At 35.7% G+C, this 144179-nt stretch overlaps 6 protein-coding genes, 1 long non-coding RNA gene and 3 other non-coding genes across 14 annotated transcripts in view; 6 read left to right on the top strand and 4 right to left on the bottom strand.

Annotated features, from left to right (window-relative positions):
• Positions 1-9334, top strand: part of LOC118262217 (gustatory receptor for sugar taste 64f-like) — a 19293-nt gene extending 9959 nt beyond the window's left edge. Inside the window, exons 10-12 of the mRNA XM_050697357.1 lie at positions 1-425; positions 946-1143; positions 7765-9334. The exon at positions 1-425 is cut by the window's left edge and continues 2 nt beyond it. Of these exons, the coding sequence (XP_050553314.1) occupies positions 1-67 (67 nt within the window). The 3' untranslated portion in view covers positions 68-425; positions 946-1143; positions 7765-9334. The remainder of the gene's footprint in view (positions 426-945; positions 1144-7764) is intronic.
• Positions 9335-29208: 19874 nt separating this feature from the next.
• Positions 29209-31825, top strand: LOC118262801 (uncharacterized). Of its 2 annotated transcripts, none has more exons than XM_050697773.1 (3): positions 29209-29606; positions 31009-31114; positions 31716-31825. In XM_050697773.1, exons 1-3 carry the CDS (start codon positions 29364-29366, stop codon positions 31754-31756), a joined length of 390 nt encoding a protein of 129 aa, XP_050553730.1. In that variant the 5' UTR covers positions 29209-29363; the 3' UTR covers positions 31757-31825. The 2 variants fall into 2 exon arrangements, with proteins under 2 accessions (XP_050553730.1, XP_035430304.2); XM_035574411.2 differs by lacking the exon at positions 31716-31825 and adding an exon at positions 31530-31697.
• A 12658-nt stretch (positions 31826-44483) lies between these two features.
• Positions 44484-51644, top strand: LOC118262219 (gustatory receptor for sugar taste 64f-like). The gene is made up of 9 exons (XM_035573404.2): positions 44484-44596; positions 46679-46858; positions 47648-47796; positions 47934-48056; positions 49565-49719; positions 50164-50208; positions 50309-50492; positions 50954-51043; positions 51317-51644. The coding sequence occupies exons 1-9, from the start codon at positions 44533-44535 to the stop codon at positions 51443-51445; spliced, it is 1119 nt and encodes a 372-aa protein (XP_035429297.2). The 5' UTR covers positions 44484-44532; the 3' UTR covers positions 51446-51644.
• Positions 51645-53834: 2190 nt separating this feature from the next.
• On the top strand, positions 53835-62738 carry LOC126911299 (uncharacterized). Of its 2 annotated transcripts, XR_007705816.1 has the most exons (4): positions 53835-54212; positions 54253-54278; positions 54361-54598; positions 61996-62738. It is a non-coding gene; the product is annotated as an uncharacterized LOC126911299 (long non-coding RNA). The 2 variants fall into 2 exon arrangements; XR_007705815.1 differs by lacking the exon at positions 54253-54278 and having other exon boundaries at positions 53835-54222; positions 54316-54598.
• A 9675-nt stretch (positions 62739-72413) lies between these two features.
• LOC118262948 (gustatory receptor 5a for trehalose-like) lies at positions 72414-84680 on the bottom strand. Its single transcript, XM_035574655.2, has 11 exons — positions 84513-84680; positions 81879-81997; positions 81026-81205; positions 78912-79057; positions 77178-77300; positions 75174-75322; positions 74567-74623; positions 73956-74012; positions 73442-73604; positions 72939-73028; positions 72414-72528 (listed from the first exon to the last, which is right to left on the bottom strand). Exons 1-11 carry the CDS (start codon positions 84677-84679, stop codon positions 72475-72477), a joined length of 1305 nt encoding a protein of 434 aa, XP_035430548.1. The 5' UTR covers position 84680; the 3' UTR covers positions 72414-72474.
• Positions 84681-88532: 3852 nt separating this feature from the next.
• On the bottom strand, positions 88533-92608 carry LOC118262524 (peptidyl-prolyl cis-trans isomerase-like). Of its 3 annotated transcripts, XM_035573961.2 has the most exons (5): positions 92293-92608; positions 91843-92049; positions 89508-89708; positions 89022-89194; positions 88533-88688 (listed from the first exon to the last, which is right to left on the bottom strand). In XM_035573961.2, the coding sequence occupies exons 1-5, from the start codon at positions 92500-92502 to the stop codon at positions 88544-88546; spliced, it is 936 nt and encodes a 311-aa protein (XP_035429854.2). In that variant the 5' UTR covers positions 92503-92608; the 3' UTR covers positions 88533-88543. The 3 variants fall into 3 exon arrangements, with proteins under 3 accessions (XP_035429854.2, XP_050553724.1, XP_050553723.1); XM_050697767.1 differs by lacking the exons at positions 91843-92049; positions 92293-92608 and adding an exon at positions 90228-90346; XM_050697766.1 differs by lacking the exons at positions 91843-92049; positions 92293-92608 and adding an exon at positions 90203-90304.
• A 9450-nt stretch (positions 92609-102058) lies between these two features.
• LOC118263062 (uncharacterized) lies at positions 102059-129302 on the top strand. Its single transcript, XM_035574833.2, has 8 exons — positions 102059-102201; positions 121045-121150; positions 121509-121805; positions 122747-122962; positions 123505-123714; positions 126344-126427; positions 126800-126885; positions 127324-129302. Exons 2-8 carry the CDS (start codon positions 121052-121054, stop codon positions 127457-127459), a joined length of 1128 nt encoding a protein of 375 aa, XP_035430726.2. The 5' UTR covers positions 102059-102201; positions 121045-121051; the 3' UTR covers positions 127460-129302.
• On the top strand, positions 119644-119715 carry Trnat-cgu (transfer RNA threonine (anticodon CGU)). The gene has a single exon. It is a non-coding gene; the product is annotated as a tRNA-Thr (tRNA).
• Positions 121192-121273, bottom strand: Trnas-aga (transfer RNA serine (anticodon AGA)). The gene has a single exon. It is a non-coding gene; the product is annotated as a tRNA-Ser (tRNA).
• Trnat-cgu (transfer RNA threonine (anticodon CGU)) lies at positions 121891-121962 on the bottom strand. The gene has a single exon. It is a non-coding gene; the product is annotated as a tRNA-Thr (tRNA).
• Positions 129303-144179: the final 14877 nt, after the last annotated feature.

The raw sequence follows: 144179 nt of genomic DNA, 5'->3' as shown, positions 1-144179 counted from the left end.
TGCCGGCACCATAGTTACGTATGAACTGGTACTTCTACAGTTTAGTACGGACGATGGAAAGTCCTAAATTATAAACAAAACCTCGACCATTTTAATTTCTTCTACAAACTTGTAAAAAACTTCTCGCTCTATATTTTATAACAAAAAAGAAAAAAACTTTTAAAATAAGAACACAATGTTACCAACTTTTAAATGTAAAAACTGTTGCCTTGTTCTGAATTCGAATTAAAAGTAAAAAGTTTGATTGAAAATAGTTTTAAAAATGTAACAATTGGAATACTCGATAAGTCTAATAATATAAAATAGAGAATTGTTCTCGTAAATAATAAAAAAGCAATAAAATAAAATTGTGTTTTCAATTGGAAACTGATGTTCCATTGTTGGCATGTTTTTGCCAACTATCCCAATTTTGTTGGTAGTGATTGGTAAGTTTTTCTATTTTAAATTTTAGTTTACGGATTATTTGATTGAAATATAGGGTTTACGCACCTGGATTGTTCGAGAAAAGCTCTATTAGTTCTAAGATTTTCAATTCACACCGGAACTCATAAGTTTAGTAGTGTGCACGGTAGATGACGGATTTGTAAATAGAACAGACAAACAGATAGACAGATAGAAGTCATTCTACTATGTCCGAGGATTAACAAGTTCCAAACACACTCATAATTTTAGGTTGCATGTTTGACAAAAAATATTTCATAATGGGTTTCACTTTGATTAATAAGGCATTACAAAATAACAGACAAAGGCGGCCCTTTCCCCCCTTTCCCCAATCTTCCCAATTCCCTATTCCCCAACAACCCTTAAATTCCTAACCCACCAAACGATTGGCAACGCACTTGTAACGTCTCTAGTATTTCGGGTGTCTATGAGCGGCGGCGATTGCTTACCATCAGGTGATCCGCAGGCTCGTTTACTGGCTACTACTACAAAAAAAATAATCAGTTTTAGTGGAAGCAGTGCCGATATCTGACTTACTTAATGAGAACATGCCAAGCAATCGTGAATGTAGGAAAGTATGCCAGGATCTGCCCGAACTAGATCTGGAGCCAGTCTGCATGATGTTCAGCCGGTATAAGAAGGGATTCCAGTACTTCGTCAACATGTGTCATGCGAGACGAGCTGTCTGCAAGGAGAATGTTTGTAAGTATATAAAAGATAGCTACTACCGCGCGGTTTCACCCGCTCTGCTAGGCTCCTATTGGTTATAGCGTGATGTTTTATAGCCGTTAGCTGTCCTCGATAAATGCACTATTCAACACAAAAAGAATTATTTAAATTGGACCAGTAGTTCTGGAGATTAGCACGTTCAAAAAAACAAACAAACAAACTCTTCAACTTTATAATATTAGTATAGATACACACATACCCTAAATTTACGTCTCTCAATCCCCATCCCCTAGTTGACCGGCTTATACCTTAAAAAAGGAAATAAATTTAATAATAATGTCTATTACAATACATCATAGATGATCTATCCAAATATAAAAAAAAAAACCAGAAATCTCAGTAATTTTCTAGTTATTAATTTATGTATAGGTCCAAATTGGAATTAAACCAGAAATTGATAGGTAACGTAAATTGAATAATGCTGTACCCAACTCACATTTTTTTTATTTATATAATCCACAATCATGGTAAAGATATTAAAGATTTATTCCCTATTTAATCAACGACACAGTCTAGCTACATACTATACAACTGAACAAAGTATATAGGTACTATTAATGCCTGAATTCTCTCGCAAGAGCCTCTCATTGTGAGCTACTTAAAAATTCATTGTGTTACAAAACTCACACTTTGAAGAGGCGAGAAACCTTTGAGTAGGCGAGTCAGCCAAACTTTAAGTACACGCCCAAAAGAACATTCGAAAAGGTGAACGTTTTAAGAAACGAGTTTGGAATTAAGTTTGCGATGAATTTTAAGTGCCTGTGCCTATACTTGGTAATGTTTGAGTGTTAAGACTGGAAACAAATGTATTTTGTTTCATTTTTGTATGTATTACATAATGATACAATGCTAAACTCCAAATTATAGCTGATCAAAAATCATATCTGAGACTATTTGCCTTCCCTCCCTTATCCCTAATCAAAATCAATCAATTATAAATAAATAAATCAATTTGATCAACAAGTATAATTTTGCCTATGCTTTGAAAATGTATAAACATCATCAACAACCTATAGTAGCCATTGCTGACAAAACCTTAAGAACTTTTTTCACACAAAGATGGTCTGAGCATCACCACACTTGTTCAATGCGGTTTGGCGATTTCATACTTGTAATTGGAAATTATAAGCCCAGGTTTCCTTACGTTGTTTTCCTTCACCGTTTATCAGTGGTGTCCAAAATAATCTTAGAAAGTACATATAACCGTTGGTAGGTCCTGATATGATCCTGCACTCTCATGCATAAGGAGCGGGTGTCTTAAGCCTGTCAGCCGCCACGATATTTTCAAACCTCTTTAATATAAAAGTTAACAGTTTATTTAACAAAACGCTTTAATACAAACCCAGCATTTAATACTAACACTGAATATATTATCATTAAGTAATATTACACACACTGCTTTCTGGGGGTTAATGCGTTAAGCTGTGTACACACTAGGCGACATCTGTGTAAGATTACAGTGTAATCCCGGTGTTTGGGTCACGATATAATACGTGTGTAGATGGCCTTACGCAATCTTAGATGTTTGTTACAGACGCAGTTTGGTAGTTATATATTTACATAGCTTCCGCCCGCGACTCCGTCCGCGCGGATGTCGGTCTTCGCGTGGATGTTTTATTTCTCCATTTTGTGTAACTTTGACGATGACATCTTATAAATATCTATTGGACCCAAATACGGCGAGGCCCATAATAATTAAGGATTCCCTCTATTGAGCTACTGCTGTTGAGCTCGCGTTCTGTAAAATAAAACTGAAAAATAAAGATTTTTTTCTACGTATTTTTCCAGGATAAAAAGTATCCTATTTTATGCCCAGGATAGTAAGGTAAACTTATACCAAGTTTCATCGAAATCGAATCGTTAGTTTTCACGCGATGCCTGAACATATATAGAGAGACAGACAAAAAAAATTAATCACATAATATATTTGGGTTTGGTACCGATCCAGTAACACCCCCTGCTATTTATTCTTTCATTATTTTCAATGTACAAAATTGACCCTTCTACAGATTTATTATAATATAGCTTTTGCCCGCGACTTCGTTCGCGTGGAATAGTGACTTCCGGCAAATTTTTGGTTTTAACCACATAGTTCCCGATCTCGCGGAATCTCTTCAAAAATGAGATGTAGAAGATATTCCAGGGAACTCTTCAAAAATCAACATAATGAGCTCTGCGTTTGAATTTAATAGATGTATACTCACTTAAGGCATTGAAAAAATAGTTTAAAAACGGACTTAAACTAAAGAAATATTATAATCTTTCCGAACTTAAGATGAAAACTAACTTAAAACTAAAGAAAGCTACGAATTACGAATTTATAACAATTAAAAAAGAAATTATATTACAATCTATCCTCTATGCTATAATAACCAAGCTTAAACTAAATAATTTAAAAGAAACGACTTAAATCTAATCTATCTAATTAATTAATAAATTAGACTTACAATTTTATTAAAAAAACTAACTACAGTAACTACTAATAATCGATATCAAACTAAACCTACGTTAAATAATTTAACCAGAAAACCCAACAAATAAACTTATTAATTGAAAAATACAACGAAACCTTTTTTTTAGAATATACGAAACAGCAGGACTTCTACAGACAAATAATCATACGACTGATAATACACTTTTTCCACGATAGTACCGAAGCGCTCGGCCGATACCCAACCAAATGAATGTAACGAAACCATAGCGCGATCTATTTCGATCCCAACGCTATCTATCGAGGATAAAGACAACTTGGATTATTTATTTATGCTCCGTTCGGGCATTTTCTTTATACTAAAAGTTTAATTATATTGATATTATTTTTTTCATACCTTTTTACTATTTATTTACTTTTTTTCGATGAATTAAAACAATAACATGAACCGAAGTCGTGTAACGATCGACATAGAATTATTTATAAATAATTTATTTCTTATTTTTAATTTTTGATTTTTGAAATAAAAATATATCTATGTCCTTTCTAAGGTTCTAAACTATATCTGTACCAAATTTCAACCAAATCCGTCAAATAGTTGCGGAGATTAATGGTATAAGCATAGAATGTTCGACGTGATTCTTTAATTTGACATAACTTTTTTATTTATGAACCGATTGACATGAAACAAACACTAAATGTAAATTTAAGCATCCCACAATATATTCGTGAAAACCGCATCCAACTCGGATCAGCCGTTTCTGAGATTAGCGCGCACAGACGAACAGACAAACAGACAAACAGACAAACAGACAAAAAAAAAGTTAATTACATTTTTGGGTTCGACATCGACATAACAATAACCCCTGCTATTTTTTTTATTTTTATTTTCAATGTACAGACAGCACTTTTCTACGATTTTATTATATGTATAGATTATGTACTTAGTACTCTTAGCTTAGAATGTCTTGAAAATTCGGTTGTAATGAGTACGACTTAAGACTCATCTTTTTTTAAAGAAAATGTTAGAAAACATTATCCCATACTGGGATTATCCTGTGTCATTAGTGCATTTACAAACTTACAAGTTTACAATATACATATCACACCCATAGCCGTAACAACAATATATTTTCTGTGCGGGAATCGAATCCGCTACACGTTGCGCGGCAACCAATTGCCCAGCCACCGTAACAACTGCAATAATATTCACAAAAAAGAAATTAAAAATTAATTTGCTAAATTCGCCCCAGAAGATCTATTTCAGTTGATTCCAATACATCAAAAATGCCTGCTAGACCATAAATTTTCACTATAATAAAGTACTTAGGTACATAAGAATTATTGAGAGTCATGGCAATCCTAATTTGCGAAAGTACCCTTTATCTACAACTCTGCTTATCCCTTTTGGCGATTAAGTGATATCAGTGTCCTCTACTAATTGAGGACTCTATTAGCAACAGTTGGCACATAGAATAGAACATATTTCATCAGATAACTGCCCTGAACTGTCACCTCGAAAGGGCAATGACCTGCCCCTATGCTAATAAATATAAACATAGGCTCGTTATTGTGGGTTATATAGGATCCTAAGGCTGCTTCTCATCCAGAGATGTGCTATTTAGCATGTACGAAGCTACGAAGATGTAATAGCTAAACTGTGAAACTATCTGACCGTTTCCACTGGTACTAAGCTATGTAGCTGTGCGAGGAAGATTTGCAGCTCGAGTATACAATGTATCGATAGTAGAGAAGCCGTGTATAACACACATCCATAGTACGCATATTTCCATATAAAAAACATAGCTGAGTTCATTTCCACCAGTGCTAAGCTATATGTACCAATGAATATAATTGGTGGAAGCCGCGTAGCATAGTATATCTCTGGTGGAGAAACAACCTAAAACTTTATCTAACAGGGCACAAACCTTGTTATTGTCTACTAAAATACAGGCACGAATAACAAAATCACGAATATCATAACAAAAGTATTTTAGTGAATAACTTAATTATGATGTAATTTTTTTTTTTTTTTTTTTTTTTTTTTTTTTTTTTTTTTTTTTTTTTTTTTTTTTGAGGGTGGAAAATCATCCAATGACTTCTCCCGCCTTGGGCGAGGCGAGAGGGAGTGTCAGACTCTTACTGACTAAAAACCACCCCGTTCCTACTCCTGCCCGTCGAGCCGGAGCCCCGGTAAACCCGCTAGGTAGTCCGCAGCTCCGGATTAGGCATCAGCCCTACTGGGCCCCATCTGTGGTGGTCTGATGGCTCTTTGAGGCGCGCGCAGAACGCGACGCGCCGCACGCACGGGTCTGGTTCTGGTCGGGCGGCGAGCTACCCTTGCTCACCGTCCGCAGACCCGCACTTACGGTGGCCGGAGATCGTCGCGCGATCCCCGACGCCCGAAGTGTCTCTCGCGACGGCTGGGGCGTGAGGAGGTTCGTTCTCTCACGCGCCCCGCCTCCTCCTTAGCTAGCATGACTGCTTCGCAGAAGGAGGAGACGGCATCCCAGTCCCCCTCGCTCCGCACCATGGCTTGTATCAGTGCCGGACGCGAGAGGGCGCCGTCGCCGACCACATCCCTGAGGACACGGCGGTGCTCAGCCCACGCAGGGCAGACCGCAAGCGTATGTTCCACCGTGTCCTCCGGGCGGTCTTCGCAGTGATGACACCCGGGCGTTTCCTCCCGCCCAATCAGAAACAGGAACCTACCGAAGCTTCCATGTCCGGTAAGCACCTGCGTCAGGCGGTAGGTGAGGACGCCGTGGCGCCTCTCTAGCCACTCCTCAAAGAGGGGACTTACCGCTGCAATGACAGCGAGCCCAGCCCTTGGTTGCGACAGTCGCTGCTGCCATTCCGCCATGAGATCGCGCCGGAGCTCATCCCGCCACGCATTAATCTGGCGCGGCAGTGGAGTTTCGCCCCGGCGACGCGCGTCGGCGCGCAAACTAAAGACGCGCGCGAGCACCTTCGCCTCCAAATCCCACGGCGGGAGTCCGGCAAGGAGGTTGGCCGCCTCTCCGGAGATCGTGCGATATCCGCGGATCACTCGAATGGCCATGACCCTCTGGGACGTGAGCAGCGCCCGAGCTGGCCGCCGCATCAGGTTCGGCGCCCACACAGGGGCTCCGTAGAGGGCCATGGACCGCACGATCCCCGCGTACAACCTCCGGCAGGAGGCATTTGGCCCCCCGAGGTTGGGCAGGAGCCGCTTAAGCGCAGCCCCCGTCCGTTCCAACTTAGGAGCCAAACGTCGGAAATGCTCCACGAAGTTCCATCGACTGTCGAGGACGAGTCCTAGGTACTTCATCGTCGTCTCGACGCCGATGGTAACCCCTCCTGCCGTTATTTGGGACCCATCCGGAGGTGGCGCGTTTCCGCGGCCATGAAAACACATGGCCTCGGACTTGTGGAGCGCCACCTCGAGTCCCAATTGCCGGATCCTTGCAACGACCGTCGCAACCGCTCTCGCCATTAAATTGGCCGCCGCCTGGTGCGACCTCCCGTGCGCTAGCACCAGCGTGTCGTCGGCGTAGCAGACTACGCTGACACCGTTCGGGAGGTCGGTGCGCAGCACCCAGTCGTAACCGATGTTCCACAGGAGCGGCCCCAAAACCGAACCCTGTGGAACACCGCGCGACATCTCTCGCCGGTTCCACACACCTTGGTGACCGGGGTAGGTGACGAACCTATCCGTCAGGTAGGCCTCGATAACACGACGGAGATAGGTAGGCACCCGGTGGTACCGAAGTGCCTCCAGTATGCAGCTCCAGGGTAGGGAATTGAAAGCGTTGGCGATGTCCAAAGACACCGCCACAACGACCCCACCCCTGGACACTGCATTCCCCGTCGTGAGGTCTCTTACGCGCATGATGGCGTCCACCGTGGAGCGCCCTCTGCGGAAGCCGAACTGTCCATCCGCGAGGTCCGGCCCGAATCCAGACAGGTGCGCGACGAGGCGGTTTGAAATGATCCTTTCGAAGACTTAATTATGATGTCATAGTGACTTTACTAATCTGCCTAAAGGAATAAAAAAAACGTCTATAGGATTCTCCGTCTAGGGATTTTCTGTCTACGATTACTTCGCTATGAATGTGCCATTGGCATTTCAATCATCTCTCTAATTGAACAGTAAGTTTTAATGTGCTTTTGTTTTTTTTCAGTGTTACACGTAGTTCATCCAAGCAGATGTAAAAAGAGTAACCAATTCTTCCTGCCAGTAGTTTAAGACTCATACTCAATTTAAGATTAACATACATGATTGAAGATAACACAAAGAACGCAAACCGAAGATCTTCAGAAAAAGAAACAGAGACAGGCGTTAATTACTATATAAAAGATATAAGTACACACAATAAACAATAATATCTGGTAGAGAATGCCATATTGGCATTAAGTCCACCTCTGTCTGATTGTACATAAAGTGTAAATACATTTACTCCAATTAAACCAAAAGGCACCAAATACCATCAAATATAATCACAAAGTAATCATGAGAACATAGCCTTAAATCAACCTTCAAATCATAACCTAAAAAAACATCGCAACCTGAAATACTTTTAGCTCTAACACTGTATAAGAAAGTAAGTAAAGAATCAGTAAAATTGGGTTATTCATTTTGCCTATTCAAAAATCCCTTACAAAGAATTTTCTACCCCTTCCTCGTCTTAATTGTGTAGTTAATAAGATCACGAGAAACGAGCCGAAGGAAAGACAGAAATAATGCGAATTTGTTTTGCTCTCTTTCGTGTTTTTTGCTCCGTACCTGAAGTCCGGAGCTAAACGGATTGTCGTTTTCAGTATACTTTTAAAACATTCCTTTTTTAAGTTGAAACGACTAAACTGGCTCAGATAACTGAGCATAAAACCATGTTTTACACACACATAGGCACATTACGGTTAAGACAGAGTAGAATACATTAAATTCGTATAATTCTGTATAAACTGACTAACGGACTACACATTTAACAGAGACCGGACAGCAGCGCTCTTTGATAAATCTGTTATACCATTTAAACAGCAATTGTCAGCAACATGCTTACCATGCGTGGATATTATAACAAATCCTCTGACGTAACGGAGGCACTAAGCCTAGTATGGATTGTGTCTGGTTACACTAACACAACGCTTGTTAGTACAAGCGGAATGAAAACTAAAAAAAATAATTGTGTAGCATGGATCAACGGAAACTAACACCGATTCTATACTGTCACAGGTTGTAGACGATTTAGCGGAATTAAAGCAACATAAAATATTATACAGACGTCCAAATACGGCCATCAGTTTGTCTATCACAAAAATAAATACAGAATGACGATGTTGGTAAAATCTTTCAAAAATATAAAAGTAACAGGAATTCGATGGAATGTAAATTTTTTATAAGTTAAAAATTGAAAAACATGTATAATACGTAGGACAATTATTTTTTGTATCGTGCCAAAATCCAATTATAAAACTGAATGCACCATATACTAAAAAGTCTATAAACCATTGACTGCCTAAAATTATGTCTGATATAGAATGCGAAAACTCTACTTAATGAGAATGGACGCAACAATAACCAAGGTTCCCAAGGTCATTCTAGTTTAGGAAAACACGGAACACAAACACAAAGAGTAACTGTCGTTTCATTCTGTTAATTACGAAGCGACCCCTTTCTTTTTTTCCTCACAAACACCGACTATATTACACATCATGTCCGTACGTGTCCTATGCAAAATATAATTATTCGTTTATAAATATTAATGGACTTCCATGGACCTTCATATGTGGAGCTGTGGTCAGGCGTGTTAGTTTACTAATATAGAAATAATGTATACATGATAAATTTACTAATATACAAATTATGTGTATACAAACAATGACATGTATGAATAATACAAAGATGATGTCTTAAATACAAATATCTATATTATTTTTGATATACATACATGGTGTAAAAGGAACGCACCCGAAAAACGCTACAAAACATTTTGACTTATTATAGCAGCTGTTGACTTATCGGCTTTCGCAGCTCGAATTTTCAAGGTTTTGGAAGTCTTCTCTGAGGTAGAAAAACTAAAAATTTATTGTATTGTTAGCATGCTCTTCAGGTCAAAAACTCGTCTAACATCTCCAATAACGCTCTGAATTCACTGTGAGTGTGCGTCCCCTTCCATCTTCAAAAAAGGGCCGATAATTCGGCCGAATACTCAAAACTAGTTCTGTCCTTATCAATTCTTTATATAATGACGGAGATAGCACAATATTTAAGTACAACATAGCTTAAAATTGAGTAGCATTTCAGTATTTGGGCGTAAGTCCTATATAGGTATGTTTCGCTCCTCCCCGGAGCATCTTCAGGAGGTGTTGACTGAGCGGCTCCCGTAACTCGAATTTTCGATGATCTCTCTGAGAAATGAAAACTAAAAATGTATGTATTGTTAACATACTCTTCTAGCCAATAACCAAAACACCTGGCAAAAAGTCTTCTATTACATAGAACTCGAAACATTCCATATTATACATCGCTGCCTTCCCTTACAATATGAGCGTTATATACATAAATTACTCAAACCACAGTATTACTGCATCGTAACTCATATTTATCATATACGCTACACTACTCTTACTTAGCTCAGTCGATCCACTAATTACAACACTAATGGCATTTAATGGACTGCATACGGTAGCCTCGCCAGCTTAGATAACAAATGCATGTATCTCAATTTAATATAATGCCTATATTCTCGTATAAGGGGTAAGTAGAGGTTAACTGCATAGTTGGAACGATGACTGTGCTGTTGGGCAATGTGTAGGGTTCGATTTTCACACGGGTAAATCTTTGTGTGATCCACAATTTTTTGTTTTGGGTCTGGAAGTTATTTGTATGTTTGTAAATGCACCCATGACACAGGAGAGAATCCTAGTATGGGGCAATGTTAAGAAAACAAAACTTACTAGACTTTCTTAGATATAATATGTAGAGAAATAATACTTAGACGAACTTGTAAACTGAGATTTTTTAAATTGAAACTTTCAATATTAATATACATTTTGGTCAGAAGTCACACTTATCCACTCGCCTAAAAATTGATGCAATTAAAACCGCAATATAATAAAGTAAGTTATTTAACTAAAATACTATGTAGTATATGGTATTAACAAAACGACAGCTCACAAAAACAAAATTTGACAATCCACAACGGATGACATCATCAAAAGAAATCCGACAAAACAGCAGGAATCCTTGCAATATGAGACCGACATTATTAATATTCCAACATAAGCTCATTTTACTGAAAAACATCACTTTCCGGAAGTATTTCGGTGCACATAACGATACCTTCGCACACGAACAGCGTAAGTGACAAAACTCGATTTTATAGGAGACTCAAAAATGTGAACTTGTCGACTGATTTGGCTTAAACCAACAAAGGTTTTTATTTTTAGCATAAGCAGACCATTCTTTCGTCATGGTTTGTGATTTGTCTTCTACTATTCCGATTATAATCACTGGTAATGATTTTATAATTCTGTCGCGAGTCCACTATCACAAAAAATCTATATCTATACCGTACCAAAAATAGACATCCAAAGTTTTTTTTTTCTAATTTATGAAAATTCAATATACAATTTATCGATAAAACAAAAACAAATTACTAAGTTCGCATTTCAAACACCATTTTCACCAAGACGGCGGTTACGTCCTTAGTGCCCCGAAATATTTATGAAATGTTGTGACGTTTTCCGTACAGGATGTGTGGATGAATAATTAAATGTAATCTGTTTGGTGCTTCGTTGGGGCTATACTGCAAAAACAATACTCCAAGGTACAATGAAGGGTTCGTCCTTGGGATGTCTAAAACTGTACATACAGCATCATTATTCTTGGTGTTCCCTATAGGGATTGATAGAGATATAGCTGTTAGAGTATCAATTTTAAGCTAGTTAGTATTTTAGTGTCATAACGTAACACTGACAGTTTTAATTTCCGAAGGGGTAATAGAGGTGCAATTAATTTCCTAATTTGATAACCATTTCTCAAATTATATTACATGTCGCCACCTACTATTGTTTGTAATACCTATAAGTCTGGTACTAACCGTGCGTGCGGTGCGTCGCGTTTTACGCACACCTTAAAGGGCTATCAGATTACCACAGATCGGACCCATTGGGGCTGATGCCCAATACTGAGCCGCGCAAGACCTAATGGGCTGTTGGGGCTCCGGCTTAAAGAGCAGGAGTAGGTACGAGGTGGTTTTTAGTCATTAAAGAGTCTGACTCTCCCTCTCGCCTAACTCGAGGCGGGAGAATTCATTTCATGTTTTTCCCCCTCAAACAAACCTGGTACTATAATACCGAGTACAATTCCAGTTATTTTGTTAGTATTCTTGTTATAAATGGGAAAACCTTTGAGTTAATAAGGAGTACAAAACACGATGTTACACCTACGAACCACTTCGAAATCGACAGCTCAAAAAAATTCTAGCTAAAAAAAGATATTTTCGTTCTACGTTCTGCACGAGTTCATTGCAGAGACGCAAAAGTTTTTTTTTTTCAAACATAAAACTGCACGTGTCATAAATCATTGATGTATTTGAACAAAGCTACACCTCTGCTCATACCCTTGGGACGACAACCCTATATAAATATATTGAAGAGAAACATCCATTTGACAAATTGCGTACATATTATTTATAATTTTACGTCCAACGACAGAGAAGTCGGCTTTTAAAATAATAACTAAATGTATCTGGAGTGTAAAAATAATATTTCAAAATCAGTGTTTTTCCAAAGATGGATAGTTTTATTTCGATGTAGATATAATTTGTAGACAATCATTTATTGCTTAAAGGTATTACTTTTTTCATTTAGTGTTAATGCTATTTGGAAGCTATTTGTTTTCGTTGTCCTCAAGGTTATTTTCTTTTTCTATATCTTTGACTGAATGTTAGTGTTACATTGTTCTGACATAGTTGAAGCAATCAAAAAAATGTAACCAAGAATTGTATCGTAAACCTGATTGAAAAAGAGTAACCTGTAGAGTTTCTTGCTCGTTCTTCGCCATAGGAATCTAGTTTGGAACGAGCAAATTGCTTCACTAGCGGACTGACCGACAGACAGACATTTTTAATATTATTTGCTTTGACGTTTAAAAGTTGACATAAATAATTTTGTCTTGTTTTGACTTTACCTTTCATTTATTTCAGTTAATACTAGAGTTAAATTAAACTCATCGTTTATTCTAATTACGATAATTTCATCACTATGACTGAACAAAAATAACAACTTTACCTTATTTAACATACCACAATACGAAACAAATAATGCCCCATCTCCTTTAGAACAAATCAAAAGAAAATCGTCCATCTTCCACCCTCCCTACTCCAACCTCAACAGGGTTGAAATAAATAAGAAAAAAGAGACAGACTAAAATCCTTTAACAAAAGAGTGTTTTCCTTTATAAAACTAAAGAAGTGCACTTGTTGTTAGTTTGCTACTGTGAACGAAGTTTTCCACTGAAAATAAGCTAATTACACTACTTCAGTGTAAGAAGAAAAAACACTCAATACTCCTTTTCAGACTAATGAGGCTTTCTTTCAGTATTCAAAGTGCAATACTGAAAATCTGGGTCAATTTACACCGATAACAGCGCAGTGGCGTCCATTTTTATAACATTTTTTCTATAGAAAATTTACATTGAAAGACGTTTTATAGATGGAATGAAAAAATAGTTATCGCAGATTTTCAATTACATTGTAAAACTTAAATAATAGTACCTGTGAATGTTTTATTTTAGGCAGGAAGGAATTTACACTTTTCTCGTGTGCCGTGGTTACTTTTACACACGCTGTGATGTGCAAGTGAAGACATACAAATTCAAAGTCAAAATATTTATTTTAATTAATCCTTAATTAGGTACTTTTGAAACATCAAATTGAGTTATCGTTCCAAAGTGTAGCTTCGAATGAAGAAGAACGAACCAGAAACTCCATCGTTACTCTCTTTAATTTTTTTTATCGAATCTATACACTATTTTGATCCACTATGTATGTGATACACAATTGATAGTGTACCTATGTAAGTAGCTTTATGAATGGAGAAGAATGACTTCTGGAAGAAACTCCATCGTTATAACTCTCACATTTTACAATTGATTTTTTTATCTTATTATCAAAATGAGACATTCAACACCAATTTTATGGGCTCTTGACCTAAATGAGATGTATCATTCAAAAGTGTAATCACGTAATGACGTACACAATCATGAAATAGTGTTTACTATGTTAGTTCTTAGGACTCTTTAATTTTTGCTGTCGTTCCACTATTTTTAACGAATTAGATTGGAACAATGCCTTACTCTTAGAATGTTTGCTATTTGTCTGTAAAGAAATAATACGACAATGATCACATTAGTAACAATTGATTTAGGACACTTTTATCTTATTACAAAAATGAGACATTCAAAAACCAATTCCATGGGCTCTTGACCTAAATGAGATGGAAATGATCAAAAGTGTAATCACGTAATGACGTCATTCAATTCATTACGTCATGCAAATTAAGATGGCGGCAACTTTACTAATTATAATGACAATTATATTCTTAAGGATCTCTTTAATTTTTGCTTTTAACAATCTTCGTTTCGAATTTAAAGTTTTTAATGAATTAGATTGGGAAGTGATCGGCGAGGCGACCTCTCGTGGCTTTTTCCATTAGAGATGTGCTATATGCTAGTTAAGGAGGAGGCGGGACGCGTGAGGGAACTTCCTCACGCCCCAGCTCGGGGATCGCGTGACGATCTCCGGCCACCGTAAGTGCGGGTCTGCGGACGGCGAGCAAGGGTCCGCCCGACCAGAACCAGACCCGTGCGTGCAGCGCGTTGCGTTCTACACGCCTCAAAGAGCCATCAGACCACCACAGATGGGGCCCATTAGGGCTGATGCTGGAGCTGCGGACTACCTAGCGGGTTTACCGGGGCTCCGGCTCGATAAGCTAGGAGTAGGAACGGGGTGGTTTTTAGTCATGAAAAGATGTGTGGCATAGATTCGTGTTATGGATGGTTTCCATACTATCGGTACATTGTAACTCGAGCTGCGTCGTTGAAGACAAAAAAAATTGAAAAAAAAAAAAAAGGTCACCTTTATGTATACACGATAAATGTATGTGGGTGATCACTTCTTTCAAATTATAGTTATGTGATAGATACTGGCTATCTAGAGTATATAATACGGGCAATAAATCTTCTTATAAAGAATTACACAAGAAGTCAATACAATATTATATGACACACTAGTTCTAAATATGAGAAAATTCTTCTTGAATGACCACACTTTTTTGCCAACCACACAAAGGAACTACAAACCTTATAAGCGCATTATGCAAATGAAATAGTACGAAATCGTGGATACACGTACTCCCATCAACCTATACATAACCAGTTTATCTTGGTCTCGCTTTGTATGAGCTTTCGGAATGTTCAAAGGTCAATTTATACTGGTTTTGCATAGCTTCATATGTAGTCGTGTGTACCACAGATGGCGTATAATCTTGCGGACATGCTCCAGAGAAAGTAACTTAGATGTATTGCGCGCTGAAAAATACTTCAGATGTTAACATTTTTGTATGTAGATATGGTATTTTTAAATATCCATAAAATCCGTTGTCCAAAGGTAAATTAATGTAAGAATGCCATGTATTCTAAAGTCCTAAATACTATAATTGTAGGAATTACAACAACTCACGACTGTATACATCACGACTTTAATATATACCTTAAATACTACAAAACATAAGTGCTACGCAAAAGTGCTACGCAACTACGTAGTAAGTGCTACGCAGTTGTTACGTTGTTACTGATATTTGTATGCGTAGCGCTAATACTTTATGCCGGAGTGATAAGATGAGAGACGGCGTAAGATCTATGTACTTATTATGTTATCTAAAATGTGGAAAGCGGCTTACAATGTCTATAAAATATACAATTTTATTGTTTCTTAAAATATCTATGAATGTTATAAGAGGCAAAGCGATATCACGAATACTTCATTATAAAGCATGCTACAAACCTGTATATTATTAAATAAAATGTACACAATATTATTCTTAAGAAGCCTCCTCCAAATATTTCTAAGATCTCGAATGAAACCAAGCAAGAGCAGCTTTGAGGCGAGGAGGGAATGGAATTGGGAGCTTATCAGATCTCAAGCAGGACCCGATAGCGTGTGAAGCGCATCTAGGTGCAACCTGCTTAGTGCTTAGTGTTTGTACGTTTTTTAGTGAGACCTGGAAATGGTATGATATTGATATTTTGATGTTGTGTTTGATTTATGATTTAGGGAAAGGTGATGCGCTGAATTATTTTAAGAGTTAATCATAAGTGGTAATTTGTAGATGAAGCGTATTTAATGAAAAACGAATATGCTATAAAAAGAATTCATCAATTATTGTAACTATGTTGTTTTCATAATTTTATCATCATAGTTATATCACATGGCATATTTTCTTGCATTACAATACAAATGATGACGGAGTATGAAAATCTACTAAATGTTTTAGTAGATGACTTATGATAACTTACTAAATTATTAAGATTGTTACCAATGTAGAAGAACATTTTTATTCTCTCCTTGACCTCAAAACGTTACAAAATTATACAAAGATCTTGAATAAATTGAAATACCAAGGTCTGATTAACTGAAACTTTTTCATGAGATTTGTATCTCGCGAGTTTAAAGTTAGCAGTTAACTACTTTGCAAATATTTCTTACAATGACTTAAACTTGAAGAGAGATTACTTTAAATTGAAATAAAGAAGGGTTGGATTCAAGGATTCAAGTTTGATGAATATATTTGTCTGCAAAGTTATGTTTCATGTCACTTAGATATGTATGTATTGTTTTCATCGTTATGAATTTTATCCCTGAAGGAATAGGCATTGGAGGAGCACATTTCGGTACGTGTCCAAATCAATAAAAGGCCAATTATATTTTGTCCGATCAGGGAATCAAACTCGAGACGCCTTGCCTCGGGTAGCCTCACTTGCGACCTACGAGGTAGTTTTTTATTTATGTATATTAAAGAACATAATTATGCTTGGTTGAGAAAGAATTGAGTGTCAATTAAGAACATTTATTTTATTTTCTTTACATGGGTAACTACTATTAATTTTCTTCACATCTCTGTAATGGTGTATTCACAAGACTTTTACAAGACTTAACAGGAGTTAAGTTACCACATTATAGAGCTTCAAACAACAATAGTAGAAAATAAGTTTTATCATCCATGACATTGCAGTTTTCAATATCGAGTCTAATGCGAGTGTAAACAAATAAACGAAACATTCCTCTCTTGAAAAGACAAGACGAGTAATATTCTATGAACGAGCAGAACATTTTAATGGATGAACATTGAACAACCAATTCACTAAATAAAACAATTATCGACGGTCGAAGGGATTTTCCTTTTCCATTTTCAAACTTTTTTTTACTAGGAACGAGGAAAAAGTTTGAAATTGGGAATTTTCCATTTGAAATGGTACTTTTTGGTAGTAAAAATCGCTTTGTTTGGAGAATAACAAGGCCCTCGGTTGTGTCAACCATAAATCTGTGGAAGGAAGATATAAATCTATTAGGTCAACCGCTGAGATGGTGTGGTGACCACGCTTCGTGGTGAGAACACGGGATAAGTTATGTGTTTTTGATAAAAATATGCTTTATTGTGTTCTTGGAATTTTAGGTTGTATTTTGCAGTGGTCGTTATCGTGCTGAATTAAATAAATACACACTGAAAAAAGAGAAATAAAAAAAATGGTAGCCAAAAGATTCTATACATCGCCACCCGAATTAAGTCGTTATCTTGCTGAATTAAATAAATACACACTGAAAAAAGAGAAATAATTTTTTTTTTCGTAACAAAAATAAAATTAAAAAATTAACCCTGTAGTGTTCGTAGCAAGGAGTTTGATGACAATCTTCACGAAGATCAAACTTAGACATTCCTCGATTTGTAACCTAATGAGATCATAAACATCTTCACCTCGATAAATTATAATAATTTAACCATATTTTTACCACCAGAGGCCCAATTATCCCGTCTCCAATCTTCCTTTTCCCTAATTCATCAACAACCCTTAAATTTCTAAACTCCAAAAGGCAGACAACGCACTTGTAACGCCTCTGGTGTTTCTTGTGTCCATGGGCAGCGGCGATTTCTTACCATCAGGATCCGTCTGCTTGTTTACCGGATTATACCATAAAAAACACGTATGACAGTGATTATACTAGGTACCAATTTCAAATGTATGCCTAGTTTGTAAAACTAGGGCTCGATCACTCAGGGTCCTCTGACCCAAATGTAGGTTTGATTTATGATCGCACTTAAATCTATATGGGAGGTAACAGCCCTCAATGTGAGGTAGAATACTTGTTCCACTTAAATTGCTTCAATTTGCGTTACAAAATATTACAATGATACTTATGCCTCCTAACCTCATTGAGATAAATTGGGTTTTTACGCATATTTTTGGTACTTTTTCTCTGTACTTTACTCTTAGGATGAGTGTGAAACATATGGTTTCTAGTATGATTAATTTGATATTTTCAGTAATAGTAGTCAGTCTGGAGTAACACTATGTTTAGTAGTTTTACCAAGGTCAACGCCAAGGTAATCGTCAAGATACATCTGTACCTTAACGATCAATAACATATTATATGTAGCATAAAAAATGTGCACTAAACTTAAGAAAAAAGTAAGTAGTAACTTTTATTCGGCCGACACGTACAGTGGTACAGACAGAAACAATTAATGAACAAGATAAACTTTACAATATTCAAATAACAATATAAAGCAAAACAGATCTTCGAGCATGCCTATACCAAACGGGCCTCCACCTCAGCATTATATTGAACGCGGTAACACTTAACGCTGATTTTCAGATGGAACCCTACATTGATTCACGTACGAGCCAATCCAAACACAATTTCAAAACAATAACAACGACCAAATTTTAAAACACAATAATACTTCCCTCGACCTGAGAATTGACCCCAAGAACCCAGCGGTCATATCATAAAAGCGTATATGACATTACAACATTATTTAAATTCGTATAATGTAGGGCAGTACCCTATAATATTACAATGTTCAGAGTATCAGAGACTCAAGGGACCTGTTACATGGCAGGTTGAACAATACATTATGTATAATACTATTCAGAATATTAAATTGTATAATGTATATGTATAGTTAGATTAAGCAGTTCTGTTGTAATAAGGTGACCTATCGGACTTAAGAGAAGTTGCCTGGCACAGAATATTGGTTAGGTTAGGTTTTACTTTCTTTCAGTGTCAACGTCTAGTTGAATCTATCATGATCTGTAGTCGGTGACAGTTCACTGTTGAAATATGAGCTATGGATTTATTTATTTCCACAGTTTAACACCCAAATATGCACATATAATATGCAGTGAAGCTATGGACTACCTAGCTGGCTCTAAGGACTACCTACTGGGGCTCTGGCTTGAAGAACAGGAGTAGGAAAGTAGCGGTTTTTAGTCAGTACGAGTCTGACACTCCCTCTCCACTCGCCTAAAGCGAGAGAATTCATTCGATGATTTTTCTTTCTCAAAAAATGATACAATTTTACCACGAAAAATCATACAATTTTACAATGAACAAGAATATTTTTATGTTATTTGCCCATTCCCGTCAATTTCACGGTCACCCTAGCGTAGTCAGGTGATCAAATGAACACTCGCACAGCTATTATACATAAACGCTGTCGGTCTAGGGACCCAGCAGTGAGGATCACATTCCCTAATGCTAGGTTTAATGTCAAACTACTTAATTATGTACTTAGTATTTGAATTGTTTGTAACGTATTTAATGTGATAAATTGTTGTACAATAAGTGTATTAATGTTAATACCTTGTTGCTCAAGTGACGGATCGGCCATCAAGCTAGGTTGGATGTGTTGTATGGTGTTTTTAATTTGATTTCTCATTTGAGTAAAAGTGTCCTTGAGTTTTTTTTATTTGTAAATTTTCTAGTTTATTGTTTAAAATCTAAAAAGGTGTACTTATACTGAAGAACTAGTTTTTGCCAGCGGCTATGTATTATATCACCCTAGTTTACTCATGCCGTGTCTGTGTACCAACTTCCATCAAAATCCGTTCAGTAGTTTCAGCGTGTTTGACGGACAAACACACAAACAAACAAATTGCCACAGTTATATATAACACAAGTGTGATTACATTATACAACGTGTAACAAAATACCCATATACATCAAGAAGCGCTGATGAATACAGGTTGAATAGAGTCTCTACACGAAGTTTCAGCTGAAAATACGATTAAAAAAAATTTTGTACCAAATACTTGGTATCGCATGTTTCTTCATTTTAAATCATACAACCATGTCACAAGACTACAGGGATCACTCGCGAGTATTACGAAACATTTCTTCTGTCAATCTGATTGCCTAGTACCTGTCTACCTAATTTTTTTATCATAATCATAATCATCATTTATTTAATTCAGACCATCGTGTCCATTTAGTTAGTAACAATTTTCTTATAGACTAGTGTTAGTAATATACAGAAACATATTATAAAAGAAAAATAAAGACAAGATAAGTAAAGTAAACACAACAATCACCGCCGCGCCACCCCATGACAAATGGCGCTGCAGTGATTGATGTAACTGCAATCCAGTCGACTAGCGATCATGCTAAGGATGCTGTTCGCGCTGCCACGCACTCTACGCACCAGGGAGGCACATCTTTTACGCATCGTAGTAATAGTATTTTAGTATTTTGAATCACGCGGCAGCGCGATTTGAAAAATTCATAACTTGGTACCATGAAAACATGAGTTTAAAAACCCTTCCCGTATCGTTTGTTATGTTATCTAGAAGCCGTGCAATTGATATGTATACCCCCTTTTTGTTACACGTTGTATACTCAGACATTTCGTTCGACATATTGTCTCCAACATATAGTCATATTGAACAAAAAATTCTATTAGTGCTGTCCTACCAGACAGAGAACAATTTATTATGACTTTAATGTTGTATACATGCTGTTTTTTATTCAACTCACATTTGTTTAGGCATCTAGCTCCATTTACAATTTGCGACACTCGTTCCTTCAACCCATTTTAATAACTTCTATAAAATAATGACCGGCTGGAAGCCGAAACATTTTATAACAAAATTATACAACTTACTACTTGGTACTTTGGTACCTACGTGAAAACGCTCAATCTGACGGATTCAAATAAAATGTCTGTCGTCCGCACATTAAAACGGCAATTCGTTTTAATAAAACGTATCCCTTCGTTCAGAAAACTCGATATTTTAGCCAAATTCACTAAATTGTTTTATTACGTATTCTGCATCTGCTCAGCTCGGACAGAGACGAAAATTATTAGTATTATGAAGAAATTTACATAGAGACTAGAGATTATTCTTTGAGAATAATTTAAACTAAGATAATATCATCATACCTATTATTCTCAAAAGCGGTTGACTGAGTTTTCTGTACATAGATGAACAAGATTGAATTGTATTTTTTGATCTCTGTCTGGCTCATGCCGTGATTACAACTATATCTACTGAGTATGAGAGCAGAAAGATGATACCCTAATCGGTTACCGGAGAAACAAAAATTGTAACTAGCAAATTGGCTGAAGTTTTTTTTTTTATACAATCATAATTATAATTATATGTCACACGGTGGCAAGAAAGCACACGGCCTACCTAATGGTAAGTGGTTACTGTGACCTATGAACGATTTAGAAACCTATTTACACCCTTCTTGACGTACTCCATATTGTAGCCTACTGGTGAAAACCTCGTTTTGATACAACAGGTTTTCTACAAAAAGTAAGTACATATACGAGGTAATCTAAACAAAATATTGTCATTGTGCTCTCAATAATCGCCAAGAACCTTACAACCTAAACTACCATAGGAATTCTCAAGCATTCTCAAAAAACATCAATTTAAACTCCAAATCAAATCAACAGCAATACATAAAATGATCTCTAACATTATCAATATAACGAGCTTATTACCGAAGCAAATTGGATTTATTAATTCAACGGCTACCGGTTTGAGGTGTACGTCTGTACGTGACCTTAATCACCACTTAACTACGACGCCCATGGCAGTCTTATGGGATGGAAACACCCTGCCAGACTGAATAGCCCTGGGCAGTTCGGGTACTCTAGTTTCTGCAGGTGTGTTTGATACCATTTTACTATTAAACATAAACAATCAAAATATCCACAAAAATCGAATGTTAGGAATAAATGCAGTGCCTTGGTTGCAGGTAAGGTCGTATATACCGCTTCGTCCAGCACAAAGTAGGAGTTGTAATGCAGCACAAAGTAGAGTGTATTTTAGTTACTAAGTAAGAGTCGGATACTTCTTCCAACCTAACCAGAGCGAGAGCAGTTACTTGATGATTTTCCAATTTAAGGCCGGCAACGCACCTGTGACTTCTCAGGTGTTGCAGGTGTCCATGGGCGGCGCTAAACGCTTACCATCAAGTGATCCGTCTGGTCGTTTGCACCCTATTACATAACAGAAACAGGATTGAATACACCATCCTGAATAAGAGTGTATCCCCACCATTAACCATGCTAATGTAAATGGCCACTTAACTGGCGTCTTGTTTAAATTCCAGGTTGTGTCCCAACTCATCATTCATTCAGAGTTATTGCTCTAATTAATTATTCCTCTGTTTTTTCAATTAGTCCCTGCCTGGGGCGGGACTTGTTAAGATAGGATCATTTTTACTTGGTAGCCGGGTCTTTTTGGTGAAGTTGTGTTATGTTCCGTTTTTGGTTTTGGTTTTGGGGTTATATATTTTTTTTGGTGTTTCGGTTGTGTTTATAGTATAATATATTTTAAGAGGATAAGCAAAATAAGGAAAGAAAAATGAGAAAACAGATTTTACGAAGGTAAGCAATCGCCGCCGCCCATGGACGCTTGAAACACCAGAGGCGTTACAAGTGTTAGGGAAACAGGGATTGGGAAGAACTGGAGTCAATTCAAGAACAAATTATTATATAACATACTAATTAAAATCTCGAGCTTATCAGTAATCTACGTTCTTGGCGAGTAAAATAGTAAATTTATTAGACGAAATCAATTTCTCGATAACTTTACTTTTAAATAAGTCCAAACGACCAGAAAGATCTATCAATTTTGTTCGAGAAATTTTGTCAGGTAAACACTAAATAGCGATAACAAAGAAAACCGAAGAATAAAATAAAAGTAAATAAGTTAAACAAGAAAAATTGTCTCCTATATTGACTGGTTTAGAGTTAAACAAACTTCAATTGAGTCTAGACATTGTAAAAAAGGATCCTAGGTAGACCCAAACATATTAATATCGAGCCTAAACGTAAACTATTTTGTAGACCAGCGACCTGTAAGAAATAAGTTTTATTTACTTGTTTTGTTTACAGGATACAATGTAACACATTTTGTTTCTTTTTCTAAATAAAATTACCAATATTAGCCTAGAGTCAGGAAGTTCGTTTTACCCCCGTGAAAAGCAATAAAAGCCGTTGGTTCTTTGCTTGACCACTTTTCGGTCGTGTCTGTTTGGGCCTGGTTTTTACCAAGTCTACCAAGTTGGTATGCCAATTCTACTTTTAAAAATTATTTCTAAATCAAAGGCTTGTTTTAACTACCTATCTATTCATAATTACATTTTGACGAGTAGATTCAAGTTACGAGTACCAGTTGGCCTCCATTCTATGACGGGACCCCAAATTCCAGGAATTGAGTTTAAGAATCAAGTCTCGCAATCCAATTCCGATTGGATGAGATTTAAGGACCAAGGTCTGTGCCCTGTAAGGGTCGCAGATCGTAAAGGTTCAGAATTCTATACGTGGGCTGTTTCACACACAAAAATAAACTTAGCACCAAGAATTAAATTAAAGTAAATATTTGTTGGTTATTTGTTAATTTGTCTACAATTATGTGGTTTTGGTACTTGACTAAAAATATTAAATAAGTGGGTGCTAACGCAGTAATACCCCGCTTACAGATTGGACGCTAAGGTGTAATGTATCAATCCTTACTGAGCTGTGGAACACACGCAATATACATAGTGCAGTGTATCAAAGACTTTTATTATAATTCCCTACACAAACCTTTTCAGACATCACACACAGACATTGTAGGGACTCAACAAATACATACATACAGAAAAAATATTTTATTTATTTATTATTTTCAGCCACAGTCGTCCCACTGCAGGCAAAGGCCTCCCTACCCTCCTTCCTCGTCTCTTTGTAGAGCTTTCTGTGGCCAATCCTATTCATAGGCGTCGAGTTCATCCCGCCATCTCCTTCGGGGCTGCAGCGACGTCTATTGACGTTGGGAAAAAATACGCAGTATATTTAAATCTACCATAACCTTAACATAACGCAAATCCAAAGGCATCAAAGACATCAAGATTATCGATTTAAGATAAAATGTTTGTATTGTACAAGTAAACACATCAAGTTATACAAATCCAATGTAAACCGACCGTTGAATATACGAAAAGGTCATACAATATGAGACTATGATAAACTGGTTTTTATAGCATGATGTGTCACCGTAAGTATATTGTGAATGTAAATAATTTCCATTAGTACTTTCCTTAAAGAAGTTTTGTTTTGTTCCAATTTATTCCCGAAGTTTGCAAGTCGAGAGCGAATTATTTGTAATGTGAAGACTGTCTTGTATTGTTTGAATTTGGAATTAAGAATAACTAAATTACGGATAATCTTCTTATATATAAAAATGAATTTATGTTCATCTTCTTAATCTCGCTAAAACTCGAAAACGGCTGGACTGTGTTGTACCCTAGAGAAATTCTAGGTATGACGTAAACATATGTTAAATCTTTGACTCCCAATAGAAAACTGTTGAAGGCAAATCCTCCGCTAACGTCGGTCACCGGTGACCACCACGGCGTTCAATGTGTTAATATTACTCTTCAACAATAAAAAACATATCAAAATCTTATAGTATCGACAAACATCACACTGTCACACTAAAATTATAAATGTGAAAGTTTGTTTGTTTGGATGTTTGTCCTTCAATCACGCTGAAACTACTGAAAGGTATTTGATGAAATTTGGTATACAGACGGGGTATGAGCTGACTTGAGTGATAGAATACTTTTTATGCAACGGGAACGCGAGCGAAGCCGCTCGCAGAAGCTTGTGTTTTTATAATTGTAACAGACAACCTTTACGTCTCATTGGTTTCGAAATGTTTCATAAATAACATAATAATAATTCCACAAGATTTATTACTTATCTACGAAAAATACTAGTTTATACACGAGAGCATAAATCGTCAGCAATATTAAAAACATGAATGTTTGTTTGTTTGTGAGTGTATTTTTCTTATAATATAATAATTGAAAATATCTTAAACAACACTCTTTATAAGTGATAGTTAATTAGGTACAGATACATTTCCTGATTTGCTGAAACAACTTGAATTATTTTTGGTCGCATATGGAAGAACTTTCCAATAAAGATCTTCTATATAATATACATAATTATATGTATATGTCTGTCTAACTAGACTAGTCCAATACACAGGAGATATTATAGTGCACAAGTGTATGCGCAAACACAGATCCACTCTCTGTTCCCTCACTCTCTGAACCCGATGGGATGGCAGACCGACACGACCGGAGAGAGGTTAGGCGCAGGAGCAACGGCTACGCGTACGTCCGTCCTGAGGCAAGAGGGTGAAACTCTGCCGAACTTTCTGACTCCGGGCTTATATTGGTAATCTAAAAAGATCTTCTATATAATTAGATAGTTTAATTGATTGAATGGGTTGTAAAATATTATTGTGTCCACAAAGTTGCGGTTTAAGCTTAGTATACCTATTCATATATAAATATGAATCGTTAACCGTCTCAACATGCGATGTCGTTATGAAAATCTATTTCTGATTTAAAGAAAATTTTGTGTGTGACAACTTTAAGTATCTGGCGGTCAATGGCAGCGATTGATGTGTTCAAATATAGAGGTATATCTTATGACAGGATAATTTAAAAATAATATGACAATACTAACTTTTGCCAGCGGTTTCATCCGGGTTCCCAAGGGATGAAAAGTATCTTGTGTATTATTCAAGACCATAATCTACCACCGTACCAAGTGTTTCAAAGGGTCTCCAGTAGATTCCCCGGTCGAGAATAGTATTGCTAAGCTTTTTTCAGTTTATCGATACTTTTTCAGTAGAAGCACGGAGTCTGGCATTATGTTAAGTACCTATATGGCAACAGGCTCATCCCCTATTACATGGGACTTATAACATAAATGATAAAAAAAGTGGGTGTACATTGTATGTGCACCTCTGCTTACCCCTTTGGCGATAGAAAAGCGCGACACTATCGGTACATGGTTTACGGATTTCATTAGGTACTAGTCTTACCTTTTCAATTCTATCGACATATATAACATTTTACTAATTGGTATTTCAATAATAAGCACCAAACTTCTCTACCCCTTAAAATAAGTTCTATTTTACAACATAAAACTTGTCAGACCACAAAGTATAATATAAATCAACTTCACATACCAACTTGGAACTGAAAATCCCTAGAAAATCTACATTCTTTTGGTCCAACTTTCAGCTCAATTTAAAGAATAATTTATTCGCCTCACGAGCGGAGCTGAGTGCATGCAACACTCCTCTATTTGTTAGTAAATAATGTGTAGCACATTAATATGGCGGAACTGGAAGGAATATGCTTTTAGAATTCACAATTTCCAAGTTTTTTTTTACTCAAAGGCAGTATTATATTTTTATAGTAAAAAAACTTTTATCGTAAGTAAAAATATATCACATCAATAGCCTATAAGTGGCCACTGCTAACCTTAGCACTGGTAGAAATGGACTCAACTACGCTATGCTTTTTCTGGTGAAGAAGCATCCTAAGATAATACTCTGCATATCTTTTCGGTACTTGAGGGTAGGTAGGTAAAACGTTATGTTTACATACATGACATATACCTAAAAACTAGTATTTGATTAACATTTTTACTGAACTGAAATCCTGAAGGCACTGAAAACAGATTATTATCAGAATGACGTTTGAATCGCGTGCGTTCAGTGTTGTTTTACCAACTACAATAATTGTTGTTATGTGTAAACAAATAATACAAGCTTGTCGTGTATTTATTGTAGAATACGTAACTACAATGTTTTTAGGAATTTATTGAAATTCCTCGACAATTTCAATTTTAAATGTTTTATTCATGAGTAAATTGATATTCGTAAATTAAATTAAATATATTGTTTCAAATTTTGAACTTATTAAAAGTTGTTATATAGGTTGATGTAATGAAATTTTATACAAATACGATATAAAATATAAATAAAAGACCGGCACATTTATTAATTAAAATAAATCAAACATCCACATCAGGGGCTCAAGACAGTCCATTCCTGCACTATCTCTTAATTTGAAAGGCGGGGTTGGAAATCACAATTCACAAGGTTTCCAAAGTTTTACAAGGTTCTGCCAAATATACATACAAAATATATAATATATAGCATCAAACAGCCAAACAACCAAACTTTGAAGTCAGCCAAACATGCAGACTGTTAGGTTGTCAGTAACTTAGTGCTTATGGTCCGAGATCCCAGAGCTGTCAGACATATCTTATTTTTACAAGCATTTAACCTTCGGCTTACAGTAGTCTTTTATGTACTTTTTAAAGCCTGAATGTTTGTAAAGCTTGCCGAGTGACACCTGAGCAGGTTCCAGGTGAGAAAGGTAACTAAAAATTAGACTCACTTAACGTAAATTTTTATGTCTGATTTTTATATATGTTTTGTAGAATATAATTACTTTGAAATCATATTTAAAAAATCAGACACTTTCCATGGACCAAAACTTTTATCAGACGGCTTCTAAAAAATAGTGCGCCTTACAAAATTGTAATAGCAATATATGGTGCCCCTGTAATGCAAAACAGTAGTACAAATCATCATAGTTTTACCAGATAATTTGCACGAACGTGATTACCATCGTGAATGTTACAAATGTGCTACTGCTTTGCCGAAAAGATATTTCTCTCCAACCTCACATATATTGCTATAACAATTTTGTAAGGCGCACTATTTTTTAGAGCTTTAAAGCGTCTGATAAAAGTTTTGGTCCATGGAAAATGTCTGATTTTTTTAATATGATTTCAGAGTAATATTCTACAAAACATATATAAAAATCAGACATAAAAATGTTAAGTGAGTCTAATTTTTAGTTACCTTTCTCACCTGGTACCTGCGCAGGTGTCACTCGGCAAGCTTTACAAACATTAAGGCATTAAAAAGTATATACAAGACTACTGAAAGCCGAAGGTTAAATGCTTGTAAAAATAAGATATGTCTGACAGCTCTGGGATCTCGCTCTATTAGTGTGTACCTAAGTCTAGACTTTCATATTGTAGTCTAACAGTTAGGTACCCTAGGGGTTAATATACACTACAGGAGTACGAGACAGGAGGCTTATTAGCGCTCAAATATTAATAAACATTCCTTAGTACAGGGATGGATTGAGAATGTAGTGTGGTAGAAAATATGTCCTTGGAAATTATAATTAATTATTGTATTAACTGTGAATGAAGATAAGCAGCCTCTGTTGCCTTGTCCATTGACTAGTTAAGTAAGAAGTACGATCCCTTTAGCAAAATTTTATAAGGATTTTTGGTTTGTGATAGATCAATGTTTAAAATTTAGCTTAATCTCTCCATCGGAGCTGCGGTCTACCTAAAGGATTACCGGGGCCCCAATTCGAAGAGCAGGAGTAGGTACGGGGTGGTTTTTAGTCAGTAAGAATTTGGCGCTCACCCTAGGCGGGAGAAGCCATTGGATAATTTTCCCTTCTCAAAAAAAAAAAGGTGCTATGGTAAAACTTATAAAATAATAGTAAACTTAAAGATGGGGCAACATTATTATATTCACCCCCTCAATAAAGTAACTAATAAATATTATTACGGGAAAATGTAGCATGAACAGATATACAACCTTTCAAAAATAAGAGACGTTACAATGTATGTCACTTGGACATAAATAAACATGGTAAATATCCCGTCTCAAGTTCTAATGCTAGTAACAATATATGACCTAAAATAAAAATAAAAATTTTCACTATAATATTTTACACCACAGCCTAATCCGCCCCTGTGCCCCAGTAATTACAGGCTCTATTAGTTCGTATCCCAATAAGATGCTTGAGACAATATTTGTGCACCGTTGAGCGCAACACACACAAGTTTGTGAAAATTATTGACTTCGTATACAAACTCCTTTTAGTTGATGTCAATATACGACAGCCATTAAGATGTACTCTGTACACGTTTATAAATAACTTGAGCTAAATTTAAACTATTTGCTTTGTGAAAATCTGAGGATTATAAACAATAACGTGTAGTATTATAAGTGCACATACGTATATCTACGTAGGTACGAATGCGAATCTCCATGTATGTAAATATAAACTAAGAAGCAAAGTCACTTTCATCAACATGTTTTATAGCCACAATTTTATGAACCATAAAAATACGCACTTCAATAAATCAAATCAAATGTTATGCAAGTCATATAATAAAAAACATCGTCGATATTACAACACAATTACATCAAAAATATCATTACACGCACGTCCGTCCCCGACGACTGTCACTTTGTATCTGACCAAATCAGTTCCATTTTCAATTGTTTCAAAGAGTCACGTGACAAGACAAAATGGTTCACAATTTTTTGCTATGTGCCTATGTTACTATGCAACTAGTAGTAGCTTATATGCAATCTGACGATTTATTTTATGCTGACAATAAAATGGTAATTGGTAACTTAAAACGAAGGGAAGTTATACCACTGAATCCATACTCGAAGACTAATGGAAGGAGACGGTTTGGGAATGATGCAAGCCTAAACTATAGAAGGACCAAAGACATACGTGAAGATTTTATTGATCGAAGGTTTGAGGTAAATAATCATATGTCATACTGTATGGGGAGACCTCTTATGACTTAATTTATATACGAAAAATGAGCGAAATAGGCTCCACTCTCTTTGAGCTAATTTGAAGACTCTTTACAGAAAAAAAGCATTATGACAGCCTCGCCGCATGTCCGTACCATGATTAATTTCATTATTTATTTTGTTTGAAAATTCTTAATTAATATTTTTTTCGGTTTTCGTTGAAATATCAGTTGTATTATGCTTCTGTGGACGAGTACTACCTGTAGTTTCTTTTAAATCATATGAGTGATCTCCATACTTTATAATATTTTTGTAAATACTAACTACTGCTACCACTAAACCAAAAAAAAAAGTTCTTAATCTAGTGTTGAAATGTGAACAAATAAAGTTAATAATATGAATTTTATTATTAGATGCCTAAGCACGTGGTGACTAATGTGTATTGGATTGGATAGACTTTTTGTTTCGTTTATTACTATTTTCAAAAATCACGTACGAGACGAGAAAGAAAAACTATTGTGTGTAGAAGAAAAGTATTATATTGAAAATGAACAAATTATTATACGAAATGAAACGAGCAGAGAACTGGAATACAGAACTGAGAAAAGAAAACTTCTTGAAACAACTAGCTGACTGTCATGCTATAAATTTATAAAATGTTTACCAACATAAATTTTCAAAAGAACCAAATAAACATGAACTTAATAACAAGATTGTTTTATTCAACGAACCCAGATCAACACCCTATACCAGTGGTTCCCAATCAGTGGTCCGTGGACTACTAGTGGTCTGCAAAAGTCAAAAAATGGTATGCGAAATGAAAACAATACACAAGAACCCTTCTGTCAAATTAAAGCTATATCAAAGGAGACAACTGAGAGAAACAACTGATTTAAAAAATCCAAAAGTCACTGTATTTATAGCGATGGAGAAAATCAATATGTAGGACCACATGAACAACATAATAGTAATAATGGTCCCTAAAGTAAGAATTATAAAAATGGCTCTTGACCAGAAAAAGGTTGGGCCCAAGACAAACGTCAAAACTATTAATTGAATCAAAATTTAAAAAAGACCAATTCACGTCCTGACACTTAGCATTGATTTTATATTCACTTTGGTACATCGAGCGTCTATGTTATCTATCGAAAGGGCTGTTGGTCTTACAACGATTAACCCAGAAGAATTTAACAGATTTTTACAGACCTATAATAAGAATGGTATTATAGCCCTCTATATTCTGAAAGGCAATCACTCTATTTAAAACACATCCATCTACATCTAGTTGACACTCGAAGCTGACACCAAAAACTAATTCGGAAAAGGCGCAACCATCAATATAGTGGAAGATTTTACTTTATTAAATATAGTAATAGAACTAATGATCATCATTCATTCATTTCAGTTATCCGAATCCCAGCTAGGAGAGGTTAAACTAGACAATAAAGATAACTTGGACAAGCTGCACAACGAATTGAGCTGGCTCTCTCTTGACTCTGTTGAAGGAATAGGTACATTTACATTTTATAATATACACAATAGACTGTCTTCATAGCTGAGCTGTACGTTATAAGTGGATTTAAATTGCTGTATGTCTTGGTTAAATGTCTTTTCAATCAATTCTTCATCCTGTCCATCTTTATACCAAGTAACTTTACCATCAGCGTGTTTTCTTTTCTTTTCATTAACTTCTTCGCATATTTTCTATGTCTATAGTCTTTTATTTTTATAATAACTGTTGTGAGATATACTAAATTAATTGAAAATCACGGTCCAATCAAAAATCACATCTGTTTTGAGTCACATCTGTTTCAGTATCAGGAGCGTGCGCAGTTTTCTCAGCTATGAAGAAATTCTATTGATAAATTCATTGTTTTAAATTATTTATTAGATAAGAGTAGAAACGTAACTATTTTTCGTTTACAGATCAGCCAGCAGGCATGGTGGTTTTTGGCGAAAATTAGTTTATAAACAAAAAAAAACACAACTTTAATATCTACAAAATTCCTATTTGTTTTTCAAAATAATGCTTCATTTTAAACTTCACAAGGGTAATTTTGGATTGTACCAATCGTGACAAATAAAATGTGTTTTATATTTTTCTATTCGCAGATCAACACCCAAACATGGTGATTATCAGTCATGATAAGTGAAAGTGTTTTACTCGTATCGACTGAACTTTTATGAATATTGGTCTCATAAAAACTAAATGTATATATTTATCAGTGACTTTTATTTCATAATTCATTCTTTATTCAGGTTACTATTACCAATAGGGTAGGGTATTCAACAGGGTATAAGCGATCCTATCAAACATTTGTAATTATATTCAAAGCGCCATCTATTGTTGTATTACTCAAACTGTCTTACTGTTACGTGCCGATAGGTGGCACTATTATTAAAAAAACTTTCTTTCTCTATTCAAAATGACAAGATTCTGTGTACGCAGGTCGCTACGAACGTATACTGAAGAGAAATCGAAAGTTTATGCGCACGCGGCATTGGAAACGTAAGAAGTCCAAAAATTTGTTTTATTTTCTCGATTGAAGAATGAAGTAGACATATATTATGGACAGTGTGGACAAACCCTTATATGCATAGTATGTTCTTAATGAGGAAAGTTGAGGAAGTGTGGCGGAGGAATACAGCGATGTTGATTGTAAATAAAATAATTAAAATTTTCGTATAAATAAGTACACAATATACAAGTAATTATACGTATCCACACAAGAGATTCTTTCTTAAAATCTTTGATTTTTAATTTAAAAAGAGTAAGCAAGACAATGAGCCTTTAGAATGCTGAAATTCTGACAATAAAATTATATATAGTATTTAAAAAAAAAAAACATTTTAAAAAAGTTGTAGTACACTTCACCCAAATCTATTTCTCTAGAAGTAAAATAGACACCATTCAAGATACATCCTGCAATTGAGAATAAAATCACTAAACGAACAGAATTAAAATCCATAACTATTCACTAAGTTACTACTCAAACAAACAACTTTAAGTACACAATATTAAACACTTTGTTTTATTAACCCAACCACACCTTCTTAAAACAATAAAAGCCCTCAAAACAATCCCCCATCTATCTTCTAAAACATACTAATTTACCAAATTGTTAGTAAATAGAGTTTCCTGAACTTACTTTGTAGTCGATATTTACTTAGTAGTCGATTTAAAAGTATAAAAGATACTCGATTCCTATTGATCCGATAATAATTGGCTATCGATATGTAATTTGTAGAAAACTCATACAACATTGAAATACTTTAAATAGAAAGTGTATGTAAACTGTATACCATTACACATTTTTTCAAACTTGGTGTACATTGTACACTGGCATTACTTACGTGCCATAATGTTCACCTCTGCCTACCCTTTCATGAATAAACGGTGTGACAATACGCTACACATTTCTTGAGATATATGCACTTTCTAAAATTGTTTAGATACCACTGACAAACGATGAAGGAAAACATCGTGATGAAACCGAGGCTTATCATTTCTAATTATAAGGTTGAAATCGCCAACCCGTATAACGTGGTGCTTAATGCTCAAATCTTCACTATGTGAGAGGAGACTTTTGGTCAGCAGTGGCCACCTATAGGCTAATGATGTGATGATGTGTGTGTCATATATTTTTATCTTTTTGTGTTAGATACTTTATTTATCAGGAAGGTTATAAGCTATAAAACATCCACGCTACAATCAATAGGAGCCAAGCAGCGGATAAAACCACACCAGAGGAGCTAGCGAATAACAAAAATCTGTCATATACCAATTTAATAACCTCAAAATTATGATAAGTCCTATCTAAATGTAAAATCAATAAAGTAAATTCAAATTAACTTTCGAGATTGGTAAGTAGCACCTTCTCACTTCGCGACCCGATAATTAATTCCTTGGGCAAAAGTTTTTATCTTTGAATCTACCGTCCGTCTTGGAATTTAGAATCTAATCAATATACCTACGGAATTTGAGAGTCACAAATCATTGGAAACTTTATATCTGTCTCTCTCTCGATCATTTTGTAGAATTTCTACTGAACCCAATAATTTTATGAGTTAGCTTATCTTATGTGTTTATACACAAAAGGCTGCAAGAGTCACAACCCAATAAGAGATCTTAGGTTCGATTTCTGAGTTGAACAAGGTATTTTTCAGATTTTCAGTTAGAAAATTCAGTATAATAATATAATTATTATAGGACAATAGACTCCACTACATGTAACTCACATTAATTACACGAGCGACTGGCTGTCGCGCAACGTGTTGTGGATTCGGTGCCCGCACGCAGCAACTCGATCTACAGCGATCAGCGATCGATAAATGTTTCGGGTCTGGGTGTCATGTGCATGTGAACTTGTATGTTTGTAAACGCACCCACGACACAGGAGAAAATCCTAGTGTGAAGCAACGTTTTAAAAATATTGCTGACATAAGGTGTGATTTTATGTTATATACATTATGTAAATACATGTTTATTGCTATGTAAATACATGATACTATGTATATTATTATTATTTTAAAGCAAATTCTATCTCACATTGTTTCACGACAGTACTATTAAACAATACTGATATTTGTTAACTAAATAACTGTCGGTGATAGTTAAAATAAACTATAGTTAAGTTAAATAACGAATAACTACGCCATCTGATTAATATAGTTTTGTATAGAGGGGCATTTAATTATTTATTGTTAATGGTTCCGTATTCAGTACTAATAAAATATGTTATTGAAGTATTTCTTCAATGTAGTATTTCTTAGGTTATTGTTTTATTCGTATTATTTTGTTTTTCTATCCTAAAAATAACAACTTAGAGTCGGAAGTTTTATCAAACCGAAAAAAACCTTTAAAGTAATTAATGTATCTTATGAAACTAAAGGTACCTAAGTAGTGGGCACACATATACCACAAAAATACACATGCATAAATTTGTAAGTACGGAAAAGGATATAGGCTGGGCTGTATGATATGACAAATTCATCCTAACTTGCAAATTCGACGAATTTAAATTCCAAATTTTCATAAAATGAGAATTGGAAAACACTACCAAATTCCGACGACGGATCCCCAACACGTTGTCGCTCGGTTCGTAAACAAGCCAGTCCATTAGTGGCCAGTACTATGATAGCAGTAAACACGGGTATTCAGAACCACGGGGCAGGCCCCAACACTAAACCTAAAATGGGACAAACGAGCTTTAAACGAAATATGTCGTTTTGGATCCCTGTTAAAAGTAAGTAGCCATTATGTTTTTTTTTTTATGGATTTTAAAGGATTTAGTGTGTAGGAGGAGTGTGATGTTTTGTTTTGTATAATGTAGGTAAAGTTTGTAATCTTCAGCATCAACAACCCGCGGCAATTCCCTACTGGGTTTTTGATAATATCCAGTTTTTTGTTTTGAGGGGATATTATCGTCAACTGCCTTCTCCAGCCTTGGGCGAGGCGAGAAGGAGTGTCAAATCTTATTGACTAAAAACCACCACGTTAATACTGCTGGGAGCCGGAGCCCCGGTATACCCGCTAGGTAATCCGCGATGTCGAATATCCAGTATATTAAGCTTGCTACATGGATTAGAGATACCAGTGTAAACGATTTAGAATTATGGACTCTACTTCTCGGCCATTTTGAAATTTCTTACCTAGTACCCTTTCTAAAATGACAGTCTTACGTAGACTTTTGTGAAATCAGTCAATACTTATTCAATGTCAAAACTGTACAATCCCAATCGACAGAGCTACCTCTGTTAAAATTATCCACGTAATACGTATGCAATGGGTGCTAGTGGTGCAACTCAAGAGTACGAAATTTGATAATATCAATGTCAATCGATCGGAATTGGATTCAAGAGTAAATTCCCTTTTCTATTGCCCTGAGAGATCTGCCATAGATATTCATTCAACGGACTGACAAGGACAGTTTAAAATTATTTTCTAGATAATAAATTCTAACACTGTTTTTATGTAAGTGTAACTTACATTTGTGTTAAACAATTTTAACTTACACTAACAATATATTTTTATTTTATGTTTACAACATGTAGCATGCGGCAGCATGGTGGTAGCGGTAGCATGGATTGCGGCAAAGTAATGCCTGACTCTTTTTTATAAATTTTAACTTAACCAACCAGAATTTTTGCTCAATTTCATACAACAGCAATAAGGTTCCGTTTCAGATTTTTTAAAAGATAATATTTTATAATATTAATTAACCAAGGCCTCATACCTCGATATTCATTCATCAACATAAACTTTTTTTACTACCTGGAAGATATTAATCAAATTTTAAATTCCAATAATAGCCACTACACCAGGTAATCAAACCTCGGGCTATCAGAAATACAATCATCAAATACAAAACAGAGACATTAAAAAGTCATTTGTTAAACATCTACTACGAATTGATGAATAAATAAATAAATAAATAATCGAGACACGACAACTTTGTATGGACAGGTTAAAATAACTGGTTAATAAACAACAACTCAATGTTACCGATAACCACAAATATTTTCGTGCACCACGCTACGGTTACAGTCTAAAGATATTGCAGAAGTACAATTAAGAGAAATTATTATAATATTGTATGAAATAAACAGCTATGTGTTTAAGCTATTAGTTAGACAATTTAAAAAAATACAGACATATTTTTAATCGACTTTTCAAACTGCAATTATATTACTTTTACATTACATTTACAATTATATTTTACACAAACGAATTAAGTTTGGAAATCTGAGTTTCAAAGTCAACATCAATGGTAGTCATTTAACTTAATGTTTCTAAAATTTACATCAAAGTGTTATCATTTGTGACAATATCATTAAAATACGATCACTGGAACTTTACAATTTTGTTGATAGATATATTTAAAGTACTAGCTTTCCGCCCGCGGCTTCGCCCACGTGTAATTCGGTTATATATAGCGTTTTTTAATGATCTCGACAGGGCTTTTTCTTCCACAGGCTGAAATCTTGTTACAACTGGAATTAAATATAGCCTGTGTTACTCAGGGATGATGTAGCTTTCTAATGGTGAATGTTTGAAATCGATTCAGTAGTTTCGGAGTTTATCGATTACATGTGCAAACATATAAAAAAATAGATTGTTCCTCTTTATAATGTTAGTATACATACAAATCTATATAGAAAAAGTAAAGCGAGACAAAATCATCGTCTCAAAAGAAAAAAAAAACAGGATTTATAGGACGAAGAGGCCTTACAGGATTTCCTTGTAAACAATATTTTTAGTTTTTTTATTATGCATCTATCGAGCATCGAGACAACTCGTGATAGTTAATAGAAAATAAAATTCGGGTGTTTTATTTATGCATACCGATTACGTCGAGATTTATGGACCGATTTACGTGATTCTTTTTTTGTTCGGTAGAGTATACTTTCAAGTTGGTCCCGTTGTTACCTAGTCAGGATCTAATGATGGTATTCCAGGGAAATCAAGGGCAAACCTCAAATTTACAGGCAATTACGTTTTTGACAATTTCATAGATCTGTTTAAGTATTTGCGTCTGATAGTCATCATCCCATGTGAATGAGCTGATGATGGAAGGTACAACTCCTCAACGGTTAGGAGTTGAAAGAAAATTCTTACGAAGTTATACGTACATGTGAGGCTATTAGGTTGACCTGATAATAAAAAGTAAATCTCATTAACGTTAAGAATTTATGTGAAAATGGATGCGGACAAATTTCGTCTCTTCACTTGTTTCCTTTTAGCTGTTTGTATGGGTAGTGTTAACACAAAATAGGGATTTAAAGGCGTGATGTTATTAATGTTATGCATGTATGTACATAATTATGTATGTTATTATGTATGTTAAAGAGACGACTGAAAGTTGTCATACAAAGTCTTATTTTTAAGGATGGGAAATCATCAAATGACCTCTCCCGCTCTGGGTGGAACGGAAGGGAGTGTCAGACTTTTACTGACTAAAACCCACCTCGTTCCTTCAGTTGCCCTTTGCGTTCCGGGGCCACGGTATCTCGTTAGAACTTTCCCGCAGCCCCGGCTCAGTTTATCCCGTTTCCCCCCTTTGGGGGTGACATTTCAAAAATCCCTTCATAGTGCTCACTTATGTTACTAAAGGAACCTCTGTTCAAAATCTCAGACTCCTATACCGAGCGGTTTCGGCTGTGCGTTAATAAATCAGTCACCCAATCGCACCCCTAAATCACGATTGGAGGGTAGTTTGAAAAAACTTATAATGTCAAACATATTTACTTGCCTATGTACGTGTTCATGCCAAGTTTCAAGTTTATAAACCCAAGGAATAAGATTTTTCATAGAAACGTTTTTACCCCTTTTCCCCCCTTGGGGTTGAATTTCCAAAAATCCTTTCTTAGTGCTCCCCTACATATCCCAAGGAACCTACATTCCAAATTTCAGCTGTCTACGACCAGTAGTTTCGACTGTGCGTTGTCTGTCAGTCAGTCAGTCAGTCAGTCAGTCAGTCACCCAGTAACGGAAGAGTTTTATATATATAGATTGCCCGCGACTTCGTTCGCGTGGAATAGTGACTTCCCGCAAATTTTTGGTTTTAACCACATAGTTCCCGATCTCGCGGGATCTCTTCCAAAATGAGATGTGGAAAATATTCCAGGGAACTCTTCAAAAATCAACATAATGAGCTCTGCGTTTGAATTTAATAGATGTATACTCACTTAGGGCATTGAAAAAATAGTTTAAAAACGGACTTAAACTAACTTAAAACTAAAGAAAGCTACGAATTACGAATTTATAACAATTAAAAAAGAAACTATATTACAACCTATCCTCTATGCTATAATAACCAAGCTTAAACTAAATAATTTAAAAGAAACGACTTAAATCTAATCTAATTAAAAAAAAAATTAGACTTACAATTTTATTAAAAAAACTAACTACAGTAACTACAATAATCGATATCAAACTAAACCTACGTTAAATAGTTTAACCAAAAAACCAGGAAAACCCAACAAATAAACTTATTAATTGACAAATACAACGAAACCAATTTAGAATATACGAAACAGCAGGACCACTACAGACAAATAATCATACGACTGATAATACACTTTTTCTACGATAGTACCGAAGCGCTCGGCCGATACCCAACCAAATGAATGTAACGAAACCATAGCGCGATCTATTTCGATCCCAACGCCATCTATCGAGGATAAAGACAACTTGGATTATTTATTTATACTCCGTTCGGGCATTTTCTTTGTACTAAAAGTTTAATTATATTGATATTATTTTTTTCATACCTTTTTACTATTTATTTACTTTTTTTCGATGAATTAAAACAATAACATGAACCGAAGTCGTGTAACGATCGACATAGAATTATCTATACTCCGTTAGAGCATTTTCTTTGTACTAAATGTTTTATTATATTGATATAATTTTTTTCATACCTTTTTACTATTTATTTACTTTTTTCGATGAATTAAAACAATAACATGAACCGAAGTCGTGTAACGATCGACATAGAATTATTTATAAATAATTTATTTCTTATTTTTATTTTTTGATTTTTGAAATAAAAATATATCTATGTCCTTTCTAAGGTTCTAAACTATATCTGTACCAAATTTCAACCAAATCCGTCAAATAGTTGCGGAGATTAATGGTATAAGCATAGAATGTTCGACGTGATTCTTTAATTTGACATAACTTTTTTATTTATGAACCGATTGACATGAAACAAACACTAAATGTAAATTTAAGCATCCCACAATATATTCGTGAAAACCGCATCCAACTCGGATCAGCCGTTTCTGAGATTAGCGCGCACAGACGAACAGACAAACAGACAAACAGACAAACAGACAAACAGACAAACAGACAAACAGACAAAAAAAAAGTTAATTACATTTTTGGGTTCGACATCGACATAACAATAACCCCTGCTATTTTTTTTATTTTTATTTTCAATGTACAGACAGCACTTTTCTACGATTTTATTATATGTATAGATGACATAAAGAGTTGCTCCGTGCGGGAATTAAACCCAGCCACCGCGCCAATCGTACTGTCCAGTTCTATTAAGTAGTGTTCTTTTTTTTAAATATTTTTTATGTTTAGCAAAAGACACACGGTATCTGTACATTTTTTGAACTGCTAAGACTAGAAGCTCTTTATATAATGTTTTGTTAATTCTTTAAACAAATAAAAGAAATGTACTTACTTGACATTACTAGCAATATTAGTGAACACTCCAACAAAGGGAAGCAGTGAGAACACTTGACCGACAATAAGAGTACAGCGCAGAGCGTCAAAAAACGGCGTAATACTCCTCGGAGACTTGTGCTTTACAATATCTACCTTATTTTCTGAAAGAAAAAGGTGATTTTGGAATAACAGGAACTTTATACATAACTTTCTGTAATACATAGATATGAAAGGAAAAAACTGACAGATACATACGGCTTACGAAAAAAACACGTGACATGATTACTGAAGTAAATTAACTAATACATAGTGTTATAATCTTCTTTGGCTAAAAAAATTACACACATAAGTAAGTATAGGGGGAGGTGGCGGTTTTCATTAATCACTCCAAACTATCGCATGACTAACAGTTACTAAGCATGACGCAGCACTTAAACTAACCCCTTACTGTTAAATGTCATTTGTCAAAACCAAAATGTCCCCTGTCCCCTTTTTTGAGTGCGAAAAATCATGAAATTACTTCTCCCACCTTGGGGAGGCGAAAGAGAGTGTCAGACTAAAAACCACCTCGTTCCTACTCCCGCTTTTCGAGCTGGAGTCCCGGTAAACCCGCTAGGTAGTCCGCAACTCCCTATCTTAGCCTTGAAGTTACTTAAAATTACGAAGAGGTTAGCAAAATTTGCATTAAATTTCCTATGTTGTTACCACGTACAAGAGCTATAACCACCATGTATTTAAGCCCTACGTAATGTATTTACAGATTCCCAGAACTTTATACAAGTATTGTTTCACCATCATTCACGAGGTGGTGAAAGGTCGAAAGTGACACATGTTGTTAAAATAATCCTAAAGTACTCGCTATTTGTCCTTGGGACGTGTTGTTGCAAGAGAGAGCATGCTGTTTGTTTAGGAGTGGGCTTTTACACAGTCTAGCTTAATGTACAGTAGGTCGATCATTATTTTTGAATTAATTTTAAACATGTCATAATCTGTTTTGCTAATTCTTTTTTGTTATTATCAGTAGTATTAAGATTTAGTCTTAGAAAAATCTTTTGGGGATATTGGGAAAAAGCACTGGAGTAAAGAGAGTATGACACCAAAGTGTGGGTGAGCCATGCTTCAGCACAAATGGGTCGGCTCGACCGGAGTTATACCACGGCCTCACAGAAAACTGACGAGGAAAAATCTTTGCGTTATGTTTCGTAGTTTGAGTGAGGTTACTAGAGGTCGAATTATCCCCTTCCAAATCTTTCCAATCCTCGATTCCTCAACAATCCCCTTAATTCTTAACCCCCAAAAGGTCGTTGACTTGTAGTAATCTATACATATAATAAAATCGTAGAAAAGTGCTGTCTGTACATTGAAAATAAAAATAAAAAAAATAGCAGGGGTTATTGTTATGTCGATGTCGAACCCAAAAATGTAATTAACTTTTTTTTTGTCTGTTTGTCTGTTTGTCTGTTTGTCTGTTTGTCTGTTTGTCTGTTTGTCTGTTCGTCTGTGCGCGCTAATCTCAGAAACGGCTGATCCGAGTTGGATGCGGTTTTCACGAATATATTGTGGGATGCTTAAATTTACATTTAGTGTTTGTTTCATGTCAATCGGTTTATAAATAAAAAAGTTATGTCAAATTAAAGAATCACGTCGAACATTCTATGCTTATACCATTAATCTCCGCAACTATTTGACGGATTTGGTTGAAATTTGGTACAGATATAGTTTAGAACCTAAGAAAGGACATAGATATATTTTTATTTCAAAAATCAAAAAATAAAAATAAGAAATAAATTATTTATAAATAATTCTATGTCGATCGTTACACGACTTCGGTTCATGTTATTGTTTTAATTCATCGAAAAAAAGTAAATAAATAGTAAAAAGGTATGAAAAAAATTATATCAATATAATAAAACATTTAGTACAAAGAAAATGCTCTAACGGAGTATAGATAATTCTATGTCGATCGTTACACGACTTCGGTTCATGTTATTGTTTTAATTCATCGAAAAAAGTAAATAAATAGTAAAAAGGTATGAAAAAAATAATATCAATATAATTAAACTTTTAGTACAAAGAAAATGCCCGAACGGAGTATAAATAAATAATCCAAGTTGTCTTTATCCTCGATAGATGGCGTTGGGATCGAAATAGATCGCGCTATGGTTTCGTTACATTCATTTGGTTGGGTATCGGCCGTGCGCTTCGGTACTATCGTAGAAAAAGTGTATTATCAGTCGTATGATTATTTGTCTGTAGTGGTCCTGCTGTTTCGTATATTCTAAATTGGTTTCGTTGTATTTGTCAATTAATAAGTTTATTTGTTGGGTTTTCCTGGTTTTTTGGTTAAACTATTTAACGTAGGTTTAGTTTGATATCGATTATTGTAGTTACTGTAGTTAGTTTTTTTAATAAAATTGTAAGTCTAATTTTTTTTTTAATTAGATTAGATTTAAGTCGTTTCTTTTAAATTATTTAGTTTAAGCTTGGTTATTATAGCATAGAGGATAGGTTGTAATATAGTTTCTTTTTTAATTGTTATAAATTCGTAATTCGTAGCTTTCTTTAGTTTTAAGTTAGTTTAAGTCCGTTTTTAAACTATTTTTTCAATGCCCTAAGTGAGTATACATCTATTAAATTCAAACGCAGAGCTCATTATGTTGATTTTTGAAGAGTTCCCTGGAATATTTTCCACATCTCATTTTGGAAGAGATCCCGCGAGATCGGGAACTATGTGGTTAAAACCAAAAATTTGCGGGAAGTCACTATTCCACGCGAACGAAGTCGCGGGCAATCTATATATATAAAACTCTTCCGTTACTGGGTGACTGACTGACTGACTGACTGACTGACTGACAGACAACGCACAGTCGAAACTACTGGTCGTAGACAGCTGAAATTTGGAATGTAGGTTCCTTGGGATATGTAGGGGAGCACTAAGAAAGGATTTTTGGAAATTCAACCCCCAAGGGGGGAAAAGGGGTAAAAACGTTTCTATGAAAAATCTTATTCCTTGGGTTTATAAACTTGAAACTTGGCATGAACACGTACATAGGCAAGTAAATATGTTTGACATTATAAGTTTTTTCAAACTACCCTCCAATCGTGATTTAGGGGTGCGATTGGGTGACTGATTTATTAACGCACAGCCGAAACCGCTCGGTATAGGAGTCTGAGATTTTGAACAGAGGTTCCTTTAGTAACATAAGTGAGCACTATGAAGGGATTTTTGAAATGTCAACCCCCAAGGGGGGGAAACGGGATAAACTGAGCCGGGGCTGCGGGAAAGTTCTAACGAGATACCGTGGCCCCGGAACGCAAAGGGCAACTGAAGGAACGAGGTGGGTTTTAGTCAGTAAAAGTCTGACACTCCCTTCCGTTCCACCCAGAGCGGGAGAGGTCATTTGATGATTTCCCATCCTTAAAAAATAAGACTTTGTATGACAACTTTCAGTCGTCTCTTTAACATACATAATAACATACATAATTATGTACATACATGCATAACATTAATAACATCACGCCTTTAAATCCCTATTTTGTGTTAACACTACCCATACAAACAGCTAAAAGGAAACAAGTGAAGAGACGAAATTTGTCCGCATCCATTTTCACATAAATTCTTAACGTTAATGAGATTTACTTTTTATTATCAGGTCAACCTAATAGCCTCACATGTACGTATAACTTCGTAAGAATTTTCTTTCAACTCCTAACCGTTGAGGAGTTGTACCTTCCATCATCAGCTCATTCACATGGGATGATGACTATCAGACGCAAATACTTAAACAGATCTATGAAATTGTCAAAAACGTAATTGCCTGTAAATTTGAGGTTTGCCCTTGATTTCCCTGGAATACCATCATTAGATCCTGACTAGGTAACAACGGGACCAACTTGAAAGTATACTCTACCGAACAAAAAAAGAATCACGTAAATCGGTCCATAAATCTCGACGTAATCGGTATGCATAAATAAAACACCCGAATTTTATTTTCTATTAACTATCACGAGTTGTCTCGATGCTCGATAGATGCATAATAAAAAAACTAAAAATATTGTTTACAAGGAAATCCTGTAAGGCCTCTTCGTCCTATAAATCCTGTTTTTTTTTTCTTTTGAGACGATGATTTTGTCTCGCTTTACTTTTTCTATATAGATTTGTATGTATACTAACATTATAAAGAGGAACAATCTATTTTTTTATATGTTTGTTTGTTTACACATGTAATCGATAAACTCCGAAACTACTGAATCGATTTCAAACATTCACCATTAGAAAGCTACATCATCCCTGAGTAACACAGGCTATATTTAATTCCAGTTGTAACAAGATTTCAGCCTGTGGAAGAAAAAGCCCTGTCGAGATCATTAAAAAACGCTATATATAACCGAATTACACGTGGGCGAAGCCGCGGGCGGAAAGCTAGTTTACAAATAAAATTGTTGTTCGCGTCTGGGTGTCATGTGTATATGAACTTGTGTGTTTACATGAAATCGTAGCTTGAGGCAACGACTTTTAATAAATAAAATAAAATGGTACTCCAAAGATCCAAATGTTCAATGATACTTTACACAACCCGAGAGCACTAGAGAATATTATTTGTTTCTGAGAACATTGTCTTTTCTGAAACACTTAAAGCCAGCCAGTCCTCTTTAATGATTTGTTTTTAATTAATCTTTATTTTCCTTCATAGGTTCATAAAAACATCTTGGAAATGTGTGTACTCCCTGTTATCTCTTATCGGACAAATGTTCATGGCAGTGCTCTGCATCAACAAGCTGGCGAGATCCAATGTAACCCTCAATGGAACTTGTAAGTAACTGTTACGTATTATTCTCTTCTTGTAAATAAGAACAGAAATTAGAATATTCTGATATGATGTCGTTTATCAACAATTTAACCCGCTACTGGTGACGTTGTATTTGTCTTACATACTCGGTGACCCTGATCTCCTGCAACGTGATTTTGTGTCCTATGTATTTCTTTTTTTTTTAATTTTGTTTGTTTTTTTTTTATATTGTGGTGTATAATGTTTCCTCATGAAAGTCCATGACTTAACTACTGTGAAATAAATTTAAAACATCACTAGCATACATACGCATGGTAGTCGTAATAATCCAACAGCAAACGTCTAAATTACAAGCGTAACTACGCTTGTAATTTAGACGTTTGCTGTTGGATGGCTAACGAATTGCAGCGGCACGGCAGCTGGCTATAACCAGTAATGAATGAATAGACACGAAACGTTTACACTGAAAGAGCCCCTAAAATTCTACATTTGTTCTACTCGTTTGTACTACATCAATACTCATTCTTAACTTACCTTACCTTAATTTTTTTCGCATCATCATCATCATCAGCCTATAGCAGTCCACTGCTGGACATAGGCCTCCCCAATTGTTCGCCACTTTGCTCTATCACTAGCGACTCGCATCCAGCTCCTGCCAGCCATCCTGCGCAGATCGTCACTCCACCTCGCCTGGGGGCGTCCTACACTACGTTTACCGAGACGCGGTCTCCACTCCAGGACTCGCTTACCCCAACGGTTGTCGGTCCTGCGGCTAATATGGCCGGCCCACTGCCACTTCAGCTTGCTGATCCGGTGGGCTATGTCGATCACCTTGGTTCTCTGCCGAATCACTTCGTTTCGAATGCGATTTCGGAGAGAGACACCGAGCATAGCCCTTTCCATAGCCCGCTGAGCGACTTTGAGTTTGTGGACCAGTCTAGCCGTAAGTGTCCACGTTTCGGCACCGTATGTCATTACGGGTAGGACGCACTGGTTAAAGACTTTCGTCTTTAGGCACTGTGGGATTGACGATGAGAAGACTCGACGGAGTTTTCCGAAAGCTGCCCAACCCAACTGAATTCTCCTATTCACCTCATCCTCAAAGTTGTTTCTACCTAACTGCAACGTTTGCCCGAGGTAGACATATTTCTGAACAACTTCGAGGACGGCTCCGTGAATCGCAATCGGTTCCGGTAGAACATGTTCATTGAACATGACCTTGGTTTTGTCCAAGTTCATCCGTAGGCCGATGCGTGCAGAGGAGTCAGCCAGGTCGTTCAGCATCCCTTGTAGGTCCTGCAGCGTTTCTGCCATTATGACGATATCATCTGCGAATCGCAAGTGAGAGATGTGTTCGCCATTGATATTGATGCCACGTCCTTTCCAGTGCAGCGTCTTGAACATATCCTCCATTGCATTAGTGAACAGTTTCGGGGATATGACGTCCCCTTGTCTCACTCCTCGATGCAATGGTATGAGACGTGTTTGCTGATTCTGTACTTGGACGGACATAGTGGCGGCTTCGTAAAGACATCTCATCACTTGGATGTATCGCCAATCAACCTGGCATCGCTGCAAGGACTCCAGGACAGACCAGATTTCTATCGAGTCAAAGGCCTTCTCATAGTCCACAAATGCTAGGCACAGGGGCTGATTATACTCTTCGGTTTTCTGTATAATCTGCCGCACTGTGTGGATGTGGTCTATGGTGCCATATCCGCTCCGAAATCCAGCCTGTTCCGGTGGTTGGAATTCGTCGAGTCTTCGCGCAAGACGGTTCGTGATCACTCTTGAGAACAGCTTATAGACGTGGCTTAGAAGCGAAATGGGTCGATAGTTCTTCAGAAGGCTTTTGTCCCCTTTCTTGAAGAACAAGACGACCACACTTCTGCTCCACGCCTCTGGAGTTCTCCCTTCAAATAGGACAGCGTTAAAAAGCTTTTGGAGCTCCCTCAGTACGGGTTTGCCTCCGGCCTTTAGCAACTCTGTGGTAACGCCGTCCTCTCCAGGGGCTTTTCCATTTTTAAGCTGCCCAAGAGCAATCTCGACTTCGCCAATGCTGACTTCTGGCAGGTCTTCGCAGCTCCAGTTTTTTTTTTTCGCAGCTCCAGTAATATTCTACGTGACGACTTGCGTGACGATGCTGATGTTCTTCCAAGTGGCCCGACGCTGGCCGCAGCTGGTGCAGCATATCGCCAAGGCTGAGGATATGGATCCCAACTTTGATTGCGGTCTGGCCAAGAAGTGCAATATTACCTGTGCTGTGGTACTTATTTTGGCCTTGTGTAAGTAACAACTAACCGAAATTATGTTAAAAGAATTTAGATAAAGATTATATCAGGGAATGTGTGATTGTACACGGAGTCCTGGTTCGATCCCCGGAACAGGTTTTTTGGGACTTAAATTGCTACACGCTCATGAAATGTGGATGGCCATGGGGACTTCTCTGCCGTCCCCTTTTGGATTAAAAGATGCAGCTTAACTCTTGGTATGGTATACCGGAACGCAGATTTACGCGAGGCACAATATGTTTTCTGTTGCGTCTTGAATACCGACCTTATATCTTATATACAAGAGGGGATAACCACGTATAAACACTACAGCAACCAAGAGGTGAAGGTACGGAGAAATTTCACTACACTTTCACTTTCATAAACACTGTCGTTGAATCAAATACCTAGTTTTGAAAAGGTTCAGAGGATTTCCTCTCCGTGATCATCTGTGGACTGAATCAGTTTGACAGCACTTGGTAAAACTGGCTGCCGCGCAACGGGTAGCGGGTTCGATTCCCACACGGAGCAACTGTTTGTGTGGTCCACAAATTGTTGTTTCGGGTCTGGGCGTCATGTGTATGTGAACTTGTTTGTAAACGCACCCACAACACAGGAGAAAATCCTAGTGTGGGGCAACGATTTAAAAAAAAAGTTTTGAAATGGTTCAGAGGATTTCCTCGCCGTGATCATCTCGCCTACAAAGACACATTATGAAAAGCTTATAAACGTGACTTTTTTATTCACGATTCTCTCGAAGGATCCTAGATTTTGATGAAAAGATGAAGATGATTCTTCTTGCAGTGGAACACATTCTGTCTTTGCTATCAGCATTTGCTGGAGCTGCTGCCTGCTACGGTAACATGGATAGCTACCAGGGATTCGTCACACATTTCTACCCCTGGGTATTCAACTATCTACCTTATTCCCTAGTCTTAGGAATCATTACTCAGGTAAAGTTAATCTTCTATATTATATTTATTTTTGTATGACCTTGAAATATGTCAATAGAAAAATGCGTGAGTAATTTTTTTAAGTGAATTTAAACTTTGTGTTGTGTAAGAGAAGATTCATTTTACTTTGGTTTCAGTTTCTCCATTTTCAATCAACATTTATTTGGAACTTCTCCGATTTGTTCGTCATCTGCATGAGTTACTACTTGACTTCGAGGCTGGAACAGGTCAATAAGAAACTGCTGGCTGCTCAAGGAAAGGTATGTTCTAAAATTAACCACTCATATTTACCATCACCACTCGACGCACTAGCAGTAGGTATAGTAGACAACTTTGTATTGTATTGGAGAGAGAAAGAAAAAAAGTATTCATATTCGATTACATGGGACTTATAACAGAAATGGTGAAAACAGGGTGTACATTGCACAGTGGCATTACGTGCCGTAATATGCACCTCTGCCTACCCCTTCAGGAATAAAAGCCGTGACGTTGCTTAACAAATCATTAAATCAGCTAAGTCAGTAGACACAATTTAAACCACTATTCACCAGTTATAACCAAAAAAAAACTGAATAAAGTTAAAACATCCAAATAGCTTTTCACTAGAAATATGAAATCTAGCGACAGATCCAGACTTACCACTAAATAGAACTGAAGTAGGACTCTAATACTCTTACCGACGGCTTAACGAACTTTCTTGTTCAACGTGAGTCTAGCCGGTCGGTTCCTACTGAAACTAGAGGAAGCTAAACTAAACGTCATAAGTAGAAATAGTTATTTTTATATTTTGATCTTTAAATTGAATATTTTAAATGAATGATATAAATGATATTTATTTCTGTAAATAGGTTATAAAATAACACTTTTACACGTCAATATTTCAGGCCATTTCCTATCCGATTACTCTGAGAAGAAATGCCGAAACAAACTCAGAGGTCATAGTTAAAGTATTTGTTTGTACAATGTACGTTGATCTTTTAAATGCTGATAAAATAAAATTATTTGTAGTTTATTTAGTCCGGTTATAGGATAGAATACAATCAAAACCAGTCATATTATGTAAAAAAAATCTTCTAACTATCATTTTCATTGATTTTAATATTAAAAACATCACCGAGATGATTAAATAGACGCAAAACAAATAGCCACCTAATAATTTAGTCGAAAATATAATTTACACTAACTTTTCTCATTACCACTCCAAATATCATTTAGAATTAAGAAAATGATAAGATTAAATGGATATTTACTTGAAAATATTTGTGTTCCCTGTCTTTAAAATCTTTGAAAGTAAGAATTTGATATTTTATGAAAAGTTTTCAACTATTTGCGTTTATCAGAAGTTACTTTGGTCTCTCTTATAAAAGGATTAATGAACTACAGTCGGGTATAAAGAAAGAGATAGCAAAAGAGAGAAAGAAAAAGACGAAGGTTTATAAAACACAATAGAAAATGTATTGTATCTCGCATACCTGCTTCTTCCAATAACTGATTTTAATCCAAAATCTTTGATTCAATTTTAATTTTTGACAGAAATTCTAGAGAAGTAATGTCAAAATCAATGTCAATCTAAAGACGGATTGAGATCAGTTATTGAAATTGGCATAAGTCTGCGTGGGCCAAAAGCCCAGTAATACTTTGCCTGACCTGCGAACCGAACCCGAGACCCCTTGTCCGACAGTCGCACTTACAACCACTCGACCAACAGGGCAGTCTATCCTAAAATTATTCTGTTTACCAAGCTCTGTAAATAACATTTTGTCAATAGTATCTACCCGAAGTCTTCTGGAGGGCAACTCGAGAAGACTACTGCAGAGCGACGCAGATAGTTCGGAAGGTGGATGACGTCATCAGCGGCGTGGTCTTTATATCCTTCGCCAACAACCTCTTCTTCATCTGTCTGCAGTTATTCAATACTTTGGAGTATGTTTGACCAACAGTACTTTAGAACTAAATTGCATATAGTCTAGACTAATCTAGATCTAGGATTCTGGACTAATAAATAAAATTGGAGTGTCTGTTTGTAATATTGAAATAATCGCTTTTTAGGCATATTTATTTTTTGCAATTTTTATTTGTCTGTCCGTTTGTTTGTTCTGGCTATTCTCTGAAATGACTGTACTGTTTTTGACAGAACTGTATTGGGAGGCAGCTGATGTTCTAAGAAGCCACTTAGGCTACTTTTATTAATCACTAAGTCCGTAATACACGCAAGCGAAACCGCAGGCATCAGCTAGTCGTCGATAAAACTCATCATCATAATTATTTAACTACAAGACTTCCACTGCCGAACGTAAACTAAACATTCTTACATTATAACACTGTACTCCCACACTTAAATACTTTATACTAATCCTTTGCTTTCAGGGATGGCTTGAAAGGGACAGGAGAATGCAGCAATAAAGGGAAGAAGTAAGTTCAAACAATTTTCTACCTTAGAGCCAACAAATTAAAGAATATAATCCATTAATCCTGAAGAACTTTGACTGAGATATGACTCTCTATTTTCCAGGATCGTAGTATCCAAGAATGGTCCTCTGGGCGGGCATGAGGCAGCGACATATTTCCTCTTTTCCCTGGTATACCTCCTCTCCCGGTCTGTGGCAGTGTCTCTGATAGCGTCACAAGTGAACAGCGCGTCTGCTGTACCGGCGCCCGTGCTGTATGATGTGCCTTCTCCTGTGTATTGTGTTGAGGTGAGGGCATTTTTAAAAGAAAGGACACATGGTATACCTTAAAGCAGTGACTAGATATCAGGAGACGAGTGGTCGTGTCCTCAAATACGGAACATCTATCGGTAACCTAATTTTGAAACCCAAGCCACCTGCTTACCCGACGGATTTAGAACTCTCTTTTCTTCTTATTCTCTAACGAAACAGGCCTTTATTCAGCAAGGATACCCAATTACCGCCTTCCCCAGTCTTCCCAACCCGATTCCCCCACAACCCTTAAATTCCTAACTCCTAAAAGGCCAGCAACGCACTTCTAATGCCTCTGGTGTTCCAGATGTCTATGAGTGGCGGCAATTGCTGACCATCTAGAGATCCGACCGATTGTTTACCTTTTTTGCTAATATACAAAAAAATTAGTCACCTAATGGTAAGCAATCAGCACCACTCATATATTATGTCTATGTTAAAAGTTCTTTGTCTTTCAGGTACAAAGATTCTTGGATCAGGTGAACGGTGACAAAGTAGCACTGAGTGGTCTGCAGTTCTTCTCCGTAACTAAAGGATTACTTTTAACCGTAAGATATTTTTTTAAAGTCACATAATTTCTGCAAAAGCAGTTTCACGACCTTTAGTTAAATAGAATTAATTTATCTCATTGTATAAACATACAGTTCCACATGGGAATCTAACCCGTTACACATTGTACGGCAGCCAGTTGCCCAGCCATCGCGCCAACCGTGCTATCGTGTTGTTCATTTGTAAACGCACCCGTTTAATTTTAACTAGACACAACATAAAACTGAAAGTATTTTATGAAAATATCAATAATAATTTTATTTCTTCCACAGGTGGCCGGTACCATAGTGACGTATGAACTAGTGATGTTCCAGTTCAACTCCTCTACTCCGACGCTGAACATCACTGCTCCAACTGTTCTGACACCTTCTACTCTTTCTCTTACTACACTCTCTTCTTGAAAATCTGGCTTTTATTTATTATCTTTCCACATTTTTTTACGGTAAATGAGCAGACGATCACCTGATGGTAAGCAATCGCTGCCGTCCATGGATATTCGAAATACCAAAAGCGTTACAAGTGCGTTTCCGGATTTTTTGGGGTTACGAATTTAAGGGTTGTTGGGGAATCGGGGATTGGGAAGATTGTGAAGGAGGTAATTGGGCTTCCGATAACCTCACACACACAATGCAAGCGTTGTTTCAGTCCAGTCGTGCCGGCCCGTTCGTGCTGAAGCATGGCTCTCCCACACTTACATAAAAATTAAGTGTGTTAAGTAAGTCATTCTTATTATGGTCACAACATAAGGCCTTTTAGTCCTGAAGAGTGTCTAAGACAAAGTGACCCCCATTTTTACCAGTCATGTATCAAATCCTGTGTATGAGCCAAGCCTCATACACTTTGAACAATCCAAGTCTCACAACACAATTGTACAGTCAGCATTTTTTCTGGAAACAAGGTCTAATATAAAGTGTACTCATTTAATATTCATACCGCAATACAACGAATTGAAACTATACAGCCCGTAACAACAGGTGCCTCGTCAAAGAGATTTATTCCCCAACCATAACTTCGCAAGTACCAGGTATTCATAAAGCGCGCGAGTTATCTTCAAATTATTTATAGGCCACCATTACGATCTAAAATGCTTGGCTTTCTTTATAAAACTTAGATTATTGTAATTTTTTCGGTCATAATGGTATATTTTTATAAAGCATTGTTGAAGAATGGATAAGAGGATAAAATAATAGCTATTTTGTGTTTTTATATACAAACTTTTATATAGAAACTAAAATAACCGTTAACTAAAAATAACGGTTTGCTCACGTACTGAGTACACGTACAATATTGAGAAATGCTCTACTAGTTTCAAGTTACAAAGGGACTTTTCATCCATATATTTACGTAAGTAAGTCGTTATTTTTAGTTAATTTAGTATGTGCAATACGATCGTGAGGATAGTTTTTATAAAATGGAAACATGTCAAAGAAAATCATAATCAGGAAATTATTTGATCTACATATATACAACAGTGATCAATCATCGATGATCTTCAATGCGAAATATACAGACCTACTCATATCACAAAGGTCCTAAATGTATATTATTCTTCAAAAAAACATTTTTATAAGGACTCATATCGAATGTTTCTTGTAAGAATGACTATTATTATAAATCTTCGTAAAAATATGAACAATAAACACATTACGGTTTGTGTATCGTACTTCAGTAAAGTGTACGGCAAATATTTTTGTTTGTCGACACACAATTTCTTGTAAAATACACTTGTTTACTTGGTTTTAGGAGTCCATTAAGTAATGTTGATCATACGTCATGTATTTTTCAATGATGGAACTGGATCTTGAATTCTGACTGCTATATGGTAATTTGTTCACCTGCAACAGGAATGAAGACGGGGTATGAAAATTAAAAAATCTGTTTAGTCCGTCAGTTAGGTAATGAAAAAGTATATCAGTCACGTATTTTTTTTATTTTGTCATAATAAGATTACTTAGATAAAACGAAATAATGTGTGGGAGTGGAAGCAAATACATCATTTCTACGTATAAAAATGTACCTAGAAATGCCGTCACCAGTATAATACTAGTAATAACTATTAATGAGGCGAATTAATGAGTTATGTTATAATAACTGGTGAAAAGTCCACTTTTACTTAACCCTTCAGCAATTAAAAAGCAAAACATTATGCTTATAATATATGGTTAATAATTATTATGCTAAACACAAAGAAGCTTTGAACAATCCAAACTCTATAACATTACTAATTTTAAATAACCCAATAACAGTTTACCTTAACACAGCCAAGTCAGCCAACGGTATCAAAACTAACCATTTTATATTTGGAACGAAAATGCACTGAAAGCATATACTAACAATGCATTTTTCTGAGTGGAACTGCGGACGGCTACTATGTACTAATTGCTCGGTGCTCGGGAACCGAACCGGTTTCAAATAGGAAAGAGGCGTATTTATCATAACAGGTATAAGTAACAGGTATTATATAGATAACAGATAACAGTTGTAAGTGCAAAAAGTAAAAAAGCCGAGGAAAATGAAAATGGAAACGTCTAGCCCGAAATAATGGTCTCGCGGAAATAAGTTACAGATATTTCACGGATAGCAATTATTGTTCTCGTGGGTAATCACAGCGGTCATAGCTCAAATAACGATCTCAATATAATAACAAACAGACTGTTATATAAGCAGAAAACTGTTATATTTATATAAGCCTGTTATAAAAATATATAAATGTGTTAATATTATTCGTTATCTGAATTAACACATTGTAACAAAAGAAGTTTTGTTGGTAGTAGAAAATTAAACTAATCGCCACTGTAACGTTAGTGGTTACAGTGGGTAGATAGAAAATTAAAATGAAAAAAATATTTTAGTTATAGATTTTATATTCAGGTTAGGTAGGTAGGTAGGTAGTTGTCGGTTGAGCCGGGAGTGAGTCCGAATATCGAGCGTAACGAATTCTAGTTCGCCGTTAGAACACCACTATCCTGTCAGTAGCCGGTAGAGAGGGTAGGTCGCTCGCAGCTCCGCAGTAGTCCAGCCGTCGGTGATGCAGGGTAGGCCCGCTGTCTTCGACGTGAAGGTCGCGAAGGTCACGAGGTCCAGCAGACTCGGATAGTAGTGAAGATGGAAGGTAGTCGGTTGAGTGGGTAGATGTAGGTAGATGCAGAAACCGGAGCTTGTAGGTAGGTGTTGAAAGGTAGCTGATGGAAGCGGAGATTGTAGGTAGGTGCTTGAACCGTAGATTGTAGGTAGGTGCTGGAATCCGTAGATTGTAGGTAGATGCTGGAAGGTAGCTGCTGGAAGGTAGCTGATGGAAACCGGAGCTTGTAGGTAGGTGTTGAAAGGTAGCTGCTGGAAGGTAGCTGATGGAACCCTGGAATTCGGTAATTGTCCGTCTTAGAAGGTGTCCGAATCCTTGCCTTGACTGCAACATCCCGATCCCACTAACACGGTCTACCAAAAGGGAAGCAGCGTTCCAGCATTAAGCAGCTATCGAGATGAGGCAGTCCAGGCAGCGTGGTACAATAGCAAAAGAAGTTACTTTGATGATTTGCAGAATTAATTAAATTGAAGTTACAAAAATTAAAAGTATTAAAATAATTAAAACATGTAGGTAGATACATATTATACTACGGGTAGAATTAAAATATTATTAGAACAAAGAGAATGTATGACCTAAGTCAACCGTCAATTTAGATTAACGGGATATTTAGATATTTAGATGACAATATAGCAATTAGGTACTATATTAGCCCTTTAAACACATAACACAACACAAAACATTACTAAATTACTTTTAAACATAAACTACTGGTATAAAACATTATTAGACACATCTATGAACAAAGAACAATGGAAAATAGCAAATCATGCAACGATTAGGTAGCTAATAAGCAGTAAGGATTTGTTTTGCAACACTCACCCGATCTGGGGTTAACACTGAATTTAATAGTAATAAGCACTTGGTAGAAATTGAGGTACGGATAATTGTTTGATTTTATAATTTAAATTAATTAAAATAATTGTAATTCGCGACACTGTTGCGGTAGGTGACTTTCTTCTGTCGCGGTTGCGTGGTAGTTCGGGATGATTCTAGTCGGTTGCCTAATATAGCTTCTCGCCGGCGCCAGGGAATACTAAGTACTAGCGCGGCGAGTCGCAGTCTAGGTGGAGGGGATCGTGCCGAACCGGCTACCGTGGCGCGGTAAGTAGCTATCGCAGCGCGCGGCGCGCGGGTATTCAGGTATTTTTTGTAATGATTAGTTTTTTCTCTCTGTTTAGGTAGGGTAGGTGTGAAATTTATTATTTCTTTGTTCAGAAAATTGTTCAAAATAACGTGCAACGTTACAGTACCCCCCTTTTTAGCGTAGGATTTTCCCTAGAGAAAATCCGCTGCCTTCGCTCTTGCTAACAACTGACCTGAGTTACTCTTTCATTCATCTTCATTCATAATCCAATCATCCCTCACTTTTCATTATTCCTAACATTAACTAGCCGACATCACATTTGACATCTGTGCGTCAGCGTCCTTTCGACCTGAGTATTCTGCTTGTAGTGCACAGAACACTCACTCAGTTCAGTTATGGCTGATAGAAGAAGAAGATTAAGCTGAATTAGAGCGATTACTAGCTACACATGACTACTAATTGATAGATTGAAGATTAGAAAAGATAAATAAATAAGTTATGTTTGTGATTAAGGCTTATTTATAGAGTAATCAACCGCTCTTGCAAAGGCTTATTTAAGGAGTTGCACCGCTCCGTAGAATACCAAAGGTGTAGGGCCTTTAGCATACATAACCGTAGGGATCTATGGGGTAGAACCATGATCAAGTTTTATTTATGACCATCGGTGTAGGGCCGATAGTCATAGTATATTTAATATGATAGTATACAATGAATGGGGTAGGCCATCATCATATAATCTATTGGGGTAGACCAATAGATGTAGAATAGGGAGGGAATAGTCATGTGTAGTAGTAGTGAGTGGGTATAGAATTTAGTGTATATGTAGGTAGTTTTAGTTAACTTTAAAATTTAATTTAAAAATGTGTATATTTAGCTATATCCACGTAGTTTTAGTTATAAAAAGTTTAGTATTTAGTAGCTAGTTTGGTAGTTTAGAAAGATTTCGGTAGTTTACAAATATTTAGTTGATAGTTTAAAATATTTAGTTTACTTTAGTTTTATTTACATAGCTGTAGCTACTAATAAAAATTGATGATAAATTTGTTTAAGTTATTCTTTATAGTTAATTTGTTTAAAATCCTTTATGTGCCATTCTCCGATTGATTTTCCAGACATATCTGCCAATTCATAGACTAGAGGAGACCTTTTACCAATAATTCTACATTTGATAAATTTAGGAGCTAATTTTTTATTAAAATATTTGTCTTTGTCACTTTGATAGAAGGTTCGTTTCCATACAATATCACCTATGTTATATTCACTAGGTTTCCTGCGCAGATTGTAAGACTGACAGTTCCTAGCATGGGCCTGTAGGAGAGCTGCTTGTACTTTGTTGAAAATTGTAGCCAGATAACCTAGATTTTCAGCGTATGCATCGCGTGGTTCGAAGATAATATCGCTATCCAATTTACAATCATTGTAATGAGTGCCACAACTGACTAGTTCACGGCCATAAACTAGAAATGAAGGCGTGAAACCAGTCACCTCATTCACCGAGCTGTTAATAGCAAATTGGATTTTTGGAATGAGTAAATCCCAAACCCGATGATCGTTGTTTATAAAAGTTGATACTGCAGTCATTACGGTTTTGTTATATCTTTCAACTGTATTAATATGAGGTGAATATTTAGGTGTAAAATGTAAATTCGGTATTTTATATTTGTCTATCAAGTTTTTGAGTGTAGCACTAACAAATTGTTTACCATTGTCGAGAATGATAGTAGATGGAATACCGTGTACCAAAAATACGTTCTCCTCTAAGATTTTAGAAATAATGTCAGCAGTAGCCCTTTTAATAGGGAAAAGTAAACAATATTTGGAGAAACAGCAGGTCACGACGAATATATAACTATTTTGTTTCCTTGTTGGTGGCAAAGGTCCAACAAGATCGATGCTAAGCATTTGAAAGGGTCTATAACAAGATTTAGGTCTACCCATGTGTCCCAGCGTTGCGTGATTTTGGTGTTTATGTGCTATACACGTGTCGCAGGAGTTCACCACTTTAACTACGTCGGAATACATACCAGGCCAGTAGTATTTTAGTGCAATGCGTTTAAAGGTTTTAAATATGCCTAGGTGACCACTAGTAGGTTCAGCATGGTTTTGAATGATAATATCCGTCCTATATTCAAGTGGTACCACTTCTTTCCATTCGAATTCTCTAGTAAGTGGATTAAGACATTTTTTGTAACGGAAAAGTTTATTATTAGAAATTTGAAAATCGAGAAAAGAAGTCGGGGAATTTAAACAGCCATTATATATATTAAGGTACCAAGAATCTGATGTCTTGGGTATAATATTATCAGTAGTATGATTATTTAAAAAACCATCGATAGCAGATACGGGAGTTGAACGAGATAGAAAATCAGGTACAACATTTTCTACTCCGCGACGATGTCTAATCTCGAAGTTATATGCAGACAGTCGTACACCCCAGCGAGCTAAACGACCTGTAGGGTTATTCAAATTTAAAAACCATTTTAGGGCAGAATGATCCGTATAAACTACAAACTTCTGGCCATTTTCAACATAGCATCGCCAATGTTCAACTGCTAGTAGAACAGCAAGTGCTTCGCGCTCGGTTGCACTATAGTTGCGTTCTTGATTGGACAAGGACTTGCTCATGTAGGCTATGACACGCTCCTCGCCATTTATGTCCTGTGTCAAGACGGCACCGATTCCGTAGTTACTCGCGTCAGTGTGAATTTGGAAAGGTTTAGTATAATCTGGACACGAAAGTACAGACGCGGACACTAAGCACTCTTTCAATTTAGCAAAAGCAGTATCAGCCTCCTTGGACCATACAAAAGGAGGAGCTTTTTTACTTTGAGAAGTTAGTTTATTCAATGGTGAAGCCAAAGAACTAAAGTTGGGAATAAATCTGCGGTACCAAGAAGCTGCGCCTAAGAACCGTCGGACTTCTTTTCTATTTGTGGGAGTAGGGTAGTTTTTAATAGCGTCTACTTTTTCAGGATCAGCGTGTAGACCGTTAGCATCCACTACGTAGCCTAAATATTTGAGTTTTTCTCTGAAAAATTGACTCTTTTTTAGATTTATTGTTAAATTAGCTAATTTTAATTTATTTAAGACAAGTAAAAGTAAGGATATATGTTGCTCAAAAGTTGACGATACAATAATAATATCATCCACGAAAACAAAAACTCTATGCTCAAATTCTGGTCCATAAAACAGAATATCTACGAGACGCTGTTGAGTAGCTGGAGCATTGGTAAGACCAAAAGGCATAGCCTTAAATTGATAAGTTCCGCGAGTCGGAATATAAAACGCGGTTTTACATCTATCCTCTTCTTTTATCAGTATCTGCCAAAAACTTTTTGATAAATCCAGACTTGTTAAATATTTGGCGTCACGTAAATTATCGAGTATTTCCGAGATGTAGGGTAGATTGTACGCGTCTTTTTTTGTAACGGCGTTTAATTTACGGCTATCTAAACAAAATCTAAGCTCGCCATTTTTTTTAGGTGTAAGTAGTACTGGAGATGACCACGGACTTTCAGCAGGCTCAACTACATCATCCTTCAGCATTTCATCCAGCTGTTCAACTAATATTCGTTGCTTCTCCGGAGACATTCTGTAGTACCTTTGACGAATGGGAGCAGCATTCCCAGTGTCAATGGAATGTGTTATTAAAGAAGTACGACCAAGACCTCGCTCTTCGTATGATATCTCTCGGAACTGAGATATGATATTGTCAGCTGTAGTCTTCTGATTTAACGTTAGATGATCATACGACTGAAGATGATTAGAAGGATCTGACTCTAATTCAGCTAACTGAGCGTCAGATGAATTTAAAAATTTTATAGAATTTAAGTGGGTAGGGAACAAACCGAATTTGCGCCAAAAGTCCATGCCTAGGATTAAATTATTTTTTATTTCTGGTATAATGTGTACGTTTAAATTGTGTGACTGGTTTTCAAATTCAAACGTTAAGGAGACAAAACCCATAGATGAAAGCTTTTGTCCCCCCGCAGCAACAAAAGTTAAGGGTTGGTAGATGTTCCATTGGGTAACAAGAGAACTGAAATTTTTATGAAAATTATTTCCCATTATAGTAACGGCAGAACCTGTATCAAGTAACCCGGTAACAGTTTTACCATTAACCTTAACTGAAACATACGGTCGAGTGTAATCTGTTTGAGTGTCACGGATTGAAGAAACAGTATAACAAGAAAAGAATTTAATAACAGTATCAAGCCAATTTTCCCAATCACTTTTATCAAAATTGGTGATAGTACTGCCTCTGCAACCCACGTGATTTAGTTTTTTGCTACTTGAGCATTACAATTAGGGCAGTCTGGAAACTTCACATCTTTCCTTCCGCATTTAAAGCAGATAGGAAAATGAGGCCTTCTACATGAACCCAGAGAATGTGTTTTAGATCTACATCTAGGACAGTATACGTATTTTCTATTGTTTTCGTTTGAAGGTGTTATTTCATTTACGTGTAATTTGTGATTCTCCTGTTGTGTTAGATTAGAGGTAGTTTTAGATTTATTGTAGTGATTATAGTTATTAGAGTAGTTTTTAGAATAGTTAGGATTAAAATTATGGCTTTGTTGTTTGTAGTTTTTGTAATTATTATTATTAGAATTACTTGTAGTAGCTTGCTTGGTATATGCAAACTCTGGAGCTACAGTATCTGCACTAACTTTAGGTGGTTCGCGAAACTGCTTGAGCCTAGACTGTATATTTTCATAATTCCTACATATATTCTGGAGACTGTCAATATCAGTTATGTTAGCAGAAGATGCAAGAGTACTTGCGTAACAAGGCCTGATATTATGCAATAGTATTTCCAGTTGGTCCTCTTCTGGTAAGGGCTTCCCCAATCTGGAAAACATACCACGCATAATAGCTATATATATAGTTATGTTTTCTAGTTCCCCCTGTGTACGTGCACGTATTTCTGCGAGTAATCTATAGTCGTAATCGTTTTGACTAAAATCCTGTTTCAACAAAACTACTACTTCATCCCAAGTCTCAACTCTGTCCTTGATGCACCGATACCAGTGTAAGGCGTCATCAGTAAAGATCTCGAAAGCAAAGGCAAGAATTTTTTCCTGAGGTATAGATCTGCTCAGAATAAACTCATTAACCTTTTGTATAAATGCCCTAACGCAAGTTTTCCCCGAGAATTTTAGTTTGCCTATCTCAGCATTGAATTTACGCTCGCAAGTAACTGACACGTTGATAGGTTCGCGTACCGGTTCTGATGGGCTAGTACCAACTTGGGTATTTTGTGCGTTTGGCTTAAATGAAGTCAATTCTTTGTACTGCGAGTTAAAGTTCGTATAGCATACTTTATAAATATCCGACACGTCAGCAGTCGCGTAATCAATCCTATTCAGGCGATGATATATGTGATGCAGAAGATTTTCTGTGCGGGTAAACAAGTTTTTATCAAATTTGGATTTAATTGATATTATATTATTGTGAGATTTTAATAACGACTCTTTAACGGCTTTCAAATCTTCGGATGGTTCTAAGTGGGATTCTAAAATATCTTCCGAAGGTAAAATAGAAGACAGTTTTACTATCTGCTTCCGAAGTTCACTGACCGAATCACCACCAGTACCGCCACGAACCGTAACTTCGTAGTCGAGTTCAGCTTTTTGTAGCGATAGAAATTTGATAGGGTAAGACATGATTAAATTTTTTATAGAAAACCGCAGCGAAATGTGTGTTGCAAAACAAAAATCTAAAAGGCACAATACAAATAGGTACACAATTTAAAACACAAAAATTATGCAAAATCAACAGAAATTCAGTCTACCAATGTGTGAAATAAAAATTATTACAATAAAAAAATTGAAGGTAGGTGTAGAAAAATTCACAATTGGTATCCTGTGATTGAGAAATAATCTTAACACTACTGTTAGAAAGCCAACACCACAAAAACCACAAAATGAATAGCTTACCAAAACTCTATACGGCTCGATATTCTACCTAATTGGGCGCCATTGTAACGAAAAGCGTTTTGTAGGTAGATAGAAATTAAATTTAAACGCCACTGTAACGTTAGTGGTTACAGTGGGTAGATAGAAATTAAATGAAAAATAATTTTAGTTAGAATTTTATATTCAGGTTAGGTAGGTAGGTAGGTAGTTGTCGGTTGAGCCGGGAGTGAGTCCGAATATCGAGCGTAACGAATTCTAGTTCGCCGTTAGAACACCACTATCCTGGTCAGTAGCCGGTTGAGAGGGTAGGTCGCTCGCAGCTCCGCAGTAGTCCAGCCGTCGGTGATGCAGGGTAGGCCCGCTGACTTCGACGTGAAGGTCACGGAGGTCACGAGGTCCAGCAGACTCGGATAGTAGTGAAGAAGAGATAGTGGAAGATGGAAGGTAGTCGCTTGAATGGTAGATGTAGGTAGATGCTGAAACCGGAGATTGTAGGTAGGTGCTGAAAGGTAGCTGCTGGAAGCGGAGATGAGGTAGGTGCTTGAACCGTAGATTGTAGGTAGGTGTCCGAGATTGTAGGTAGGTGCTGGAAGGTAGCTGCTGGAAGGTAGCTGATGGAAGGAGCTTGTAGGTAGCTGATGGCTGGAAGGTAGCTGATGGAACCCTGGAATTCGGTAATTGTCCGTCTTAGAAGGTGTCCGAATCCTTGCCTTGACTGCAACATCCCGATCCCACTAACACGGTCTACCAAAAGGGAAGCAGCGTTCCAGCATTAAGCAGCTATCGAGATGAGGCAGTCCAGGCAGCGTGGTACAATAGCAAAAGAAGTTACTTTGATGATTTGCAGAATTAATTAAATTGAAGTTAACAAAAATTAAAAGTATTAAAATAATTAAAACATGTAGGTAGATACATATTATACTACGGGTAGAAATTAAAAATTATTAGAACAAAGAAAAATGTATGACCTAAGTCAACCGTCAATTTAGATTAACGGGATATTTAGATATTTAGATGACAATATAGCAATTAGGTACTATATTAGCCCTTTAAACACATAACAACACAAAACATTACTAAATTACTTTTAAACATAAACTACTGGTATAAAACATTATTAGACACATCTATGAACAAAGAACAATGGAAAATAGCAAATCATGCAGCGATTAGGTAGCTAATAAGCAGTAAGGATTTGTTTTGCAACACTCACCCGATCTGGGGTTAACACTGAATTTAATAGTAATAAGCACTTGGTAGAAATTGAGGTACGGATAATTGTTTGATTTTATAATTTAAATTAATTAAAATAATTGTAATTCGCGACACTGTTGCGGTAGGTGACTTTCTTCTGTCGCGGTTGCGTGGTAGTTCGGGATGATTCTAGTCGGTTGCCTAATATAGCTTCTCGCCGGCGCCAGGGAATACTAAGTACTAGCGCGGCGAGTCGCAGTCTAGGTGGAGGGGATCGTGCCGAACCGGCTACCGTGGCGCGGTAAGTAGCTATCGCAGCGCGCGGCGCGCGGGTATTCAGGTATTTTTTGTAATGATTAGTTTTTTTCTCTCTGTTTAGGTAGGGTAGGTGTGAAATTTATTATTTCTTTGTTCACGAAATATTCAAAATAACGTGCAACGTTACAACATAATTATATCAAATACAAAGATTATATTCTCAATACCTGTTATTTATTAGCAACTTTTTTCATGGAACAGTAAGAGGATAACAGGTATTTTAACAGTTTTTAACCTTAAAGAATGCTTTATTCCTTTCTGTTTAGATAGGGTAGCACTTGTAAAGGAAAGTGTTTCGTACTGCTTTACTGAGGATTTTATCAGGATTTCGGTTTGGTGTTGAGATTTTTTGTTTTAAAATGATAGAAAGTAAGCTTTAATACGATTTGTTTTTAATTATTACTGTTTCACCTTGGACGGATTTATCGTAACTAATTAAAACATTACTGCTATTCACAAAAGTAATAGGCCTATCGCCATATTCTGGGCACATTTCCAGACTTCGTGCTACTACTGTGCTACTACGAAAAACCAAAAAATCCCAGCACTATTAAGCCCGACCTGTGAATTGAACCCAAGACACTTTGCTAGTTTTATGTAAGTATTGTTATCTTATATGCAGTCGCACTTCCAACCACTCGGCCAACGAAGCACTCTGTACTGGAGAAAAATGTATGCTATAAATACACTTGATGTAGTGTTATTTCCATGATTTAATTAGGCTTTAATTAAAGCACTAACATTATATACCATCATTTCTGTAGGCACGCAGAATCTTAAAAAATATAGCACCCTCTACCACTCGTAACCTTAAAACAACACCCTAAGATCTTAGACATAGCCACAGGAAATGCAATGTTTAAGTGTGCTTTTCCACAAGAGATGCACTATGCTACGTTGCTGTGGATGCGTTTGGCTTCCACCAATTATATTCATTGGTACACATAGCTTAGCACTGGTGAAAACGAACTCAGTTAAGCCATTTTTATGTATATGGAAACATGCGTGTTATAGATGGTTTTTCTACTATCGATACAACGCATACTCGAGCTACATACATCATCCTCACACAGCTATATAGCTTAGTATCAGTAGAAACAGTCACACATTTCACGTCGGTTTTCTGAAAGGCCGTGGTATCGCTCCCGTTGAGCTGGCCCATTCGTGCCGAAGCATGGCTCTCCAACACTTAAACTTAAACTTACAGTGTATTTATGTGAAATGTCCCCGGCTGCTGCATCGTTGGCGAACATGTTGAGCGACATGTAGCGCAACATTGTTGCCTAGTGTACACGAAGCTTTAAAGGCTGGGCGTGCGACAAAATAATACCGTTTTGTTTTATTAAAATTATGCCTAACGTGGAAACGCTTTTGAAGGGTTCTCAATGTAAATATGGATGCGAACGTTTATTCTAATTTTTGATTTTATTTTTTCTTTGTTGTCAGGGATAAGTGGTTTTGTTTAGGCAGTCTTGACAGTCAATGCTTAGTCTCCGCGATTAATTCTACCACTTATCATAATATAATGTCTCTAGCCGTTGCCCGCGATTTCATTCACATCCGTTTGGAATTCGAACATTTTCCTTAGACTTGTGATGAATGTGATATCCCAAACTGTAATTAATATCTATGTCAAATTAATTTTGAAACTTTAGGAAGGGTTAGTAGAGAGATTTATATAGGAAATTATGTTTTTGATAATACATTTCAGGTTCAGAACAAACGCTAGTCTATTACTAGAAATAATTTTAATGTTTAACTGCGCGGTTGGCGCAGTGGGCAACTGATTGCCGTGAAACATACAGCGGGTTTCGAGTCCTGCACGGAGCAACTCTTTGTGTAATCTTGGTAGAGGCGGATTCTAACTTTATAAATAACTAATGAAGAAAACAACTAGTCTTCTCTTCTATATTTTATATATCAAACAAAAATCCTTTGGTAAAGAATAACGTAAATCTCGCGATACAACTCATACACTGATGTGTATGACGGAAATGCAATCTTTATATTATCCTGAATTTTGTGAAATATTATGTGATCATAATAATAACAAGAAACATTTTGCAAAAAATACGTCCATTTCTTAAATTAATTTACGTACCGAACAGTCTCCTAATAAATTTTAATAAGATTCATGCGACTCACTGAAATCATTGTCCTTAAATACGATAAGCGAACAGAAATCCTGAATATTGAAATGGAAACGTTGATATTATTCCGTTGGCAGATCCAGAAATTTGCAATCGTAACATTATGCAAATGATTTATTGGGAAATACACAGGAGCAAATGTTGGAGGCAAACGCAAGTGAGGCGGTAATAATAATTATGTTAGCATTTTCATTCAGATTATATAAACAACTAATTTTGATAGGAAATGTTACCAAATTATGTAACCAATTTCGAATCAACACGATGCTGAGATGGAGGCTCTTTTTACATGGCTATTGTCGAAAAAACACTGCTTATTTCTTTCTTTTTCAATAAAATTAAGATTAACTTGATTATCATGGTCTTAATTAACATCTATTTTCCACAAACCAGCAAGAAACAATGCTTGCGTTGTTTCTGTCTTTAGCTGATAACGCACTTGTTACTCCTTTGATATTGCAGTTGACCATAAACGTCGGTAATCACTTACCAACAGGTGACCAAAGTACTATTTTGCCCTTTGTCCTACAAAAATAATCATATAATTTATTCGATTTTATTACGACTTTAACAAATAATTCAATGTTACAGTCCCTTCCATACATAAGCTCCGTATGTTTTCTCATTTCTGTTATAAGCATTTACCTGGGACCTCAAAGAACGTCTACCAAACGGATTTTCATATAATAAATTGCCATGCATTTCATTTTGATTAATTTTGTTTCTTCACTTCCAACCAAAATAACAAATGAATATACGTATGGTGACAGCAGCTTTCACCACACTTAGTGCCTGTTTCACCACCTTCACATAAGTGTCCGATAAACTTATGTGACAGATAGTGCATAAAAATTACTTTCTTAATTCAAAGTTATCTGATACATAGCGGCTATCCAAACATTGTGAAACAAGTCCTTAATCTTCTTGCTACTACATAATATTTCGACAGAGATAGGGCAGCAGACCAAAGCCACTTTTCACACGGAGAAGGTTTGAACACTTATTAGCACGCTTCCTCAATACGGGTTGGCGATTTCAAAGTTATAATCAGAAATTATAAGTCCAGAATTCCTCACGATGTTTTCCTTCGCCGTTTGTCAGTGTCTGTAGTCTTAGAAAATACGTATATATATGTTGGTAGGATTCGAACCGGCACCTTCATGCATGAGGTATCCGGTCGGGACGGGTGTCTTAAACCTCTGGATACCAAGACGCTCTCGGATAAACCTGAACTTTTTAAGCTGCCGTCTACAACTCATCACCAGGCATGGAGCAAACACGTAGTTCAGCATTGGACTATTAGGGGCTGGTGATAAATACCTAAGTCGTACAAAACCTTTTTTATTGATCAAAATCTTCCTTGTAATAGTTTCAGGACTATAATTTTTGTATTTGAAAATATGTAGGTGCTCATTTTCTAAGAATTTTCCAGGCACCTTAATGTCCAATTACGTGAGGTTTACGTGAATATTTTGCACCTTATTAAACTTTCTACTAAACGGATCAAGGTGTAATTGAAGGTTCAAATGGTGTATATTCAGAGTAACGATAATAAAACGATTTGACAGTAGAAATGTTATGAGTCCCATGTAGTGGGAGATAAGCGTGTTGACACAACAATTAAAAGCTTCAGGATATAACTGAAAAAAAAAAACTAAAAATCAAGTTTGCCCAAAAATGCTTTGCCAAATCCGGGAATCGAAATCAAACCCTTGCCTTCAAATTCAATAACCAAAATTTCGCTATGAGGTTGAGTTTTTGGATTTAAACCTTCATGGTTTAGACGTACATCTATACATAATCTAACGCCTGTCTCCCATGGAGGTAGGCAGAGACATTCGAACGCCAATTGTTACGAACCTTACATAACCCTTCCACTTTATCAACAGACATCAGTCTTTACATGCATACTCGTCAGTTAAGGCTAGTTAATAATTTACACAACCCTTAATAAGTACGTTTAGAAGGGAAAAAGTATATTTATCTTCAGCAACAAACAACACAACACACCCTTTTCCTGTGTGCAAAAAACTTGTTCGGTTACTCACACCAGAATGACCTTGGGTACAAAGTATTCCTAACACAAGTGACCTTGACCCTTAAAGAGGTTCAACCGTAAAACGAGCGTCCAATAGGCTTCATAAAGTATTGTAACTTCGTCAACATCCTGTTCACTTCCTACTATAGCTATTAGAATTATTTTTGTTAGGGTACGTTAAGAAATAAAAAGATAATTTTCATCTGCTTTCATTATTGTCCTATCTATTTAATTTAAAAAAAACCTTGCCCCACATTAGGATATTCTCCTGTGTCTTGGGTGTGTTTACAAACACACAAGTTCATATGTTGCAATGGTTGTACACCGGCCACAATTCCAAATCCATGTTATTACATCCATGTTATTGTTAGTAAACACCCTAACTATGCTTACTTATTACTCGGGAATTGAATCCGAGGCTCTTGCTGAGAAGTCACGCCTGTGAACTTGATCAACGAAACATCTAGTTAAGTAAAAGGCTACGAGAAAACCACAATATTTGTAAGTATATAATCGACAATTTAACACCCAAATATGCACAAGTGAAAATACGAACTGCCTATGTTCCGGATTGAAAAGCAGGCGTAGGAATAGAGAGGTTTTTAGTCAGTAAGAGTCTGACACTCCCTCTTCCTTCGTCCAAGCCTGGAGAAGTAATTGAAAGAATTTCCTTACTCAAAAAAAAACACAAATGAAGAATAAACATGGAAGGAAGTATATAAACTCCAATTTCTATACAACGTTGATCGAAGCAATAAAGAATAAAATACCGTAACCGCGTAAAAGAAGATCTAAATTATCCTACTTAGTACGGAACCCATTTTATTTTTTTATCTCCCCTCTATACAAGAGAGAACATGAATTTTGTTTGTTGGCAACATTACTATCATTATGCTTTATCGTAAACATTAAGGCTGGTAACACAGATAAAATAGACTATGATACTGTTTTTGCGTGACCTAGCAATGTTAGAAGTAATTGTTCTAGATTATTTATTTATAGTAATAAGTAGGTAATATCCAGGTATTTTATATATGGGCCCTATTTTATATATGCGTCCTATTTCATACATTTTAAGATATATGTAGGACTAGCTACTTCCGCGCGGTTTCACCCGCTCTGCTAGGCTCCTATTAGTCATAGCGTATTTTTTTATAGCCTTCCTCGATAAATGCACTACCGTAGTTCCGGAGATTAGCGCGTTCAAACAAACAAACAAACTCTTCAGCTTTATAATATTAGTATAGATGAGCGTTTCCTAATGAGATAGAAGATGCTACATACATTAGTTACATCATTTAGTATCCACTCATTGGAGGAACAGTAAATACTTTATTCATATCTTAGAAATACAACCTAAATCTTTACCACTCGACAGTGGCCACAATATTGATTAGACTAATTAAGCAAATATTAGAACTGCATTTCAACTTAATCACACTAATATTATAAACGAGAAAGTTTGTTTGTTTGGATGTTTGACCGTCAATCACGCTGAAACTACTGAACGGATTTTGATGGTATTTGGTATACAGGCAGGGTATAAGTTAACTTGGGTGATAAGATATCTATTTATCCCACGGGAACGCGAGAGAAGCCGCTTGTAGAAGCTAGTTTAAAATAATTATCGTAATCGTAACGTTTTAACATCGCACCCGCCCACATGTTTTCAAAATGGCGCCAGATGAGATTTTCAAATTATTTTAAAACTCGTTACCTTGCGTCAGGCGACATAATAGCTAAGCTTAGATTTTTTACTAACTTAAGCACATAATATTACCTACATACCAACCTATATTCAAACAACTTGATATCTTTGCTTATCCTTACTAGGTACTATAATTGTGAAAGTGTTTTTCGTCGTTTTTCTATCTCGCCACAAGGGAGCTTTGTTATCATCATTTGAAAACAAATTGTCTGGAAAGTAATAGCTTTATTCCCGTCTGTGTGTGTTATTAGCTTTAATTTTGCAATTCAAATATTCAATAATACTTTGTCCATCTCGGAAATCAAACTTTTATTGAGCCTCCTGCCTTAGGCCAGCCGAGAGGGAGTGTCAGACTCATACTGACTAAAAACCATCCCGTTCCTACTCCGGCTTTTCGAGACGGGATCCCGGTAAACCTGCTAGGTAGTCCGCAGCTCCGGATCAGACATCAGTCCTACTGAATCCCATCTGTTCGGAAATCAAACTAGAGTAAAAGATATTTATAGTTTTCGATATCAATACTTAGACTAGAATACAAAAACATAGCTGTACTATAAAAGCCTTAAACCTTAAATACACCATCATTTGCCCAATTACTTCATCACCCAAGAATAAGAGGCACAATCAACAAAATGAACACGTAATAAACACATAACATTTTACGAAATAGCTACTTAAACGGGAGATATAAACTCGAATAATATTCTTATGCCACAATACTTAATCCCAGCACTTGTCATACAAAATAACGAGCCGCGCGGAATGTTCGGCAAAAAGGACATTTTTAATTTACGCCGAAAAATATCTGTCTTGTACATGATAAGCCGATTTACAACGAATACTCTGAACATCATTCCTTTATTTACATTTTTATTATGAAAATTGTTAACAAGACGGTTTCTTGACAATTTTGTTAGATTCGAGTCGGATATCTGTTTTGATATTCTGTATGTTTTTCCGTTTCTTGAGTTTTATATTAGATTGAGGTCGACTATGTTCCAATAAATATGAAATGAAATGAAATGAGATGAGATGAGATGATATGAGATGAGATGAGATGAAATGAGATGAGATGAAATAAAATTACATGGAATGAAATCAAATAAGATGAAATGAAATGAAAAGAGATGAAATGAAATAAAAAGAGATGAAATAAAATTAATTCTGCCAAAAGAGCACTTTTACACGTCATGACGTACTGGATCCAGCATACAGAACAGAAGCAATTTAAATGAAATTACGCATTTTTGAAGCATTTCTTATTGACTATTTGTTACTAGGTACTTGTATCGTCATGTTATTTAGTACATGAGACCAAAAAATATTTAAGAAGGCCTTTGCGGGGCCCTAAAAACATGTATGTAGTCCAATTCTTTTCAATTCAAAGCGCCACAATTCTCGGAAAGTTGATATTAGGTGTCAGAATGTGAGAATAAACTACATAAGTAAACACAATTTTAAATTGAGATCATAAAATGCGAATATGGAATTAATGTTCTTTTTGGGAATCAAAATCAAAATACATTCTTTATTATTACGGTACTTTTTTCGTTGTAGCTCATGTTAACACAAGGTTGACTCCTAAACATAAGATATTAAAGCTTTTCTAACTTAACGTATCGTAAGCAAAAGTACACATATTCAATACTAGAGTCCTATTGATCGTAGCGTTACATATTATAGACTATAAACTTCATTGATAAATGGATTATCCAATGCAAAATAATGATTTAAATAGGACTTCTTCAATAAAGGCACTACTCAACACAAAAATAATATTATAATTATTCAAATTGGATCAGTAGTTCCAGAGATGAGCGGGTCCAAACCAAAACAACCAACTATACAGGTTTATTATTTTATAAGATTATAATACAATATAGTATTATAAGATTAGATAACACCGACTTTTAACCAGTATATGGAATGAGGTTATTGTAGAAGTATTAGAGAAGCAGAATAATTTTGTTTTTGTATTATAAATAAATAAACAAGGGCCTTATGACGTAAAGGTTTACCAATATATCTACACATGGAAGCATAAAAGACCATTATTATTTATATGCTACTTTAGAAAAACTCTCGTAATACTTATAAGAAGCTCAACTTTAAGACGTCGTCAATGTCCCCATAATAGCTGCTATTAATTTTTATTTATTTTTCTACGTATCTTTTCCTGGGTAGCAGTTTACTGTAATATTTATGGTCCTGCCTAATCCCCTAAAGGATTAGAAAGAATGATGTTATTTTTCCTTGTATTGTTTTTTTTCCTTTTTGTAGATACAAGTATAATAATCTATGTATGTTCTACTTTTTGTTTTAGGGACGTCTGCCCCTAAATACCTTGTTAGGGACAGATATTTTTTTTTCTGATGACAGTGTACCTTCGTAAAGTGCCTAGCTTTTTAGGGACAAAGACTGGGGAGTATATGATTTTTATCTCACTAAAACCTTCTGCACCGATAAGGGGCACTGAGTCCTCTTATTAGACCTATCTTGGAGCCCCAATTGTGCAACGCCTGTTACGTCACATTCCTAGATAGACGTATGTCTCCAGTAAGTATCGCTGTGCAAGTTGCACGGAATAGGGGTAGACAAAACCTTTTTTTTTCGAGGGGGGACAGTCATCCATTGATTACCCCGCCTGGAGCGAGGCAGGAGGGAGTGTCAGACTCTTACTGACTAAAAACCACCGCGTTCCTTCTCTTGCTTTGAGCCAGAGCCCCGGTAAAGGGATAGACAATACCTAGAAGCTTGATGTAGTCACCGGTCATGTTTCCAGTCTTACGTAATTGTGGTGACCCAATTGCCATACATCGGATACCATTCCCAACTGTAATTAGGATTTTTTTAATTAATATATATGTCGCATCACGTCAGCCTATAAGTGGCCACTACTGTCCAAAACCTTTTCTCGTACGGAGAAGTTTTGAACATTAATCACCACGCTTGCTCAATGCGTGTTGGCGATTTCAAATTTTATAATTATAAATTATATACCCAGGTTTCCTCATTATGTTTTCCTTCACTGTTTGTCAGTGGTGTGTGTCAAACTAAATATAACTCGGAAAAAACCACATTAGTACTTTGCCATTGGAAATGATTCTCATGCATAAGAAGTGGGCGTCTTAAACCTCCGGGGCACTACGACACCTAAACGATATTATAGATAATCATAGTCAATTGCCAAAAAAGCTACTTACGCATATTTCTCTCTCTTTAACTCATTAAAGTAAATATAAAAGAACAGGTAGTCAGTTCGTTAGTTGTGTAGTGAATAATATCTATGAGTAGTGCACTGCCACTACCGGGTCAAAAGTACCCGTTGAGTGAAAAACTGCAACACTCGTTGCTTTAATGATGTACAGCTGACGAGGGGTTAAGTTTTGCAGGTGAAGTGGAAAATTTATGTGTATTTTTTTATTATTATTTTGTGTAGTTATTTCTACTCTGGTACCATAAGAACAATAGGCGTAGGAGTATTAGGGATGATGGCAATTGCATAATTCCACTCTGTGAATCACCACATTTTAATCAGCCTGTTTTAATCATTTTATTTTATTAGTTCATCTGAAGGAAATATGGAAAGTATGGAGAAATAAAACAAGCAAAATGTCTTTATATTTATCTCTAGATATTTAATTTTTGATACTTTTAAACAAGAATACTTAGTAAGCTACATCATTTTTTGGTGTTAAGCAAATATAAACTCTATGCTCTATATTAATTTAATGTTCTTTCAAATGTACACTAGTCAGGGTCACAACAACTATATAATCATATTTTTGAGATTTTAATTCTCTTCTTTCCTGCTACCCTTCTTCTGTCAGCTTTCAACTCTCATCTAAGAACTCATTTCGAACTTCAACCTCTATCAAACCTCTTCAGACTAATTTAAAACTAAGTTCCATCCTCTATCTCTTTCTCTTTTCATTTTATCTGTTGAACTGCAGTAGTACTAACTCATATGTCACAATTGTTCCAAGGAGCTGAAAATAATAACCTTGTTTTTACTATAGTGGACATTAAAACTGTACCAAAACTTTTATTAACGTATCATGTTGTGTGATTTACTCACATAAGTATTTGACGAGGTAACTCGAACAGATTAAAATATGAGCGTTTTTTTAAGATCGGAAAATCATCCAATGACTTTTCTCGCCTTGGGCGAGGCAAGAGGAAGTGTCAGACTCTTACTTACTAAAAACCACCTCGTTTCTTCGAGCCAGAGCCGCAGTAAACCCGCTTGGCAGTACGCAACTCTGGGTCAACTAAGAATCCTAGCATGGTTTGATAGTAGTCGAGTTACCTCGACAAACAATTGCGTGTGCAAACTGTGCAATATAATTAAGCTCGTTAATTACTAGGTATACCAAAAAGAACTATTAATTAAACTCACAGTTAAAATCATAGTTCTCGTGACGTAGAAGAAGTCCAGTCCACTCATGGCCACTTTCAAATTGTTTATTTGTGCTATGAATCGCTCCACCTGTAATTTTTATTTACATTCACATCCTGCAACTTTATGCAACAGGCACATATTACACCCTATTTTCACCAGTTATGGGACACCCTATTTTCACCAGTTATGGGAAGTATAAGTGTGGGAAAGCCATGCTTCGGCACGATTGGGCCGGCTCAACCGGAGTAATACCACGACCTCAAAGATAACCTGATCACAAACAACGCTAAGTTGTTTCACGTCGTTATGTGAGTGAGGTTACCGGAGGCCCAATTACCCCGCTTTCCAATCTCCAATACCCCTTAAATTCCTAACTCCCAGACGGCCAGCAACATACTAGTAACGCCTCTGGTGTTTCGGGTGTCCATGGGCGGCGGCGATTGCTTTCCATCATGCTCATTAACCGGTTTATACCATAAAAAAATCTTACTTATACTCACCTCAACATGAAACCTAGTACTTGGGATCCCATACAGCACATATAATGGTGCCATGGAGTTAGAGTGGATCCTCGCAGCCAACAGCAGCACCATCAGAGTTCGTACCAACAGGAATGAAAACGAATAGGTGAAGTATATCGAATGTTCTAGACCGTTCAATGCCCTGTAGTAAAGATATTATTGCTTGAGTTTACTAAACAGTATAATGTATAATTTTATTATAAATTTCGTGAGACATACTAATCAATTCATTATGTTATCGGCTTACTCACGTAACTGTTTGACGAGGAACTCGACTAGTTTCACACACAACGCGCGCAACAATCGTCGCGTCTTGTGTTACGGAATGCTACTCATGAACATGAGCCTCTAGCATGGCTTGAAACTAGTCGAGTTCCTCGTCAAACAGTTACGTGAGTAAGCCGATAACATAATAATTAATTTAGTACAATGTATGATGTCATTCGTCAATATTTTAAAGGATTGCTGAACATTTTAAATTAGTTTAACGTACCTTCGGTCATCTAACATCCAGGAACATATAGGATGATTCTCAAACACGTGAACCGCACTGAAATTACAGGATGTATTTTAATTTCATGTACACAATAACCGAGGAAAAGATACGAAAAGGATGCACTTGATGCATCGTTTATTTCTTCAATCGTAAGGGGCATAAAATATTTTACAAGCGTCAAAATATAGGATAGCAAAGTAAGTAGAAGGTACACCTCGATTTCTCCCTCGCACAGCAAAACTATAATGAGCTGTCATCGGCTGTATTTTCAAACCGATACGACGTTCAAATTTAGAAAAGATCGTATTAATTTTTAAAAGGCCGGCAACACACCTGTGCCTCCTCTTGTTTTGCGGGTGTCCATGGGTGGCGTTGATTGCTTACATCAGGCATGACCCGTCAGCTCATCATCATCATCGGTCTGATCTCGTCCACTGCTGGACATAGGCCTATCCAAAGGCACACCACTGAGCTCGAACTCACGCGCCAGCTCGTTTGCCCCCTATTCCATAAATAAAATACAAACCAAACACCAACACAATAGCCACCAAGTTTCGACACAACACACACAACACAACCAATACATCAAGAATGATTACTTCACTTACTTCGCGCCTTCCGGCTCTTTGAACGAGCAAGCGATAAAATGTCCCGTCTGTGTTCGGCTGCAAACACAATATTCACATTAGCACAACCCTAGCGAACTAAAGACTTAACATGGGTCAACCCTTTTAGCCACAATCTTCGAAGATTGTAAGAAAATTCGGTTCTATTAACCAATATTAACCACGAACCGTGCGATACAGGTTGTGGATTCTTTGAAAGGGAATCTATGTTAATTAATCGTAGCGTTAACTTCTAAGTGCCTAGTATGTTACGAAGAGCTAGGTCCAATGAATATTTAAGGTGTCAATCAACCACTTGTAGTGTTATTGTAAAAATTGTTGTGACTGTTACATTTGTTGAAGTGTGTTTGCCACATCATGTGGTTTTAAAAAAAGGCGAAATCCTAATAATAATGTAGCTTTTACTCGGGAATAGAACCGCTACATTACTTATGACCCAGAAGTGAAAAAATAAGAATAGAAAGATTGTTTATGAACTGTCAATTAAATAACTAGGTGTATAAATAAAATGGTTTCATTGAAATTACAAAAGGCCTTTCGGAGATACGCTTACTAACAACAATTTTTCGTTTTAACAATCATGACTCACCTGAGGCTATAGAACAGTTGCGTACAGATCCAATACAGATTGCTCCCAAATGAGGTTAGTATATAAATACCAAACTGACCATTAATTAACCTCACTAGGTGGACGATCTTCAAGTATTGTGAACGAAATACTTGGCAGGGAAAATGGTCCTGAAGGAAAAACATAAAGCACAATTATTTTACACTCGATATCAGTATAAAGATGGTACGTCTTTCAAATAAGCTGACCATCATATATATTTCCATCCAATACAACTCATTTATTTATTGCATATCCTGTGCCCCATAATAAATAAAGCTCGATGTGTACATATTAATTTCTATCCATAACAAAAATTCACCGACAAAGAAATCACTTGTAATTGAGAAATCACCTATTTTTCTACCGAGGTCGTAATTTAAATAACAGATATGAAACTTTTTAAAAAAGGGAACCGCCTTTATCTTTTTTTACCGTCACCGTCTTAAGTCAGGTAATATTTATAAAATCTTCTCCCAAACCGGTAAAACCGGTTTAGTCATACGCGAGATAATAGCGCACACACACACATACATACAGGTCAAACTGAGACACTCCTTTATTTTGAAGTCACACAACACATGTTTTTTTTTCTATTAAGAAACACAACACATGTTTTTTTCTATTATTTGTAAAAGCATACTCATTGCCATGCATCTAAAATATTCTAGAAATTATTTGCTAATCTAGGCCATGACCTTAGTGGTTGTCATCAACAAGGCTTTATAAAATCAGTGACCTCACAGAATTACAAAATTCCAATAACAACGAATTTAAATAATAACAATTACTTTAGGTCACCGACTTAGATAATTCGTTTCAGTTGTTCGTTTTCGCTGAAATTATTTCAATCCCTTCAGTGTAGATAGCGAGAATTACTTCATTATATTAATAATACTGTTATTGCTAATTCTAACCGTTTCCACAAAAACGTTGTCCGATGATATCGTTGAAATAAATGCGATGCTTATCGTAATTATAGGTTATACTTAGTGATTTTCATTTCTATGTGACCTTGAAGAATAAATTGAAAAAATGAAATGTGGATGATGTATGTGCTACTCTGTGTACTCTCTCTCTCACACACACACAACACACACACGCGCACACACAAGCACGCACGCACCACACACACAAACACACACACGCGCGCGCGCGCGCACGTATGCGCGCGCACCCACCCACACTCGTTTAGTTTTTAAGTCAGTGTAATTGATTTATCAATTATTAGGTAAAAATTGCCAGATTACTAATTACTGCACATACTTGCACATAAAACTGATGGGACCATGAATTCAAATCAAAAGATTAGTAATTAGTTTTCTACCAATAACAATGTAAGTAGTTTCTTATTCACAAAAAATGTTATTGTAGTCGTATTACATAAATATTTTGTTCGTTGCAAGACGCAGGAAGCGCAGCCGGCGTGTCCGCGTTGGCAACACGCCATCTCCAAACTTGTGTCTTGATTATTAGTTTTGCGAGATAAAATCCAAGAAATTGTATTAAAGAAAGTAAGAATTTCTTCAAGTATAGAATGCGGAATTAAATGAAAATAGCTATAGAAGATAAATGAACAAACAGAATTCATATTAATTCACTTTCAGTTAACCTTTTAAAATTGTAACCTAAGCCGCAGCCACTATCATTGTTATTAATAGTTATTAGCGATTCTAAACTCTCCCAGTGTCTCCCAAAAATGCCACAAAATTTTAATTCACAATAGTTTAGCCAATCTAGTTACCAAATGAAATATCTCATACTTAACTATTACGCCAACCACTCGTTACAAATCGAGACAATCATTAAAAACTTTCTCATATAAAAACAACCCCTTAAATTCCTAAAGGCCAGCAACGCACTTACAACGCCTCTGGTGTATCGTTGTCCATGCGTAGCGGTGATTGATTGCCATCAGGTGAACCGTCTAATCGCTTACCGGCTTATACCATAAAAATACATTGTTATGATTTGGTATAACTGTACCTGCTCCACAGCTTTCTTCAGCAGCTCGTTGTGTACCAGCAAATGTTCCGTCAAGTATATACTTATGATCATTATCAGCAAGTCGTTGTAACTCCACACGAATGTTGATTGTATGTTGAAAATCTGCAAATGATTACTGAATATTAGAAAAAATGCAATGTTTTAAAGGTTGCTTAAGTGTGGGAGACGCATACATACTTCGGCACGAATCGGTCGGGTCGATTGGAGTGATACCACGGCCACACAAAAAAACCGAAGTAAAACAACGCTTGCGTTATTTCGTTGTGTGAGTAAGGTTACCGGAGGCCCAATTACCAATCTTCCCAGGCCTTGATTCCCCAACAACTTTAATATCCCAGCCTCCAAAAGGCCGGCAATGCACATGTAACGTCTCTGATGTTTCAGATGTCCATGGGCGGCAGCAATAGCTTACCATCAGGTGATTCGTCTGCTTGTTTATCGGCTTATAACTACGTTACGAATTAACTATGTTGTCCATATTATCAGACCGTATTAAAAAACAGATTTTAAACAAACAAAAATCTCAGTTACTTGTCTTAATAAAGTCCATTTACTATCCGATAGCAACGGCCCAAACACGGCCATATATCGCGGCGGCATTGCAACCGGACCGCGTCCTATTTCTCTGACCTCACCCGAGCACCGATATCAAAATGACACGACACCGTACCGTTGAACAATAAACCTCGTACGAGCTCCGTAAAAATTTGATATTTTTATTATGAATCCAGTATTACAGTCGTTATTTAAAAATTGGTCGTATGTGAGTTATTGTAGTTCAGTTTCGAGTTATATTCACAAATATGGTAAATTCGATGAAAACAACTTAAAGTTATGTCCAACCACACTAACAATACAATATATTCCGCGTCAAACAGTTGCGTGAGTATGCCGATTACATAATAATTAATATTTTTTAATGTTCATTCCGCTTGTAGACGTATTTTCAGTATGCGGTGTGCAGCATCACCCTCCTGCCCGCAATTAAATGCTCACGCAGCAGAGGTGCAACACAAAAACACACACAAGACACTCGACATATGTTTCGCTCCTCCTCGGAGCATCTTCAGGAGAGGTTGACTCGGTTCCCGCAGGTCGAATTTGTTTTCGAGATGCGGGAGCCGCCTTCAGCTTGAGTTTATTGTATTGTTAGTGTTGCATGGATTTCCACAAAGTAACTGCAGAATGACTCTATTCTATATATTGTGTCCAATGTAACGCCTGACTCTATTCTATGTCCAGTTAATCTGGAAGTAATTGGTTCTGTTCAGTAGAATGTCTTAAAGCTGATATTATGACAATGTTGATCAAAACAATAGTGATAATGACGGGGTACGAACATTAAAAATCTATTACATTGACTAACGTCATTGACGGACGTCAATTAGTCAATAAAAAAATATTAGACATGTATTTTTTTCTCATATAACATAACAATACGTTGATAAATGAATCAAAGTTTAAGAGTTGGAGCAAATGCGTCATTCCTACGTATTAAACGTACCTAGAAGTGACGTCACGCGATATTCCAAGTCAATATAATATCATCTAAATTACTTGTTTCTGTAAGAAAATACATGTATAAAGTTTAAAAAAATTCTACAACACGGACACTAAAATAAAAATTTGTCATCTACCCTATTGTGAAAGTTTCACAACTGATGATCTATTGGTATTATTCTCTACTAACTAATTTTAACTTCATACTGTTACCTCAATAAGAGCTCCTTTCCAAGCGGCATAGGGTGTATAATCAAATATCCAAGGCATGCTGAAGCGAAAATAACTCTCACCAACATTATTAATGTCGCAGGCACACGCCACTTTTAATCCATAGTACACTGACAAAAGATGTTCCACTATAACAAAATATCATATAAAAATATACCTTAAGGCTATAAAGATAAGTCATATAGTAACCTCAACAAAATAAAGCATTCAAACAGCTTTATATAAGCCTACAAAAGCGAAATGAAAACGCTACGCAATTTCGTAGCACCGTAGCTGTTTGCTACGGCGTAGTAATACGCGTAGCGTTGAAATATGCTTTAGGCTATTACTATATTTTTGTGACCTGTTTAGGTAGATGAAAAATTATGATTCAGTGGTGCTGAACAAGGCTTAACGCAACAGATTGGAAAGGGAAAAAGGTGTTTATTCTTCAGTCTTATTTTTTGTCTATTATTTTTTATACCTTTTTAAAAAACCTTATCCCATACTAGGATTTTCTTCTGTGTCATGAGTACGTTTACGAACATAACATACAAGTTCACAAATACATCACATCCAAACCTGAAACAACAATTTTATTTGTGGATGCTCTGTGCGGGAGTCGAAAGCGCTACACGTTGCTCGGCAGCCGGTTGTCTAGTCACTGCACTAACTGTGCAGTCAAATTATGTTCTATTAACTACTGTCAGCGGCCTCGTCCACTTTCCCGTAGGATAAAAAGTTACCTGTATATTATTCCAGACCATAATAACAGCTGTTCCAAATATCATCAAGGTTCCTTCAGCCGTTTTTAATATGATTAGAGATAAACGCACATAGTAGTAAAAACAATATATAAACCGCCTATAGACCAACGCTCCAGCTAAAATCTTTACACCTCAACCTCTTTATCTCCTAAATAATTATTCCCTCAAAGTCTTAATACAAGAGCAATGAAAACTCATTACAATGTTCCCCGCAAACTGTGTGGTGGTGGGCTCAGGTGTTGTTTCCACAGAGATATAATTAGATGGATGTGACATATGTGGAAATCAACGAGTACGCTCCGTGCACATTCTAGGAATTAATTACATTTGGTTCAATTTAATCATAATAATATCTTATACATTCTTAGATATAAGGTGTTCTAAAATTATCTGCCACGGCTTTAATAGGAGGTAGTGTTGTGTTTGAAGATTACAATAGTAAATATAAATTATTGATTAAGTATGAGTTTTTGTATTCATACAAAAAAAACTACCTATGGGTTTGTTATGAAAGAACTATAATCTTTCACTGTCTCTGTCACTTAGTCAATTAAAATTATTGTTATATTTTTTTTTATTGACGAAGTGACGAATCGGTCGTATTTGTGAACCACGTTATGGAGAGTAGAGTCAATGTTTATTTAACTTTTTCGGTCTAGAGTACGAAATTTTTTCACTATTGTAAACTTCAAACACAACATTACCTCTCAATAAAGCCGTGGCAGATAATTTTAGAACACCTTATATTTACGTTCACATGTTATTATTGTCTTGCGTTATGGTTTAAGTAAATATGTGTATTATTTTCATTATTGTATGGTTATTAAAATGATTATTTAGTTTAACAGTCTGCGTTTAATACCTACTCCATTATTATTAATTGAAATTTAAGCTTCGCTACTAATTCGCAGTTGAGCATAACAAATGACCTACAGATGTTTCAGTTATCTTTTTCCAATGTATTTAACTGCAATTTAAGTGATTGCAACTGCATAGTTGGCGTAGGGGCTGATCGAACAGCCACTGTTAAACTTATTGTGGGTTTAATTCTACCTCAGAACATTTTTTATGTGATCCACAAATTGTTGTTCCGGGTCTGAGTGTATATAAATAAAGAGGAAACATTCATTTTCACACGCAAAAAAAAGCAATGGTAAATAGGTAGGTACAGTTTATGTCACCATAAACTGATTTGACAATGTGAAATGGAACCAGTTCAAGACAGCATGTGCAAGAGAGGGCCTTGCGCTGTTATACTACTGGCCCCAATGTATCGTGTATATGTATACAAAACACAGAAGAAAATCCTAGAATGGGCCAATTCAAACACACTTATTCACACATACATACCGACAGCGGCAGTGAATATAAATATAGTAGTAATATTGCTCATAACCCCGACGTTTCTCGTGAACGGAGGCAGCTTGCACTCGATAGACTCCACCTGCGCTACCAGTGCAGGCCAGGACCGGCCGATGTGCATCAGTATCAGAACTGATACTAGACTAGACGTGTTGAATATTGAATTCGCTGTAATGGAAAACAAGTATTTTTTGGACTGTTTTTTTTTTGGATTGTTGTAGTCATTGTAAGTGTGACTGCCGAGAGAGGTGTCTCGGGTTCGATTCCCGTGTCAGACAAAGTTTTTATGAGATCAATAATATTTAGATACCTAGAATTGTATCAGATATAATGGCAATAGATTAACCCTCAATTTGATGAGACTCGCATAACATAACTGATTATGGTTACATTTTATGTACAATTAGGTGCGTCTCTCTAACTCTTTAGAGATCACAAAATATGTATAATGCGATAATAATTCCTATGTGATGCGATAACAATCCCGGGTCGGGCAAAGTATTGCTGGGCTTTTTCGGTTTTTCAAAATTTCTCAGTAGTAGCACGGAGTCTGGAAATGTGCCCGGTATATGGCAATAGGCTCACCACCTACTACATGGGACTTATAACACAAATGGTGAAAAGTGAAAGTACATTGTATAGCGGCATTACGGGCCCTTCTGCCTACCCCTTCGCTGATTAAAGGCGTAACGTTGCGATTATAATGTTATGTTATAACAACGTATAACACAATTCTATACAATAACTAATTATCCAATTCCATATCAAATTATAACTAGCAAACACATAGTACCATATTTTTTTAAACTCCAAAACAAAAGAAGTATATCAACCAACTCACTCATATTCGCCAAGGAGATACCATTGAGCACAACCCAACAGAAAGTCATGATGAACATCAATACCTGCCCAAAGAGACTGATCGCGTAGAACATCGTGTACGGAGAGCGAAGCGTGAACCTGTTACAGTAATAGCAACCTTAACGACACACATTACTTATATCGAAAGAACCAATTTTGGTTGAAAGTGTGTTTTTGGTACTTTTTGTGTGAGTATGAATGGGAATTGGTTATTGTATTGTGTTGTGTATTTTGTTCTGTTTTGTTTAGGATTTATAAGAAGATTCTGATACAGATGTTTGTTTTGAATCATGAGACTTAGGGTGCTTTTTCACCAGAGATGTGCTATGTACCTATGCTACGAAGATGTAATAGCTAAGCTGTGAAACTATGTGACAGTTTCCAAGAATACTAAGCCATGTAGCTGTGCGAAGAAGATGCGCAGCTCGAGTAAGCGATGTATCGATAATAGGAAAGCCATCCATAGCACGCATCTTTCCATATAAAAACTAGAACTTAGCTGAGTCCGTTTCCACCAGTACTATCTATGTCTACCAATAAATATGCACATCTCTGGTACAAAAGCATAATAAAATTGTATTTGTGTCTAGTTAGTGGTTTATTATATCGGTTGAAACCATCTCAATAATTACTGTATAATGAACATCTGTTTTATTGTGTCACTGTTTCTCGCAAACTATAACTTTAAATTTAAATTAAATTGAATAGGTAAACAGTTACCTAAGAGCAATATGCATAAGAGAGAGAGAAACGATATTATATAACGATATACACACATATATGATATATATGAACGATATTATAACCTCTTTAGTAAAATTCTTACCTCTTTATTAAAGAAATAACAATATCAAAATCACTTTCAAGCACCTAACATATAGACATACAAAGTAAGTATCAGTATACATTGGATTTTCTATCTAGAGTTTAAAATCCCTCCGTAATTCTAAGCCGAGGTAACCACAAAGCTTTTCACCTACATTTTACCGCTGAGTACCTCACTAAAGGATCTAAGAGCTATCCGAATCTGATTTACATCAAACTAACTAGATTACCATGTGATGTTACCAACTGCCAACCTCATTTATTCTTAATTTATTTAATCCCTACTATCTATACTATATAGGGTGAAACACGAGTTAAAATGTGGTTTGGTCTGTTTTAACCAAGTTCAAAAAAAGAGGTTCTCTAAATTCGAACTTATTTTTTTAATATGAATTCGAAATAAAGGAAAATCGTTAATATAGCGATATATTATAATCAATTGAAATCTATCGGATAAAAAAGTCCTGGTCACCATTATAACCGATCGTCTTCAGCATCATTTATATCGCTAACCAGTGATCGGTGATTACATTGTGCCAGATGCTTTTAATGTTCTATACGATAGGAACAAACAAAGTGAGAAATTAAAGAAAAAACCAGTGTTCTTTAAAAAAAAATTAAGTCATTTTCTCTCAATGACCCGTCACGTACACACCAACCGAAATCTTATTCTAAAACAACGATCAATCGATTCCACGAATTTCGGAATACAAAATGTTACGAAGAAAAAGTTTTAAACATTTAATCCTTCTCCAACAGAAAATAAAAAGACATAAAAGTAAATATCTCTATATATAAAAATCAATTGCTGTTCGTTAGTCTCACTAAAACTCGAGGACGGGTGGACCGATTTGGCTAATTTTGGTCTTGAATTATTTGTGCAAGTCCAGGCCAGGTCTAAAGGAGAGAAAAAAAAATGTTTGAGGCGGTACGAAGTTTGCCGGGTCAGCTAGTAAAATATAAAAATAATAAAACTACCTAAAAAAACTCGAGTTAAACCGCAAGTCATAACTAGTCACTCATTTAGACTTAATTAGACGTCTCACAGGTGCTCGAGACCCACACTAATGTGTATGGTAACTTATAGTAAATCCGCTAGACGGCAGCACATAGCTAGCTATATTAAAGTCGTATGTCTTTGACTGTGGTTAAATGCGTTATCATTATGTCTAAGTGTGTGTGAAACTGTATATTTTGGTTGTAGTAAAAGTAAATTGGTTAAGTGAGACTTAGAAGTATAATTTGAATATATTAAGTATGTGGAATGGTTAATTTAATAACGACGGTTGAAAGGCTAATTGATTTAAGCGAATTTTTTTACGATATTGAGTTAAATACATATTCGGAATCAGTGAATTTTCTCCATCGAAGCCTTTAGCCTTTCAACGGTCGATATGATATTAGATTCACCATCAGTAGAGGTAGCATATGTGACTACCAAACACAAGATTACACAGTAATTCTATAGAGTTTTTTGATTTTCAAAATTCTCAAGATTGTGTTTGAAATAGTCCCCTATATTAGGCAATGTGCTCCATCGCTATAAAATTCACAGTAGTGGAAGTACAAAACGGTATTTGACCAACCTACATACCTATATCCTCTGGACGCCGACAAAATAAAATCAATTCAATTCAATTCTTTGCTTTCCACATACAATATAGACCCGACAGGGCTTATTACTAAAACTTATGTAAACTAATATTACTACTATTCTTCTCCTAGTGTGCGTATGTGTACAATTAGTCAGATAAGGTGCATAAAAAGTAACAGTGAATCACAGCCTTACCTCAATTTATGGCTAGTGGGACAAGTAAGTCCACTGAGTGGTAGCAACCCCATCACTCGGCTGCACAGCAACGTGCCACGTACAGTCCCGTGGAACCCACACATCTCTCGCTTGTTGAACCGTCTGTTCTCCATGTTCAGAGTCTTTAGGAATAGTTTGGAAGCCATATTTAGGCTAAAAGTGTATTATAAATTATATTATTATTTATTTGGGATCGATATGTCGATTTGTTGCGCTTATGTTGTGCTGTTAAGAAGAAAGGTAGGTAAGTTAAACTTCAGTTAAGTTAGACTGATATTTACATATAGCAGTATATATCTTATAGTCAATATTTAGAGCTAAGCCACAATATAATCTAAATACTATAAACTAACTAAAATTGTAGTCTAATAGAAATTAAAAACTTTAAAAGTTTGACTTATCTATAAATAATCATTAAAATTTATAAAAAAGTGTGCATTGTAATTCAACACTCGAAACCAAATCACAGCAATAACGACTATAAAACCACCAAAAGAAAAAACTGTAATCTACTTACTCAAACTTTAGTATAAAAATCACCAATTTCGTCAACAAACGTAAAAGACTACCACCCAAGCGTAAAATGTTTACCGAACCAAACTCCACAGTTTGAATATTTAAAAGCGAACGTAAACAAGATGGCGGCACGCATTGTCACTGTGACAGCCCGCGCGCGGGAAAACCGTTTTCATTGAAAACATTGAATATGCCACAATGTCAAGCAATGTTGTGGTTTTAGTGATTTCAATAAACTATTCATATGTAAGTAAGTAAAATTGTTTGTTTTGCTTCGAAATGTAGTTTGGAAAATACCGTTATCATGTTAAAAGTAATTTAAGTTTGAGTTATTGTAGGTAGTATAAGGCAAAATTTTCCTTCGTTTGACCTTTTTTAAACTTGCTTATCCGATTGATCGTTTCAATAATAATGACACATAAACATTTATCTTATTCTATCGAATCGTCTGTCTACAGTCTGCTTTGACGAAAAATAAACCGTTTAAACATAATAAATCGTTTATTATTTTAAATAACTGTCTGACTGCCTCTTTGGTAAAGTAGCCACAAATGATAAGATTCAAAGGGGTTTTAATTCCCGGGTCGGTTATTATGGTGGAGGTATTTTCGGATTTTCGAATATTCACTTAGTATTAACTTGGTCCAGAATTAAGAACTATTGGTACACAGTGCACGTCACATCACACATAAATAATGCACATTGTTGCACAGTGCAACGCTTACCCGTAGTAGATTAAAGGGCTTCACGTAATCTAGATAATATAGTAGGTATGTTACTTAAGTATGTTAAGTTTAAAATGTTTAATTTTTAATCATAGTTTTTTTTTTTGTTGAAGTCATCCAATTTCTTCTTCCGCCCTGGGCGAGGCGAGAGGAAGTGTCTGACTGTTACTGACTAAAAACCACACCGTTCCTACTCCTGCTTGTCGAGCCGGAGCCCCAGTAAACCCGCTAGGTAGTCCGCAGCTCCGGATCAGTTTTAATCATAGTTGCTAAGAACATTTAAAAAACTGTTCCTAATTCAAACGGCTTGACATTAGTGTAATCCTTGACTTCAGTGCAGCGTAATCTCCGGTAAAGCTGAGGATTAGTATTCAGTGACCCGTCACCCGTCTCAAATAAAATGGCGGTCGGTTTGTTAAACGGAACCGGGAAAATGTACCTAATGTTCTAGAGTTTATTACCGAGTGCTGCAAGGATTTTATAGGAACTTTTACCTTGGTAAAAGATTTTTGTAAACGCTTCCTGTGCTAGGAACTATCTTAAGAAGAGTTGCCTAACCATAAATAATTAAGCTAGATCATAATAATTATCTTTGACCAGCCCCCCCCCCCCCCCAGCCGATTCCCCTAAAAATTTTTTTTACGGAACTTTATCGTTATTTTAAACTAGGAACGGGGAGGTTTTTAGTTAGTAAGAGTCTGACGCTCCCTCGCGCCTCACCCAAGGAGGAAGTCATTCAATGATTTTCATGCCTCAAAAAACCCGTGGTATTTATTATACAGAAGTATTGTCTTGTGTGTTTTTGTTATTTTTTATTTCTATTTTGGTCGACTATCGGTTGCGAACCACTGCTTTAGAACAAAGACTTATGCAAACAGACTTCTTCAGCACAGTCTTGAGTTAATATTTGTGGTACTAGCTCCCTAAATATAAATTGTGCATGCGGTCCTTGGTGCAAACCTTCGACATAGCATTGCAGCTCAAAGGACAAAGCTGGCGATGCATTATGGAAATGAACGATGCGACTTGTTGACAAATATATTGCTGGATAAACATAACCTTCGGTTTGAAGGCAAAGCAAGTTAGACATGAGCATGTAGGTATAGTAGGTAAGTATTGTAAACAATGATATTGTTTAATGTAATAGGTATTTGAACAGTTTGTATTATAAGCAGAACCAGGGTTGACAGGCTTCTGATTTATGTTTTTTTTTTACGATGCCCCATACTTTTGTCTTGTGTCGCGGGTACGTTAACAAACATACAAGTTCACATACACATGATACCTGGACCCGAAACAACAATTTGTGCATTTCAGAAAAAGTTGTTTCGTGTGGGAATCGAACCCGCAACACGTGGCGTGGCAGCCGGTTGCCCACTTTTTTTTGTTACCTGTACTTTCCAGGTCTAATTGATTTTGCCTTTAACTTTGAACAATAGGCCTATTCTAAATCCGACAATCGTACCCAGGACACCATTATTCAGCAGTAACACCTGCGACCAGGCAATGAGGCTAAATAAAAAGTAAGTATTATTTATAAATAGGAAAATAATAATATTCCAACAGCCATCATCCATACATACTAAAGTAGAATTAATGAGATACAGGGGCGTGCTATGCGCCGTATCAATTATATTTGACGGTGCCCCGCCAAGACCGCTATGTCGTCGCTAATAGCAGCATGATTGAAAAAAAAAGTGACCAGTAGAGTTACTTCTAGAGTAAACTATGGAGTTTCTTGTCCGTTCTTCTCCATAAAATCTGCACTTTAATAGCCTCAAGCCTAGAGGACTTGACAGACAGACTGACACTTTTTTTGGTTTGACGTTCAACAGTACTTTCCTTGCCTAATTGATTTTGACTTTGACTTTGAACAGTACCTATAACTAAACCTAGGATACTGTTGTTTGGTCAGTAACACTTACGACCACGGGACGAGGCTAATATAAACAAGTAAGTCCCAATATTTTAAAGTAGGAACTTAATAATGAGCCGAACATGCCATGGTACATCCATACATACATTTACTAAAGTAGACTTGAATAATGATGAATTAATTTGTAACGCGTTAATCGACTTAATGTACATGTGGGCGTGCTATGTTTACATTCGACTAAACGTTTATTTATTTACTGATCAATAAATATAAGGGCGTTTGTGACAGTCCATTTATTTGTTTTGTTATAGTTACGTGATAGAAACGCCCACCTGTTTTAGTTGTAAAATGGGCTCTGGATACGATTATGGAGATAAAAATGTGAATTACACGATAGGGCACTAAACTCTTGAACTGCGGTAGAATAAAACTATAAATTAGGAAACTGACTTCGATTCCTAAGTTAGCCAGATATAGAAGTTTTCACCTGTTTAAAATCTGTGCAACTATAACAAGTCTCGGGTTGAATCCGGGGATTCAGTCAGGCAAAGTCTTGATGGGCTGTTTTCGGTTTTTAGAAAATTATTGAAGAGTAGCACGAGGTTTGGAATTGTTCCAGTATATAGCAATATGCTATGTAAAAGGTGTCACTATAGAAAATAATCTGTCATATACTTACGTCTTTTCCCCAACTATTTAATGATCGTATATACCTACTATGCTCTGTAATGGGGGTCACCATCCTATCCCCGGAAATCTCACCCGAGACGAGTGCCATCGCTTGCCAATGGCACTTATGCTCACTCGCCCCACACGGCGAATCAATATAGTATCTTAGTGATGTTTTCATGGAACACGTAAAGTAAAAATAAAACACATCAAACGAGTTAAAATCATTGTAATTCTCCACAGTTACTGATGGTGATCTTGCTGGATACTTGTCCTGTCTTACTGCCATACTTCTCCATTTTCTTGACTACATCCAATCCTGATATAACATGACCAAACACCACGTGTTTTCCGTCCAACCAATCCGTCCTGAGAAAATAGTAAAAACTTTTGGTTATATTCATTACTTTTATATTAGTGTTTAATTTTCAACATAGATGGCGCTGTTTACAAGATACATTATCCCGTTTTATAAAAACAAAAAATCTTTGTTTTAAAAGTTTTACTATGTATTTGTTCAATAACTTTTGCGAAATATCGTTGCAACTCTAAAGTAAAAATATTTGTGTAAATTCAACAACAAACAGATGGCAATTTTTACATGCTAATTTCCCACGCGGAACCAATAGATGGCGTTGTTCTCAACAACGCTCTTATTTTAAAACTATAACTAAAATCAGTAAATATAAACAAAATACATACTTGGTAGTACATAAAAAGAACTGTGATCCATTGCTATTAGGTCCTGAGTTCGCCATACTCAATATACCGGGTCCTGTGTGTCGTAATGTGAAGTTCTCATCGTCAAACTTCCTCCCGTATATTGACTTGCCGCCCGTTCCATTGTGATTCGTGAAATCTCCGCCTTGACACATCTAGTAGTGGTTAGTTAAGGATAATTTGGCTTTACGACATGCTGATATAAAGCATTGATGAATGAATCAGGGTTCTGGAAGGGTTCAATCAAGGGTAGCAAGCTATCCGGTAACCTCACTACATAACGAAACACAAAACAAGCATTTTTCACGTCGGCATTCTGTGATCAGTGGTAACAGTACGGCTGAGCCGGCCCATTCGTGCTGAAGCATCACTAAAACACTTGCCAATGGCACTCACTCACACAATTAGTATCTTCATCTTTTCATACCACAAAGTAAAAATACATAAATTTACTTCAAAAAAGGATACAAAATCAGGTATGATTCTATGAAAACTGCTCCCCTGGTATCCAAACCCTTTCTCGTGTGTGCACAGAGCCCTGAAGTTCTCCGCGGTCTTTGGCACTATGTCAGCTCTCAGCATCATGATGATTCTGCCCAACGACTGCTTGCCCACGCTTATATCGAAGTACACTTGTGGGTTACGCTTCTCCATCGGTTTTGGTGGTGCCTGGAAGTATTAGAATTATTTTTCTTTAGTATTAAAATTGTTTGTACTAGATTTTATATGTTTTCTTGCTGTTATAATACAAAGTATATTATGAATATTGTTTTGTTTTGTTTTCAATCAATAATATTTCATACAATCTAAGATGATTTATACACCACTGACTAATGTAATAATGTAATGTTATACTATTCTACTTTAAATAAATAAATAATTATGGTGAAGGAAAACATTGTGAGGAAACCTGGGGTTATAATAATTATTACTGATAAAAAGTTTGAAATGCCAACACGCATTGAGCAAGCGCGGTGATTAATGCTCAAAACCTTCTCTTCGTGAGAAGAGGCCTTTGCTCAGCAGTGGTTATTAATAAGCTGTTGATAATTATGATTTCATATGATAATGTCCCTTAAGGAGAAGGGGTTTGCAGATTCCTAATATATTTAAAAGAATTTAGGAATCAAAGTTTACATTGTGAATCTAAAATAAACAATTACATGCTTAGGATTATAGTATACAAACTTGAACAGCCATGTTTTAAAGAACTTCATGAACTGCAAGTACTATGTTAATTGATTTATTTCCAATTATTATTGTAAACACTACATTCCATCCATGACCAACTGGATTGTGTACCATATCAAAATACATAGATAATAATAATTAAAAGTGAATTCATAGTTTTTTAATGAAAACTCTTTTATTACTTACTGGGAAAATATTTGTGAAGTAATTCAAATTCCTAATGGATACTATAAAGTCTAAACCAACATTAATAATTTTATAATGACTATCATGAGACATACTAAATTAACTGCTCATGTTGAAGTGTCCCTCTGTGACTCGGAATTAGTAGAGTTTTTTCTTTATAAATGTACATGAGTAAACCTGTGACTTTTGCGTTAACCTTCTAGTACCGACGTCCTGCTTTCAGCATTACATAAGTTCTGCCCAACGTGAGGTCTGCTTGACACCACGACTTTTATTATGGAAATCTTTGACTGTTTGTTCGTATTCTCCATAAATATATTGGTTTTCTGATATATTGTATTATTTTCTTTAGGTATTATATAAATAAAACAAACTAGAGGTAATAGAACCATCTTGTTGCTAATATTAAATAATTATATTGCATGAACATTGTTTTGTTTTGTTTTCAAAAAACTTACTTTTATTTGTTGACAATCTAAGATGATTTATACAGACCACTGATACTATATGTTTCTGTAAGTATTTACTATTCTACTTTAAAGATGAATAAATCAATTATAAACAAAGGAAAACATTGTACTTTACACATTATCAACAAATTATTACTGATAAAAATTTGCAAATGCCACCACGCATTGAGCAGGTAGCCGCTGACCTAATGCTCAAATTCGCTTCGTGCAGAAGAGGCCTTTGCTCAGCTAGTAGGTTATTAATAAGCTTCTTACAATTCAAATTTCATACGCAGTCTTCCCTTAGTATTGAAGGGTTTGCAGATGCCTAATTCTTCTAAAACATTTAGGAATCAAAGTTTTTATTTTGAGGGTTATTTTATAAATTAACAATTTGGGATGAAACACTTAGGATTATAGTTGCCAAACTTGAACAGATGTTCCGTTTCAAGCTTCATGAACTGTATTGAACTTGTTAATAAATTTATTTGAATAGGTCATTATTTGTAAACACTACATTCCATCCATGAAGGATTGTGTAATTATCAAAAAAAATAGATAATAATAATTAAAATTGAATTCAAGTTTTTTAAAAAAACTCATAATTACTTACTGAGTGGTTGTGAAGTACCACTCAAATTCCTAATAAGGATAACTATAAAGTCTAACCAACATTAGCTAATTTTATAATGGCTTCTGAAACTAACTAAGGGGTAACTGACTCATAGTTGATAAGTCCACTCTGTGACATCGGAACTAGAGAGTTTTCTTAAGCAAATCACAGAGTAAACCTTATTTAAAGTTAATTCAACATTAATATGTACTTTATTCTACCATCAATCAGCCAATGAAGTTCATCAGCCAATTTACAATCAGCCAGTTCTACATAGTAACTACTATGCAGTACACCTATGCTTCTCCTTTAACTAAAACAAACAAAAAACAAAACATTTTGAATTTTTAAAATTGGAACTTACACTAGTATTCTCTGTCTTCTCCTTAGTTCCCTCCTCTTTGTTTTCTTTATCTTTAGTATTACTGTCTTTAGACACCGGTAATGTTTCTCCAGCATATTTCTGCAACCATGAGTCTTCAGACCACACTGGTCGAGTAGAACCTTCTTTGATACGCTGCGGTGCTGCTATGTTCACTCTGATCGTTCGACCAAAGAGTTCGGAATCATTCTGTAACGTTTTGCAAAAAGAGGTTAGGTTATGTTGATAGAAAAGTTGTGAAATGTTAACTTTTCCCAGTTTTTACCAGTCTCGAGAGTGTAGAATGTTAAAATTGTAAGTATTTACAACCTTGTATTGATTAACAAGAACTCTCAATGTTACAATGTTTAAAAACACCAACTGTTTTGTAACAATGACTATGTTGTTTCTCGTAGCTTATTGAACTATTTATGAGATAAAAATTATACGTACCATGTTGTCAATAGCCGCTGCAGCATCTTCTGCATTCTCAAATTCGATAAATGCAAAGCCCCTGTGCTTTTCAGTCTCATAATCTAAAGGTATTTGAACATCAACTAAATCGCCGAACGGTACGAACGCCGCATTCAATACTTTCTCGTCTACCTCTTCTGCCAGTCCTCCAACGTAAATAGTACGCTTAGAATTAGGTTTACTAGACATTCTTACTAGAAAAATATAACTGCAGCGGTAAAAATATTGATGTTTTGCAGTTTGTTTATAAAATAACCTCAAAGTGAGCGTCAATCAAAACTTCAATTTGAAATATTTTTGACAATTCGAATGTCAGTTTTGACATTACCAGTGTTGTCAGGTAAAGTAGTATGAGATGGGAGATTCAATTGCCATTCTAGAAAAAAGGAATAAGTAATTGAAAAATAGAATATTATTATTTTGTTTTACATTCCAAATTAAAAATGAAGTGATTTTTATAATGAAATAAAAAAAAATAGATAGGAAAATAATAAAATCCAGATACATTGAAACCTACCTGCAAACGTATACCATTATAATTTAAAAGATACTTAGAAAGTTAACAATTGTTTTTATACCCATCGTTTTAGAAATAAACAATTAAAAATAATTACTCAAATCGATTGGTACTAAACCTACGTTAAAAAGTAACCAGGCTACCAGCGCAACGTGTTGCAACAAAGCAACGTTTTGTGTAATCCGATAAATTTAGGTTTTGAAACAGCAGGTGGACATAATACGTACACCCACGACACAGGAGAAAATCCATAGCGCTTTAACCCAAACTTCAAAACAAATCACTTGCATAATGCTTCTCAGTTAATAAATTAACTATGTACTTACAGTTTACCTAGTATAAATTTTTCATACCTTTTTACAGAAATAAGCTATCTTTTAAATAAATAAGTATCAATACTGTCAACGTGCAATCAGAAACTAGTTACGTAGTCAAGTTGTAAGTTGTAAATTAAAATACAGCCACATATGTGTAGCAGATCCAGCCTCTTGCGTTAACTAACAAGTTTAGACGTGGACATTGCTCTCAAGCGTCCAATAATACTTGAACTGTCGCCAATTAGCATAGCTAACTTTATTTTATACCTACATACTTGGTGTTAATATTGTTATTTATAGTCATACGTTTTCTTAAAGGATGAATAAGAGTGCTATGGGCCGTACCGATCTATGTAAGTTCCGAAACTCGGAGATAGTCATGTATTCAGCCACGCATCACCGTGTCAAGTTAGGTTCAAGCTTACTGTTATTTTTTAAACGTAGCCTCGCACTCTTATTTTCTTCTGTGTCGTGGGTGTGTTTACAAACAAATAAGTTCACGTGCTCATGACACCCAGACCCAAAACAACAATTTGTGGTTTACACAAAAAGTCGTTCCGTAGGGGAACCGAATCCGCTGCTCGTTGCCCGTCATCCATTTGCAACCGCGCCAACCGTGCAGTCATTTATAGTATTGAGTATCACGAAAATCTGATACTGATTTAGAAATAAAAATCGAGTGAAGACAGTCCAAAACCTAATAAATGAACAGATCTTGCGACCACTTATGTGAGGACTGCAATGGGAGGAAACCGTCAATAGAGTGAAGTTATCACACTCACTTATTTGAATTAATACACGATTTAAAGTATCACGAGTTCTTAAGAAATTAATGTGACTTTCGCATGTCGATATAACATAACTCTTCATTTACAATGTTAGCAGAGTAGTAGAGCAGGCGTTGTGGTCCCATCCTCGTATTTTATAATAAAGTGGAAGACATTTTTGTCTATTTGTTTATTTATATGTTTTTCTTTTGCATCTAGTAGCATTATTCTATGTCATAAAAGGGTGTGTTTACAATCCAAGAATTTTTTGAAGTATTTAGCCGACATTATTCTTACATGTTACCTTAGGTTAATCTAATGGCCATAAGCGTGACTGATAAAAACTATATACGTATAGGTCTACATTTATTTTTATTAGGACAAACCCTACCTCCATAAAACCAGCCAGGTTTCTATTATTGATTTCTATATATATTTTTAATCACATTCTAAGCTTCGTAGAGTGTAGAATTTAACATTGATCTATGGGTCCGCCCCCTTTCTACTGCCTACTCCTAGATACATGTTTATTATAGCTGACTGGTAAATGAATGGAAGATATTCAATAAGTAAATCAATCAATGTAAACGTTAGTTTATTTAATTATAGAGGTAGGGACGAATGTAAATGGCTTACATATTCATGACTCGCAGTGCCTAGTGCGAGTCTTTTTAGGCTAACGCAATCCAAACGTTACTTTACGTTGGTTAACTTGAAACAGCCAATCTGAGGGCTTAATAAAAGTTTGTAACCGAAACACGACCGCATTCGGCGTTCGTTCTGATTGGTCGGCTCAAATAAACTAACCAATCAGAGCGCCAAACGCGGTCTCGTTAAAGGTAAAACAAAGTTATACTAAGGCTACAGGGGCCTTAATACGAAGTAACTCAGATACTGGCATTCAAAAATATCCCGTAAATACAATAAGTTCAATGTTGTAACCAATTAAAATCCCTTGTAATCGAGAACATAAAGTACCTTGTAAGTGCCTTCCGAGATTGCAGTAAGAGCAACAAGCATAATGAAAGACCGGTAGCGATTGCTCCCGTGTGTAAAACTAGCTTCGACTCGTGGTTTCACCTGAAATTAAAAAACTATTCTAAAATAATATCGGTTGTATATCTACGTAAGTAATTATCATTAACAATATCCTTATTACGAGTTCAATTTACGTTTAACGCAATCAAAACGAAGCCACGTTCGGCGCTCTGATTGGTATCCGGTGCGAATAAATTAACCAATCAGAGCACCGAAGGCGCTCATGTTTCAATCTTCTTAAATGAAAATCACATTGAAAATAAAAATAAAAAAAATAGCAGGGGTCGTGTCTAATTAACCCTGTTTGTCTGGATGTGACAAATCATAACATTCCATTGTTGGATCTCTTCTACACAAGGATAATTTGCCAAAGACCCCACTCTTAGAAGGCAGGTTGAAAAGGCACAAATCAGAACCTTAGACAAACTGATTTATAATAATCCTGCCTAAAAAATAAGCTTTCTAAAGACGAAATAGTTTTAAAATCGGTCTAGTAGTTTCAGAGCCAATGCAGTACAAACAAACTAACAAACAAAAACCGTTCCTTTTCACATATGTATTAATGTTATTAGTATTAAGTATAATATAGTATTAGGTAGTAAGTATATGTTACTTGATCGTGATTTGTATAATGTATCCTAATGAAAGATTTAGTGTATTACGATTGAGTGTGTTTAATCTTGTTATCGGAGTAAACGGTTTGCTGAACGGTTCTGAGCAACATCGGGACTTTAGCTGGAAGTAACTGAAGCTACAACTACAAGTTAGTAGTTCTTCAATCTACAATAAATAGATGTTGGATTTTTAAACACAACTACAATTGGTGGATATAAAAAAAAAACTGAGTTAGAGTTGGAGTGTGTTTGGAACTTATGGAACCGACTTCTTCTCAACTTCTAATATATGTGTTGAGTATTGACACTTTATGACATTATTGTCATTTTATACTTTTTAGTTTTTGATCCGGAGCTGCGGACTGCCTAGCGCATTTACCGGGGCTCCAGCTCGAAAGGTAGGAGTAGGAACGGGGTGGTTTTTAGTCAGTATAAGCACAGAATAATAAGTATAAGTCTGATACTCCCTCTCGCCTCGCTCAAGGCGAGAGAAGTCATTGGATGATTTACCCCCCTTAAATAAAAAATGCTTTTTAGTTTTAGTTCTTTTGAAGTCGGTTTATTAACGCAGTTTTTTTATAATTTATTAAAACTAACTTCAAAACTTACATGTCTTTGACGTAATACATTTAAATACATTTTATCATAACTTTCGTGAGACATACAAAATTAATGATTATGTTATCGGCGTTAAATCACCGCGTGGCTTGAAACTAGTAGAGTTTCTCGTCAAACAGTTACGTGAGCAAGCCCATAACTTAATAATTAATTTTAATAAATGCCGTAGGTAAGTTACTTCTCTATAAATAAATAATATTTTATATGAAAACTAATAAAATATTATTGCTATGAGGAAACAGTCAGGACTTTCCTAGTCCTGACTATTTTATAATGACTTTTATAACGATTTTATGTTTCATAAAAAGATTGTATGCAAGCAATTACTATCTTAATTTTATACGCACGGTCTTGAACGATGCGGCAGTTATGTGATGCAAATAAACGACTTCTATTCTAGTACATTATATTTATTTTGATTAGCTAAGCTTTAGTCTGTAGATAAATTGTTCCAGCGTATCTTCATGAATCTGCCTAGCGGGTTACTCGGGCTCCAGCCCGAAAAAGCAGGAGTAGGAACGGGGGTTTTCAGTCAGGTAGACTCTGACACGCACTCTCGCCTCACCCAAGGCGGGAAAAGTCGTTGAATGATTTTCCCCAGTAATAAAACGCATCTTTAGTATACCTAAGAATGGTTAAATAAGCCAAGTCATTGAGTGGTCAAAATCGGTCTCCATTGATTGATTAATCCGTGCTACAATTGAGTTTTTATGTTTAAAAATCGAAAGCACTTGAATAATGCTATATCCGGGAATCGAACCCAAGACTTCTTGCTCGACAATCTGATCAAGAAAATTATTACTTTATATGCATTTCGTATAGATAAGTAACACTACTAAAAGAAACCAACACAAGTAATTATACTAATTATCATACCAATCCTTCTCAAGGAGAAGACCAAAAAAGACAATGACACACATAATAGGGGATAAATGGATGTAAACCCACAAGTAGATAGTATTTTGCAAGAACACGAGTAATTGTGATAAGTCTTGAGTCTTGAGTGCAGAACTCCAAACTGGTTCCGTTCACACTTGTGTAAAAAATGTACAAACTTATTTAAGTGTAAGAAAGACATCTTGATTTTTTAGTCTGCTACTGCAGTTACTGCGAAGCGAAGCGTAACTATAGACAGATTTTTTTAATAATTATTGTTTGACTTCTTTGTGACTTTCGACCGGAATATATTTTTGACACCCTTTTATGAAAATTACCCTTGTTGTCTTTAGTTCGGTTCCCAGAATCAAACCAAATCAAACAAAATGATGGCGGGGGAAAACCTTTAAAAGGAGCTTAGCTTATTTTACGTCACTAAAACCACATCGGAGCACACACAAACAACCACCTTCAACATCTTTAAGCTTCGTCCCCACTAGGAACATTTGTGGGCGACATGTGACGCCCGACATCGCCCGATATCTCCGAGGACACAATATGTGTCTATCTGACACATGTTCCTAGTGGACCATAGAACCTAGTCTTTATAATATCCACTAACCAAAAAAAAACATTAACTTTTAAAAAGATTACCCGTCTTCTTGTTGTAATCGCTTCGCTTTCTGTACCACAATACTTAAACCTTGTTTATTATCTATCTATCATCTCTGTTGATTTGACACTATTTGACCTTCTGATGCGTAAAAACTACAAACCAATTCGCAGTTTTTATACGAGTACGCAGAAAAAGGAAACAAATAGTTTCGCACACAATGCATTCAATTCGAAATGCTTACAATATTGCCGGAATTATGTTTTTTTCGATACAGTTCCGATGATCAATATTTGAATTGGAGTGCGTAGCCGTCACGATTGCATTAAAGTATCTTCTGATAATTTGCCACGTGTAGGCATGTTGATGTCTGATAAAGTTTTGATTTATATCATGAGAAATGGTCTGTGGAAGAATTTATTCCTGCAGCTTCATGCACCGGTACTACTTAGACATTACATATGTATATTATAACTCTTCTCTACAAAATACCTACGTATTTCGCGTCGCTTGCAACTGGCCAATCTAGAAGTTATTGGGGATGTGATGATTGATGCTATGTTCAGTAGTCGCCGGCTTATGGCTCATATGATGATTCAATTTAAATTTGGATTATTTATAATTTTAATAATGATTTTTATTACTACTAAATATTCTTTTATTTTAAAATGTCATGGAAAAGTGTGTTCTCTCCTAGACAAATATTGTTATGCCCGACAGGGTTCACAATGTGTCATAGTTTACCACCTAAGTCTTACATGTGGAAAGCAATAAAGGATTGAGTATTTATTATAAACCTCCACTTCCTAAAAGACCTTCTGGGTTGGCATAATCTTGCAATGCGCTATTTTTACCTTATAATAATCTTTTAACCGTAACCAATAACAATAAAGGAGCTTTTATTACAAAACGCAAACTAATTAGCTCTAGAAATAAAATAAAAGAACTGTTATTAGAGGAGGAAAGTAATTCTCAAAGGCCTAGGTAATCTAACTATCGTTAGATGTTAGACCAGGGGCGTAGCTAGCGCCGTTTCTGCCGTATCAATAAAACGGGGGCCGCGGCCTACAAGGGTGCAACGTGCGTATATAAAAATAAAAACTTATATGTATTTCATGTCAGAAATTACAAAAGTCTAAATAACAAACAATTACTTCTTTTTTCGCGTATAGCATGCGTTCAAAAGCTGGCAGCAACTTTATGAAAAATTAACATCTGCGTAGGGCCCTCAAACATGGACTCACTGTTATAGCATCGGTATCGATTACCCTCTTTAAGGCATAAAAGAGAGGGCGAAAAAAGCCATTGGATGATTTTCCGCAAAAGGGCCCCCTAAACTATTTTTTTATACGGGGCCCCGCCAAGGACGCTACGTCACTGTGTTAAGCAGCTTTAATTGTATGATATAAACGTACCATGGTAATTGGAAATGGCTAAGCAGGGTTAGTTGAAGTTCCTATAACGTTAAATGATATTGAGCCACAACCTTCAGCAATCTTAATTATAATATACAGGTAATGAAACTGAACATTTATTGGAATATTTACTTGATTTGATTGGCTCTTGAAAACAGGATTACTACTAAGCTAGCTAGCTACTAAGATTACTACTAAGCTACATAAACTCTGATTGAAGAAGAAGCCTGAATAAGGATGATTTTCCACCAGCAATGTGCTAGGCTACGTTGCTGTGGATGCGTTTAGCTTTCACCAATCATATTTATTAGTACACATAACTTAGCGCTTGTAGAAACGGACTCAGCTAAGCTATGTTTTTTGTATGGAAAGATGCGTGCTATGGATGGCTTACTATCAATCCATCACATACTCGAGCTGCCAATCTTCCTCAAGCTGCCAATTAAACCATAAATAGGTACTTTTGAAATGTCAAAAAATAAATAAATAATAGTCTGTCAGTCTGTCCGTGTCAGGCTGTCAGTCAATCTGTGCAAATATGCCATGCCTTTTAGGACATAGGAGACGTGATGCTATCTATATACCAGCAAAGTATTTCTAAGCCCCCACCTAGCTCTACCTAGATCTAAGCTAGAACATTTAGCGTGCCTATAATTGAGCTCATGCACGGCCACATTAGAAATAGCCCCCAGTCCTAGTCCAAGTCTACCATTTCACACAATTTACCATTCCGACAACATTCAATTGGCTACTTACTACTGAGAATTGGATAAATAATACTACTAACAATGTTTCAGAACATTACTATTATGAAGACTTTGTATCGAGTGGTTTATTTCGCTTCGCCCGCGTTCCTGTGGGATAAAAAGTATCCTATCACCCAAATCATACCCTGCTTATACCCTGTCTGTTTCCAAACATCAAAATCCGTTCAGTAGTTTCAGCATGATTAGGTAATGGACAAACATCCTAACAAACAGCACATTAATAATATACTTGTAGCGCGATATTCTAAGGTCAAAGGATGTAACTAAAATACACTAACACTTAGAAATAATTACAATAGTAAATGATATTGATTACTATACATTACTGACTGAAACCTTAAACAACACAGACGATTGCACAACTGTAGAAAATTGGACGCCACGTGACACGGAATTTTAGCTGAAAACTTTAGTGGATGTGTTCTAAGTTCACAACCTAATTACATCGAAATCTGTTTTAATCAAATAAGTCATAACTACCTAGTAACTTTGTTAGTAGAATATACGACAACCGTCCACTTCACCCACATTCCACACCTCTAAAACTGCCAGAACCGGCAAAATAGCTGAAATGTAGCACCTACCTAACTGTCAATGAATCCCGTCGCCTTCGTTAATGGCCGGCCAAAGAAGGTTTTAATCAACCATAAATATGTTTGAATAGCATAACTTGAGACAGGAACACGGTGCGCGTCGCCCCTTACTTGTAATTTGTGCCTGCGCAGGCGCCGGCGCGTGAAGCTTTCTGCAATGTCTGCGATGGAGTAAACTTAGATTGATTTGGAAGAAAATACTGTGATTATATCTGGTGATCGCATATGCGAGTGCTACATAATGGAACTGCTGTTCGCAGTTCGAAATAGGCATTTTGCTGCTTTCCGAAATTGTGTAGTCCCTTAGTTAGCCCTTACATTTTTTGCGCGTAAAATCTACCAATAACTTCTTCCGCCTTGGACGAGGCAAGAGGGAGTGACAGGCTATTACTGATTAAAGACCATCCCGTTCCTACGCCTGATTTTCAATCCGAAGCTTCGCCAGCAGCTCTTACGACATCTATGGGAAGTGTAGGAGTAGTTGGAAATATATTCTACTCAGCCGTCACTATAGCCCTATAGAGGCAAATATCTACAAGTAGTTTTAAATAGAAAACCGAACTGTCCATCATTCAAGCCAGTAGCAAAATAAATCAGAGCGAAGGCCCGTATTAATAAACCAGGACTTATAACTTCCTCTCCATATTAACATAATTAATATCAATTAAAAATGCTTAATTAGCAATCTGCACATACATATATAGACGGACCCCAGTGCGGTGGATGTCCAGTACATAACATTCGTCTCATCCCATAGTTGGTTCTATAAAAATGTAACTAGTTTATCTAGACACCTCCGCTAGTCCTATTCGTTAAGTTATGGAGGTCTAAGTTCAGTGGGGTGGTTAAGTTGCGCTCTATACACACAGGTGGATTGGTTAAACAACCTGATTTTGATTTGTGAAAATTTGCTATTTTAATTTTGTTGTAATGTGTAGTGGACCCTATTTTGATTATTTTAGGGTTGAATTTTGTGTTTCTTAGCAGTCTGATTGATATTTTGAAAACTAAGTAAGAATTTAGACTTAAGTATTAATACCGTTTATTCGACTGTAACGTTTTCTGTTGTTTTGAAAACTCAAGCTCTTCAATCGCTAGGAACAATTTACAAAATGGTATGACCTTAGTAATTTACTAACTTCAGGACTTTTAACTAAATAAAACAGTCTCCGAATCGATCAAAACAGCATGCAAACTAAAATTGAGCCCTGTTTTTGGTATAGGTGGCTCAATACTACAACACTGAACCTTTTTATTGCATCGGGTAAAAAAGTACACGAATCACCGGATGATATGGAATGTGCAAACGATGTGCGATGCCCGCCTTTTAAAAAAGAATAGTATCTTTTAACATGGCTGGTGCAAAATAACAACGGTGTTGAAAAATAACAGACATGAAGTGATTACAGAAACATGCAAGAGCCAAGCTTAAATCATGAGAAAGAACCATGCTTAGGTATAAATGGTGTGGCTAAACTGGAGAGATGCCACGGCCAGTCTCCCAGAACACCACTGTGAAACAACGTTTGCATTGCCAGTCAATATTCCTTTTCAAAAAGCTCTTTAAAGCTCTCCAAAGCTCCCATCCGTATGTGACTGCAGAAAGCTAGTATAAAACGAGTACGGGTTGATGTTTCGCGTACTTGCTCCCCACAAGGTCAAGTGCGAGCGTCGAAGTCATTGCTCTGCGCGCGCACCGCATAGTTGCGCCTGCGCCGCGTCGCTATTAGTGCACGGTGTACCACGGAGAACGGTGAGTCGGAAAGCTGCAACTTATCTATTTTTTTTGGAATTTATTTTTAGATTTTTTTAATGATTAATTCAATTTTATTAATTTTTTTTTTTTGTTTGGTTTTTTATTGGCGATGTGAAGTGTTTATTAGCTTTTTTTGAAAAAAAAAACTTTTTTCGTATAGTTTTCTTTTTCATGCATGTTTTGTATACTTAAATAAATAGTGGTTTTAGTTTGTACTGGGAAGAAATATTTAGTACATTTGACTTATGTGATCAATTCGAGCTTTCAAAATAAACATCGATGGGAAAAGTTCGCTAACTTGAACAAAGGGATAGTGATGTAAACTTATACACCTTTATGTTTACGAACAAAGAAATTACATAGGAAATAAGTACACATTATAAGTAAAATCATTAGTCTGAAAACAATTAAATACTTAACTTTATTTTCAAAAAGATTTTTAACTTAGCTACCTGGCGTGTTTGTCATTACTTACATATAATACAAATTGTTTTGAAACAAAACAAAACTGAAAATCAACTGAAATACACATCGCTTTTCAATTATTTTTCTAACAACACATCTACTAACTTAAAAATACAACCAATATACCTATATATTCCATTCTTCTTAAAATAAACTCTTAAAACAAAAGACACGCGCCCTTAACCCATTCGTCGCGCACTGGGGACATTTTTGCACCCATGGTCGGTAGTAAAGCAAGCTAATTGTGAGTAAAACCCTCCAACCGGCTCCCGGGGTACATTAAGCCGGAGTTTATCGCTCCTTTATTTAGATTTTATTGTGCCGGCACTATACCAAATTATTAGGGTTGACTTATTAGTCAAAGGACGTTGAAGTCACAAGTTTTATTTACGTAAAAACAACGTCTTATGTTGTTGTTACATTAAAAACAACGTCTTACGTTGTTTGTAATGGGAATCATACGTTTCTCAGGATTAAAAGAAGCCTGTGTGATGTTCTAGTCTAGGGTGCTATATATCTTCATATTAGATTTCTTGATTTATTAATTCACCGATTAAAAATGTCTTCAGTCATCAATCAAGTTTGTTGACTTCTCAATTGTTGTATAAACTTCTTCAATGTCTCAAATGTTGAAACATCAACTTGTTGACTAGTACTTTAGAGGTCATTACGGTGCCGGAGCTGCTGACTACCTAGCGGGTTACCGGGGCTCAGGCTCCAAAAGCAGAAGAACCAACTGGGTGGTTTTTAGTCAGCAAGAGTCTGACACCCTCTCGTTTCACTCAAGGCGGGAGAGGTCATTGTATGATTTTCCCCATTAAAAAAGAGATCATTACACTCGCGTGTTTAATCGAACTTTTTTATTATTACCTAAGGGCAGACATTGTTCTATACATACTGCATTAAAACTTCTTCCAACATGTACCTAAGTAACATTTTGTCAGTCATTCCAATCTCATGATAATGTCGGCTAGCACGAACATCCATTTTTATAATTACTTACTCGATTAACAAATACATGTGAACTTTTTTAACTCTATACTTTTAAAGGTTTTCAATTCTCCTAAAACCAAGAGTACTAGGCAATGTTTTTTAGAAACTTCTTGTATTGTCTCTATTAGGCGTGGTTAATTTTATTAACCAATATGTTTTTGCCAAAGTTAATTGAAATTAGTTGCGTGTTTTATGTATGAAAGCGTAACAAACAAACAAACAAATCCACTTTCTATTTTTGTATCTTGTATCGAGGTATTGTTATTGCAAAAAAAATACTTTTAAACTATTTCATTAATAGTTTAGCAAACTTGAACTCGTCGTTAATTCCCGTGACAAAATATTTTTTGAATTTTAATTTCTAATAATAATATTTACCGCAGTTTATGAAAAATGATTCTAATTACATAAAGAATTGGGCCTTTTAGCCCCGAAGGGGTAAGCAGAGGTACTCATTACGGCATGTACCTATTGCCACTGTACAATGTACACCCACTATTCACCGTTTGTGTTGTACAAGTCCCATGTAATAGGGGTGAGCCTATTACTATATATTGGGGACAATTCCAGATTCCGGGCCAACTACTAAGTTCACTTTTACTAAGCATTAATTCTTACTTTAATAAATATTTAAATTCAATCTCAACCATAAAGTGCCTGAATTTTCTATTTCATATTTTTCTGACGTTGCCAATTATTCTATCTACTTCAGCAGGTAATTGAATGCACTCACATTTGCATTTGGCATTTCCATTTAAACGGACATGAAATTATATTACAGTTATAGCATGAAAGCTTCAGTCCATAAATCATATTATTTCATTCTCCGCATCAGCACAGACACTGTGAAAAATTTATGATATTTCCACTTGAGTGAAGGTTTAATTTAAAAGTTGATTTAAAATTTGAAATGCTTTTTTTTTATTTTGCTATGTGCTACGTGCATGCAACCTTGTTGGAACGTTTTGTTTTTAACCGACTTCTCAAAAAGGAGGAGGTTCTCAATTCGGCCAGTATGTTTTTTTCTATGTATGTGTGACACCGACTTTTAAACTAGCAGTGGATAGACACAGGCAATGAATAATAGTTTTTTTTATTTTGTTTAAGTTAAGGTTTTTTTAGAATTGAATTTTGTTAAACAGGTATCTTAGTAGTAACCTACCAATGATCTTATTTCAAAAACTAATAAAGATAAATTACGTATAAAACCTTAATAAAAAGCGTTGTTGAAAGTAAACTACAGTTCAATCCGCAGATCAAAAAAAACCAGATTAAAACAATACAATATTTTATGAATTACCTAAATAATACCGTGGTACTTGTACACACAGATATAAATGTATTCTTAAGGTACTACTGACAGCTGATGGAAGGTGTAATCGCAAAAAGCCCGAGAGCACATCACTAACACTAAAAAATATCCGTCCATTCATTCATCCGTTCATTCCTAAAGGTACATTTACACTGCCGGAAGCGAGCACAGATAATTACATCATTTTTTACTCGACAACTTCAATTAAGTCGATCTCGATACTTATCTTAGTTTCTCACTAACAAACTCACACAGTACCGTTGCCTTACAAATTGCTAAAAAAATCAACCACTAACAGCACATGAAGATATACTTTACTTTGTTATTGAAGTTTAAACTCTACCTCTTTTGTGTTAAGGTTGTAAATCTTTTGAGAGTATTTGCTTTCATAGGTTATCAACCACTAACAGCACATGAAGCTATACTTTACTTTGTTATTCAAGTTTAAACTCTACCTCTTTTGTGTTAAGGTTGTAAATCTTTTGAAGGTATTTGCTAAGTTTCAGGGCAGGTTAATGTGCTGTTTGAAATTATAACGTCTTTATAACACGACTAGTTCAAAGTCAGCACCTTTGAGATCGTTCTGAAGTAGATATGTACTGTGAGTAATTGAAGTGTTCGTGAATGGGGATTTATTCAGCGTGTTCTTATTTGAGTGGTTTGTTAGATTAATAGTCACTGCTGAGCAGGATATGTTGGGTTCTAACTCGGGGTATGTCTTTCAATTGCAAAATCCCTGTGAACTCAAATCAGGAAGGAGTCTACCCAGATTCCTTTAAATTGTTCCAAAAGAAATAAGCAGGTAGGATAATCATCTACTGATTTCTTCCGCCTTGGGTGAGGCGAGAGGGAGTGTCAGATTCTTACTGACTAAAAAACTCCCCGTTCCTACTCCTTTTTTCGTGCCGGAGCCCCGGTAACGCGTTAGCTAGTCCGCAGCTCAGGTGTTAAATAAACACTCACTTTACTCTTTTTGGAGTTTAAAATAAAATTAAAAACAATTAATATAAAATTAAAATACCCATTATTCAAAATTAAAACATAAAAGTTTCACGGTAAATAAACTTTTAACCACCTTTTTATCATTATAAATAATAAATTAACCAACAAAATAATAGTTTTGGCGAATAATATGCAAAGTAACGGGTGCTCACTTTGAATGAGTTACGTTATAATTTAAGTGCTAACTGTTAGTTGGGCCTACCGTTTCGCGCGTGTGAATAAGTAAACACACAACTGTATTTTACTTAAGTGAGGTCAGATCACTAAGTAGGTACTTACTGTAACTCTCTGTAACCGCCGATTTCAATTACTGATCTTATTTCTAACTGATTAAGATTTGTTTTTGACATTAATTCTATAGAATTTCTGTGAAAAATAAGATCGATCCATAGATTTTGGATTAAGATTGGTTATAACACAACTTAAGCGATTCGATTTTTAATTTATAATTATGTTTATTGGCTTACTTAAGTAACTATTAGAGCAGTGTGACGTAATCATCATCAGCCTATAAATGCCCACTGCTGAGCAAAGGCCTCTTCTCATACTGAGAAGGTTAGAGCATTAATCACGAACGTCGATCTCAAACTTATGTCGCAGCTCGATTATGTGATGTATCGATAGTGGGGAAGCCATTCATAAACATTAAGTTCCTTTTTTTTCAAACAAATCTCTTTTTTCTACCATCTCCTGTTTTCGGCGTTTGGAAGCATTCGTTTTACACCCTATATAAAACATTCTATAACAGCTATCCATTGCGACGTGAAAGACAAACAAACACATTTGTAGTTAATAGTAGTAAGTATATTTAATGGTTATTTAAACAAAATCCAAATCCATATATAATCAAATTGTTATATGGTTATATCATGTGAAAGGTGCTGTAACATTTGTAAGAAATCTGAACATAACAGTATGTAATCGTTAAGTTTTATTGATATTCCTACGATTCGATTCGATTAATTCATTAAAAAAGTATTGCCAAACTACTGTTATAAAAATATGATATGATTTTATATTGACTTAAGTTAAAACTAAGATTTACAACTTTAAAATAAAAATTATATAATTATAAGAAACATAAAAACTTAAAGCGTCGAATAAGCTTAAGAAAAACTAAGACTAAAATGTTTACAACTTAAAATTTAAAGAAACCTAATAAATAGGAAAATAAATAAAAACTAATTTAAAAAAATTGTCCTCATCGGAGTCGTAAAGTAGGGTGCCCAAAAGACATTGCCACATTAAATGGCAATGCTTAACCTTTGACTATTTTTTAACCAAATAATAAGTACACATCAATATTAATCGGTCCATCTTGGTAATCTGTAGGGGTTGGGCCATTCAAGTTATATATAGCAATTAGGCTCTATAACAACATTTTTATAATTTAAACACACTAGGTACGATAGATATTAAATCTTCACGTCTAAAATAATACACCCTCTAGATACCTCAACAAAAAAAGTGACAAAATCAACACTTCAATATAAAGAAGTACACCTCACATAACAAGTTGTGCTATTCAACCTATACACAGTCTTAAGTAAACACTACAAACTTGCGTCCACGACTGTATCTCTTGAGTGAATGTTAGTAAAGTTTATTCATGCACTCACACTGACAAATGTCTAGTACGTTACTGTAACAGTTATATTGCAACTTGCAACTTATTTATTGATTTAACGTTATATGGTCAGACCGTTACTTAGTAGACGAATGTCGGAGTTTATCTCAACTAATATTATTAACTAGCTTCTGCTAGCGACTTTGGTTCCGTGGGATAAAAAAGTCCTATGTGTTGTTCCAAACCATAATATATCTCTCTCGCCCTACCTAAGGTGAGAAAAGTCATTGCATAGTGATGAAAAAAAGTTTGTGGGTATAATTCAATTTTGAATAATGTCACCCTAACTTTAGTTGACTGAAGACACCAAAAAGGGATATTGGAACATGCAGCCTTTTAAGTACCTACTTGAAAATTCATTTAATAAATATTACTTTAAACTCTTGAACTAACCAGTATTACTACTTAACATAAGATTTCTATACCAAAAGCTGTTAAACATACCCATCGTCCAATAAACATTTGACAGTGACACTAATTGGCGGGGCTGCCATTATCGCTAGTGCTGCCATCTGGCAAGCGCAAAAACGCCTCTTTAAACGTGCTTAATAAGCTGGGTTGTAACTCATATCGGCATATAAACCTACTTAATGATTTATGATATCATTAATCATGCTGTAAAGATTATTATTATAAAGCAGTTATAATGTATTAGGCCTTCAGCACGATTCTATTAAGATCCCGATCAAGTTATATACGGTATATTCTATTAGCATGGATATCTGTATAATTGTTTGATGTCGTGGTGACCCGGAGGTTTAAGACCAGAGGTTTAAGCTCCTCATTCCTGAGGGTGCATGTTCGACACCTACCAACGGCAAGCACAAATGTGAGTTTTTCCGAGTTATGTGGTCATTAATGCTCAAACCATCGATGTGTGATTTGCTGATGATGATGCACAGAGCCACAGCCTATTACAGTCGATTCTTTGTTTTAAGGGTCGTGTTAGCCGTGGTAGCTCTATTCGCCACTAGATTAATAAGGCATTACAGACCAGATAATGGCCAGACTAACTTCGGAATCTACTACAGAAAATTTCAAATTTATCTTTAAAGCTTACTAAGGAATTGGTGTCAGGAAACCTCGCACAGCTGTGTCCACGCCCACGAAAACAAAAGGAGGCTGTCCCATAACTGTTCTCCACAGTATTTCATAGTTAATAACATATAATAATACACCTTAAACACATACAAACATGACCTATAATTATATAGCAACAATTAATTGTTTTAAGCCATGTTATTATTTTGTGTAGACATTTAAATTAACTATTTGGTTACTCTGTAATTTCTGTACACCTACGTAAATTTCATTTTTTGTTTTTTACTACCTCGATGGTCGAGTACGGCTGCTGGACAAGGGGTCTCGGGTTCGATTCCTAGGTCGGGCAAAGTATTACTGGGCTTTTTTCGGTTTTTCGTTAATGTCTCAGTAATAGCACTGACTAGAATTGTGCCCAGTATATGGCAATAAGCTCACCCCATCTGGTGAAAAATGAGTGTCCACTGTCCAGTGGCATCAAGTGACGTAATGTGCACCTCTGCCTACCTCTACGGCGATAAAAGGCGTGACGACGATACTAACGCGGAATATTTTGAAAATCCACATCAAAACTAATGGCAATAGAGACAGACCTCTAAACTCTATAGAGATCCAATTCCTTAAAGGTCTAAGATGTCAAACAGAAACTGGAAACGTAACACTGGAAGCTGACCCAGTAATATAATGGACTAATAACTGTTTAACTACCTAATAGATTTACCTAGGACCGTACTAAAAGGTTAGGTTTCGTAATTTGTAACAGTATAATGCGAAATTACGCTATAAATTCTACTGTTTTAATAGGAGAAATTAATACACCTCATTTATTAGTGTTTATGCTATTGAGCACAATAGACCACAGTCTTTAATCCTGGGGCCTTAGTCTGCTATTACAATTGTGTCAGAATGGTCGATCATTGGGCAGTGCGAGAGGGATGGAGCTATACAACCTACATAGCTCCGTCCCTCTTGCACTGCTCAGTGATCGAACATTCTGACACAATTGTAATAGCAGACTAAGGCCCCTGGGCTTTAGTCTTCTTATATAGGAAAGGTCACATTTGTCGAAGAACCGATGACCGTTGGGGTAAACGTGTTCTAGAGTGGAGACCGCGTCTAGGCAAGCGTAGTGTAGGGCGCCCTCCAGCTAGCTGGAGTGACGATATCCGCAAGGTGGCTGGTAGTGGTTGGATGCGTAGGGCTGAAGTTTGAGTTCAGTTGCGTGTCATTGGAGAGGTCTATGTCCAGCAGTGGACGAGAACAGGCTGATGATGATCATGATGATATAGGAAAGAAGGCCGAGAAAGATGCAAAGGAAATCCAATTAATTTATTTATTATTTACCGACTTCATAAAAAAGGTTCTTTGTTTTACCTGTATGTATGTATAGGAAAATATGGAATAGGTCGGCCTATTTCATAAATCGATTGACAAAGACGTAGAAATAGCTTTTAACTTTTTATTAGAAAATTCACATCCGTATCGTATAATATAAAATGCACATAAAATACGCTTTGAATGTACTCGAGACACCTCTTAAATATTATTGGTAATAAATATATCATAACTGTTTTATTTATATGAATAATTAAATCATATTCTACGGAAATTACATACAATTACTTTCATCAGTTAACTCGTTAAAATTATATTAATTCATTAATTATGTGCAATAAATATAATAGAATGATATAATTCTTATATGAATTGAAATAACATCACATAATATTCTTTAACGATCGTTAAAAATAATATAGTTATCATTGAATATATTACTTTGATGAAGCTTTTATTTAATAGCATTAAGAAATGTTAATTACGGTTCCGTACGTATTTAATTTGCATTCAATTTCTATTTTTAACCGACTTGCCTAAAAAGGAAGATGTTATTAATTTAGCCGGTATCACTTTTTACTAAAGTCGGTTTGTTTAAGTCGTTTTCAATATTAAGTAACTCATAGCACATCCACAGATACATGCAAAGACTGATGATGATTGTTGATGCAGCGAAAGAAGTGGTGGAATTGACGTTCTATTGTCTCTACCTACCTCCGTGGGAGACAGGCGTGAAGTGATGCATATATGTATGTAGCACATCTACATGTAATGCGTATCCAAAAAAGATTTGGACTTCAGGAAGCTTTACTTGGTTACTAGCTTTCCGCCCGCGGCTTCGCCCACGTGTAATTCGGTTATATATAGCGTTTTTTAATGATCTCGACAGGGTTTTTTCTTCCACAGGCTGAAATCTTGTTACAACTGGAATTAAATATAGCCTGTGTTACTCAGGGATGATGTAGCTTTCTAATGGTGAATGTTTGAAATCGATTCAGTAGTTTCGGAGTTTATCGATTACATGTGTAAACAAACAAACATATAAAAAAAATGGTAGTGTTAACACAAAATAGAGATTTAAAGGCGTGATGTTATTAATGTTATGCATGTATGTACATAATTATGTATGTTAAAGAGACGACTGAAAGTTGTCATACAAAGTCTTTTTTTAAGGATGAGAAATAATCAAATGACCTCTCCCGCTCTAGGTGGAACGGAAGGGAGTGTCAGACTTATACTGACTAAAACCCACCTCGTTCCTTCAGTTGCCCTTTGCGTTCCGGGGCCACGGTATCTCGTTAGAACTTTCCCGCAGCCCCGGCTCAGTTTATCCCGTTTCCCCCCTTGGGGGTTGACATTTCAAAAATCCCTTCTTAGTGCTCACTTATGTTACTAAAGGAACCTCTGTTCAAAATCTCAGACTCCTATACCGAGCGGTTTCGGCTGTGCGTTAATAAATCAGTCACCCAATCGCACCACCTAAATCACGATTGGAGGGTAGTTTTAAAAAACTTATAATGTCAAACATATTTACTTGCCTATGTACGTGTTCATGCCAAGTTTCAAGTTTATAAACCCAAGGAATAAGATTTTTCATAGAAACGTTTTTACCCCTTTTCCCCCCTTGGGGGTTGAATTTCCAAAAATCCTTTCTTAGTGCTCCCCTACATATCCCAAGGAACCTACATTCCAAATTTCAGCTGTCTACGACCAGTAGTTTCGACTGTGCGTTGTCTGTCAGTCAGTCACTCAGTAACGGAAGAGTTTTATACAGGGTGACTTTGAATTCGACGTATTCCTCTCGGGAGGTGATAATACAACTAATTTCCTACAAAAATAGCTCTGAGGTCCTTGGGCGGAAAGTGGCTAGTTTCTGAGATATTCAACATTTTTGGTTTTGGTAAAAATATCCCGAACGGATTACAAAAACATCAATAAATAAAAAAATACTGGTTGGATTTTAGTTAGTTTAGTTTTAATCAGTTGCCAATACATCAGTTATCATTTATAAATACCAATAATGGCAGAAATTTCATTCGTTTTAAAATAGCAAGTAATTTCCTATGAAATTTTGTTTTGTTTCACTAATTTGGTCAATAGATAACTGGATTTATTTCGAAAAAAATATATGACACTAAGCGTACAAACTATTAGAAAAACTTCCTTGGTTTATTAGCTATCCAGAAACGTAAAATTATTTACAATATTCCCAAAAACAAATGAATTAATTGATGATAAGTAGAGTGTAAAGAGAAAAGCGCAATTTCAAAAACATCTTAATTTGCAAAATTTTGTTCAAAATGATCTTGCCTACGACGAATACATGCCCGAACACACTTCCTTATCCCTATGACGTTCACTCTTGGGATGAATATGCGTCAAAAAGTTATTTCGTCGCTATGTTTTGGAGAAGAATTTCGATGCTCGGCCAATTCCCTCTGCATAAACAAGGGACTTCATGTAAAAATCAACCAGCTTTAGATTTTGGACATCGCGCTTGCCATGTAGTTGGACCCCCATGCCAATATAACGCCAGGGAACCAAGGTATCCAACCATTGCCTCACAGTAGTTCGATAGTGCGCTGGATAAACTATCACAATATCCATTATTAGCCACAAAAAGTCAACAAAATCCGAAAAAAGTAAACCATCGTTAGCGCATCGCGGTTTTAATTCGAATGTTTGCAGGGGTATCATAAATAATTATTTGATTGGACCCTACTTTACATCCAACAATTTAAATGGTGAGAATTATGAAAAAAAATTAAGGAATGTGCTAGGGTCATTGTTTTAAATTTGAATTTAGAAACAAGATGAATGAACTTATTCTACTTATTGAATTAATTTATTAATTTGATTGACGAATTTATTCCACATGACGATTGTCAAGTGCATTATCGAACTATTGTGCGGCAATGGTCGAAAACATTGATTCTCAGGCATTGGATTAGTAGGGCGGTCCAACTACATGGCATGCACAATGACCAGAACCTAACGCCGGTTGATTTTTACATGAATTCTCTTGTTTATACAGAAGGAATTGGCCGTGTATCGTAATTCTTCTCCGAAACATATTTGAAGATAATTACGAAATAAAACGCATATTCAGCCCAAGAGTGAACGTCATAGGGATAAGGAAGTGTGTTCGGGCATGTATTCGTCGTAGGGAAGATGATTTTGAACAAAATTTTGCAAATTAATATGTTTTTGAAATTGCGCTTTTCTCTTTACACTCTACTTATCATCAATTAATTCATTTGTTTTTGGGAATATTGTAAATAATTTTACGTTTCTGGGTAGCTAATAAACCAAGGAAGTTTTTCTAACAGTTTGTACGCTTAGTGTCATATATTTTTTTCGAAATAAATCCAGTTATCTATTGACCAAATTAGTGAAACAACACAAAATTTCATAGAAAATTACTTGCTATTTTAAAACGAATGATATTTCTGCCATTATTAGTATTTATAAATGATAACTGATGTATTGGCAACTGACTAAAACTAAAATAACTAAAATCCAACCAGTATTTTTTTATTTATTGATGTTTTTGTAATCCATTCGGGATATTTTTACCAAAACCAAAAATGTTGAATATCTCAGAAACTAGCCACTTTCCGCCCAAGGACCTCAGGGCTATTTTTGTAGGAAATTAGTTGTATTATCACCTCCCGAGAGGAATACGTCGAATTCAAAGTCACCCTGTATATGTACATTAATCTTCTACACACATTATTTTTAACTCAAACTGACAGACAACAGGAAAACAGGCTTACCACCCCTAGACCACGGTACTCTAAAAACTGACCAATCGGGTTATAGAAATAGTTAAGATGCGTCTGCGCCGGAAGCTTATTTTATACTTAATTGATTGATTCTAATGGATGTCGAGAGATTGCATAGATTACCGGTTTGCACATTCATAATTGATAAATTGCAGCAAAAAGTTATTTTAAAACTGGTTATTGCTAGAATCGTGGGATACATGCGTATTATGACTTCCAGCTCATTTCTAAGCAAAGTTAGTTCATAAAGTTCGCTCACTTATAGCAAGTTCTGTTCATCATCAACCGCTCGTGACGGTCTACTGTTCCATGGACCTCCCTAATATAGAATTAGAGTGATTTTCCACCAAAGATGTGCTATGCTACGTTGCTGTGGATGCGTTTGGCTTCTACCAATCATATTCATTGGCACACATAGCTTAGCACTGGTGGAAACGGACTCAGCTAAGCTATATAATACCAAAATTGTTTTCTGTTGATTTGTCTATCCATCCATACTTAATGAAGACCATAATAACACTTTGCCTCACCTGATGATCAGACCACAGATCTCGTGATCTACTGTCATTCACTTCTAACCAATCATTAAACAGTCGTTAGTGGTACCCAAGAGAAGAAATTATACTCTTGTTAGCCAAGCCATTTTTTGTTCCTCTGTCTTTATTATTGTTCGTCTTGTCATGAATCATCGCTCCAATTTTGAGGTAAACCTATAAGTTGAATCTAAAGTGTTGGATCTAGTTTTCATCTCAATTTTCACTTTTACATATTAAGTCCATATGTCTCAGTGATAATGAATATTCCATTTCTCTCGGTGAATTTATTGCAGGAGACAGAATGACGTAAGCCATTAAGCCTAAGGCACAACTGGGAGAAGCCCAGTCGCCAAGTACCACGGAAATTAGTCTATCTATAGTAAAACTAAGTGAATCCTATGTGTAAGGTGAACACTTGCTTCCTATAATAGGTACCTATGGCAAAAACGCCTAAACGAAATTTGTACCTCTTCACTTTCAAACTAGAATTCCCTAATAAACTTCGCTCGATATCATTTTACGTTACACTGCCTTCTCCATCCACGATTCACGTAGCACGTGATATTACCAATCCATATTCCAAAGCAATGAACTGTGAAGTTTCTTTATTGACTTTTTTGCGGTGATCCAAAATTATGGTTAGATAAAATTGTAATGATTGCTTGGCGTACCTCCAGTACTTTACCTGGGGCCGATAAATTACATGGTTAGAGATCCGTGATCTCGTTATTTATGTATTTGCGAGTATTTTTTATGGAGTAACGTCGGTCATTTTCGATCTTAAGTGGATTAACTTGGGATTAGATTGGATATTATTAGGTATGTGATGGGAATTGGTTCATTTCTTTTTTTTTGTTTTTGTAAACACGAGTACGAGTATTGGTGGTTTTTTGTTGTTGTATTTATAGTACTTTAAGGGATTAAAAGAAACTTTAAACTCCAATAGCTGGTTATAGAATTCATTTTTAATTGTATCATAGTCAATTTATATCCACGCAAAACATTTTGATTGGCAGTACTTTTAAAACTATCAATGCAAAATTCGACAATCATCAATCAAACCCAGCGATCATGTTCAATAACACAAAACAGTTAGTTTTGACAAAAAACAGCGCTATCATCATAATCAATTTACGATTCACCACGCTAAAACTAAATACATAATTATAATAGATAAAAATTTAAATTACTCTTGCCACAAAACAAGTGAATACCTAAGTATGGAAGTATAAAAAATCGATGATTGACTATCATATATTTTTTAAATTACATACTTATAGTGCTGGTCGGGTGAGGTCGTTGCTCCCGTGGCCTTGCCGACAGGTATGCGCATACGCAGCCCATCTGCCACTGTACTTGGGACTTGCGTAATGAGCATTTCTAAAAGCCAAGGCATTCATTTTACCTGGTTGATTAGTCGGAAATGAGGTTAGTCGCTGAGGAGTGATTTGCTTGCCGTTTTTGTTGGATTTCAATAGAGGTATACTGTTTCCTGCTTCAGCGATAAATAAACAATCTAACCAAAACTGAAAAAATGTAGGTACCTTGCTGTATAAAAAGATATTGATAAAATACCAAATAGATTTAAACTTGCTTCCTAGCCTTAGATTTGTCCATATTTCCTCAATCTGCACTAGTTAATGAGCGCATTAAAATAAAAAAGCTTTTGATTTTTGTGCTTTTGTCAATTATTTTATGCTATAATCAGGTAAACGAGCCGATGGGTCACCTGATGGTAAGCAATCGTCACCGTCCATAGACACCCGAAACACCAGAGGCGTTACAAATGCGTTGTCGGCCTTTTGAGGTTTAGGAAGATTGGGAAGGGGGTAATTGGGCCTCCGGTAACCTCACTCACACAACGAAGCCCAACGCAAGCGTTGTTTCACGTCAGTTTTCTGTGAGGCCGTGGAATCACTCCAGTTGAGCCGGCCCAATCATGCCGAAACATGGCTCTCCCACACTTAAACAACATGGTACAAAGACGTCAGTTTATATAGTGTACAAGCTGTTATACATATTATTCTTGTCCACCCAGTTACTTCTTAACTCCTTAGCTTCGAGTCTAAGCATCCGTTCAGTATTAACGTCAAAGATAAGATGATTATCTCTAGTATGATCGAGCAGGCGACACGAGTAACTGTACCTTCTTACTTGCATAATATTGCTTCGTAATCGTGTTCAAGTGGTAATGCATGACCCGAGCCTGAGTGCATGATGAGCATGTTCAGTTGAAGAATAAGTGCTTGCACTAACGGATGTTCTTAATAACATATCTGTTTTCTTTTTCTTTCTTATACTTAAACTAACTTTTTGCTCGCGGCTTCCCTCGTGTTAAGTACTCAGCAGTAGACTGTCAAAGACAGTTGCTTGACTTGACTTAAAGTCCTATGTCCCCTAGATAGGGCAGAGGGCGTCCACAGAGGTCCTCAATCTCATTCGGTCTTGAGCTTCCCGCTTCACCTCGCTCCACGTCATTCCGATACCCGCCGCTTCTGCTATCACTGTATGCCAAGGACGACCACAAAACAGCTGGTTTTAAAGAAAGAAAGAAAAAATGTTTATTTTACACCGTTTTGAAGACACGAAGTCAAAGTCAAAGCATTTATTTCAATTAATCCTTAATAAGGCACTTTTGAAACGTCAAATTGAATTGTCCGTCAGTCTGTCTGTCAGTGAAGCTGAAGAACACAATTTGTTTAGAAGACATAAAACTGCATTCGAACGAAAACCGACAAGCCGTTTATAAGCTACGACCCATAACACAAACATACATTTGACGGACTTATTAACTCGTTTGCCCAGTTGATTTACTCAGGATTAGAATCAAGATAGTTACCAATCGATAAGCTGATCACTCTTGATAAACGACCAGCTTATCAACAAGGTGCGACTAACTGTCAGTTCTCGTACTTGATCTTATGATAACGACTGCATTCACTGCATTTTTGCACAGTAGGCGTAGTGGCTGGATAACTGGCTGCTATGCAACGTAGGTACAATGGTGGTCACATGCGCCTGACCACCACTAAGTTAATGTTTTGCTTGCACCTGATGAGATCTGCTCTCTAGCCCCGCCCCATGACCTTGAATTGATGAATGAAGTAGGGTGGTGGGCCGTACCGCCGCCGGCGCAGGTAGCTGAACAACATTAAACGCACCACTGACTAAGGTATTACACGTGTTGCGTCACTAAGCTGCAACGTTATCACTTTTCTATTTAATGAATAAATCATGGGTTATGGCTTAACTTTTTTCGCATTAAAACATAAAAATGATCAGGCGGATCTGTCCTCCATTGTACGAGCGTTTGATTCCCACACGGACCAACTGTTTTATGGTCCACAAGTCCACATAACTATTGTTTTACCAGGTCTGGGTGTGAGAAAATTGCACATGTAGGTAGCCACTAGCGTAAACAGAAAATCATAATACATATTATCCACATTATGTTTAACCAACAATTTAACCTACATAATAAAATAAATCATATTATGTTGAATAGAAAATAAGTCCCACATTCTAATTTATTACCGACCTGTCTTTTACAAACAAAGCTAAATACATTACAATATCTATTAGAAAAGCTAATGAAACTCGACAACAATGTGGTCATAACTCTTGAAACCTAACATTAACACACTTTTGTCTCATCCCGGAAATCGAACTGAAACATGAACAAGTAATGTTTCCCGCCATCGCCATATCTGTCTTCAATAACTTGTGGTAATGTGCTTTACCGTAATCTTTTACAATAAGTTTCTGCCTACGGTATTGCCTGCGGTCCCAAAGGATACAATTAATATCGTATGTGTAGCCCTGTTCCAAATTTCATCCCGATCCCTTTAGTTATTTTGACGTGATTGAGTAAGAAATATACACACAAACACATTAAACTAAAAATCTTTTACATTTAATAGCGGTTCAATCTAATTTCGACGGTTAGCTTAAAGTGGTGCGCAAACCTAAAGAAAGAGCGACTATTGCAAGTTTACAAAATAAAGATAAATCTCAAATATTAGACAAAGCACAAAAAGACATAGCTAGGAGTTTCTGTGGTTAGATTCAGTATTACGAATCAGATTCATTCAAATTTAGTTAAGAGTTATAAATTACGTACGTATTCTGCTAATATTTTTTAATGACATTAATCACCGTCACCTTTATGTTTTTTAAGGTCTCTTATTGTGTTTAACGTGTTTAAAGAACATGTAACACGTATGTATTCTGCTAATATTTATACCATACACAATCAAATAATCATCGTCGCGTGTGTGTGTAAGAACACAAAATTCATTATTTTACTAAAATACCAAACACAATTTATTCACACACTGTATCACAAACGAGAGTTTGTTTCTTATCCATCGATAAAACATATTTTATATTCGACCATCACAATAATTAATACTCGACAACAAATACCTAGAACAAGCACAAAGCAAAATCCATTTATTCAATCAACAACAAATAAAAAACGCATAAATCCATATTTACAACGCAATAAAAACATATAAATGTGTTAGACAGCGCAGAGGAAACTGACACATCTCCGCCATTATGCGATGACCACACAAAAACACACAACGGTTATCTGTTAAACGGCTAACTGTAAATATGAAGCTTGCTATAAACTTAACACAAATAATAACTGACATTCCAACACTATCAGCGGCCGTAACTATTAAAACTTTTTTTATTGACGCCTCTGTACTCTGTATCGATGTAGTTCTATCCAGTTAAACTAGAGAATTGTAATTGCGTTTGCAGTTATTATTTATTAACTTAAACAATATATTGATAACGTTTTTCTTGTTAATAATTAGAGCAATAATGTGATTAAACAAATTCGGAAAACGTAGCGTTTATGAGAGATTGTTGGCAAGGTGACGGTGGTGTTGGCCTAGCACTTTTTTGCAAATCACAGAATACTACTTAAATACAAAGTATACAAAGCCGCAGATGAAAAGTTATACTGATGCATAAAACAAAATCTACGATTATGTCATCAAAAAATCTTTAAACATAAAGAAGTACCTAATACATACAATAAATATTGTTTTAATGGACTTATATTGTATGATCATCAAGATTAAGAGTGTATCAAATATTATCAGATCGATCTTAAGGAAGGGGCTTAAATACGAATTACTATAAATATAAATTTACCCAAACAAACAAACAGGTTAAGCTAAGTAAAACCGTTTAATTAGTTCAAATTACCACGTAGCTAACTATCACAAAGAAAAGTTTTATGAATCACTGTTTATGAATCACTCTGTACATTAGCTACTCTATGTCTACTTATAGGTAGGGGATCATAAGTATGGCACCAACATCATCGCCTCTTTAGCTCAGTGGTAGAGCACTGGTCTCGTAAACCAGGGGTCGTGAGTTCAATCCTCACAGGAGGCATCGCGTTACTTTGTTAGTTAAGTTTTGTATCTGTTTATATCTTATAATTTAAGGAGAAGAATATTAAAATTATTAAATTAATCTATTGGATAATTAATTTAAGAGTTACAGAGTAACCGTAACATGTTCGTTATACCTAAGTTCATTTTTAAGTAAAAACAAAAGATTTTGTTGCATTCAAAATTAATGTTTACATCAATAATTAATTTTAACATTGTCAATAACATATTTTACAGCTAGGTCCAATATTTTTGTATCAATAAGTCGACAAACATTGATTTTATGTTATTGATTAATAGTAAGAACATACCTATAAGGTCCCGAGCTGCTTTACATGACCTAGCTTGATTTAGCGTGGCCCCGGCTCTTCAGACTAGAAGTAAAGAAACGCAGTCGGGTGTTTTAGGTTTTTAATTTAAGTTTTTTATTAGTCACCAGTCTTGGACTGTGTCTCGTCTCCCCAAGGCGGGAGAAGTCATTGACTAATTATCCTCCCTCAAAAAACAAACTCGACCTTATAGCAAACCCATTTAGGTAGACGTTCCATAGTCTAACAGTAGACTGTCATGGACGGTTGATGTCAATACTAAAGACCTACTTACTTATGTACTTTCTTTAAAAGCTTCACATAAAATTCCCTTGCACAAGGCATTCTCATAAGTAATTGCAAAGAGAAATTACTAACCGGAAAATTACGTAAAGAATAAAAAACCTAACAGGAATACACTTCTCAAAAGTTCACCCGAGCGAAGCCGGGAGACTTGACTAGTGTAATTAGTTGTGTTATTATGTACATTTGCATAAGTGGCTAGGTTTAGGTATATGGTTGTTGCTTGCTTGCTTGGTTTACTATTTATTTGTTTTATGAATTGAAATATTAAAAATAGTAGCAGTAGAGTCTGGAATAAATTGTACCCAATATATGGCAATAGGTTCACCCCCTATTACATGGGTCTTGTAACACAAATGGTGAAAGTACATTGTATAATGGAATATAAGTATTAACTTAATGTATGCAAAACTCGACCAAAAATTGCCACATTAGCTTAATTGAAAGAAAAAAATTGCCGACTTTTTCGCCTACACATATCAATCTAAAAGTTTAGCCTTCTAAAAAATTAAACGTGTGATGAATACTTACCAGTTACCATACACTACTTACCATAGATATTGTACAAACACGAAAGAAAAAAAAAATTGGTAATAAGTAGAAGAAGTAAATTGGCAGCAAATGTAGTTAAAATTACCAAATAATAACCTATTCGTTTATGTTGTTGAGTATCCCACTTGCTTAATCAGCGCCTAATATTTATTTTTCTTTTTCCCCAGGTACAAGATGCGGACTCAAATATTTTTCTGTTTCCTATTTTGGGCGTCCGCTCAAGCCTTAGATAGTGCTGATAACAAATTCATGAAGGATTATGCCATGTTAAAGGTAAATAATAAAAAAAAAGAAAAAATATAACAAAAAGAATTCGCAGTCGGTAGGATTCGAACCTACGCTCCCAGAGGGAATCTGATTTCTAGTCAGACGCCTTAACCGCTCGGCCACGACTGCTCGTGTGTAATGAACCGAAATAGCGGTATACACTCAAACATTTGTAAATCTGATTATTAAATTAATAATGTAATGATTTTTATGCAACTATTCAGTTGATCTTGTCTAACACTATGTATTTATGAGATTAGCTTAAGTTACATTTTTGTACAAATTGAAAATAAATATATGTATTTTTGTTTGTTATAAAATATGCTCAAAATAAAAATTTCATTTGTATTTATTATTTTCACAGATCTATGAAAGCTGCTTCGGCACTCAGCTTTTGAAACAAATAACCAAAGAACTAAAAGACGCATACGCGAAATGTTCAACAGCGCCACCTATGAAGGAACCACTGAACTCACACATACCACCATTGTTCCTAAGTAAACTACCGCCCGGATTCTCCATGGACCCGAACTCGCAAACCATCACAAAACCGCTAGGTGGCGCTATGCACAATAAAGATGACGAAGGAAATATTCAAGATCAAGGACCTACACCACAAAAACAAACAATGGGCGGTGTATTAACTTTCAGGCCACACGGGGTAAATATTAGTAAATTTTATTGAAAAAAATATAGAAAAATGTAAAAAAATAAAACAAAATAGAAAACAACAAAAAGTAACGCAATGCCTCCTGTGAGGATTGAACTCACGACCCCTGGTTTACGAGACCAGTGCTCTACCACTGAGCTAAAGAGGCGATGATGAAGGTCGCGAAATATTCGGTCGTTAGCTTAGTTAATATATCTAAACATGGTTTTTTTATTTCTATTAAGTTCTTAAATAATATTTTGTTCTACTGAAATCATTTTGTATATAAAAAATAATTTAAGTGTACTTTGAACAATTTTAGTACAATTAATATTTTAATTGTGTACTTAGAATTAATCGAAAACTTACACTGTAGGTACATTTACATTTAAAGTTAAGTACATTTTTTTTACTCATTAATTAATTATTAGTAAATATAATTTTATTTTGTCAAATACAGTTAATTATCTAGCCTCTTACATTGATAAGAACAAACATTACATAACAATAATATACATAGGTACTGATAACACGCATTGGGCCGTTGAACCTAATCTACATAAAAATACGGAAAATGAATTTAGGATATCCTTATTTTAACCACCAAACTATTAATATAGGAAAAATATGACAAAAAATCTCAATTATCTCTGTTTCCGTAACTATATATTTTGACAACACACATACCTACATTCCCACATAGATAGGTTATAGCATTTTTTAATGCGAAGTTGGAGATGGGTCTCAGCTACAAAAGAGCTTACTATTACCACTTAGCTTCACTAGAGGACTGACCGACAGAAAGCCATTTTTGATACATATTTCAATATTTGCTTTGAAGTTCAAAACCTCATCCTGGTCTATTTAAAATAAATCATTTTGATATTGACTTTAACAGTCCGAACTATGAATGATGATGATGATGACTATTAAAACCCATGTTCTTTTTCCAGGGTCCATTCCCACAACCCCAGTCAGCGATACCACCGTACGTGGTACCAACACAGTTCCGTCCATACAGTGCCAACCCTTACTATCAGATGCCCTACAACGCGCCCGTGTTCTACCCCCCCAACTTGCCGTACAACCCTTATTTTGCACAGCAACAGTACCAGCAACCCTTCTTCCAACAACAACAGCAACCCTTCTTTGGCAATAGTCGGATGTCGGTAAGTTATGTTGTATTCGGATTTTTATACTACACAATACAATATTATACTACTACTAAATATACTAATTTATCTATAATATGTACTACCGTGTATTGGTACTGTTACACATGGTCTAAAATAGCATGCTAAAAACCGTTCTATGGTGTATACTCATGTTTTCTTTTATTAGTATTAGTATTTACTTTTCGCCATTATTAAGTTTTGTAAATCTCATTAACACCAGCGATCCCATTAAATTTGGAAAAAAGATAATTCAATAACGACATCCCTATCTGCATTCATCTGACACCACTTTGAATACCAAAGTCAACTAACTTATACTAGTACTTTTTTTTGATGACGGGGTGAAACCTTCAAAAGGCGCCTAGCTTTCTGGGCATAAAAGACTAGGAAGTGTGGGATTTTTACCTCACTAAACCACCCTCAGCACCTGTAAGGGGCACCGGGTCATCCCCTAGCTAACCTACTTACTTGTGATTGTTATCGAAAACTGACATTAAAACGATATACAATTTAAATCTTCTTTCCATTTTCTTCAGCGCCACCTCGGCCTCCGTGCCCGCCTCGGCATGAGCGCACGTGCACAAGCCAGCCAGAACGTGACCTGTGTGATGCAAGAGCTGGGCTACATCGACAGCAATATGGAGCCCAACTACGAGCAGATCACTCAGAGGATCAGCAACCTGCCTGTCTCTGGCGAGCTGAAGAATGACATACAAGAGGGATTACAGTTCTGCCAGAAGTTTTCGGTGAGTCTGTTGAACTAAATATAAATTCTGCAGTTATAAGTAATGGTTCTACGCTAGAGCGAGAGGTCCGGATACAAAACCCACTATTTGATTGTGCCATCACTTTTGAGGTGATCTAAGGAAGTATATCAACAGTTTCCTACATGGTCCGCTACGCATTTGTGATGTGCATAGCGGTGCATTTGTGGTGTTGCAGATGTACTAAGACTAGAGACCGTTTACTACTTGGCGGGTTCTAAGCTTTGTTGCAGCACAAATACTTGCATAGTCTTCTGTACCCTTAGTATGAGTCTGTTTTACGCAGCGGCGGCCTTACCCATTGCGAGGCTCCGGGCGGCAGGTCTTTGCGAGGCCCTTTGTCCTTCGTAAAAAGTATGTGATGCGAAAGTAGGTCTGGTTGTTTGGTTTAGGTACTTGTTATGTTTGACGAGAAATACTAAAGTTATATAAATAAATAATTTTTTTTGTTTTAAAAGATTTTACTTTGAAAGATTTGCAAAATTAACAAATACAGAGATGATACATTTTAAAATTGATGTTTGCGACTTTTCCTAAGACTAAAATTTTTAATTAAAACAGAATAATCTAACGAATGAGCTACGTCATTTTCGATGGAAAGAATAGCAAGGGCTGAAAGCCGATCTTGTGTCATCGAATTCCTCAAATATGTTTTAATGATTTTAAGCCTCGAAAAACTCCTTTCAGCAGACGCAACTGTAACAGGTGTGGTGGCAATAATTCTCAGGACTATTTCGATAGTGGGGTAAACTTCGGTTATTTTTTTTTATTATGTATTTCAGCACCGAGATAATGTCGTCGTTTCCTTCATACACACGAATGAACATATTCAGTTCTTCGTACAATTTAAGTCCATCAATATCACATGATTCTCCTACTGTCATAGATATTTGCAAGTCGCTGCATCGTTTCAAAAGTTCACTATCATATTCACTATCATAAAGGTAACCTAACCAAATAAGGCCTACCTTATTTTTATTACCGCCTAGCTCGTAGGTTTAAAATGACAATGGGCTGATAATTTCAAAATCTTATATTTATTTATTAAACTTTGTAATAATGGAATTAAAATGGCTTTAGTAACAAAAATTTTAATTTTGTAAACACAAATAACTAAAGTGTCACTTTGGCCTTATTGGGAACCCTATGTCTTAATAAGGCCTCAATAAAAACTAGTAAGTATTCAACTTCTTAATTATAACAAAACTTTGTCAATGCTTATAATAAATGTAATGAGATCTTATTAATAAATTTTGGTCATTATACATCAGGCTAAACGAGTTTCTCATCATGTAATACCCAAGTAACATCTTTGAAGTCATCGGTACCCCAGCATCAGTCAAACGAATGAGAATAACTTCTTGTTCTGTAGCCAATTCAGCGACCGACCTAGCTTTCGTGTAGTGGAAACCACTCTTTAGATGATGCGTACTTCTTTGGAAGTTATATCTGGCTGCAGCAGCCTACCGGGTAAAACAGGGTGCATAAAATTCGAAGGGTGAATAGATACTATGAAGAATTTCCCGATATCCATTCACCCCTTTTCTGCATCTTTTTACCCCGTTTACCCCTTTCTACCATTTTAACAGCGTTTTCCATCTTTTGCTAAATGCATTGGCTTTCTTTTTGACAGAAGCTGGTGATCCGTTTTCTATGAAATTAATGAAAAACAACTATGCCATAATAAGGCCTACACGTTTTTTTTGTAGGCTTTATTAGGGCATGACACATAGGTAAACAAAACAACGATTATATGAAATACACCGATATTATAGCTATTTCACTTATGTGAGGAGATGGCTAAATATATAATTGTCATACAGACAAAACACGGCACGTCGTATACTGATAAATATAAAAATACTTAGAGTTTACGTTGGCCGAATTTTATAAAAACAAAAATGCGCTCCACGTCTTGATTGTTTTCGACTGCAGGTTCCACCATAATCGCGGCACGGGTTGCTTCTACAAACTTTGGCGACCATTTGACATCGGGAAGAGGGAAATTTTCAAAATGGGCTTTATTGGGGCATAGGCCTTATTTGGTTAGGTTACTATACATGAAACCAAATATGCTCTCATGGTGTTTAAGTGCCTCAAACCTAGGATGACAGTTTGCGCGCACGTTGTCGACAATAACATAAAAATAGTTTATTTTGAAAATCTCTTCCGCATTCAATTCATGAACTGTAATTTTGCAACAAATGCGTTGGAAATACACTGCCAAGACATTATTGTAAAATTAAAGCTGTTTTAGTAATTTTAATGGAATTAGTTAAGTAACTAACTTTATTTTAATTTACCGCTATGTTATAACCTGAATAAGTAATTAAGGATCAAAATAAAAAGTTTTAAAAAATCTATATTTTTATAAATTTGCTTGGGTTGTGTAGCGCGAGGCCCTTGCAAGAGCGAGGCCCCGGGCGATTGCCCTGTTCGCCACCCCCTAAGGCCGCCTCTGGTTTTACGTTTAAGTATTCGAAACGACACCGCGTTAGGCGTTCTGATTGGCCGGCTCGAATAAACCAACCAATCAGAGCACCAAACTCGTACTAAGGTTACTGATATCTACCAATGAAATGTCTTCTTCTAACAAGCTCCTTCGTTCCAGCAATGTGTACCAGAAGACAAGCGTGACATCGTGCCGCGTCCTCAGGAGCAGATCAGAGCCATCTTCTTCTTCCGTTGCTACAAGGTACCTCATACTTTTACTTCAAGCTTTCTTCTTGTCTTAAGAAGAATTATGTCATTGAATATTATAATACCATTATACATAACTCACATGAAACCACAACTAGGATTACTAGTCCACAGAAGTAAATGTATTTATACAACTAAATATTTCAAAGAAAATATTTTAGTTAAAAATATTTTACAGAGAATAATTGTACTTCTGGCTTACCTACTAGGCCTATTACACTTATTATTTGTATTTCGTCAGCCAGGATGATAACTAGTAACCAGTCAAGATGATAACAAATATGTGGTTTAAATTAAGTAATAAGAGGTTTCTCCATACGATACATACATATTATATTTATCATTTTATTTGTTTGTCTGTTTCCAGCACAAGAAGCTGGAGGCTTGCATCATGAAGGACATCAATGAGCATTTCAACAAGGAGTACATGTTCGACTCCGACACCGATTTTGCGTAAGTTACCATCAACCTATACTTTGTAGTAGAAGTAATGTAGTAGAAGTACATTCCTACTTTTATTGTAGAGATCTATACTTAATAATAATTGAAAGCTGAAGAGTTTATTTGCTTTATTGAACGCGACAATCTTCAGAACTATACCTTCGCCAGAACGCTTGATAGACAGCTAAATTAACACTCGTTATATTTCTAATGTTAGCAAGAATGCTAACGCAGAGTTTGTTTGCTTGATTGTACGTGCTAGTGTTCAAAACTACTGGTCTTTTGCCAGAACGCTAGATAGAAAGCATGCTAAAAGCACTTATTGGGAGTAAATCCTCAAGTTTATTAGCACCGTAAAGCATACAATATGCTGTTATGAAACAGCATATTGTATGCTGTGTAAACTTTTATTGTAGAAATTAAATAATTATTTTTCTTTTTCCCTCATAGCCTCTCCCGATCAGCTCGCTCAATCCGCGACGTCCCTCTTCGTGACCCAAGCATCGAAGCCTTGGAGGAGATGGAGGTATACCTGTATGACTACCTCAGTGGAGGTGGCGGGTTCGATTTCGACCTGTACATTTAAACTGAGCCTTTAGTACGTAGATCTAGTTCAGTCATTCTTTAGTTCTAATGTGACGTCATAACTATTTAAGATTTTATAAGTTATTTTATAATTTTTTACTGACTAGCTGTTTTATATAAGTACTGGACGTAACTTGGAAGAAATGTTTCTCTGTTTACTAAGAATATGCAAGGTGTAGCCCAGGAATGGCGAACCATAGGCACGGTAAAAAATATTTAGTTCACGGCAAAATGTAAAACTATGATTTCTCGTATAAACCGGCGATGCATTTGTGTTGTGTCTAGTATCACAGGTGTATTTAGACTGCGGTGACAGCTCACCATCAGTACCTTTAGTACGAGATTGTTATACATTGAACGAAAACTCGGATTAGTTGGTTCATTCGCAGCGGCCAATCAGAGCGCTGAACGAGCTCTCGTTTCGATTTAGTTACACGTAAAACAAACTCGTACAGTAGGTAGGTACAGTCTCTCGCCTACTGTAAACGTTTTTGCTACTTATTGGGAGTGAGAAATATAAACAGTAAAAAATATTTCATTGTATTTCTACAACTCCAATACACATTTTTTTCAAAGTAACTGACATGTCGATGTGTACCTAAAGGTTCGCCATCCCTAATGTAGCCTATAGGCGCATAGTAACATGTCCTAATACCTTATAATAAAAAGAAAAAAAAACCTAGAATTTATGTAATGGTATGCTACTAATCTATTCTACTCGTACGAATACTCAGTACCTCTCTACGAATTTTGAATTATCATTTCAAGTATTTTTGAACTTTAAAATTAATTAATCGAGGTATACGAATACTTATAATTAGGTTTAATTTAATAAAATATCAGCTAAAGATAGGAATGATACATTTTGGTGCTCAATAATACTCATAAATTAATGATTTTTTCTACTTTTAATGTTAATTTATACTTATAAGATTTAAATTATAAGTTTTTTTTAAACAATGCTCAAAGTATGGTTGCCAATAAATACGTACTTTTTATTTTTATACATTTAATACTCTAAGAAAAAAAAGACTACATTTTTCATTAATATTGTAATTTCATTCAATTATTCGCCCGCCATCAGACGCATTTAATATTTATTTTAATAATAAATTCAATCGACTAGTTTTAAGATTTTATAGAATATAGATCTTTGGCATAGGGAAAACCGGGGTGTTTGCTACTGTCTTAATAGAAAAAATAAATATATAAGTAACAAAACTGAGAAAAATACTCAAAAAAATTAGTATAGGTATATATTGATATATCTATACCATAAGGACCCATCCATATCCATAGCTACAAATGTACAATAGCCAGCAGATCAACCTACCCCGATCTGTCAATTTTAATCATTAGATTTTCGACTTTTAAATTTTAATCATTGAATATGTAATGTCAGAAAAGGATAGAATGATCTGCTGGTTTTGTGCAATCAACATAAAAATATTAATTGACTTTCAATTACCGTATTCAATACGTTTTTAGTAGAGAAATAGACTGTATATTAATTTTATAAGAGCTTTATTATTTTGGTAGCAAACTAAAAGTTCTTGTCACTTAGGCTTGCTAGACCACGCCTTTTTGATGACGACTCATTAATTTATAAGGTAAAAATAAAAAAAAACAACTGTCATTTACATTTTTCTGTCATCCATGTTTTTATTTTTCATTTCATGTGTTAAGTAATGGTGTTTTTCCTTTGAGATTGACTCGCAAAAGAATGCTGCATTTACTAGTTTTAAGGTTATTTTAATTTAGGTTAATTTAATTTAAGTTAGTTTTAATATTTTTTGTAATGTATAATGAGAACGACAACTGATTAAATAAAGGATAATAAATAATATTGTTTAATTGTTTCCCATGACAGTGCATAATAGTTTACAAATATACCCAAAACGATAACTATATGTATATTCAGCAGTAGACGTCTCTCGGCTGATGATGTTGATGATTCCCAAAACTTTACTCGCCAAAATAATCGAATTTTATACCGTCTGGGAAAACCTCTTATGACTTAATTTAAACCAGATATTTGTTATCATATTGTCTGACAATGTACGAAAGAGGCCCAGTAGCCAAAAAGCTCTTTAAGCTAATTTGAACACTCACAAATACGGCATTGCAACAGCCGCCACAGGTCCGTAACATTTCTAGACAACCTACAATATAACAGCTATTCTGTGGTCAAAGAACATGGAGCTGTTCATACAGAATTTAATACTTGTCTTGATTAATTTAATTATTTATTTTGTTTATAATTTTCAATGCATCTGTAGACTAGTCATACTTTTAGTTTAATTTAAGTCATATGAGTGATCGCCATACTGTATATAAAGTCTATAACGACATCCCAACATTAAAAAATCATACAAAACTGCATTACAAAATGTATTATAAAGACATCAAAAATCAAAATACCATTTAAACATTGACACATAATATCAACTGTCATTTTTTTCTGCATCTTACGTCAGATACGGCCAGTTATGAACTGACGGACAGAAAGAATAGATTATAAATATTTTATGTAGCTACCGAAAGGTCGCGCGTGCTCCACAGATTATAAAAGGGCATGCAAAGGTGACTGTCCATCAAATATCGAGTAGACATGCACAACAATAATTTTCTTGTCATCGCCATGTCAAGTCTGTAAAATTGGCCTTTAATTTACAATTCTTTGATTCGTGTTAATTTTTTTATGAGTTGGACTGAGGCTATAAATAGTATTGTTCGTCCTATAGGTTATTTTATTTTAAAGTTTTATGCTTTTGATGGCTATTTAGCTACTTGTAGGGTGGTCAATCTACAAAACTGGCATATTCTTGTGCTCACTCTGTCTCTGCTTCTTTTCTGATATAGATATTTAATGGTAATTATATACCTATCTCATTGAAAATAATGATATTCAAATAGTATTTCTTCAATGTGCTACCTAATTACCATTAATTATCTGTATCTGAAAAGGGGTGATTTGATTGTAAGATGATAACTTGATGACTAACTATATTTTATAAGCATTTTTCTACCTACTATGGTAGATTTTTTTAATACCGACTACTAGGTAAACTAATAGATAGATTGCCTAACCGCAATACTAAGTAGCTCACTCGTATCGGTTTGGAAATACCACATGTGAAAATACATTCCACTGTTTTGTTTCGCGAAAAGAAAAGAAGTTTTTCTGTAAAGTGCATGGCTACGAAAAACAAGAATCCTAAAAACGCTCTACTTTATTACTTTAGTAGTACTAATATGTATCAGGTATATAGTACAGGCGATAGACAATTCATAATGATTTGTTTGAAAGCTTGAAATAACCATTTTTATAACAATAAACTTACTACTTATAGAGGAAAGTAGGTTTTGTGTCAGATTGATATTATTTATTTATAATTTATTATTTATACAGGGTTTAGGTAGTCCGACCATAATATATTATAACGAGAATAACACAACGATATCTCCTCGCCTCACAGGTAAAATATAAACCACATACTTACCTAAATATACTATCTGACAGATGTCATGTATACGCAAAAATTAGAAATCGGAATAAACACACATCTGTCTATGAAATCTAAAACCCTTCTGTGGCAACAATTCGTTTCGGAGAAAGGTCCCATGGCCAAAAACTAACCAAACGAATACTTTTTTTGCTAATAACGTCCTTGGTGTGTATATAAAAAAGTAGCATTATATTTGTTTGTTCGTGAACGGATTCTTGGCGGACTTTCACCGGGTACCCATTATGAAGTGGTCGAGTTATAGTTTTTTTGAAAAAAATTGTTACCTGTCCTATTTTAAAGAGGTTGGTGGGAATATAGAGCAAGTAAAATAAATTACAAAAAGAGCGACAAAAAAATCGCAGAATAAGTGAAGTAACCTACCTACTTAGGTTGACTATGTACTTTACCTAGTACATAGTTTTGCAAAATCACCTTTACCATAAATATATTTTAGGCACAATAAACTGAGAATTACTTAAAATTGATTTATCCTCATTATAAACAGTAGGAAACTATAAATAGGGAATAATTGGCTAAATAATATAATGCATTGTTTTGTCATTTTCATGCTGTTGTTATGTCAATCATAATTATGTGGTTTTAAAATAGATTAATTCGCAGAATACAATATGTATGGGAATTTACCAGAACATATTATATGTAGGTAGTAACTTCATCTTATCATACAGGTAAGTACTTACTAAGAACTAACTTAGTCATGTGAACGTACATTTGGTGCGGTAGCTTGATAAAGTGCTGTAGAATATGATAAAGCTGGTTCGAGTCTTGAACCGAAGTGTGGTAGAGCCATGCGTTGCCACGGATGTGCTTGACTGGAGTGATACCACGGTCTCACAGAAAACCGACGTGAAACAACGCTTGCGTTGTATAGATAATTTTTTTGTTTTAGTTCCTTACGGGTATGAATTTACACCTTCATTATTTTTAAAACCGACTCACACTTGGCCATTTTCAGATTTTTTCCTTTACTTTGACCTAAAGACCTACCTCCATGCCACACCCCTTTCCCAATCTTTTCGACCATTGGAGTCAGGTTACCGGAGGCCCACATACACCCCTTTCCCAATCCTGACCAATATCTCAAGACCTACAATAGGTACATTAATGAAATTTTGTATATTAGATAAGTAAGTAGATCTCGACAGATTCCCCAATAATCCTTAAATTCCTAACCCTCAAAAAGCCGGCAACACACTTGTAACGACTCTGGTGTTTCAGGTGTCCAACGACAGCGGCGATTGCTTATCATCAGGTTGTCTGCACGTTTACCGGCTATCAAATAAAAAAAAACGGGACTTTCTTTAACTAACTTTTTTCTAGAAAAAGTCATAATTCAAAAGATAAAACGTACCTATCCACTACTTAAACACAGGCCTAGTATAAACCATCAACTACTTTACTCAGTAGACGCAATTATGTTTGTTTTATTACAAAATTCAACAATAACTGTTGTAATTGCAGTCGGCGGCAAAACAATTATTGAACTGATTTATTGACAGTTAAAACTGAACCTTTTCTCTACTCAGTTACTTTCTATAGAACAGTCATTTTGTTTCGCCAAAATAGAGTAAAAGTTAAAAGAAATGTAACGATTCAACCGTTGTCTAGTTGTAAAGAGTTATTTGTCATTTGTTTTATAAAACAATAGGGTAAAAGTACCGTTATCTTTTATTGGCCCTAACTGCTTTTTGCTAATCTTAGGTATCTAAATGTTGCGTGTTCATTTTGTCGTTTGCAAAAAAATACCACTCGCTGTTTCCTAATGTCCTGTCCTTTGGTTGTACATACATATATACTCTGGATTATATTCACAGTATACATATGTTAATAACTTGAACTAATTTGATTTGAATCTCATTTCATTACTAAATGAACACAAGTCTACCGTTCAAACGCATTTTTTTAGAAATATGTAGTTGGCTATTTGTAACTTCCCTGTAATCAACAAATTACCTATACACTGTTTTGATACATTTATGGGTTTAACACTAACGCTCATCGCAAATTTTAAACAGAATGCTGCGTTGAAAACTGTACAGCAATTCTTTACTTGGTAATGCAAAGGGAGAGAAAACAGATTCACCCGGTGCCTATGCCTAGCGGGTTCCCGGGGCTCCAGCTTGAAAAGCAGGAGTAGAAACGGGTTAGTTTTTAGTCAGTAAGATTTTAATACTCCCTCTCGGCTCACCCAAGGTGGGAGAAGTCGTCGAATGATTATCTGCCTCAAAAAAGAAGGTGGAAACAAATAGCAAAAATCTCTTTATCATTTCTAATTCTACTTACATCACACAAAGAATCATAATAGGAACTTGCTTAGACAGTTGCAATATTAAACCCAAAAAGATAAAACCCATTATATCCATACCACTTTCTACATAATCAACCCACAAAAACTATCAATGGATCAAAGTACCCTTTGATACTTTAATGTGTGTGACAATTTCATTTCATTTATCAAAAATATTCGTACATATGTTCTGACGCAGATGTGTACGCAAATAAACACTTTATATTTAACAAAGCCCTTTTAGAAAGGTACTCAACCCGTCCGTGAAACGCACCTTTTGGCAATAAGGTAAATGTACCTGATGGCAGCCATCACCATGGCCGTAGTAGTTTTATAGACACAAAATTATTTCCATTAAAACTTAAAACTGCTACCTACAAATTACTAATGTATTTCTAAATAAATCAAATAATATGTAAAATATAAAATAAATATATATTTAATAATATATTTCTTTAAAGTTATCTTATAAAAAAAATACAGAATCAATTCTAAACAAAATACTCTAAAGTATTCCCACAACCATTAAATAATTCTAGATTAAAATATTAATATCACGTGTAATAATTTTAATATCACGTGGCCAACAACAGCTCCCTTTACCCTACATAAAAATATAGAACACCTTTCCAGGTAAACAAATAGTGAAAGATTTTTGTCAAATAATCGCCTGCGCAAGTGTTATAACAGACAACAATGGAATATTTTGAAAAAATCCAAAAGATGGCAAGGATTGATGTAAACGGGGTTTTTAGACCAATGGGGCCTATGAAGATAGTGATGTATTGATGATCAATGCAAAAGTACATCCGCAAGGTGTTCAAATACATTTCTTTAAAAAAAACTTAAGAACTTTTTCCGAGTACCATACTTAGGTACGAGTGAACGAGAATTGGAGCTTTTACCTTAAGCTCTTAAGCTAAGAATGGTATAATAATTCAGATTTATCTTCTTTCTCCGTCTATAATACTTTTAATTGACACCTATCTAGGTGCCTAATACTTAAATCACATCATAGCATAACACACGTGTAAGAACTTTAAAATTACTTTCATAACACTACCTAGAAGTACCTAAATACAAAGATAAGAACAGCTACATAAAGGGATGCCCTCAATTTTCACCATTGTAGACAGTACCTATTAATTGATGAAAAAAAGTAATAAAACAAACAATCGATTAGTTATATAAGTTTTTAAACTGACATGGTCACTAGTAATCAGTTCATCCGTGATCATGACGCTTGCAACAGTGCCGAAATATCGGAAACTCATAAAAACTAATAAACAAGGTAAATATCCCATTTTAAGTTCAAATGAAATCGATTAGTCAACTGAACTGACTGGCACAACATTTAATAATTCCGGAGTCCCGTTCGAAAGTGCGAACAACATCCTATTCGGAACTACAAGAGTGTGAATCGGTGTTAGCAAAAAGTTTTCAAGTGTCCACGTGCGCCTGACTCCCACGGGAGCAAGCCAGGCATTTCCTGAGGACCTCTAATTAGGCTGGTTCGCGACATTTGTACGTTTGTGATCTCCCGTAATGAACAGCATCTGGCTGAGGGCAGATGGCCACTGTAAAGAGGTTACATACCTCTGAGGGCTCGAAATTTTAATTGACACGGGGTTAATGATATATTGTTTAGCTGCTCTGAAGATCTTTTGGTGTGTCGTATGAGGGTAAAAACGTGTCATAGATATGTAACTATTACTATTTTGCAGTCAAGAATACATCGGGTTTTTTACTGCTCAAAAACTCTCCCACCGGGTGAGTTTTCCAATTGTATGCAGACTAAGCTATAAAACTTACAATTATATACTTTGTCTTCACTTTACCGATTACAGAAAGGCGAGAGTATGTTGATTCACATGCGCACAGCTTTCTCAGAACCACAAGCTTGCAAAACTAGATTTAAAGTCCGAAGGTGTCAAGTTCCGTTTCAAAAAACGTGGAACATTTTTTCCCAACATCCTAACTATATATCACGTCAACTTTTAATATGGGAACTATGCTAAAGTTCGGTAGAACCCTCCCAGGGGTCAAATAAGTCAGTATATCTTAGGCCACTTGGCTTATTCCCAAACCAATCGTAATATTATACGCAATAAGAAAAACATAAGTTCCGCAGGAATTAGTTGTCATAAATGCTAACAAAGATCGTTGAGTTATCTACACGGGATTGGGTTTGTTACGACCGAATCTCGTCTTATCGTGCATATTCTTTATATTCGTATTTCTCATTTTCTTCTGCCCATTTTTTCCATATGTACTCAAGTACTATATACAAAACATAATATAAACGTGTACCATGTTGTAAACATTAAAGCTACCTACTAACTAAACGATGATTAAAAGGTATTGTTCTCAGTATCAGTATGTGGCCCAAATCTTTCATAGAGAACTTTTTATTGAGACTCCTTTCCCTAAAAACATAAAACGATTTCCAAAAAATCATAAAACATAATAGATTGCTACCACATTTTCAGTTCCCTATAACTTTCTAACGAAAAAACGGACGGACATCACAGCTTCGAAAGCCATCCCTAAGAAAACAGTCCTCTTAAAAAAATACATGCATGCATGTATCTGAAACTATTTGAAACCTGACACTTGCCGATGTGCACAAAAAAGTTTCATCGGCAAAGAGGCGCGGCCAAAAAGTACATTTTCGATGATTTATGGTGCAAATTAACGAGTACGTATCCTCATTCCAGAGCATCATTTCCTGGTAGAACGCACTGCTACTCAGCTGAACGGAGAGAAAAAATAACAGCAAACATTCTTAGCGAAAGCTTTTTGCTTGTTTGTGAGATTTTTGGCCTTCTAGGTCCTCGTTTACCTTTTTCGGGACTATTTTTTGTGGTATGTTGTCAGTAGCTTCTCTTCGCATATTAGTAGCTATTGAGATAAAACAAAAGATAGGCATATGATAAGCTTGAATAGCTGGTTTTTATTGGAGTCTTTTTGAGTTATTCAATCTTTGAGTACCTACCTATTACTTACATAATATTGATAACCACTAAACAAACCTTAAATGCAGATCTCCATACAACAACAACTCACGATCTTTTATTTCATCTTTATAAACTTAAAACTACTCTTTTCTGATACAAACCTGTCACAATCTTCTCTATTCTTCCCCAATCAATCCTAAAGCAAGTTCGACTCAACTAATTTACAATAACAAGCGGATCGTATGCGAGCGACATCCGCATGCCACTCGGCTCGTGTTACGTTACTTTTTACACAGATTTTATAAAAAGTTCTGTAAAAAGTTGACTACATGCGGTAGAGGAACAAGTGTGGCTCTACGAAGCCAATGAACAAAGATTTAAACACTGATATTTGTAGACACGACAATTTGTTTAGGCATCGGCACATTTTATATGTTCAGTGAAAACTATGTCTAAATTGCATGTAATTACAACTATTTTCGGAGTATTTGAATTTTAATTATTTTCGGAATTTTGACCTTAGGAAATAAAATATTCATGTAGTTCAAATGTACGAATTTTTAATGTTTTAAAAATCGCTACCTACTTACAAAAGCAGTGCTACGAGAATTATACATTATTTTAAAACTGTTCTTTTTACACTCGATTTATTTCATTTACTTACATAATGTAAAAGAGAAATAACAATATTAGCTTTTAATCAAATTCTGGAATATAAAGAAAATATACTTGATTAGAATTAGAATATCAACTTCAACGTGATGGAGGAAAACACAAGAGTCACCCAAAGCGGGAGAAAAGTCATTAGATGATTTCCCCCCTTAAAAAAGACATTTGGAAGAGAGAGAATCCTACCTGGGGCCTTAGTCTGCTATTACAATTGTGTCAGAATGGTCGATCACTGAGCTATGTAGGTTGTATAGCTCCGTCCCTCTTGCACTGCTCAGTGATCGACCATTCTGACACAATTGTAATAGCAGACTAAGACCCCTGGATTAGGTCTCCAGTGACACCATGAAAAATTGTGCGAGGTTTGGGCAAAATGTTTGTTTTGTGTAAAGCCGTAGCCGTGGTGGCTTCACTCCGGGCGAGCCGGGATATTCGTGCATGATCTTTGTCCTGTCTATATCACCTACTCTTTGAACCAGCTGAAGTGATTCATTAGGCAGGTCGTTCGTCTTCATTGCTTGTGACGGAGATAGTTTACCGTTTAAATGACTATTCGAGGCGGGATCTAAAAAGTTATACGTTACTCCGACCGCTCTGGTAATTGGTTCAACAACTAGACTCAATTAGATAACTTATATGTTATGTTCGTGGATAAAAAAGGGCTTTTAGAGTGTCAACAAGTGTTATTTTTTATTATGTTTATCTGTAATCTGGGCGTGCAATAATCCTGCTTACAGTTTTGCCGCATCTTTTCGAAGCAGTAGCCATGCTACAAAGATGTAATAGCTAAGGTGTGAAACTAGAGGAATAAGCGCAGCTCGAGTATAGGTACGATGTATCGATGGTAGGGAAGCCATCCATAGCACACACCTTTCCATATAAAAATCATAGCTCGTCTTTTTCCGCCAGTGCTAAGCTATGTGTTCTGCAACTTTGAGCCTTATGTAGAAAATAACAAGTTCCAAAGTTCTATTTTAAATATCATCACCTAACATGTACCTATACAAAATGTAAACAGTAGCACAAAAATTCTCACATCACTTTAAAAATTCTTTTGATTCAAATACCGAACGATAGTTTTATAAACTAAAAATAAGATAGGTTGATGTACAAAGGATATTCAACCTTACAACTACATAAATGAGGTTGAAATCCAATCGAACTTGTATGGTGATGTCAGTTGGAAGGTATGAAAGTGCAGACATGGTCTGTCAGCGTTCAGAGTGGTCTGACCCTTGTCAGAACCTGGTGAAGTCTGATCTCTCACTCACACTTCACGAAGGAAATAAGTTATAGAAAGAATTTCTCGAGTATGTGGAATGGAATGCAGCAATTGATATCATAGAGAAACTTTTTAGTTTGTTTTTGTTTTAAAAGTCTGTTATTAAATTTAAAGGAATGTTGTTTAAGAGAACTATTGTTTTTATTTGAAGACAGGTATTTTCTAAATGACTTAGATTTTTCATTGAAGTTGTTTGTACACTATCGATTACTTAAGATTCTGGAGTTTCTTGCTCGTTCTTCTCCATTTGAAGCTACACTTTAGAACGAGCACCTAGATTCATTGACGGACAGAATAACGGAATATTTAATTTGACGTTTCAAAAGCGCCTAATTTAGGATTAATTGAAATAAATGCTTTGACTTTGACTTAGCTTTAATACTACAACTAAGGGGTAGATTTTCAGTAAGTATTAAATTATGAACACTAAACTTCTCGAAGACATAGGAAAAATTGATGATAACTCAGTAACCCAACATCATCAGAATATCTAAAACAATAATGTTTTGAGCCGCCAAACAATAGAGCTTCACCACAATAAATATAAACAGGAGTCTATTGCAACATTTAGTTTTAAAACTCCAATAAATAACAAAACAACAAGAGAAAATGGCCGTCATAATTTCATTACCATTATAAAGAAGCGTTCCAAATTCAAAAAAGCGCCGGTGGTCTTAAAAAAGGCGGCGCTCTCTCTTTACTCTATGCTTGGAATTGGCATGGCGGGAACAATGGCGGATTTTTTTATCTGTACACGCATCTGCAACCGGACACCGTCCAGCCGAAACGATAAGACTCCACTATTTTTCACCACAATGACTACTAACTACATAAATCTTTCCACTGAATTTACAATTATTTTAGGACTGGATTTTTTGTTTAGCCGATCATTGATCGTCCACCCTCGCATCAGACTCCATTGTTGGTTAAAAAGAGTAGATTTTTTCTGGTAATTTTAAGGGCCATTGTAAAAAGATGTCCCTCAAATGTCCCCCTAACGTTTAATGGGGCAGCTGAGACGATTTCTGTTATTTTTCAACGTTGGACATCGTAAAGAAAGTGTGGATTACTCTGGAATATGTGATATCTATCTAAAATTAATGGTGTGTAAGAATTGAGTAATCTATAAGAAGATGGGTGAATTAGTTCTTTATCGTAATCTTTTTTAGACATTTTATTGTGCGTAAGTACTTATGGCTACTGCTCCTTACGGACAATCTCAATAACCTACCTGTCTGTAGATTTGGTTACTAGATATACAATTTAGACACATTTTTTATGAAGCTAATGTCAAAAATGTATCTCTAGTAAGCAAATCTGCTGATAGATAGGTTATTGAGATTGGACTCGTAAGCGACACATCCTAAGTTAGATGGGACATTACCGAACTATCCATCTTTAAAGTAAGTTTTTTGTCACAGTTATTCCTCTGAATAACCTTCGAGAAATATCGGCTATGATGTAACTTCATTAGTAAGTTATTTCCTAAACTGATGCTTCATTAATTTACATAACAATTAATACACAAAAACGTGCATAATTTACTCCAAAACAAACAACAATATTAAGTTCGAAAAAAGACAACAATACAAGTAATTACGTATGCAGGGCAAAAAAGCCATTGAATAGTGTTTTCCAAAATTAGGGTGGTCCAGTGTTGCAGTGACCATTAAAACTGTCCCATAAACAAAAGTAACACATTTCTTACCGGTAACACGTAGGTGGCAAGATTCGGGCAAAGATATGACAATTTGCAGCCAGCACAGATAACGAATGGCTAAATACTTTGACAGATTGAGATTAATAGAGGTGAAAACAAAGCTTTTTTTATGAGTTCCTACAAAGAAAGTTGATGATTTTATCTTAGAATTTCTTTATTAAAGAGTTTTTTGAGAAGTTAATCGTCTCAAATCTTTTCATATTTTAACATAGCATTAATTAGATACACGAGAACTTTCATGATTCTATGTAAATACATGTTTGTGTCATTTACAGAGTTCCATTAATAGAGGTGAGAATACAGGTCATTTCAGATAAATAAAACAATGTGTTATGTGCACATTATAAATGAATAAGAAGAATAAAGTAAACAAACAAAACGATGTTAGAGATAACATCGTTACTCTCATAACAGAGAAGTTACAGAGGTTTATGCGTTAAAATTAACTATAACTCAGTTTTAGAGGTAACTATGATGATAAATCAAAACCAGATAAAGAGATTTGTTTTTTCTCTCTAATAGAGGTATTTCGACCTCAGTTTGAGTTCCAGTTGTAAAGATTTTTCATTAATCCAGGTCCCACATAACCAAGTTTCACTGTATATAATTATTAGGTAAAAAAGTACGGCATTTTCTCTATTATTTAATACACATTGGGGAGAGAAGATTTATCATTAAAATCTATAATAACAGGACCCCAACAATTTGTTATCAAACGCTTAAATCACGCCGCCATGATAAAAACATGGTTCTGTTCACATCGTTACTTAATTTAATTAAATTTTTGCCCGCATACATCCTCCATGATGTCTGTGTTAATGAAAAAAACATTTCTCATCCATATTGTTAAATACTCGACAGTTAATAGATTATAATTATGACTTTGAGGTTATGTGATTGATTCAATAGAATTTGCAATAAGTATGGGTCAAAGGACCGGTTCCGAGTTCATATCGAAGATTTTTTCGACTTTTCCTATCGTATTTCCTTAAAGAAAGAGTTTTATTTGTTAGACAGCTAAAAATAACAATCACAGCAATCACTGATTTAGACACACAACCTGCTTTTTAATTTTCAACGCACAAATCTACGTGTTCTGTGCAAAAAGTCATATTTAGGTATTGATCTATTTTTAAAAATCCAATATCTATAGACAGGTGCATCAAACAAAACGCCTTGTCTATACCCGATTTTTTTTTTCTTAAAACCACATGTCACTTCATGCCAATGCCAATAGAAAAGGCGGTAACGTCGCATTCGAAATTCGAACAGCAGCTGAAGATTGAAATAAATAAGGCAACAGTGACACGCGCTCTCCCTCCCTTTTATAATTATTACATTTTATTTTTAAATTGTTTTTTCTACTCCACAAGGATTCCCCTCCATGTTCACGGTACCAAAACAATGTCCCCTCGTATACCTAATGGCTCCATTCGGCCGTGCGTTGTTTTAAATTGGATACGGGTCCATAATAATAAATTGTCGGTCTCAACCCAGCTTTAGAACGTGTGAGTAATGATAATTAAATTGATCCTTGTTTTTCTCTCTTTATATATGCACGGTTATATTTATTTTTATATTGTTTCAGTCTCAATTTCATTATTAATGCGTGTTTTAATGGATACAGATAAATATACGCGACGATATGTTGTCATCATTTATGTCCGAGAATGTAAATTGGTTGCTTGAATAAAGAACTTATAAGTAGGAATGGATCAAGGAAATACAGAAAACTGCATTAAATACACTGCATTGATTGATGATGATTACTCGCTAGCAATATTAAGCTAACAAGAAATCAAAAGGCTCATACTGAACCAAGGAAAATGATAAAGGAAATGTTTCCTTATCCGACATCATAATATAATATACCAACATTACATAAGAATAATGTTCAAGTAGGAACGGAAGCGAGTAACTGGATCCAACAGGTAAACAATATCTAGAAACTCGATACAGCAGGGCGAGGACACGCGACCGACCTAAAATAGCTGCCACAAAACGGCACATTGACAAATCTTACGGCCTCAGTAAACCAACACACGCTGGGTGTTATTAAAATCCCCAGTAACACCGACAATATATCAAGTTCACTCCCCTAAGTCGGAAGGGAGACCTCTCTATTTTTAAAATACTTCCCCAACGTTTCATTTTATATTTTTTCCCTATTTTTACGCCAACCAACCATTTTAACTAGACCCCTATACAAATACACTTCCTACTAAAGCTGTGCTTTTTCAAGGGGCACGAGGGATCAGTTTAAAATGGACGGTATTTTAATAATAAGTTGCAGCCGCTACCGTATGTTACATACGGCGCGCGTGCGTTCCTTATTCGAATTTGAATGGTGGAACGCGTGCGCGCGCAGCACGCGTCTTTAACTTTTTTATTTTGAACAACCAATCAGAGAGGTTTTATTTGTAAAAAAGTTAGGGGAGTTTTTTATTCGTATGTTGGTAGTACATAAACGGTGAGAGTAGATGTTTTTTAGATGAGGGCGTGTTATAGGGGCGTTGTTTTTTTAGTAAACAACGACATATCATAAATATTGTTTAGGTATAGCAAAAGTAAATAGGGAAATAGTATTGAAACAGTAGAACAACTACTTATTTGTCTTACAAACATTCTACGCCCAATCAAGAGCCGTTAGCTAAATAAATAACCCTCTATTATAAAAGCTATAATTTCTGAATGAATCGGCCTAGCCTCCATTGCGAATATATCATAACAATCAGAAATATACGACATTATATTATTCCCTTAATCCAGTTATTTTCCGGCCAACAAATACTTCTTATGGATAATTGATTTCCAAATATTAAGTTACTGGCAGTATGTTTGCTTGCCTGTGCGTCTACTTCGTGGAAAGAAAATGATATATTTTTGTGTTTGCCATAGATATGGGTGTATTTATTCTGTTGTTCGGCAACTTAGCTGGATAAATTAGGCAGTTATTGTTGTAGCAATTATGGTAACAGGTTCTAGGTAAAGGTAAATAAGATGGACATTATATCAGAGCTTTTATCCGCTAAAACTAAACCAACAGGTAACTGATCTGGAGCTAGGGACTACCTAGCGGGTTTACGGGGCTCCGGCTCGAAAAGCAGGAGTAGGAACGGGGTGGTTTTTAGTCAGTAAGAGTCTGACACTCCGTCTCGCGTCGCCCAAGGCGGGAGAAGTCATTGGATGATTTTCCTCCCTTATAAAAAAACAGATAAGTACGAATATAACCCGTACGAATTAACTGTGCACCTCGCACTGTGACGTCATTGGGACGCTGAGGTTGGACAACTGAACCCTTAGTATAAGTTTCGGCTCTCTGATTGACCAGCTTAATAAAACTAACCAATCAGATCGTTGAACGCGCTCTCGTTTCGATTACTTTAAACGTAAAGCAAACTTATGCCACAGCTTATACGAAGGATACTGAGCGCTTGCGGAGTGCACAGTTGATCCGTACGTATTAAAAGTAGGTACGTATTTGCTAACTTAAATGGTCTCAATACTATTATAACAATTAACGAGCACAGGTATTACAAAACAGCACAATAATTATGAAATCCAATATAAATTCTGAGCAAGTTATTTCAATTTGTGGTTTATCAATAATTATAAATGTACCTAAGTATAAAGTATAAAGGTATTTATTTATACTTTGATTTATTTATTACTAAACAGTCCTATTAAATATTAGTATTTAAAGTGGTGACAATATTGCTTAATTGGGGAAAACACATGTAAGTACCTAGATACTTATATAAGTAATAAGTATCTAATAATATTATGTGATTTAAGGTCCAAAACCCCAGTCTTTATTACTTTGTAACCAAATAGCAACCCGCCCCAGCTGCGCATGGGTGTAATGGTAATGGTGATATATTATGGATGTATTATACATATAAACCTTCCTTTTGAATCACTCTATCTATTAAAAACACCGCATCAAAATATGTTGCGTAGTTTTAAAGATTTAAGCATACAAAGGGACATAGGGACAGAGAAAGCGCCTTTGTTTTATACTAAGTAGTGAAGAATCATCCAATGACTTCTCTCGCCCAGGGCGAGGCAAGAGGGAGCGTCAGACACTTACTGACTAAAAACCACCCCGTTCATACTCCTGCTTTTCGAGCCTGGCTTACAAATATAATAGGTACCAACCTAATACTAAAACTAACTTTTCATCTGTGAAGGTTTTAACATCTCAATTACAATGTTAAGCATACAAAGAGTAAGTACATAAATAAATATATCGTATGATAATGTTTGATGAAGGAAG

The sequence above is a fragment of the Spodoptera frugiperda genome, chromosome 12 (genome assembly GCF_023101765.2).
Source record: "Spodoptera frugiperda isolate SF20-4 chromosome 12, AGI-APGP_CSIRO_Sfru_2.0, whole genome shotgun sequence".
Taxonomy (NCBI): domain Eukaryota; kingdom Metazoa; phylum Arthropoda; class Insecta; order Lepidoptera; family Noctuidae; genus Spodoptera; species Spodoptera frugiperda.
The sequence above is the reverse complement of the archived record's forward strand: the minus strand, read 5'-3'. Positions and strand labels throughout refer to the sequence as shown.

Excerpts from the sequence above, each read along its gene's own strand:
- LOC118262801 (XM_050697773.1), top strand. The coding sequence starts at position 29,364 with ATGGTTCACAATTTTTTGCTATGTGCCTATGTTACTATGCAACTAGTA. Across the intron at positions 29,607-31,008 it reads TTATTGATCGAAGGTTTGAG|TTATCCGAATCCCAGCTAGG; the intron begins GTAAATAATCAT and ends CATTCATTTCAG. Across the intron at positions 31,115-31,715 it reads TGACTCTGTTGAAGGAATAG|ATCAACACCCAAACATGGTG; the intron begins GTACATTTACAT and ends TTCTATTCGCAG.
- LOC118262219 (XM_035573404.2), top strand. The coding sequence starts at position 44,533 with ATGTTCATGGCAGTGCTCTGCATCAACAAGCTGGCGAGATCCAATGTA. Across the intron at positions 44,597-46,678 it reads TGTAACCCTCAATGGAACTT|CTCCAGTAATATTCTACGTG; the intron begins GTAAGTAACTGT and ends TTTTTTTCGCAG. Across the intron at positions 46,859-47,647 it reads GGTACTTATTTTGGCCTTGT|TGGAACACATTCTGTCTTTG; the intron begins GTAAGTAACAAC and ends TTCTTCTTGCAG.
- LOC118262948 (XM_035574655.2), bottom strand. The coding sequence starts at position 84,679 with ATGGCTTCCAAACTATTCCTAAAGACTCTGAACATGGAGAACAGACGG. Across the intron at positions 79,058-81,025 it reads TATATTCACTGCCGCTGTCG|TGGAACATCTTTTGTCAGTG; the intron begins GTATGTATGTGT and ends ATTTTGTTATAG. Across the intron at positions 77,301-78,911 it reads GGAAAGGAGCTCTTATTGAG|ATTTTCAACATACAATCAAC; the intron begins GTAACAGTATGA and ends AATCATTTGCAG.
- LOC118262524 (XM_035573961.2), bottom strand. The coding sequence starts at position 92,502 with ATGTCTAGTAAACCTAATTCTAAGCGTACTATTTACGTTGGAGGACTG. Across the intron at positions 89,709-91,842 it reads AGAAGACAGAGAATACTAGT|GCACCACCAAAACCGATGGA; the intron begins GTAAGTTCCAAT and ends TAATACTTCCAG. Across the intron at positions 89,195-89,507 it reads ATAGAATCATACCTGATTTT|ATGTGTCAAGGCGGAGATTT; the intron begins GTATCCTTTTTT and ends AACCACTACTAG.
- LOC118263062 (XM_035574833.2), top strand. The coding sequence starts at position 121,052 with ATGCGGACTCAAATATTTTTCTGTTTCCTATTTTGGGCGTCCGCTCAA. Across the intron at positions 122,963-123,504 it reads TTGGCAATAGTCGGATGTCG|CGCCACCTCGGCCTCCGTGC; the intron begins GTAAGTTATGTT and ends CATTTTCTTCAG. Across the intron at positions 123,715-126,343 it reads AGTTCTGCCAGAAGTTTTCG|CAATGTGTACCAGAAGACAA; the intron begins GTGAGTCTGTTG and ends CCTTCGTTCCAG.